The 144,179-nt window shown below is 40.8% G+C and overlaps 1 protein-coding gene across 2 annotated transcripts; it reads left to right on the top strand.

Annotated features, from left to right (window-relative positions):
* The first annotated feature begins 19,676 nt into the window (after positions 1 to 19,676).
* LOC126281720 (galactoside alpha-(1,2)-fucosyltransferase 2-like) lies at positions 19,677 to 108,028 on the top strand. Of its 2 annotated transcripts, XM_049980895.1 has the most exons (6): positions 19,677 to 19,801; positions 29,602 to 30,302; positions 59,488 to 59,660; positions 88,034 to 88,181; positions 93,808 to 93,936; positions 106,603 to 108,028. In XM_049980895.1, the coding sequence occupies exons 2-6, from the start codon at positions 29,931 to 29,933 to the stop codon at positions 106,927 to 106,929; spliced, it is 1,149 nt and encodes a 382-aa protein (XP_049836852.1). In that variant the 5' UTR covers positions 19,677 to 19,801; positions 29,602 to 29,930; the 3' UTR covers positions 106,930 to 108,028. The 2 variants fall into 2 exon arrangements, with proteins under 2 accessions (XP_049836852.1, XP_049836853.1); XM_049980896.1 differs by lacking the exon at positions 93,808 to 93,936 and having other exon boundaries at positions 19,718 to 19,801.
* The last annotated feature ends 36,151 nt before the right edge of the window (positions 108,029 to 144,179 follow it).

The raw sequence follows: 144,179 nt of genomic DNA on the forward strand, positions 1-144,179 counted from the left end.
ATAGTTCGTTATGAACTGCCTTTCAGCTTGTTAGTCCGTCATCATATGTTTTCGTATTTCTTAGGTAGCTGAACTATAGAAATGAAACCCTTTGGCCAGTTTGGATCCATATCGCTCATCAGAATGAAACTTTCACTCTGAAGCGGAGTGTGCGTTGGTATGAAACTTCCTGGCAGATTAAAAATATGTGCTGGCCGAGACTATAACTCGGGAGGTTTGCCTTCCTGGGCGAGTGCTCTGCCGTTTTTTATTCTGTTAATGACCTGAGAGAAGGGTAGGGGACAAAGAGGGCAGGGGTCGTCGTCTTCCGAGATCTGGCCTCAATGTCCCATTCCCGTCCTCCCATAGCCAAGGAAGGAAAGGGATTTGACATGATCAAGAGAGCTTTATTGGATCAAATTCATTTAATTATGGGTATAAATACATATATAATAGTCTTTTTTCATGTATTTATTTATTGTTGTATTTTTGTTTTTTCCAATTGTATCCTACAACCGCCACCAGAAGCTTCAGAGTCGTTCAAAATGGCTCTGAGCACTATGGGACTTAACTTCTGAGGTCATCAGTCCCCTAGAACTTAGAACTACTTAAACCTAACTAACCTAAGGATATCACACACATCCATGCCTGTGGCAGGATTCGAACCTGCGACCGTAGTGGTCGCGCGGTTCCAGACTGTAGCGCCTACCCCGGCCGGCTTCAGAGTCGTCTTCGCGTAATGAATGCAAGGGGGACTCCCTCTAAACCGTTTTCCCAGAGGATCAATCGTGTGCTGTGAATCATTTTCAAGGCAACTTCTAGTACTCGGAACGCCCCAATGGGCAGGAGGATCCTCGAATAATGCGCCTAAATAATTCGACAGTCGTGTGCGGTACAATGCATGGTGGCTGAACGCCTCATGAGTTGTCGTCAGGGGAACCCACAAACCCAGAGGCTTTCGGGCGAGGCTTGCAAAATGTACAACACCATGTCCTTGCCCGTTGACGGCGTTCGTTCTGGTAGTGGGAAAGTAAACGGTATCTGGAAGTAGGAATTCGTCCGGCATGATAGAATCTGGCTGTCGTCGCAACAGGAGCGCCAGCATACGTTGTACAAGATCCCAGCAGCTGCCTGTCGCAGCACATGACAGGCGGTGCGCGTCCGAATCGACGACTGCGGAGTGTAGACACAAAGGGTCGTCACTGAGATGAATGGAATGGAGGCGCTGGCGTGTGGCTAATTTGCGGTTACCACATACCACAAGGAACGAGCGTACGAGGGCAGGCATGGGATGTGGATGGCTTCCGACACCTTGGTTCCGCGAATGGCTGGGTGTTGTTGTTCGATGTTGTTACGGGGTTGTCGTGCGTGATAGATGCGGTAGTAATCTCTCGTGCTCGGCGCCCACGTCACCAGTAGATCCTCGGTCATGTAGCTCAGTTCGACCAGGAAATCTTGGATGTGGGCAAGAGACGGAGCTATGTGGCCCACGGCGACCAGTGGACGAATATCTAGCGGCGCAACGATCTGAAGCAGCGTTGAGTGTGCGCTGGTAAGAAACTTCCTGTCAGATTAAAACTGTGTGCCGGACCGAGACTCGAACTCGGGAGCTTTGCCTTTCGCGGGCAAGTGCTCTACCGACTGAGCTACCCAAGCACGACCCAGGACACGTCCTCACAGCTTCAGTTCTGCCAATACCTTGTCTCCTAGCCTCCAAACTACAGAGAAGCTCTTCTGCGAACCTTGCAGAACTAGCACTCCTGGAAGAAAGGATATTGCAGAGTCATGGCTTAGCCTCAACCTGGAGGATGTTTCCAGAATGAAACCTACACTCTGCAGCGGAGTCTGCGCTGATATGAAACTTCCTGGCACATTAAAACTGTGTGCGAGACCGAGAATAGAACTCGGGACCTTTGCCTTTCGCAGGCACAAGTTTGGAAGGCAGAAGACGAGGTACTGGCAGAACTGAAGCTGTGAGGCCGGGTCGTGAGTAGTACTTGGCTAAATCAGCCAGTAGAACACTCGCCCGCGAAAAGCAAAGGTCCCCGAGTTCGAATCTTGGTCAGGCACAGTTTTATTCATTATTAAAAATACACAGAGTTATATGATTCTGCCAAAATTTCAACCGAAGTAGCGATCATTGACCATTAACGAAATGATGGGCACTAAATCATGATTGTGACGAATTAAGCTATGAGACGTGCAACAATCAAATTTTTATAGTGAATAGTTTCTTTACAATAGAATGGGAAAGTTTGCCCGTTACCCAATCAAACGGGCCTCCTGGCTTCATAGTGTAATCATACATCGTAGGAGAAGTTCAGAATGCGAGATAGTTGTCACCGCTCCCTGCCGGATGACAGACATACGCGACATCTGGCAGACTAATGGCGAAACATACTCCGTGTGAAATGGGCTTAAAGCGTGTCTCACGTTTTGCTTTGAAAAATAGGGCTCACTATGAATTTCTTAAGGGTCATCGTTACCTGGTGAAACGAGAATTGCTTTTGTTACGGGCAATATACATGAACAAACTACAGTTCATTTTTATTCCTTCAGATGCTTTTTTAATAGTACACTGTTTCATGACTCTGTTGCAATTTCAACTGCATTAGAACATTAGTGAGATGAATAATTATAAACTTCGCTGTGTTTTGGCAAAAGAAGCAGATTTTAACAAGGCCAGAAGACAATTTAGGTATTACACCAAACTCGTCACTGATAACGTTTCTCTGAAGAAAGATAGGGGAATAAGACGTCTGGTGAAATAAATCTCTAGTTGAGATAAAAATTCCAACGTAATCCTGTACCAGTTTCTATTTTTAATAAAGAGTGATCTGAACTGAAACTGGACAAAGGATGTTTCTTCTTCATCTCAACTATCTCATAAATATGAAAGCATATAAATTTGTAGAATCCTGCCAACTAACCGCCAATGTGTAAACATATTATCAATATCTTTGATGAACTAAAAAATGTTTGTGGCAGAAAAGTAGAATCCTTCACTCTATACAGAGGTAAGATGACGGGTTGCTGTCTGTGTATTCATTGTTTTCATATTTCTTAGATAACTGAGATTCAGAAATAAAATCCTTTGTCAATTTCCAATCCATATAATTCATTGTTTAAAATACGCTATGGCATGGGATTCCGCCAAAATTTCTACATAAATAGTGATTTTTTTCCCTTGAACTTTTCACTCCCTTCATTTTTCTTTTGAGCACCATTACTAGTAATTAGTTTTGAGTAGAAATTCTCTTATTACCAAGTGAAAATGTGCCTCTTTGTCAAAACACGGCACGGTTTACGAACATTGATCTCACTAACATCTTAATACAGTTGACATTGCAGCAGAATACCACAACAGTATTTTATTAAACCAGCAAATGAGGGAAAGACGAGTCAATAGTTTATGAAAATGCCTATTCTCTGTATGAAAGTAAACTGTAATTTCTTCACATACATTATTCCAAACTCACAGCAATTTTCGTTTCCCCAGCAGTTGATAGCCCTTAAAAATTATATTATTTCATTGGAAAAATCTGCAGTTGCCTGAGTATCGTGCTGCACATGGAAATTTGCATATTAATCAAATGGCAAAATGCTATTCCCTTGGCGTATTATCACTGACAAAATCTTACTATGATACTTCAAACAATATATGAGATATTAGTAAGTTTATGAATATTTCATTCTGGCTATTTCACTGCGCTCATGTTTAGTGTGAAGCACTTTACATACAATCCCATTTTCTCAAGATGGTGATAGATAGCAATATCCTTCAAGTCTAAAGAATAGTTCAATATGTTAGCTACATTTCACATGCAGCAATATATGACCTAACATGCAACAAACGAATACTCGTAGCGATCCCTATTTTTCACTGCAAACTTTTAGAATTTCTTACAGCAGTTTACCTAACTTTGGAATATCATAATATCTATGGCCATTAACGTAATGATTGGCAGTTCATCATGAAGCTGACAAATGAAGTTACAACCTGTTTGAGAATCAATTTTTACAATCGAATAGTTTCTTCACAATAGTCTGAGAAATGTTACAGATCGGGCAGCAGGCGGATGACTTTGTTTGCTTCGAGCGTTAACTGGCGTTGTCTGAGAGTTCTTGCGCTGTAAGTTGTGTTTTGGAGAAAGAAGCAGATTTTAATGTGGCAACAATGTAACTTATATATTACTCAAAACTCGTCACTGATAACGTTTCTCTGAAGAAAACTACAGGGAATAAGAAGTCTGGGGAAAGTAAATAGCTTATTCTGTTGAAATTTCAACGGAACTCTATACCCCAGTGTGTTTTCAATAACGAATGCCAAAGCATTTTATTTCTGCATCGCAATGATCTGAGAAATATGAAAACATTTAAATTTGCAGCAGGATGTCACTTACTCATCAAGGTGTAAACAGACTACCAATGTCTTTGATGAACTAGAACATGTTTGTGGTGAAAAAGTGCAGTCCTTCATTCTGTGTTTGGATAGGGAAAACACGATGATATAGTTTCTGCTGTTGATTATTTCCTTTTTTGGCGGGGGGGGGGGGGGGGTTGAGATATAGAAATAAAATCCGTTGGTCAGTTTCAGTCCACTTCATTCGTTATTAAAAACACAGTGGGATATAGGATTCCACCAAAAATTTCAACAAAAGTAGCGTTTTTTTCCCCAGACTTACTATATCCTACTATCTCTTCTTTTTTTTTACGGAGTAACGATATCAGTAACAAGTTTGGAGTAAAACTTATGTTTCCTGGTTGCCATATTACACTAAAGCTTATTTCCCCAAAATGCAGCAGTGTTTTGTAAATATTCATCTCACTAACATTCTAATGCAGCTGAAATTGCAACAGAAGCATGAAACAGCATATTATTAAACTAACGACTGAGGGAAAGACTCGACTATGATTTATGAAAGTGCTCATTCTTGACATAAAAATAAACTGTAATTTCGTCACGTATTTTGTTCCAAATTCACTGCAATTCTTGTTTCATCAGCTGTCAATGGTGCTTGAATATTAGGCTATATCAACGAAAAATTTGTAGTTTCTTGAATATCAGGCTAGTTATGGAATTTTCGCTAGTTATGGAAGTTTATCACAAGGCGAAAAACTCTCCTCTTTGCGTATTATCATTTGCCAAAATCTTGCATCTAGGTTCGAAACTCTGTATGAGATACGAGGAATCTTGTGAATATTTCATTCTGTTTTTTTCAGCGCCATGCAAGCGCTTTACATACAACCCATTTTCTGGAGATTAGTGATAGATGGCAATATCCCTCCAAGTTTAAAGAATAATTTAATATATTAGATTCATTTCATATGCAACAACATATGGCTTAACATGCAACAAACGAAAATTCGAGCGATCCATATTTTTCACTGCGACCTTCAAGAATTCCTTATAGTAGTTTACCTAATATCGACATATCACAATATGTATGATCGTTAACGAAATGTCAGACAGCTTTTCATGAACTGGATAAATAAAGCTATAAGATGTGCAAGAACCAAATTTCTTCACGAAATACTATCTTTACAATCGTTTGAGCAAGATCACAGATTGGTAAGCGAGCACGTGACATTGTTTGCTTTCGAGGTTTTTTTTCAGTTTATTGGCTTTCAAGACGTGCCCATAGTGCCACCTCAAGAGTGAAATGTCAATTGTGACTATACGAACATAAGGACAACATAACACCTAGTCTCCAAGCAGAGAAAAGTCTCTGACCCAGCCATGAATCGAACCCAGACCCCTTCGGTTAGCAATCTGCACTGACTTCGCAGCTACCAAGGCGGACATCTCGAGGGCTATCTGCTGTCTGAGAGTTCCTACCCTATAAGTGGGAAGTCAGAGGCCAAACAGTGTTCCTGATTGGCCACTGCAGGTAGCATGCAGGGAATTTTTGTTATGCATGGCTCTGCACACAATGCCCGGTTTACGACTGTGTAGATGCTTTCCTTCAGACCATCACCCCAACCAAGGCCTCAGCTGGCGCTACAGCAGGTAGTGCAGCATTGTTCTGCTGGTCTGCTGGAGACCTGTCTCGACGAGGGGCTGCCCTGTCTGCCTTGTATGGCTGTGGACCTGTCCGGCAAGATTTACTAAGGGATGGGCTCGCTGCCAATTGCTTTCAACTTCCAACAAACTGTTTCTATGAGCTAAGAATCATAAAAATATGTCATACTTTTAGCGCCCTACCAGGCTCCATCAACATCTGCTCAGGCTGTTAACTTTATAGAGTCTTGCTCAAGGTGTGTCAGGTTATAATAAAATCTTTAATAATTTTCTGTATGCGAAAAATTAGGTGAGAGAGTGTGAGAGAGTACTTTGTCTCTCTCATTGTTACATTAGCAGTTTTGCTGAGGTTTGGAATTCTGCCTGTTGGCAGTGCCTCTTTGAACATGTTTGTAAGAAAAGGTGTGACTTACGTTACTGTTAGTTTTAACGTTTCTGTCTGGGCCAGTTGCTTTTCGGTTTTTAAGCCTGCTGATTGCCATAGCGACCTCTTCTTGTGAGAATGGTATGGTTACACTGTCTTTGACGTATAGATGCCTCATCCTGTATCTTAGGTGTCTCTCCTCCTGTTTCGGTTCGTCATCTGAGAGGAGTCTGTTCAGGAGATATTCTGCTGTGCTTCTCCACCGATAAGCCATTGTTTCGTCGGCTTGTTTTCGTGTTGACAGAACTGTCGGTGTCTCAACTCCTTCTGTTTCTATCTTGAATGGTTGTCCCCAGATGTCGTTTCGTAATTGGATTTTGACGAAATTTATCAGTAGTCTTGCCTTGTTGTCTTTAGTTGTTTTTGGTATTTCTGATTAGCGTCACGATACAGGTCGAGTCACATCTGTCTTTCAGGAGCCGTCTTTGGTTGTTGGTAGCACTTTCTCTTGTGCCATGAATCCTTCCTTAATCTTGCCAGTTCTGTCAACAACTGTTGTTTCTGTTCTCAGCCAGTTTTTGGCCGTGGTATAGCTGCTTCCTGTGCTCTTTGTAGGACTTCTGTCAGAACATGCGCTTTAAAATCAGTACTGCCTTGAAAAGTGTGTAGCGACGATACCTCAACAATGTCTCGAACTTTTTGCCAGCCGGCCCTTCCTATAAGTGGATGCAGCTGTTCCTGGTACATGCTACCTGCATTGACATATCTGTCTGTAATTATGACGACTGCTTTGTTGTCACTGTAAGTGGCTCTGTCTAATACTCTCCATGTGTTGACCAGTGGGAGAGGTTTTGCGTTCGCTAGAGAAAAATTTTTAAACGTAAACATGGTCTGTAGCAGGATATAATGCGATGTTTATGTAATCGTGCGAATAGCTAATTTCGACTAGGCGTCATTGACAAGCAGCTGTAAAGCCAACATGGAGAAGCACCACATTATCTGTATATATCGCCATGTATAAATAACACTTTACACACCTCACATCAAGATAAACGTTACTACACGAATTTTTACTTACATTTGTAACATCTGTATTTCATGCCATTCTTAAATCACACTTAATTGCAAGTAGAAGTACCCATATTTCGTCATTTCACGAAAAGATCCACACTACAGAGTCACCTTTTGAGATAGTATTCTGAACTATGTACAACGACATGGTAACTGATAGCAGCTGTTGTCAGAGATACATATTCATAAAAAGACTTTAAGACTCTCGATAGCACATATCATAAGCACGTTACATATATTGCTGGCGTGCAAGGCTTAGCTGATATCATGTACAAAAACAGTCAGCGACCAAAGAATACATTAAGGGCATACAAATGGACATAACATATTGTATACAGTACAGGTATAACGACTGCCTTACATCATAAGTCATCAGTGTCTGAAAGCTATTCCTAGACACATAGAAGCCAGACCTGACTATTTGTACAGAAGGATAACACACACAATTGTTTATTCGGAAGTAGCAACCAATATGCAATGCTTGAAAAAGTGGCAGTCAAAAGTCACCTGCGACATAAAATGTATCAACCAGAACTGGGAACATCAAGTACTTCATGACTTACAGTGTATGATAGTAGGATAATATAATATATATAAAATGGGATGGGTTCAATACAAAGAGAAATGACGTGCGAATAACTATAAAAAGAGGAGAAAGGAAGCCGCAAAACAGGAAGGGTTACGAGGCCACATAAAGTAAGCATAACTCCGTAATATAAAATGTGTAAAAATCAATATCATACTCCTAACGGAAGAGCACTTTGTTACACTGTGTATTCAAAATGCACTACATCGTACATTATTGGACATGTATCGATTTCAAAACAACATTCTTCCAATCATATACATGCCTCTAATATTGAGCAAATACATGGTAACACATCACATTCTGTGAGGAAAGATATATGGTGACCAATAACAGAATTAAGAGGGGAACAGGTATAAAATATTGTATGACGCACGTCAAGTAAACAGACGATCAGATACGTATTAAGAATAAAAAAGGTGTCGATAATTATAGAATGTAGGGAGTGGTGGCAAACACATCTACATCCATACTCCGCAAGCCACCTGACGGTGTGTGCCGGAGGGTACCTTGAGTACCTCTATCGGTTCTCCCTTCTATTCCAGTCTCGTATTGTTCGTGGAAAGGATTGTCGGTATGCTTCTGTGTGGGCTCTAATCTCTCTGATTTTATCCCCATCGTCTCTTCGCGAGATATACGTAGGAGGGAGCAATATACTGCTTGACTCCTCGGTGAAGGTATGTTCTCGAAGCTTTAACAAAAGCCCGTACCGAGGTACTGAACGTCTCTCCTGCAGTCTTCCACTGGAGTTTATCTATCATCTCCGTAACGCTTTCGCGATTACTAAATGATCCTGTAACGAAGCCCGCTGCTCTCCGTTGGATCTTCTCTATCTCTTCTATCAACCCTATCTGGTACGGATCCCACACTGCTGAGCAGTATTCAAGCAGTGGGCGAACAAGTGTACTGTAACCTACTTCCCTTGTTTTCGGATTGCATTTCCTTAGGATTCTTGCAATGAATCTCAGTCTGGCATCCGGTTTCCCGACTATCAACTTTATATAATCATTCCATTTTAAATCACTCCTAATGCGTACTCCCAGATGATTTATGGAATTAACTGCTTCCAGTTTCTGACCTGCTATATTGTAGCTAAATGATAAACGATCTTTCTTTCTATGTATTCGCAGTGCATTACACTTGTCTACATTGAGATTCAAATACCATTCCCTGCACCATGCGTCAATTCGTTGCAGATCCTCATGCAATTCAGTACAATTTTCCATTGTTACAACCTCTCGATATACTACAGCATCATCCGCAAAAATACTCAGTGAACTTCCGATGTTATCCACAAGGTCATTTATATATATTGTGAATGGCAACAGTCCTACGACACTCCTTTGCGGCACACCTGAAATTCCTGTTACTTCTGAGGACTTCTATCCATTGAGAATGACATGCTGCGTTTTGTTATCTAGGAACTCTTCAATCAAACCACACAATTGGTCTGACAGCCCATATGCTCTTACTTTGTTCATTAAACGACTGTGGGGAACTGTATCAAACGCCTTGCGGAAGTCAAGAAATACAGCCTCTACCTGTGAACCCGTGACTATGGCCCTCTGAGTCTCGTGGATGAATAGCGCGAGCTGGGTTTCACACGACCTTTTCGAAACCCATGCTGATCCCTACAGAGTAGATTTCTAGTCACCAGAAAAGTCATTATACTCGAACATAATACGCGTTCCAAAATTCTATAACTGATCGACGTTAGAGATATAGGTCTATAGTTCCGCACATCTGTTCACCGTCCCTTCTTGAAAACGGGGATGACCTGTGCCCTTTTCCAATCCTTTGGAACGCTACGCTCTTCTAGAGACCTACGGTACACCGCTGCAAGAAGAGGTGCAAGATCCTTCGCATACTCTGTGTAAAATCGAACTGGTATCCCATCAGGTCCTGCGGCCTTTCCTCTTTTGAGCGATTTTAATTGTTTCTCTATCCCTCTGTCGTCTATTTCGATATCTACCATTTTGTTATCTGTGCGACAATCTAGAGAAGGAACAACAGTGCAGTCTTCCTCTGTGAAACAGCTTTCGAAAAAGGCACTTAGTATTTCGGCCTTTAGTCTGTCATCCTCTGTTTCAGTACCATTTTGGTCACAGAGTGTCTGGACATTTTGTTTTGATCCACCTACCCCTTTGACATAAGACCAAAATTTCTTAGGATTTTCTGCCAAGTCAGTACACAGAACTTTACTTTCGAATTCATTGAACGCCTCTCGCATAGCCCTCCTCACACTACATTTCGCTTCGCGTAATTTTTGTTTGTCTGCAAGACTTTGGCTATGTTTATGTTTGCTGGGAAGTTCACTTTGCTTCCGCAGCAGTTTTTTAACTCGGTTGTTGTACCGCGGTGGCTCTTTTCCATCTCTTACTATCTTGCTTGGCACATACTCATCTAGCGCATATTGTATGATGGTTTTGAACTTTGTCCACTGATCCTCAACACTATCTTTACTCGAGACAAAACTTTTGTGTTGAGCCGTCAGGTACTCTGATATCTGCTTTTTGTCATTTTTGCTAAAGAGAAAAATCTTCCTACCTTTTTTAATATTTCTATTTACGGCTGAAATCATCGATGCAGTTACCGCTTTATGATCGCTGATTTCCTGTTCTGCGTTAACTGTTTCAAATAGTTAGGGTCTGTTTGTCACCAGAAGGTCTAATATGCTATCGCCACGAGTCGGTTCTCTGTTTAACTGCTCAAGGTAGTTTTCAGATAAAGCACTTAAAAAATTTCACTGGATTCTTTGTCCCTGCCACCCGTTATGAATGTTTGAGTCTCCCAGTACATATCCGGCAAATTGAAATCTCCACCCTGAACTATAACATGGTGGGGAAATCTACTCGAAATATTTTCCAAATTATCCTTCAGGGGCTCAGCCACAAAAGCTGCTGAGCCAGGGGGCCTATAGAAACATCCAGTTACCATGTCTATTCCGGAATAGTCCCCCATTCGGATCTCCGGGAGGGGACTGCCAAGGGGGAGGTTACCATGAGAAAAAGATTGAATAATCAACGAAAGGGTAACGTTCTACGAGTCGGGGCGTGGAATGTCAGAAGCTTGAACGTGGTAGGGAAACTAGAAAATCTGAAAAGGGAAATGCAAAGGCTCAATATAGATATAGTAGGGGTCAGTGAAGTAAAGTGGAAGGAAGACAAGGATTTCTGGTCAGATGAGTATCGGGTAATATCAAAAGCAGCAGAAAATGGTATAACAGGTGTAGGATTCGTTATGAATAGGAAGGTAGGGCAGAGGGTGTGTTACTGTGAACAGTTCAGTGACCGGGTTGTTCTAATCAGAATCGACAGCAGACCAACACCGATAACGATAGTTCAGGTATACATGCCGACGTCGCAAGCTGAAGATGAACAGATAGAGAAAGTGTGTGAGGATCTTGAAAGGGTAATGCAGTATGTAAAGGGGGACGAAAATCTAATAGTCATGGGGGACTGGAATGCAGTTGTAGGGGAAGGAGTAGAAGAAAAGGTTACAGGAGAATATGGGCTTGGGACAAGGAATGAAAGAGGAGAAAGACTAATTGAATTCTGTAACAAGTTTCAGCTAGTAATAGTGAATACCCTGTTCAAGAACCACAAGAGGAGGAGATATACTTGGAAAAGGCCGGGAGATACGGGAAGATTTCAATTAGATTACATCATGGTCAGAAAGAGATTCCAAAATCAGATACTGGATTGTAAGGCGTACCCAGGAGCAGATATAGACTCAGATCACAATATAGTAGTGATGAAGAGTAGGCTGAAGTTCAAGACATTAGTCAGGAAGAATCAATACGCAAAGAAGTGGGATACGGAAGTACTAAGGAATGATTGGATACGTTTGAAGTTCTCTAACGCTATAGATACAGCAATAATGAATAGCGCAGTAAGCATTACAGTTGAAGAGGAATGGACGTCTCTAAAAGGGTCATCACAGAAGTTGGAAAGGAAAACATAGGTACAAAGAAGGTAGCTGCGAAGAAACCATGGGTTACAGAAGAAATACTTTCAGTTGATTGATGAAAGGAGGAAGTACAAACATGTTCCGGGAAAATCAGGAATACAGAAATACAAGTCGCTGAGGAATGAAATAAATAGGAAGTGCAGGGAAGCTAAGACGAAATGGCTGCAGGAAAAATGTGAAGACATCGGAAAAGATATGATTGTCGGAAGGCCATGCTCAGGAAAGTCAAAACAACCTTTGGTGACATTAAAAGCAACGGTGGTAACATTAAGAGTGCAACGGGGATTCCACTGTTAAATGCAGAGGAGAGAGCACATAGGTGGAAAGAATACATTGACAGCCTCTATGAGGGTGAAGATTTGTCTCATGTGATAGAAGAAGAAACAGGAGTCGATTTAGAAGAGATAGGGGATCCAGTATTAGAATCGGAATTTAAAAGAGCTTTGGAGGACTTACGGTCAAATAAGGCAGAAGGGATAGATAACATACCATCAGAATTTCTAAAATAATTAGGGGAAGTGGTAACAAAACGACTATTCACGTTGGTGTGTAGAATATATGAGTCTGGCGACATACCGTCTGACTTTCGGAAAAGCATCATCCACACAATTCCGAAGATGGCAAGAGCTGACAAGTGCGAAAATTATCGCACAATCAGCTTAACAGCTCATGCATCGAAGCTGCTTACAAGCATAATATACAGCAGAATGGAAAAGAAAATTGAGAATGCGCTAGGTGACGATCAGTTTGGCTTTAGGAAAAGTAAAGGGACGAGAGAGGCAATTCTGACGTTACGGCTAATAATGGAAGAAAGACTCAAGAAAAATCCAGACACGTTCATAGGGTTTGTCGACCTGGAAAAAGCGTTCGACAATATAAATTGGTGTATGCTGTTCGAGATTCTGAAAAAAGTAGGGGTAAGCTATGGGGAGAGGCGGGTCATATACAATATGTACAACAAACAAGAGGGAATAATAAGAGTGGACGATCAAGAACGAAGTGCTCGTATTAAGAAGGGTATAAGACATGGCTGTAGCCTTTCGCCCCTACTCTTCAATCTGTACATCGAGGAAGCAATGATGGAAATAAAAGAAAGGTTCAGGAGTGGAATTAAAATACAAGGTGAAAGGATATCAATGATGCGATTCGCTGATGACATTGCTATCCTGAGTGAAAGTGAAGAAGAATTAAATGATATGCTGAACGGAATGAACAGTCTAATGAGTACACAGTATGGTTTGAGAGTAAATCGGAGAAAGACGAAGGTAATGAGAAGTAGTAGAAATGAGAACAGCGAGAAACTTAACATCAGGATTGATGGTCACGAAGTCAGTGAAGGAATTCTGCTACCTAGGCAGTAAAATAACCAATGACGGACGGAGAAAGGAAGACATCAAAAGCAGACTCGCTATGGCAAAAAAGGCAATTCTGGCCAAGAGAAGTCTACTAATATCAAATACCGGCCTTAATTTGAGGAAGACATTTCTGAGGATGTACGTCTGGAGTACAGCATTCTATGGTAGTGAGACATGGACTGTGGGAAAACCGGAACAGAAGAGAATAGAAGCATTTGAGATGTGGTGCTATAGACGAATGTTGAAAATTAGGTGGACTGATAAGATAAGGAGGTTCTACGCAGAATCGGAGAGGAAAGGAATATGTGGAAAACACTGATAAGGAGAAGGGACAGGATGATAGGGCATCTGCTAAGACATGAGGGAATGACTTCCATGGTACTAGAGGGAGCTGCAGAGGGCAAAAACTGTAGAGGAAGACAGAGATTGGAGTACGTCAAGCAAATAATTGAGGACGTAGGTTGCAAGTGGTACTCTGAGATGAAGAGGTTAGCACAGGAAAGGAATTGGTGGCGGACCGCATCAAACCAGTCAGTAGACTGACGACTGCTTTAACCGTGACCTTCACCCAAATTATTTCACATTTCGGATCTCCGTCAATTTCCTTCGATACTATTGCACTTCTTATCGCTATAAACACGTCTCCCCCTTCACTGTCCAGCCTGTCTCTGCGGTATACATTCCAATCTGAGTTTAGGATTTCATCACTGTTTACGTCTGGTTTCAGCCAACTTTCTGTCCCTAGTACCATATGGGCGTTGTAACTGTTTATTAAAGAGAGCAGTTATGGGACCATTCTATAGACGCTCCTGCAGTTTACTATTAGCACATTAATATTGTTATTCCCTGTTTCATTTTGCATACTCCTACCTTGCATCGTCTCAGGAGGCGTCTTGTCGGGCCTAGTGAGGGAATTCTCTAACCTAAAAAAAAATCCATGTGCGCTCCACACGTACTCCGCTACCCTTGTAGCCGCTTCCGGCGTGTAGTACACGCCTGACCTATTCAGGGGGACCCTACATTTGTCCACCCGGTAGCGAAGGTCGAGAAATTTGCACCCCAGATCTCCGCAGAATCGTCTGAGCCTTCTGTTTAAGCCTTCCACTCGGCTCCAAACCAGAGGACTGCGATCGGTTCTGGGAACGATACTACAAATAGTTAGCTCCGACTCCACCCCTTGAGCGAGGCTTTCCGCCCTCACCAATTCCTCCAACCGCCTGTACGAACTGAGGATGACCTCTGAACCCAGACGGCAGACGTCATTGGCGCCGACATGAGCAACAATCTGCAGTCGGGTGAACCCAGTGCTCTCCATCGCCGCCGGCAGGGCCTCCTCCACATCTCGGATGAGACCCCCCCGGCAAGCAGACAGAGTGAACATTGGCCTTCTTCCCCGACCTTTCCGCCATTTCCCTAAGGGGCTCCATCACCCACCTAACGTTGGAGCTCCCAATAACTAATAAACCCTTCCCCCCGTGTTCCTGCTCGGACCTTGCTGAAGGAGCGAAGATGTCTCGACAGCAGGGACAGTGGGTGAAGCATGTAACAGCTGGGGTGTACCATGCGACGCACCAGAATCCCCACTGCCGCTACACTCCGAGGCAGCAGCCTGAAGACGGCTGACCGCGGCCATCAACACGTTCAGCTGTTCGCGAACAATGGCCAGCTCCTCCTGCGTCCGTACACAGCAGTCACACATCCTATCCATCCTAAGAAATCAATTTACTGTAGAGAGTCAATCAACTTTTAACTAGACTGCTAATTCACTGAAGGCGGCTGATTGTTGACTAAACTGTGGTTTCTAGCCATTTCTTGTAGAAAACAATGAAAATAGCACTACCTTTCTCTGGACTGTATTGAAAACAAACACTAGCACTACTGGCACTATGGGTGTCTAAAGGGACTCTCTGACTGTATTCAAAACAAACACGAAATCTATGGAACACTATTACTAGCACTCGACAATTAAAGCTTCCTAAAAGCAAAAACACACGGAAGAACAAATGGCAAGTAAGAAAAGTACAGTTAATACTTAAATTAAGGTAACTCGCTGCACAGCAGACGTGAAGCAGACGGCAGTTACGACGACACTGACACTACTGGCACTATGGCTGACTAAAGGGACTCTCTCTGACATAACACTTGCAACAAGAAGTGCAGGACCCACCGCGGGGTACACAGCACAACAATTATACTGTTGTCACGATATAAATTCCGTTATTAAACTGTAAAATACCTACAAAAACATTTTGGTAATTTCAGTAAAAATACATCATATCGAAAAATGACGTGAGAAAATAACGGCAAAAATAAGAAATTGTCAAACTAGTAAGGTTATGAGGCCAAGTAAAAATGAGCCTAACATTGAGATATAAACCGTAGTCCTAAAGCAGAGCAGTTTGTGAAGATGCATATTCAACATTACTATATCAAACATTATTGGATACGTAAAGATGCCAAAATATTGTTCTCGCTGTTATATGCATGCCTCTAATATTGACAAATACATAGAAACGCATCACATACTTCGAGGAGAGATATATGGTAACCAACAGCAGAACTAAGGAAGGAATTAGTATAAATTATTGTATGGACACCGAGTAACAGATGAACTATTTATTAAGAACAAAACACGGTGTCAATAGATACAAATCTAGGGAGGGGCAGGAAACAAATAATACTTGCGATATGAAGTGAAGGAGCCATTGCTGTTGATGCAGTGGAATAGAGACATTACAAGTATACTGTTGTCTCGATGTAACATACATTATAAGCTTAGAACAACTGTAAAAACCCTTTGGGAGCTGTTCAACGTAAATCTAAATTGTCAAACACAAGAGCCGTTAAGTCCCATAGTGCTCAGAGCCATTTGAACAAGAGCCGTTAAAAATGAAAAAGATTACGCAAGGCAAACACAGGTAGCAAAGGGTCGGAGGTTGCATTAAAATGAAAAAGCAACATCGAAATACAATGCACAGAGCCTAACATAATACGTTTTTAAAATTCTGCAGGAAAATCCTGCTTTTAAACTCTGTTTGTTCATTTAGCACACATTCTCATTGCTTAATAAAAACGGTATAAATTTCGATTTCTTCATACATATTCATTAATATACCTTTACTAGTAACATGTAAAACTTCTAGTGCATTAGGGCCGTTCGCAGTATATTTGTTAGCAGTAAGTGATTGCTGCACGAAGATTTGTTACTGGTACTAATATTCATATGTTCCGTCAGTATAGTTCCAATATTTCTCTCTGTTCTTCCCAAGCAATTTTTTCACAGTCATCACAACTGACATTATAGATCCCAGATTACTTCATTACGTCAGCTTTGTGGGTATCATGGCGTAGAGATTTGTCAATTTGATATTGTGTGCGAAAAGTCGTCTGTACCTTCGTATTACGGAAAGCCTTAGCTGCCTCATCAGAAAAGCGTCCATAGTATAGCAACGTAGCATGTGTTACTATGGGGTTTTTATTAATGCTTTCGCATTTGGTGTTTCTGCTATTGTGATGTAATGTAAGGAGAGCCCTGGGACCTTCCAGCCTCGCAGAAAGAGTTCCTGAACGCAGGCGATGTCTGCTTTTGTTTCATATAAGAGCCTACCTAATTCCGTATTTACAAGGGTACGATCCTGGCATTTTAGTTGCATTTTAGTGTAATATTATCTACATTCTTTTCTGCTGAGGTGTTCAGTCTTTTAATGTGCATAGTTGAAACCATTCTACTATCATAACCGTTTCTACAAGTTATTTCCTTAACGTGTCTAATTCTTTACTCACTTCCTTACTATCAGGAGGAATGTTTCACAGCTACTTATCATTGCTTGAAAAAAGGCACGCTTATGTAAAATAGGATGACATGAGTCGTTCTGGATTATGGTAGCGGTTGTCGTTGGCTCACGATGGATGCCAAACCTATGTGTGCCCCTAAAGTTTATTATTTTCAAATCTAGAAAACTAATAGTTTTATCTTAATGTGAGGCGTGCAAAGTTTATTTATACATGGCGATGTATGCAGACAATGTATTGCTTTTCCATGTTGGTTTTACAGGTGCATGACAAAAACGCTTAGTCAAAATTAGTTAATCGTACAATTAAATAAACTTCGCATTACAGCCTACTACGGGCTATATTTACATTTATGAAGCATCTGGAGGTTGTGGATCCCCACAATTTTATGAGAGATCTATGTTATTTACGCCGCCGGCTTCTCTGTGGTAGGAAGGTGGCTGTCCCTCCCTATTCACTATGAAGAGGCTGTATTCATTTACCGTTAAGTAATAGTTTTCCTCTGTCGTCAGGTCTCAGGTCTAAGTTCCACATGGGGGATTTTGCTGTGATATAGGTTAGAATGAGCAGTCTTTTTCTTTCTGAGTGTCGTTCTATGTCCTTTATTTCGCCTAAGAAAGGTTTTGTATCATACGAGTATGAGCGTATTAAACGACATGAGCTATATAAATTTTGTACGTCTGTTATTTCTGCTGTGGCGATGTGTTCAGAGCAAAACTGGGTTATTTGTGTTACTATGGATTTTTTATTAATGCTTTCGCATTTGGTGTTTCTGCTATTGTGATGTAATGTAAGGAGAGCCCTGGAATCCTCCCACTTCGCAGAAAGAGTTCCTGCTTTTGTTTCATCTAAAAGCCTACCTAATTCGGTATTTACAAGGGTACAATCCTGGCATTTTAGTTGCATTACCTTCAGAGTGCCTAGTGAAAGGAAAACACTTTCTGGTTTCCTTAAAATCCAAAAGCACATGTCCGTGTGCCCTCACGAAGTTCTTGTATACTTTCGCTAGGTTTAGGCCCTCTCCCCTTCGCGCATATGTCTCCCCTAAAAGCTTGCATAGTTCTTTGCGATTCGTTAGGAGATTTTTAACCTTCAGGAACATCATGTTAGTTGTTCTGTAATTGGGAAGAAGTTTTTATTTCTGTTTTCATGCTTAGCAGGACCCCTTTTGTTGTCCAAGGGTGCACCCTTACAGCACAGACGTACATCGATGACTTTCTACGTCCCATTTTGTTGCCCTTCATGGCAAACGATCTTGGGCTTGCATATCAGCCAGACAATGCCCTCCCACACACGTCGAGAGTTTCTGCTGGTTGTCTTCATACTTACCAAACCCTGCCTCGGCCAGCTAGTTAGACAGCTCTCTCCGCAACTGAGAACGGTTGGGGCGTTATGGGCAGGGCCATACAACCAACTGGGGATTTTGACGATCGAACGCTCCAGTTAGGCAGAACTTGCCACGATATCCCTTAGGAGGGCATCCAACAACTATATCAATCAATGCCGCGCCGAACTGCCTGCATAAGGGCCAGAGATGGACCACTGTGTTATTGAGCTCAATTTGTTAAGCTCTTTCTCTTGTTCAAGTCACGCAACTTTTGTGAAATTTGTAATCATTTGTTTGTACGTACAGTAACATGACATCTGCCGATGTCCGTTCCATTTGGATAATTTCCTCGTGGTCGCACCGGTTTTTTTTTTTTCTTTTTCTTTTTGCTTAATGAGTATTTTATTTGAAGCCGATTTGAACGCTTGTAATTAACAATGTTAACCTCAGTAACTTCAAACTGAATTAATTCTGGATAATTATATTTCGAAATAAATATAATACGTTATAAGTAACCAAGTTCTTCGACAAATAACGAAACCTTAATCGTTTATTTCACATTCATATTCGAACACACGCTCTGGATACAAGTGTACAAACCATCTCATCAATATCGTTAAAACTATATGAAATGTACAGACTTAAAATTTCGCCTTCATTGAATTATGTTGTCAATTGGACGCCCATATCAAGCAGTCAAGTACACGCTAAAAGGATGGCTATTGACTACTTTCAGTAGAGATCCTATCTTCTGCAGGTAGAGTGTTGTGGTGTAGCCTACTTTTTAAGGTACATTAGCGTTCATTTTTAGATTGCGGAAATCTTGGTGTCCAAAAATCTGCACTATTACTGGACTTTCACCATCTAAAACATTCCTTCGTTCGTTGAAAATGGTCTTCGAAAACAGGTATTTACTCGACAGCTTTTCAAATGAAGAAAAGAGATGCTAACAGAATATGTTAATGACGACAAGTGCAGACTTACGTCATCTGTAATGAGCATTTTCCACTACTTGCATCAAGCGTCATTGTCAAGTGCGGAAACAGCGAAACGACCTCAACTTTTATGCCTTGGTGAAGCTCCAGTTTGGGAAAAAACTGCACACTTGTTTTTTTGTGTGTCAAAATATACACCGTATTTTCTTGGAAGCCAAAATTACCATTTACTTATCTAAAGATATCCACAAGGTTTTCCAGTTCGCGAACGTGCCCATTATCAGTTATCACGGCTCGGTCAGCGGGTGGGCAACCGACGCCACGACAGACCTGGCTTGGCTACAACTCGGCCGCACTGCTGGGTGCGAAGTGCTCTACTGGACGAGTGGCCGCCAGTTCAGGTAAGCTGGGCTCATTGGCGACTTCGCTCAAATACCGTTGTGCGTACATTCGTTTCTACAAGCTACGGCTTTCCCCGCATCGCATCACGCGATAATGATTGTGTTTGGAACTTATGTGATACTTATTCCGGTAATTATTAAGTATATAAAATGAAGCCGGATCTGAGAAAGGTTGCACAAACATCCAATCATATCTTGTTAATATTTCAAAGGGGCGCAAACGCTGGCAATTTGTTTTAAATGTTCAAGAACCTAAAACTGTGCATATAACAAAAAAAACAGAAAAGTACTTTTCTAACAGGAAAACCCTCCGCGCCCCTTCCTCCCCAATTCCTTAAAGAATCGAAATCCATGTACATGACAAATTCAAACGACTAATTACTTAACTTCGCAAATTAATTAATAGGTGGAACATCTGACGTTAATGAGAAGGCATTTCAATTCTTACATCACATCTCCTGAACTGTGTGTCTCACAATGGCACAGTCTTGCTTATGGATTCAGTAGTATATGTGGATACTGTCTGCAGAATATGTTTGTGAATAGAGTTAGTGGCAAGTAAGTATGAAATATAAACTTCATGACTCATGCTGAAGTTTTACTACATGAATATCGCAAATGAAGTAAGCGATAAACTTTTATCTTTTCATTATTTTCTTATTAACTTTTACTTAGGGTACCTTACAGGACAGGGGAAGAGAACTCGTCAGACTACACCTGCTCCCTAACGTCAGCAGCAATTGAAACTGTTGTAATTATTTAAATAAAATATAAAATTATTTTAAGAATTTGAGGCAAACTAGAGAAAATCACGTTTACGATACCCGCTGATGGTGTCTACATGTACCAAATTAGATTGATGACATCCATGTCTTCTGGTTGCCTCACTTTTCTTTGTCAAGCACAGTATTTAAAGAATGTTGCCTGACAAGTTTTCTTCCGTGTCCTGTACACTATACTACGTGAAAATCAACTAGGGGAGGAGGGGAGCTGTCTAGAGTCACTTGCCAAACCTGAAGACGAATATGCAAAGTGAAGCTTCATTACCAAGTACTTTCTTAGACCACTTCTGAAAAAATTTGATGTTTTTATGTTAAGTCTCATTTTTTATACAGCATAAAATACAGAGGAATTTTGTAATGACGACCCTAAGGTCATGAAATAAGATGACTTTTTTTTAAAAAAATGTCTCTATTAAGACAGTTTTGAAGCTAGAATTACGAAATTTGGTACATGGTTTCTCGGTCACAAAAAGATACGTTATTCAGAATTTTTGGAAATTCAACACAAAAAGCGGTGAAAATAAATTATTTAAGAAGTACTAAAACGTTTTAGAGCTGCTTTTCTGAAAAGTTGTATTTGACTTCCTAGTTATAGATAAAAACATATATGTTTCAGTGTTTTTAGAAATTCAACCCCTAAGGTGGTGAAACATAGGATACAAATTTTTATGAAAATATTTCGTTATATCGGTTAGAAATAAAGAACTGTCTTCTTTTTAATCGGGCCCACAGCATGGAATACGTCATAAGATAATATTTTTTAATGAATAATTCCAGGTAAGCTGCTAATGGTTTAATTAGTTAGCTTTCTTTTTTACTACAAAATTATTTGGGCTATAGCACCGTTCTCAAGTAAACCTGTAGATGTTCCATTTGGTGAGTATACATTTATAAAAGTTGTACAGAAAGGTCAGTTTGCATACATACTTATATGTAGTTGGAATAGATGCCCATATTGCATAATTGAGTAAACTGTCGACTGTATTTGTTGATAGGTCGCTATAACCAAAGTTTTGTATGTATGGAATATTTTTGAGAAATACTTTTGACAGCTAGAATGACAGTTTATTCTCTTAGATTGTTTATGTTTACAGAACAATCTTCGCTATCCAGGAATGTTAGTTGCATTTCATTGCTATTATAATTTTGTTATCATCTGTATCTATGGCATCTTTCGTTTTCTGTCTACTCTGAATTTTATCTGTTTTCGTTCTTCAAAACGTTACTAAAATGTTCTGGATAAGTTAGGTGTTTGAGATAGATTTGTTCATTAATGATATAGTTTGGATAATTTTTTGTCCATGTATATATTTATAATTCTCTGAATATGTCCATGGTATGTCCTTTCGTTTTCTATGTAAAACCTGTAACGTATTTTTGATATGTTCTGCTGCTTGGTTTTGGCTTTTGAGCTGCTGGTAAAAGCTTGATTGATTCCTGTCGCACGTTCTTGTGTGTTCTTTGAATATAATGATAAAATTTCTTCCCGTTTGACCGTTATAGAATTTTTCGCGGAGCTATTTCATCTCAAATCATACAGGTCAAGATACCATAGATACAAATGATAACACCATTATAATAGCAATGAAACGCAACTCACATCACTGACTAGCAAAGAGCGCACTGTAAACACAAAGCACCTACGAGAATAAACTGTCATTCAAGATGTCAAAAGTGTTTCGCAAAAATATTCTGTACGAACAAAACTTTGATTATAACGATCTGTCAACAACAGTGAAAGTTTACTCACTGATGCAATATTGGCATCTGTTCCGGCTAGATGTAAGCATGTATGCGAACTGACCTTTCTGTACAACTTTTATAAATGAAAGCGTACTCACCAAATGAAGCATCTACAAGTTTACTTGATAATGGTGCTTTAGCCGAAATAGGCTTGTAGTAAAGAAGGATCACTAACTAAATCATTAGTGGCTTACCTGGAATTATTCATTGCAAAAAGAAATAAGTGTTAGGGGATGAAAGTTTGCATAGAAATATCACCACAAGAACGCAAAATCCAGGATTAAAATCCATCCGATTCCAGCTATCAGAATCGCTTTTTGGCCAGAAGTACATTTGGAAAAGACCATGTATGAATAAAGCCATACAGCTATGCGAATGAAACAGTGGGTGCTAAGCTAGACATCGTGTAGGTTTGATCGTAAGTAAAGCTGACAACAGATTTCGGTTCGTTGGTAGAACGCATGGGAGATTGCTTACAAAAAATATTGTGCGAACCATCCTGGGATATTGCTCAAGTGTGTGGGACCCGAATGAGGTAGGGCCAACAGGGGATAATGAACATATACCAAGAAATGCTCAGGTGTGGCAATATCTGTTTCATGTAAAAATAATTTCTGAAGTACCCCGACAGTGTGTTGTAGGACCGTTCCTGTTCATAGTGTTTATAAATGATCTAGTGGATTATGCAGGAGCTCTGCGACATTTTTCACGGACGATGCTGTTGTGTGCAGGAAGCTTGGAACGCCAGAGATCACTGCGTAATGAAGCAAGACCTGCAGAGGATCGACAGTAATTAGTGTAGGAACAGGGCTTGACTCTAGACACAAACAACGATAGTGTTCGACAATGTTCCTGGCTGGATTATACGTACCACTCGCTATATGAGGGTAAGTGCAGCATTGGTGAATATGATCGTTTAAGTGGTCCTGGCAGTATGGTGTGAGGTGGCATAATGTTGCATGGGCGAACTGACCCCCAAATCTTGGAACACGATAAACTCAATTACAACACTGTTGTCCTCCCAGCTCTGGGAACGGGAGCACATTCGGCGAATAGACTAACCCGCCGATTTCCCTAATCCCATCGAGCACGTGTGGGTTGGGGAGACATACAGCAGCATATTCACATGCATCAGTGACCATCCAGCAATAATGTCAAACGCGTTGGTGGAGGAATGGAACGCCCTACGTCAAGAACTCCTCACCATCCTTGTGGCAACATGGCAGCATGCTGCAGACCATGCACTGTCGTCCATAGTCATCACACACCCCGTTAACACTTTGCCGTGCGGTCAAACTGCAGTGGTGTCGTGCGCGAAATAGCGGTCAACGGCCGGCGGAGACACCACAGTGGTGTCGTGTGCAAAGTATCGCTCAGTGGCCGGCGGCACCACAGTGGTGTCGTGTGCATAGTATCGCTCAGTGGCTGGCGACACAACAGTCGTGTATGGAGCATAGTATCGCGCAGTGGCCGGTGACAGCACTTTAGTATCGTATTCATTCTGACGGTGTTTCGTTTAGGTAACAGTAACTTACACACATCAACAAGTTTTTTTGTTTTTATAAGAACTTGTGCACTTACATCATGGCAGACGGATGAGACGATACGATTATTTACGATGAATGCGCGGACGTCGTCTCGTCAGACGTTCCGGACGACTTCGACGATTGGAAAGAAGACATTGGATATCAAAAAAATGGAAGTGAAGCAGAATCGTCGGAAGATAGTGAAATACGTCCAAGAAGAATTCGGCGAACGCTACGGTTGCCAACTGATTAGGATGAATGAGAAGAAGAAGACAGCGCATAGTGGTCAGACGTTGATTTACTGAGGAACAATAATAAATTTGAAAGATCTCTGGGTCCACACATGTTTCCCAAAGATACACAGAGCGTTGTGGACATTGTAGAATTATATATTGGGACCGATCTATTTGGATGTAATAGCAACGAAACCAACAAGTATCACAGTCAAAATTGCAATAGAAGGAAACTGGATTTAAAAAATTCCAAATTTGTCGACGTTAAGGGACCTGAACTTAGAAAATGGTTTGGGCTTGCTATCCTTACGGGAATTGTAAAAAAATCAAGGATCGATGATTACTGGTCGACGAATCCCTTGATAGACACACCGATATTTCGCAAAACAACGTCCCGCAACCGATTCAGACAAATATTATCATTTTAAATTTACCTGACAACAACAATAAACTGGATAATGCCGACCGGCTTTTCAAAGTGCAATTCGTAACTGACTATTTTTCCAAATGCTTAAAGAATCGTCTAATCTAAGTCAAAACATCTCATCTGATGAAGGAATGATACCATGGCGTGGACAGTTAAATTTTAAGTTTACAATCCGTCGAAAATTACCAAATATGGCATACTTATTCGGATGCTGTGTGATTCGAGTATGGGATACATTTCCTCAATCAAGATATATTCCGGCGCTGTACAGCCTTTAGCAAAAACAGTGATGAAACTATTGACACCTTCTTATCGAAAGTGCCATCACCTCTACATGGATAATTATTATAACAGTGTAGAACTTGCAGAGAAGGTACTTGAAAAGAAAATTCGAGTTTGTGGAACGATACGGCAAAATAGAGGATTTCCGGAAATATTAATGCGGGCAAGTCAATGTGTTTGAAGCTTGTCATCAACGGAAAGGTGACAAGCGGCCAGCGACAAGCCAAGTAATCCGATTTCGCGCTGCCGTGCCAAGCGAATAAATTTGTACGAGACGTGTGGACGGCAAAGTATTAAATACTATTTCTCGCCTTTTGTAAGTCTAGGGGGCCATCACAAGTCGCGGTGACTTCAGTTTAATTACTACCTTTGGATAAAAGTGTCATTTCTGTTCATGGGTATTGCTTTCTTCTGTCTTCTTTACTGTACAGTAGAAGTTCTCCCCGTATATAGTCCAAATGACATAGAGCTGTGGTACCTGGCACTGACAAATCAAGCCAAACCTACTTTCGTCCTTACGTTGTGCACATCAGTGAAACTAGGATTAGCCATTTGGAGTGACCTACAGGGGCAGGCATCGAGTTTTTATAACCACCTGAAAAAATAAAATTTACGCCTTTTTTCAGTTCCTTGATTGCAGTCTTGGGATATGTTAAAACTCCGATTGCACAGTATCTTAGCAAACCGATAGAGGAGGCAAATCAAGAAGGTGCAGCCCACTGACAGAGTGGTGCGGCGATTTCATTGTGTTTCAGGACACCAGGCAGGCATCTAAAAGAAAACACGTAATTGTGTGTGTGTGTGTGTGTGTGTTTTTTTTTTTTTTTTTTTTTTTTTTTTTTTTTTTTTTTTTTTTTTTTTTAGCGCTGGTTATTAAAACTTGATAGGTGCCCTCGTAAAGTTAAATGACCACATAAAACAAACAGCACGAATAGCAGATCCAGGTTGAAATTCATTACGTGTATCCTAAGGTAATATAATACACCCACGAAAAAAGTGGCTTACAAAACAGTCGTTTGACTGGTTCCAGAGTACTCTCATTAGTGCGGTAATCTCAGGTAGTACTCTCACCAGTGCGGTAACTGTAACCTCCTCCGCCCGTCCACTGTCCTTCCTCCTGCTGCTAGTCATCTGACTGGCGCGTGTACATGATGCCGCCGAAAATGGTAGTATCGCGAGAGCAACACCACACTTCCGCACACTACAAGCGCTGGAACCCGTCTCCCGCTTTCTCCGCGCGCTCTGCGCAACAACCCCCTACCCAAAGATATTACAACGCACAAGGACTATTCTCGTTGCTAATCGATCCAAATAACAATTCCTTTGGCTTTTTCCCAAAGCTTATAAGTTTCACAGTAAAACATAGATCAATACAATGAAACGTCAACAGACTTCTACCTAAATGTACACATACAGTGAAGCAATGTCCTTACTTATTAAAAGAAAGTATTTAAATTACAAATATTTACATACAATTAAAAAAATTATTTATCGGTAGCAGGTCCCATGCATTCTGCATTTTCGGTGTTACATAACCTCAGGTAATCTCATGAGCCTGGACTAACAGACGAGGTCGAGAAGATATAGCGAAGCGCAGCACTTTTCGTCGTGCGAATGTTAGTAAGTGCGAGAGCGTTATGGAGACACCTGACAAAATCCAGTATCAAACGCTACAAGAGGGGCGTTGTGCGCCAAGGAGAGGCTTACTGTTGAAGTTCCGAGAGCTCACTTTCAAAGATGTGTCCGTCAAAATATTAATTTCTCGCATATACGTCTCGCGAAACACCTGCTACGAGAAAATCAGATAAATTAGTACTCGTGTGGAGCCTTACCAACAGTCGTTCTTCCCAGGTGCCATTCGGGGAACAGCAGGGGGGAGTGTGCCGGGAAGATAGAGATGCCAGAATTACATTCGTCCACAACACCGTCAGATGGCCTATGGAGTATACGTGATCATCTCTCAGGTTTTCTCTGCTTGACTGGTTAATAGGGGGCTTCCGGGTATGGAGCAGAGTTCTTGTTTCCACTTTCCGTACAATATTTTGACGACCGAACCAGCCGTCTTTTTCGGGTACTTCGAGTTTTGCTATTAAGTCTACTCGCTGTCTGGACTCCGACCAACAGTGAGCTAGCAACACAGAGTGGCAGTGGAGATAGAGTCGCCATGTCACAGACTGCACGGCCTCTCCTGCCGGAGGTTCGAGTCCACCCTCGGGCATGGGTGTGTGTGTTGTTCTTCACATAAGTTAGTGTAAGTTAGTTCAAGTAGTGTGTAAGTCTAGAGATCGATGACTTCAGCAGTTTGGTTCCTTAGCATTCCACACACATTTTGAACAACAGTAAGCTATTGTTGGTCTCAAGCCCGCCAAGTTTGTGGAACATCATAAATAAGGAGACTATCGAAATGAAGATTAAGAAAATCTAATAAGCGAGGATGGACGTTTCAATTTAACTAACGCGGGGTCCGACACTCTCTCTCTTTCCAAAAATTAATCCCGACTTGCGGGGTCTGCTTTGAAAACACTGAATTGGCATGGTTAATTCGTAAGAGGTGGCCAGATGTTCTTCCTGTCGCCGCCCCATACAGCTTGGGATGGAAATAGTGTACCCCAAGTGTCTGTGTCTAGTGGAAATCATGAAAGAGTACGAATGTGTTGCAGATGTCTGCGAGCCGTGTAACTGACGCGGGACGTGGGTACCAGCCCGGTATTCACCTAGTGGCATGTGGAAAACCGTCTAAAAACCACATCCAGGCTGGCCGGCACGCCGGCCCTCGTCGTTAATCCGCTGGACGGATTCCATCCGGGACCGGCGCGCCTACCCGAGTCCAGGAAGCAGCGCGCTAGCGCTCTTGGCTTCCCTGGCGGGTCAAACGCCACCCTCAACTAATAGTTTCACAGAGTATCAGTGGGGGCTCTGTAAAACAAAAGAGTGTCAAAGGGAGCAATGGACATCTTGGCTCTAAATAACAGCGCGAGACCAACAACAGCTCACAGTCTGGTTGGAGTGAAGACAGCGAGTACACATAATAGATTACCTCGTGGCATCTGAAGAAGATGGCTGGGTTGGTCGAAATACCGTGCTGAACATGGAAACAACAACTCGGCTTCACACGCGAAGCTCACTATTAACAGATGATCGCGTAAATTTATACTTTGTATTTACAAGTTCAGTTACGGAGAATCACTCGTTACACATGAAGAAGTATTTTCCCAGTGAATAGCAGAGAAAGTGGCAGAAAATGCTTTAAATGTCAAATCGCTTGGGCAGTCAAACCTAATCATGTCCTCCTGTAGTCGACATTGAGCCACCCCTGCTGGGGCTCCTTCAGGACTTTTGGCTGCTTATCGACTCGTCTTAGCACCGACAGAATGACGATGTGGGCTGGCTGTAGTAGCCAGACATTTCACTCTGGCGTTGCAGGGGGGGGGGGGGGGGGGTCATAAATTTTGAGCACACGTGGCAAGTGTTCTTTCCACTCGCATTGCGACTCTTATAGATGTGTCTGTAGTGACTGGTGATCTGCTAATCATTTGGACGTAATAGAGCGTTACTGCGATCAAAACATCTGCGGCTATTGGCATTACTGATAAATGATCCCAGACCAGACAAAGTCACTGACCTGCTGATCTCCTTTGATTTGACGACGTAGACTGCCAAATTCTTCTCCTACTAGCAAGGTCGTGTAGATTTTGATAGCATTAATAAAAGAGGACAGGTGAAGGTCGCAGTCGGTGAGAGGCCTTTCAAGAAGTTACTAACACAATACGTTATATTAAATTCCTGATATTCCGCAAAATTATATTTATTTGGTCACGAACCGACATCAGGTTCCTCATGCCACCTTCAGGTGACAGGCAACCGAATGTCGTAAACACAGATAAACATGATATGAGAGTTACACAGATATTATTTGTATAGAAGATACAGAAATGGGAGTGATGAGAAAGTATAATATTACACTTTTATCCCACAGAAATAATTACGTTAGCGAAAAAATGATGTGTAAACAAAATTTTTATGTGGAGGTGCATTTAACAACAGATGAGATATAAAATGAATTTAAAGTCTGAATCTAGTATTTGTAACGAAACCTTAATTTAACAAAGGGGAAAATGGACACTGAGTCATCGTTTAATGCTAGGATGGCATTCTGTGTCATCTTTTTGTTGATTTCCAGTAGGGTCATCTTTCTGCTTTTTTCTTTTAGCAGAATGTAAAATTTCACATTCTACATAGTATGAATGATTTTCTGCTAAAAGATACTCAGCAAATTTGAATCTTCTTTCCTTAGTTTCCAGTTTCTCTCATGTTCACGTAGCCAAAATGCCATACCTCTGCCTGGCTGACCAATACACACTTTTTTACCCTACTTAGAAGTGATTATTTCATGTACATAGCTCCATAGCAAGGGTTTCAATTTGTCTTCCTATTGGACAAAAATTTTAAAATGCAAATTTATAGTTCTTTATAAGACCCTGCTCTGGACTGCCACTTGGATATGAGAAACTTATTTTTCAGTCGTTTCATGCGTTGGAACACACACCCCACGCTATACTACACAATGCTACAGTTTCCATTCATGGCATTATTTGACTGGAATGGCTGTCTCCCAGTACTCTAACATTATATTGACAGCTTTCATCATACTGGCAATAAACGAGAAACATAACACCTTCTGGGACATCTAGTTGGCCGTTCACATACGAGGACACGGCCTAAAAGCTCAGAAGGCTTTACATCCAATAATAACCAGGAAATCCTGAAAACTTAGAGAAATTTACATCTTCCTTTATTTCATTTCCAGGAGGACCAGTGGATACAGACGATTCACGTGGCAAGGAGTCGCAGACATACAGCAGTGACTTTGCGGAACAGGCTTCTTTTCACGTGGAAATATGTTACTGGATGTAAAGGGTATGACTCCTGAGCATCGTAGGTAGGAAGTGTACTAGAAGGGAGTAAACTAGTGGAGTGATGTGGGGATACTATCATTGTGATCGGTAAATCGGCACACATTTTTGCTACGATCGCTATCGTTCACTAGTGCGGGTGTGAAGACTTGTGTAACTCGTCTTGATGTTCCTGGCGTTCTAGCACCGTGGCAGTGACATCGACTCTTGGTGGTGGACAGTGATGTGTGACTTGTGCAAGGGCAGGCGACGCCCACGCCCTGTAGGACTGCGATGGGCACTGGTGACGTCGGCAGCGTTGCTGGTCTGCCTCTGCGTGCACCGCACGTGGTACACACGGTCGGTCTTCTGGGAAGACGACGTGGCGGCGGCGAGCGCGCCTTTCACGTATCGCTTCTCCAGCAACAACCATCCTTTCCCAGGAGTCGCGCTGTCCGAGGTGAGCGTGAAGTGCTTACCACGCGGCGCCGTGACCGTGCGCTCTGGCGGCCGCCTGGGGAACCTCATCATGGAGTTCCTCTCCCTCTGGACGGCTGCGCGCCTCCACAACCTCACCGCCTTCGTCCCGTCGCAGCTGCGCGATCGCCTCCACGAGGTAGGACGCTTTGCGTTTGTTTTTCAGACAGATGGAGAGTAAATGGAGTGCGCCCCACGGTCTAGAGGTATCGTCGTTCACTCTTACCCGAAAATTCTGGAGTCCCAGATCTGACTCCAGCCAATGCAAAAAACCAACACTTGATCTCGTATTTTAAGGAGGAAACGTACACTTTAAGATATCAGTCTCAGCAATAGACACTGACCGCCCGCTCACCTGGACTCCTCATCTCCTTACAATCCAACAAAAACCCCACAACAGATTTCGCCTCCTGAAACTAATGTCCGACTGGACATGGGGACTGCATCCTCCCATCATCTTTCACACCTACAAATGCTTGATCTGCCCCATGCTTTATTATGACAGCATTGCTTGGATTTCCGCCCTTCCCAGGTTCTATAACGCCCTCCAAATCCTCGAGCGCCATGCAGTCTGCCTCACGTTACCTAACCCCCTTCTGTGATCCGCCCCGTCCTTTGTTATGCGAGCATTACTAGGATTTCTGCCCCTCCCATGTTCTATAAACGACCTCTAAATCCTCGAGCGCCATGCACACCGCCTCACCTTCCGTATCCGCCTTCCATCCCCCACACGCATCCTCTATGACCTCATCCCCTTCCCCCACCTTCTTCTTTTCCTTGAACACATCTGCACCCTGTATATTGCCCACCAACTCGATCCCCCCCCCCCCACCCCCTGGTGTCCCCATTCCTCTTCACCCCCAGCCCAGTTCCGCACCTTTGTCGTTGTGTCCCGCTATCTCTCCATCTCCTCACCCTCCACCTCCTTTCACAATGTAACTTCAGCACATACCCCTTCCGGATGATGAACTTCACCTTGACGTCTACCCCTCCTACCAACTCTAATCCCACCTTCCTCGTGCAACCTCCTCAGGGCTTCCTCTCCTCCCCCTCCCTTCTCCTGGGTGGCTTTCCCCCTCCTACACCCCTCCCTCTCCTGTACTCCCCTTCAGTGTCTCTTCACTCCCTCCTGCCTTGTCTTCCCTCTTCATGTCCGCCCCACCTGTCTCCTGTCTCTTGGTACACCCCATGACCCCCGACCCCCATTCCTTTCATCCCATCCCCTCCCCAGCTGCACCTTGTTCTCCCCTCTTTTTCCATCCGCTCAGACCTCTCCCTTGGCAGGTCCCTCTGATGTGACCATAGAATTTTTTTTTTCATTCTTGCTTTTATGATCATAATAAGAGTCCCTGCTCCATAGGCAAACAGCCAGCTGACATTAGGAAATAGTCCACCAGGACATAGGGACAAGATAAGCGGTGGAGGCTTCCAAGTATGGCTACTTGATCAAATAACTTAGTGTTTGACTTCCTGCCAGAGGAAGCAGCACGAATCAAACTTGCGCAATAGAAGACGCAAACACTAGGGCGATAATACAACAGTCATGTGCAGAAAAGACTTGTGTGGAACCAAATTAAGGTGTGTGAAGCTAGAAACGAAAGTGTTGGGTGGTACCGAAGGCATTCTTGTGAAAGCCGACCAATTAGAAACAAGAGTGTCTTGTGGAACCATAGGCATTCTTGTGCAATCCAGTCACTTAGATATGAAAGGGTAATGTGAAACAAATTAACTCCTGTACACCCAAGTACATTATAAACGAAATAAAAGGCCAGGCAGTGGAATAACTAGAAGCAGAGATTCAGATGCAGATTCAGAGCCAGTGTTGGCAATTTGGAGATTCCGCAGTGAGATGCCAGTGGAGCCGACTAGGCCCATAGCAGCCAATACAGCTGATAAAGACTTCAACTACGAGAAGATGGTGATAGACTCTGGTGGACACTCAGGAACTGCAAGTCAAGTAGGATTTTTAGTTTCATTGGAATAGTGTTGAACAGAGGCTGTCAGAACAAGTGATCGCTTTGTACTTTTTTCTTATATGTACCAGCAATTAGCTTTGAAGTAGCAAGTTCGAATAAATTGACTAAATCTTACTAAGCGTTTTATGATCCAACACCTCACATAAGTATATGTAAGAATAAACTTGATAGAATGTAACCAATCTTTTCTGCCTATTGCAATTCTGTAACCTATTTTCAGGAAACTTATTTGCTTCAAACTTAGGAGATTCTCTCCCTCCCATCTCCGATATAAAGGTTGACAGCAATTTATAACTAACCCATTGTCGTTAACATCCCAATTGCACTACGCAGTTTGCACTTACTTCATTCTGGTACAGTGAGGCACCTCCTGGTAGGTTTTATTCTTTATCGTGTGTGCTTCATCTCTTCAAGTGGTTTTAAGGTGTCCTTATTCTACAATGTTTTAATACTATGGCCAACTTTTAACTTGTGCATGTGACGTCAGTGTCACTTTTGTGCTCTATGAATCGTCAACTGTGTTTTTTAGACTATTTTAACTGTTCCCCCATGAATGTCTCTGTGTCACTGTATATTTTTCCTCCATTGTCTACCCTTACTCTGTTTTATGTCCCCTTTTTTTATCGCCTTTATATGTATAATTTTCTCCTTTTAGTAGCTGTCATGTCACTCGGCTGAAGAGCGGTGGATTGTGCCACTGCCAGCCCTCCCCTGCTCACATGGGGTAGGGGAATGAAATCACAATAAAGGACAAAAAAAGATAGACCCTTATCGAAAATTTGGGCCACAATTCTAATAGTACACAGTAAGTTAAGATCTTCTGAAAGTACGCACTTTAAACCTCCATGTGCCCATCAGTTTGTCACTTGCTCTGCCTCACTGGAGTCGCCTGTTGCAGCAGCGTGAAGTACTGTACAGTGGAGTGATAGTTAGAGGCCTCCTATTCGTGGTTAGTTGACAAAGAGAAAGAGGAAGAGGAAACGGAAGATAGACAGGAAGGTAAACACTTCTTCCCAATGTGTTTTGAAATCCTCTTCGTGAATACATATTATTATATGCAAAAAATAGTAAGTAATATGAGCACGCAGTATGTCAATCTAAAGGACAAATGGTTCAAATGGCTCTGAGCGCTATGGGACTTAACTTCTGAGGTCATCAGTCTCCTAGAACTTAGAACTAACCTAAAGACATCACACACATCCATGCCTGATGCAGGATTCGAACCTGCTACTGTAGCGGTCGCGCGATTCCAGACTGAAGCGCCTATAACTGCTCGGTCATCCCGACCGGCTCTAAAGGGCATAATTGTACATTCAGTATCAATTTATCGTTACATTCCTATTAATATTCTGCAGCTACTGGGTGGCTTTAGTTAAACTGATCATGTGCCGAGTGCTGCAGTTCTGGCAGAATACACCACAGGAAGCTGAAACATCGTAGGTGTATTCATTAATCAGTCTGCTCACAGAGAATGCTGTAAAAGTAATAATTCCACTTCCTGCCAACAGGTGAAAATGTGGCGCTGGAAGCAATCAGAGTGTGAAGTATTTCCCGTTTTGACTTTAGAATGCTGTTTGTCGCTTGGCAATACGTGTCGATTTCTTTTGTGAAATGACTATTGGTGTAAAGGGTTCAGAAGGTGAAGCTTTCTGTACGAAGCACATTGGCTGTTGACACTGCTGGTAAAGTTGTTTTATCACAACGCTAGCAGTAGCAGCGCTGCATTGCGGGAACACCGCTGACAGGAACAGCTGTGAAGAGGCACCATTCAGTAAATGGGCTAACGACTTTAAACAAGGAAGTTGAAGAAACGGGTGATTTAGAGGATGCAGTAGGATAGGGAGGCGACCATTCTAATGGCAGCTGTTGATGAAGTTGCTGTAAATATAGCCGACCGTGCAGCACACGCCTCAAATTTTGTAGCCAGTGCTCGAGCTGTGTCACAAGAAATGTTTCCCCCTGGCCAACTATTCAAAATAATTTACGACGCATTTTATACTGAGGAACTTAAGAGGCACGGTGGCGAATTGTAAAACGTATTAATCAATCCCTCCTAACTACACTCCTGGAAATTGAAATAAGAACACCGTGAATTCATTGTCCCAGGAAGGGGAAACTTTATTGACACATTCCTGGGGTCAGATACATCACATGATCACACTGACAGAACCACAGGCACATAGACACAGGCAACAAAGCATGCACAATGTCGGCACTAGTACAGTGTATATCCACCTTTAGCAGCAATGCAGGCTGCTATTCTCCCATGGAGACGATCGTAGAGATGCTGGATGTAGTCCTGTGGAATGGCTTGCCATGCCATTTCCACCTGGCGCCTCAGTTGGACCAGCGTTCGTGCTGGACGCGCAGACTGCGTGAGACGACGCTTCATCCAGTCCCAAACATGCTCAATGGGGGACAGATCCGGAGATCTTGCTCGCCAGGGTAGTTGACTTACACCTTCTAGAGCACGTTGGGTGGCACGGGATACATGCGGACGTGCATTGTCCTGTTGGAACAGCAAGTTACCTTGCCGGTCTAGGAATGGTAGAACGATGGGTTCGATGACGGTTTGGATGTACCGTGCACTATTCAGTGTCCCCTCGACGATCACCAGAGGTGTACGGCCAGTGTAGGAGATCGCTCCCCACACCATGATGCCGGGTGTTGGCCCTGTGTGCCTCGGTCGTATGCAGTCCTGATTGTGGCGCTCACCTGCACGGCGCCAAACACGCATACGACCATTATTGGCACCAAGGCAGAAGCGACTCTCATCGCTGAAGACGACACGTCTCCATTCGTCCCTCCATTCACGCCTGTCGCGACACCACTGGAGGCGGGCTGCACGATGTTGGGGCGTGAGCGGAAGACGGCCTAACGGTGTGCGGGACCGTAGCCCAGCTTCATGGAGACGGTTGCAAATGGTCCTCGCCGATACCCCAGGAGCAACAGTGTCCCTAATTTGCTGGGAAGTGGCGGTGCGGTCCCCTACAGCACTGCGTAGGATCCTACGGTCTTGGCGTGCATCCGTGCGTCGCTGCGGTCCGGTCCCAGGTGGACGGGCACGTGCACCTTCCGCCGACCACTGGCGACAACATCGATGTACTGTGGAGACCTCACGCCCCACATGTTGAACAATTCGGCGGTACGTCCACCCGGCCTCCCGCATACCCACTATACGCCCTCGCTCAAAGTCCGTCAACTGGACATACGGTTCACGTCCACGCTGTCGCGGCATGCTACCAGTGTTAAAGACTTCGATGGAGCTCCGTATGCCACGGCAAACTGGCTGACACCGACGGCGGCGGTGCACAAATGCTGCGCACCTAGCGCCATTCGACGGCCAACACCGCGGTTCCTGGTGTGTCCGCTGTGCCGTGCGTGTGATCATTGCTTGTACAGCCCTCTCGCAGTGTCCGGAGCAAGTATGGTGGGTCTGACACACCGGTGTCAATGTGTTCTTTTTTCCATTTCCAGGAGTGTATTTAGTCAACGGGAATAATGCTATTTTATTATCAAACCCTAAATATGTTTGAATCTTATCGGTTGGATGCCAGTGAGCAGTTACTTAACTGCATACGTGCCACTTTTTTCATGAACCACGGTGGGCGGCATACCAAAAGCCATCTTACGTTTGTAAGATACCGCGAGCGCCACAAAAATGTAGTGAACTGTGGTTCCTTATCTTTGCTGTCGAACACGAAATGACGAGTAGATAACTAAAGAGATTGCCCCACATTAGAAACCAACAACTGATTGATACTAATAATGAAATAAAATCAAACACAATTGGTTCGTACCGTAAGCACTTCATATTTTAAAATAGGAGGAACACGGATAAATAATATGTAACGGAAGTTTTATTTGCATTCATTAATTTTGCATTGCCGCGCAGATCTTTCAGTTATATTCTAGAATATAGTCTTCTCGTATGCGCGTAATAAACTACCATGGGAACACACTACTATCAGAAATTTCGCAAGCGGTAAGCCATTCCCTAGAATCACTTACAGTCATATTCAGACGGGATTATGACTTGGGAACGCACTTCTGCCATCGTTCTAATAATCGTCGCAGTTGTAAATTATGCGTGTACACACATTCAGAGTCACTTCCTACTCCTACACTTCACTGTGTGAGATTTTTGTGGAATACGCTCTTTCAGACACTCGGAGCAGTTTCCGAAAAGCGATGGTACTCAGAAAATACTACATTACATGATACAGGGTGTCCAGAAAAGGACTCCCTGGTTTCAAAATTAAATATCTCGAAAACAAAGATCGATAGAGGAATGCAATAAACCGTATGTTTATTGTGAAAGCTGTAAGAAGTTTACACAGCAGTTTGAAATTATAGTTACAAAAGCTGCTAACAGATGGCGCTGTAATCGCCATACGTAATGCCTAGTATAAATAGTGATCAGAAGCCCAGAGCGATCAGTTCCACTACTGAAACGTGAAAGGAGGTTAGCGTACCGAGGGAAGAGATTAAAACCATGTACTCCATTGAACAACACGTTTTTATGGTTTTACAGTACCACAGGTTATAAGAGAGTCCTACGGCAACAAGGCGAAGTTTTCAAACACGATTTAATGTTCCAAAAGAACCCAATGCGAAAACCATTCGCACGCTCTTCGCGAAATTTTAACGAACAGGCAGCGTAACTGATGATCTAGTGGGGCATGTTGGCCGCAAGCAAACTGCAGTTACGCCTGAAAATATCGCCACAGTTTCTGGAATTATTCAGCGAAATCCAATGTCATCCGTCCGTAGAATTGCATCTAAGACTGGTTTGAAGCGTTACATGACGCAGAAAATACTGAGAAAGAGCCTACACATGTTTCCATTCAAAATTCAAACGCACCAGGCCATACCCGTACGAGCTGTGCAACAAAGGGTTGCCTTTGCTAATCAGATGCTCACAATGATTGTTAGTGAAGGATTTGATGTTGGCTGCATCTGGTTTACAGATGAAGCACACTTCCACCTGAATGGACACGTGAATAAGCAGAACTGTCGATTTTGTGGTTCCGAAAAGCCGTATTGGTGTGAAGCGAAACCCCTGTATTCTCCTAAAGTTACTGTGTGGGCTGCAGTATGCAGCAGAGGTATTACTGGCCCTGTTTTTCATTCGAGAAACGGTCACTGGTGCACGTTACGTTGCAATTTTGGAACAATTTGTCGCCACACAGCAAGCGTTACAGGATCGACCAGGTACTGAATGATTTATGCGAGATGGAGCCCGACCACATCGGACCGAACAAGTGTTTCGCTTTCTTGAGGAATACTTCGGGAATCGAGTCATTGCTTTGGAATATCCCAAATTTACTGGTGCAGGCATGGATTGGCCTCCATATTCGACGGATTTGACTCCCTGTGACTCTTTTTCGTGGGGCACAGTGAAAGACATGGTCTACCCGAAGCATCCCGCCACGCTGGACGCTTGAATCGGCGATCTCTGTAGCATGTGAATCCATTTCGGTTGAGACACTACATAATGTGATGGCGAATTTTATTCTTCGTTTGCGCCACCTCTCTAGTGCACCTGGTGAACATTTTGAAAACATTGTGATGTGATTGTTTGCAAAGATTGTTTTCATATGATTATTTCACTTATGTATGCTCATATGAGCTGTACAGCCTACAGCGGCATCTGTTAGCAGCTTTTGTAACTTTTATTTCAAACTTCTGTATAAACTTCTTAGAGCTTTCACAATAAACATACCGTTTACTGCACTCCTGTATCGATCTTTGTTTTCGAGATATTTAATTTTGAAATCAGGGAGACCTTTTCTGGACACCCAGTAAATGAACAACTTCATTTACGTGTACTGTCCTATGACGGCTCACCAGCGACTTTTTTTTTTTTTTTTTTTTTTTTTTTTTTTTTTTTTTTTTTTTTTTTTTGCACAACCACACCTTAGCTGGCACCCCCTCAACTGAAACATATACTTTCGCGCTCGCGAGGCACAGAAGAAGTATTTAGTTTTGAAAATGAATGAAAACATGTGAACTGAAACAGAGGAATCTGGCCCATTAGGTATTTCCCTCTATTACCTTCTTTAGATTACTATTAAAATAAAGAGTTATTAACCTGGAGGGTTAAGAACTCTTGGGACTATTTAATGTCTTTTGCGACATCTCGATATACTGCATAGCAGACCAGGACGGGGATTACCCTTTGACATACTCGTAGCTGTTTGGTGCGCTTTCCAGCTGACGGAAAGGTCTACCCACGGGAAGATGGATCTAGAAACATCAAGACGTTCTCCGCTTTCCCGCGCAAGTGCCACACCCATATTACTTCTGGCTGTGTTGCTCTCGTGCCTTCCTGCTCCTAGCAACTCACTGTGTTCTATACGTAACATCCAGGCGTGTGCCTGCCCAGTGTCATTTCAGGTGCTCCCTGTTATGTTAACTGGAGTACAAAGTAAGCAGTTTATTCACGTCGCTTTATCGGTGGCGTAAAATTCTTCGCTTTCAGTTTAGATGAATCTTTTAGGTTATTGCAATTATTATCAAAAGCAAGTAACAAGAAAAATAAAGTAGTATAGTCCCAGATGTTATTCAATCTGTATATTGAGCAAGCAGTAAAGGAAACAAAAAAACGGAGTAGGTATTAAAGTCCATGGAGAAGAAATAAAAACGTTGAGGTTCGCCGATGACATTGTAATTCTGTCAGAGACAGCAAAGGACTTGGAACAGCAGTTGAACGGAACGGACACTGTCTTGAAAGGAGGACATAAGATGAACATCAAGAAAAGCAAAACAAGTGTAATGGATTGTAGTCGAATTAAGTCGGGTAATGCTGAGGGAATTAGATGAGGAAATGAGACACTTAAAGTAGTAAAGGAGTTTTGCTATTTGGGGAGCAAAATAACTGATGAAATTTCATGGCAGATTTTAACTGTGTGCCCGACCGAGACTCGAACTCGGGACCTTTGCCTTTCGCGGTCAAGTGCTCTACCAACTGAGCTACCGAAGCAGTTTTAATCTGCCATGAAGTTTCATATCAGCGCACACTCCGCTGCAGAGTGAAAATCTCATTCTGAAAATAACTGATGATGGTCGAAGTAGGATATAAAATGTAGACTGGCAATGGCAAGGAAAGCGTTTCTGAAGAAGAGAAATTTGGTGACATCCAGTATAGGTTTAAGTGTCAGGAAGTCATTTCTGAAAGTATTTGTATGGAGTGTAGCCATGTATGGAAGTGAAACATGGACGATAAATAGTTTGGACAAGAAGAGAATAGAAGCTTTCGAAATGTGATGCTACAGAAGAATGATGAAGATTAGGTGTATATATCACATAACTAAAGAGGAGGTATTGAATAGAATTGGGGAGAAGAGGAGTTTGTGGCACAACTTGACAAGAAGAAGGGACCGGTCGGTAGGACATGTTCTGAGGCATCAAGGGATCACAAAGTTAGCATTGGAGGGCAGCGTGGAGAGTAAAAATCGTAGAGGGAGACCAAGAGATGAATACACTAAACAGATTCAGAAGGATGTATGTTGCAGTAAGTACTGGGAGATGAAGAAGCTTGCACGGGATAGAGTAGCATGGAGAGCTGCATCAAACCAGTCTCAGGACTGAAGACAACAACAACAACAGATTTATACATTACTACGTAACATAGTTGGTGTATTACAACAATCGTTTCAAGATTAACAGTGTGCACCAAATGCAGCTTTTGGAGCGTATAAAAGTGAATGATTTTTAGCCAGGGAATATTGTTTGGACGGACGGGGCACATTTTACTCTGCACAATGCTGTGAATGCACAGAACTGTCGCATATAGGGTTCTACTCCCTCACATGTTTTCCAGGAACGTCCACTGCACTGAGCTTATGTGACAGTGTGGTGTGGTTTCAGAAGCTCCTTCATTTTTGAACGTTTTTCTTCGAGGAGATGACACCTCATTGGCCTGTTAGGTGTACAGTGACAGCTACATGCTATAAAGACCTCCTTGTGCAACGCGTGATTTCAGGTTTAAATAACGCAATTGTGTCCAAACCACTATTTTCATGCAAGATGACCTTGCCACACTTCGCGCGGGTTCCCCAGTCGGAGGTTCGAGTCCTCCCTCGGGCATGGCCGTGTGTGCTGCCCTTACCGTAAGTTAGTTAAAGTTAGATTAAGCAGTGCATAAGCCTAGGGACCGATGACTCCAGCAGTCTGGTCCCGTAGGAACTTACCACAGATACCCAATTTACCACCATGCAAGATGGGGCGACACCATTTGTCACTTGCCACATGAAAGACTTGCTTGGAGGATCCTTCGGTAGCGCCCGCAATATCTCTAGGCAATTTAAATATATGTTTACTTCCAGATGTCCCAGCTTAAATCCATGTGAATTGTGATAGTGTGGATATCTGAATGATCATGTCTATCTGGCTTCTATCTGGACTACTCCTGATATGAAAGATAGCATCGCTCTGATTACGCAGCATATGTTGCGAGGAGATGTCGACCATGCCACGTTACGGATAAAGCATTTTGCTGAGTCGGGAGACCATACTGAACACGTGTTTTAACTTGTGGCCAGGAATATAGGTGTAATCTATAGGGAAAGTCGAGTAATATGCAATATGTTCAAAAACCAACGCCGAAATATAAGAATGGAATACCAAAAATTGGGATATATCGAACAAATAATTGAGGTCTTGAAGTGCAAGTGCTGCTGTGATATGAAGGGGTTCCCACATCAGAGGAATTTGTGTCGAGTCACAGCAAGCAAGTCAGACGACCGATGACCAAATACAATGTTACTAATTTCAAAAGGACACAGGAAATCGATTAAACCCGTTTTACAGTGTCAAGGCAAACAAAGATGGTGGAATGCTGTTTTTTCAGTACTAGGGAATGGCGATGGATAACGTGGTAGAGCAGCATGTCCCTGAATAATATGACAGCCATAGTTCCCTCCTAAGAACGTTGCAACACTATGGTGGCTAATGTTACATAGCCAGAACAGCGAATCATTCAAACTGCTGCCTCAGCAACTATTCAAATGAGTGCAAGCTCTCTTCAGGTACCATACGTCAACCCCCCCCCCCCCCCCAATTGGGTATGGCTATCTGTTTTCTTCGTGGGGTATCCAATATTTCGTGGGTACCACTGTCGAAATATTTAAAGTGGAAAACCCTTACCAAAAAGGCGATCAGAAAACCTGACAAATTATAGTTCATCCGCAAATGAGATTGCTTACAAAAAACATGACTGGTGTATTGCCGAGATGTCTTGATAAGTCAGCTATCGAGGTGGATTGGTGGAAGATGAAGAGAACATTGAGACGTTTCCTTGATCAGTACTACAAGGTTGTAGAAAACACGTGACTAAGTTGGGCAGGGAAAGGTCATGTACCGTCGTGTATATACCATATAGAAGCAAAATTTTTTAATAGTTTACACAACGAAACTTTGTCTCGAAATCTGGAATAGAATTGGACAGGAAGAAATTTGTGGTTTGACTAAAAGTAGGTTTATTTGAAGCTTCCACTTAAACAAATGTAATTTACTGGCTTCAGTTAGGTCTCAGGCACCTTCATTAAAAGCCACCTCTAACCATATGCGTCCGCAAGGAGGGTAGGGGTGATGGGGATGTAGGAGACAAGAGGGAGCTCTTGCTTCTTCCCAGAATTTGGAGTACGCTTTATTAATTGCAGAATTCTCACGTATATCTAAAAATGATTCTCTCCGATTCCACTCAACCACAGGTTTAGCATTAACGAATGCAAGGGGGAACACTGTGACTTCAGTAAACACTACATCGTTTGGTTGTCACGTTGTTCACCAGAAACTGTATCGTTTTATTGTCGTGGCGTAGTTTCAGCGTTATCTTGCAATGTTAGTGGTTGTGAACCTTTACCAAAAATTGCCAAAAGAGAGTACCGGATCTTTTCTCTGTCGCCTCCTCGTACAGCCATTAACGAACTACAGAAAGGGACAGTGACAACACCCAGCACAGTTCAAACATGCCTACAGTCTACGTGCCTGACAACCATCACAGCTTAATCTCAACAGTAGATTTGCATTTAACCTGTCAAGACTTGCTGGCAGTGCATTCAGTTTTACACAATAGAGTGATTATAGCAGAGTTGAGGAACACTACTATGGTTTAGGTCAAAATACGGAAGAAATGTCATTTCCTGCCCTAGAAGAGCGAAAAATGGTGAAAAATCAAAGTCAGTAATGTATATGAACCTTCAGGAATAACATGGTTCTTGAACTAGACAGTGTGTCCCTGGAGGAAGGATATGACAGGAACGATCATTTGAAGCAAAAAAATCAAATAAACATGGGCTTTAAAATGCATACCTTAAGAGCTATGAGAGCTTCTTCATCTTTGATACTGCGAAAAAAATTTCTCCCACTGCAAGCCCTTTGCTTTCCATATTTTTAGGGGTGATAATATGAATCAAAAATAGAAAAAACTAGTAAACATGGGCTCTAAAGTGCATACCTTAAGAGTGATTGCTCATCTTCACTACTGTGAAATACATCTCTTCTACTAAACAAGTGCTCATAGCTCCTAGGTATTTTAGGAATGTGTTAGTTGTCAATTTTTTCTTCTTTTGATCTGTACTACCTACCACCAAAATGTGGAAGGCAAAGAGCTTGCAGTAGAAGTTTGTTTCATAGCATCTGAAATGAACAGGGGCTCATATCTCTTAAGGTAAGCATTTCAGAGTTCTGTGTCGAATGATAGTTCCTGTCATACCCTTGCTTACTGACAATTTCTCCTGTGTCATCTGGTATAGGTGCACCCCAGTGCAACATCTAGTCATTGAGTTACGAGTTTTTTAATCCAGTAAGTTGTGGCTGCACAGTGTTGTGCCAAACTAGGGAGACAAGGACCATTTTGGTTCAATCCTAGATTCTTCACAGTTGTTTCAACCGACCCATATTAACAACATAAAAAGATGTATTTTGCTGAACAGAATGGTTATAACTGAACTCCTGTTACATGAGCCAGTGTAGACAAAAAGCTATTTATCGTATGGGTAGCAAACCTTATAGGAATGATTGTTCAGACTGTGCGCAGCAGGATTCACATTATTATGAGTAGTTACCTATAATCGCTCTTATTATTTACTATAGACCAATTTTTAGCACTAACGCATTTATTTCTATTAGGAAACGTCTTTTATAGTATATTACTTAGAAAATTAAGAAAAATTAGTATTTTTTCTTATCATGTTCACTTATAACAAAAAAATATTTTTCTCACAAAAGATGAACATAAGAAAATATTTTTTTTATAAAAGGTACACCTAAGAACAAAATTTAATTCATTCTCACAAAAATAATTCATTTTACAATTTTACTGGCTCACTAGTTCAGTGTATTGCATTATAAAATGTGAATGCATGGAAAAATTAACTTTGTATAAAAACCTGCAAAACAACTGCCACATTGTTGTTATCATAACTTGTGTTTTTTCAGACTCCACTGACCCTATGTACACAGTGCTACATTAAGACTAAATTCTAATTAACAAAACCGCTTTATTTATTGGGGCTTTTACTAGGTTCATAGGCAAGGGTGTTGGTTGCTCTAGCCAAATGGCTAGCTCTCTTCACGTATTTGCATTTTAATGACCTCCAGTAATGTGCACTCCTTTTGTCAACACTTACATGGAGTTTGGCAAGCGTTGGAAAAGCGGATATATAGTTGTTATTCGAGAAACAAAGTTGATTTCAATTTAGTAATTTTTGTCTGTTAATTTTCGATGTAAATAAATTATTTTATTCATATTTCCGTGTTTTATTGGATGGAATGAAATGTAAATAACATGTACTGATAATTACAATACTCAAATTAACATTAGAAAAAAGTTATTCAAATTTAAAAATAATAATGATTCCCTATTAATTTAAATGGAACAAACATCAAAGCCATCTATTGACATATTTTCTAACTAATGTACAGTTCTGAAACATGTAAAACTTTACAGTTTGACACATACGATATGTAACAGCTGCATAGTTAACAAATGTAAAATGTATCTACTGTACGGTTTTTGAAATAACTTTTTTTTATTTTTAGAGATAGATGAATTCTTATTCCATTTCTGGAGAGGTCAGTTTAGCTGAAACATCACTACCCAACACACATGGATGTAAGTTTGTTGCATAGCTCACAGGGCAAGGGACAAAACCTTTTTTGTTAATTTCTCAGCCAAATATTAAACAGTTTTGAAAATTCAAAGTACTAAGATGCTACGTAATAAGTGCTATCTGGAAATAATATATTGAAAAAACTTAGATATCATCTTCTAATTGACACACTAAAAGTTTCAGTTTTTATTCATTTTATTTTCTCTAAAATGTTTCAAAAATGAATATAAGCATGAAGTTAACACTTCTATAACTTTTCCAAATTTTTTTTGATTAATACAATTAAAAATATTCAGTAAGTATTCTTTGTTGTACATCTTACATTAAATTTTTCTTACCATACATTTTTACATATGCTTATGTATCTGAAGGACCTTGTTTATTAAATGTTGCACAAAGTTTCATAGTCGTCTTTTGACATTTAGCAATATTTTTTCTCCAAGTCACGTTAATGACATAGAATGGATAATCTGAACTGAAATTACGTGCACTAATAACTACATCTCCTTTCAGTACTTCAATTCGTTTAAATTCGAGAAATGCATTTTATGCTTTGAGGAAACTGTTTGGAGGATTAATATTCCAACCTACTGTTGGGAAAATTTCGGTTTTGTTCAATTATTCAAACATTATCATGTGGGTTAATATGATCGGATAATGAAGAGTCAAGTAATTGATTATATTTACAATTTGTCTGAAATGTGACTATCAAATTCTACAGTTATAGTAAAGTGTGATAAAAAGTTCAAAATTGGTCTTACCACTCAATCCTGCAACTTCTGCAGTTTGTAGTTCATAAAAAGATATTACAATTTTTGTATTTTCAGAATATTGTCTCGTTGTTCTAATACATAATTTGGTTCATATTTCACAATTGGCTCACGAATTTCCATCAATTCTACTACAATTTTTCCTTCCTTAGAAAGTGTATCTTTAATTTCAAGTTCATTTTCATTATAGTCAAGCCATCTAAGAATTGCATCTCCAGGACTACAAGACATTGTAAAAATTACAGTTAAATCACCTTCCCACATAATTTCTGTGTAATCTTTTACAAAAATCCACCAAGCACTGCTAGTGGATGAAGCACTTCTTTTTTCTCACTCTTTATTTTTCCATTATTAAGAATATGACCATCATCAGGAAATGATGAAGTAACATATAGCTGTTGACAAAATAAAAGTATTTTCTATTCTAGATAAAATATTAATTCCTCTCTTTATGGTGCCAAAATCAGTTTTGCAACATAATTATCAATTAATTTTTTACTGGATTTTCCATCATATGTTGGATAATCTGATTCCAATCCATCAGTATTAGCTATAAAAATTCTAAATTTCATGTATAACTGTGCATGATTTGAACAACGCCATCCACCACCAATACAGTACAGTACAGGACAGTACAGTATGTTGGGTACATTTCAATTATTTTTACTTTTCTTATTTACAGAAAATGAGTAGAAATGATAACTCTCGATTAATGACTAACCACCCCCTATTTACAAATAAAAAACTTGAAGGATTTGTTTTTTAATTAAAAGTAGATTTTTTGTGAAGGCAACGAAGATACCCCTATTTTTATTTATCTATCTTCACTCTTTAAAAAATGTTTTATGTATTCTGTTGATGACAATGATAAAAAAGCAAGAGAAACAAATTAAAAATGTAAATCTTGTCAAGAGATTAAAAAATAATTGTTTCCATGTTAATCATTCACATAAAGATAGCCACAATAATAAATGAATAATACATAGTTTGGAGTATATGAAAAATAAGAAAAGAGAATCATCTTGCACTTAAGTTGTAAATATCTGTTACATAAGGATTTGTATTGCTAGAATTTAGAAGGTTATTTTTTACAGATCCAGTAAATTTTATTTTATATAGGTATATTGGGAGGCCAAATGGAGAAATTCAGTTATTCAGCTTCATGATTATTTTTAAAGAAATAATTTACAAGGTTATAGTAAAGTAAATAAAACTTATCTAATAAGATTTACTAATGGACATTTTCTAATGGAAGTTGGAAGAGTATGGAAAAAATTAACTTATTACAAAACTGAATGTGATGGTGAACTTATAGTGAATAATGACACTAATCTACTATACAGAATTGTTTCCATTTTCTACCGATTTGTTTGTAAAGTAGAACTACTGATAAAAATTATTTTCTTTTGATTCTATTTTATTTGAGAAACCAAGAGACAGAAGAACAGTTCATGATTATCTAGTTGATATTGCATATGCAAACAGATTACAAACTATAAATTTTGAAAATAAACTCAGCTGAACCTAAGCATTTGTTGACTGCAGAAAACCGAAAATTATGAAATTTGTAAGAGACAGTTAATAATACATCACAGATTGAGAGTAACTTTTAAATGTTATTGTGGGTACCAAATAGAGACAAACAGAAAGATGGTGGAATTCCATTTTTGAACAGGTGACATATGAAAGAGAATTAACTAAAAAATTTGATAATGGTAAACAGGTTATTTTATCAAAAAATTTTTATTTTCAGTCACACAGATCAAGATGGCCGTGAAATACAGTTATTTGACTACAACTAGGAATTAACAGAAATGATCCATTGAGAGGATCGTCTTACATTGAACTACCAGATTAAATAGAAAGTAAAAAGCATGTATTACTGCGAAAACTAAAGATCAAAAATGTTTTCTGTGGGCTATAAAATCTGCATTATATCCTGTATATAAAAAAGCAGAAAGATTTACAAAGTATAAAAATGTTGGTCTGATTTGATTTCAAAATTGAAAATTTTGTACTTCCTGCAGTAGTTGAAAATATTCCAAAATTCAATACTTAAATTAATGTACCTATTAATGTTCATTCATGTGATGAAGAATATCTAGTGTATCTAATAAAAATCACGAAATTTATGAGAGAAACTTGTAAATCTCCTCTACTTCAAGAATGGAATTAATTCACATTATTGTTATGTAAAACATTTATTTAGGCTCGTATTGAGCAAAATAAATAATCATGAAGAAGTAAAATTTGTGATGTATGTTCACCCAATTTCACTAGTAATGATAAATTAAGTAATCAAACAGTTTAATTAACATTAAAAGCAGAAATATCAAAGGTAGTTGTATATTGATCTTAAAAACTGACAATATACATGAAACGTTCCATTTGTTATTTATGTTGAATTTGAATGTTTGTAATGAAAGATGTACAACTGTCAATCAAATCTAGAAAATTCATTTACAACGAAATATCAAAAACATGAAAAAACCCTTTTGTTTATAGAGGGACAAATTTCTTAAGAAACTTATTGAATGTATAAAACAAGAAAACGAAGACATTGGAAGTATTTATTCTGAAATTGAAGAAATGAGACCATTAACCCCTGAAAAATAATCAATCTAAGCAAGGTCAATAAAAATGTACATTGTATAAATGTCAACATTCAATTAAAAGAAAGGTTGGTTACCTTTATCATTTATAAATCCATTATGTAATAATTGTAATTTATAGTTAAAACATCCTAATTTCAAATCAATTAATTTGCATGATTTATCTACATATGAGTTGCATCTGTTTGTAAAAGAACTATGTTATGATAAAAAAATAGAATTAAGGGTATACAGAATTAGTTTTTCGATGAAAAAATCGATTTTTGGGTAAATGCATTTTCGAAAAATTTTGTCTCTCCCGTTTAATACCATGTATAGAATATTTGGATAATGTGAATAGAACTATTTTAAATAATTTTTTAAAATAATTTCGACACACAATGTATATGAGACGCGAAATATACCTGATATAGACAGCCTTGCCAGAGATATAATTGAGCACAAGAGAGTCAGCTTTTCTGTTGCTAGACAGTTGACAATAGATTCTGCACCATTTGTATTGTTTCCTTTGTGAGTACATCCATGTCATTGTTGTGAAAGTCATATGTGGAGAAGTCATTGAGTTTTCTTTCCTTCAACATGCCAAGACCTAGTCTGAAGGCATGTAGAAAGCATGTACATTGACGCAAGAAAGTAAAGTGTACTAAAAATTCGTCTGATTCATCTTCATCAGTATCTGATGTCCCAATAGCGACTAACCTCAACACTGGTAGTGATACACTGAGTGATGCTGCTGCCACTACACTGGGAAGTGCTTCAAGAAGAAAACTAGCTGGAATTGAAGAAGAATACAAGAAACTAAATGCTGGGACTAGAAAACATGAGGTAATTAACGTCTCTTTATTATCAGACGTTTTGGAGAAGAATGTGTGCTTCAAACAATGTGAAAAATGTGGTGTTCCATTGAAAACAAACTTACATGTTGGACTTGCTTGTGAATTACAGTTGATGTGCAGTTATTGCAAACACAGTGTTACTTTCTTCAATTCCTTACTTGTTACTGCAGATACAGATAAACTATATGATATAAACATTAAACTGGTTTATAGATTGCAGGGTTGCAGGTGCCATGTTGTGTGGTGTGATGAACCTCCCTCCTCCATCTTCAAAATTTAACAAACACATAATTGCAATAGGTTCTGCTGTAGAAGATGTGGCACAGAAAATCCTGAAAGATGCTGTTGAGGAAGCAGTTGTTGAAAATAATAATAGCAGAGACTTGTCCATAGGTTTGGATGAAAGCTGGCAGAAGAGAGGCCACACATCTCTGAATGGTGTAGTAACAGTTACAAGTGTGGACACTGATAAGGTAGTTGATGTGGCAATACTTTCCAATCATTGCAGATGCAAGGAGAAAATGAAAAATAAACATGAAGTGCATGGCAAATGACTATGGGTCAAGTGGTGGTATGGAAGTTGCTGGTGTAAGAAGTATTTATCAACACTCAGTAAAATGGTACAATGTTAGACGCATAAATTATCTTGGAGATGGTGACTCAAAGGCTTTCAAAGAAATTGAGGAACTGAGACCCTATGGTAACAATGTGAAAATTTCCAAACTGGAGTGTGTTGGCCATGTTCAGAAAAGGATGGGATCAAGACTTCGACGGCTCAAGGCTAGCATGAAAGGCAAGAAATTGTGCGATGGAAAAACTTCAGATGGGAAAAATAGACTCACAAATGCTACAATAGATCATATTCAGAAGTGCTATGGTCTAGCAATAAGACAGAATACAGCAGATGCAGAATTAATGAGAAGAGCAGTCTGGGCTCTGTTTTTTCATACAGCTTCAAACAATGAGAATCCCCAACATGGGCTATGTCCAAAAGGAGTCAGTAGTTGGTGCAAGTACAACAGAGGCAAGGTAACTAAGAAACAATACAATCACCCTCATCACCTGCCACCTGCCATGATGGATGAAATAAAACCAATATTCCGTGACCTTGCAGATATTAGTCTACTAAAGAAATGTCTTCATGGCCGGACTCAAAATCCAAATGAGTGTGTGAACCATGTGATATGGAATAGGCTACCTAAAACTGTGTTTGTGGCTATATACACACTTCACTTTGGCGTTTAAGGTGCTGTTTCATCATTCAATAACGGCAATATAACAAAGTGCAAAGTTCTGCAGAAGTTGGGGCTCTGTGTAGGACTAGAAACTGCCTCATCTATGCTTTGTTTGGACAAGGAATGGCTCAGGTCTTCAGATAATGCCATAAAAGTATAGTGAAAGATGGCTAGACAGCATAGCAGAGCCATCGAGAGGAAGCTGTTGGACGATTCTGATGATACCAGCTATGGAGCAGGCTTGTACTGAAGTAAAAACTTTGAAGTTAATTTCCCGTGACTTTAGTTTTTTTTGTATAAGGTACATTTTCCCAGGGCCTATTTATAGTAGAAAGATGAAATTTTCTGTAGTTGTTCCTTAAGACCTTCTAATATACCTGAATTAAAAGATATGCAGAATTATTTTGTATTAATGGATGTAAATTTTAAAATACTTGTTAAAATGTATAACATTTTAACATTTACGAAAAATAAAATATCTGAAAAACTATACATTATTTTTTTCAAAATTAATAATTCAGCATAAAAGCAGACAATATCTCTGCATTCTGTGAAAAAATCAAGAGTATCATCCAAATAACAAATGAGAAAATGTTCCTAACTTTTAGCTGAATTTAACATTGTAAGCATAGGGCATTCTGTATACCCTTAAAACCAAATAATTATGATAGATACAATAGTTTTGGTAAGAAGGCAGGAAATTTGAAGATGGGGTTTATTAATATATTTAAATTTATAGTCTAATCACCTAACACACATTTTCTTCAAATTTGAAAAAGGATCAAATGAAAAATTTTTAAACAAATTTCTCAGAAAGAGTTATTAAATCAAGTGATCAAAAAAGGTGTATATCCATATTTTTACATGGATTCTTGGAAAAAGATTGATGAGACAGAATTTCCATCGAAACAAGAATTTTATACTGAACCCCCTGACTGTCAAATAAGTGATGAAGAGTATAAACATGCAAAATTAGTTTGCGAAAAATTGAATATTAAAAATCTTGGTGAATATCAAGATCTGTATCTTGAAAATGATGTACTGTTATTGTCTGATGTCTTCGAAAAGATTATATGGACTTGTATAAAAGCATGTCATCTTTAACCATCTTCGTATTTACAGAAACAGGTGTTTTCGGGATTCAGTGTTGAGAACGGCTAAGCAACCACTTGATTTATTACATGATTATGATATGATTTTAATGGTTGAAAAGGGAATGAGAGGAGAAATATCAGAGTGTTGTAAGAGATATGTTAAAGCGAAAAGTAAATATATAAGTGATTATGATGCCAAAAAGATAGAATTTTTTCGCATATTCAGATGTGAATAATTTATATGGTTATGCTATTAGTAATGTTTACCATAAGGTGGCTTTTAATGGGATGAACCAAATAGTTTTGATTGTACAAAAATCACTGAAATATCAGATACTGTTAAAATTGGATATATTTTGAAGTAGATTTAGAATATCCAAAAGAATTACATGATTTACAAGAAGAATTACCATTAGCTCCTGAAAATGACACTGAGCCAGGAACTAAAGAAAGGAAATTGTTAAGTATGATAGAAAATAAAAGTAATTATGTAGTTCACTATAGAAATCTTAAACAGTTCCTACCATTAGGAAATAAATTAACAAAAGTAATAGAGTTTTAAAATTTAAACAATCAGATTGGTTGAAGAAACATATATTGAAATATTAAGATGAATCCTAAAGCCAAAAATTATTTTGAAAAAGATTTCTAAAAATTGATGAATAAGTGCGTATTTGGTAAGACAATGGAAAATATTAGAAATAGAGTGGATATAAAGTTAGTATCAGATGAAGAAAAGTATGTTAAACTTATGGCAATACCAAACTTTAAAGGAGGAATAATGTTTAATCAAAATCTTGTTGCTTTTCCTATGAACAAAATAAAAATTACATTTAGTAAACCTATCTATGATGGTATGAGTATACTTGATTTATCTAAAGAACTGAGGTATGATTTTCACTATAAAATAAAGGAACAAAAATTTGGACAAAATATTCATTACCATTATCAAAACACAGTCAGTTACATTTACAATATTAAAATTAAAGATTTTTATAAAGGTATGAAATCGATGATTGATTACTTTGATAAAAGTGATTATCCAACAGATAATATTCAAGAAATTCCACATGTAAATAAGAAAGTTTTAAGAAAGAAAAAAGATGAATACAATGGAAAAATAATGGAAGGATATGGCAGTCTAATAGCAAAAACGTATGCACATAATGTTGATGGTGAAATAGAAAAAAAATCTGTAGGAGTTAAGGTATATATTTTAAAAGAAAGAATAAGTTTAGAAGATTATAAAGGTTGATTTTAAACAATAGAGAACAGTGCAGAATAATTAATATGATTCTAAGTGAATAACATATAGTCTATAGTTGAAATATACAAGAAGACATTGAGTCCTCAAAATGATAAAAGACTTCTTTTGGAAAATAATATAGATATATTATCACATAGACATTACACACTGTAAAAATCTAATAAAATGTTTCTATATAAATAGAGACTAATCAAGTAGCTACACAACACAAGTGTATCGAAAGAGAATTTAAAAAATGAGTTAGAGATAAATGTTTTGTATATTATTACTTGTGAATATTTAAAAAACTAGATATAGAGAAAAATTTGAATGGCGCTTAATAATAAGTTAAGACTATTTTACCAGATATTCTAAATTACTTACTGATTGGAATTTTCGATTGGTTGAATGAGGACACCTAACTGAAATACAGAGGAATGAAGCAACTTAAAAATAGAAACAATGAAATTCATGACTTGGAATTCACTCTGCAATTTTTTTTAAAAATGATTGTTTTCTATTAAATTTTATAATCTTTAAATATAAACTACGGAACACCTAAAGCAGTGTGGTGACTGACTGAATGGAAATGTCATTAATCAATTTGATAAAGATAAGTATCAAATCCATAGATATTGTTGGGTTTGTAAAGAAAGTCTATCTTACTACCAGCAAATTAAGGTTACATGTAAATGTGGTGGAACTGTAAGCAAGCCGTGTCTTAAAAAACATTTACAAACAAAAGTTCATAAAAATCTTACAGCTGCTCGAGAGGAAATAATTAAAATAATTTTACGTGAGGAACTGATTTCTTATATTCACCATTATTCAGTTCATATTTCTTTCTTACATGCACCATTTATAAAAAAATGTTATATTTATTTTCTTACATTCGCCTTTCTTGAGAAAAAATTTTCTAATAAGTGTATATCATAATCAAAAATATTCATTTTTCTTAATTTTTTCTAAGTAAGTGTAAAACGTGTTTTTTAAATGAAAATAAATGAGTTAGCCCTGAAAATTCGACCGCAGTAAATGATAAGTGTAGGTTCTAGGTAACTTTTTTACAAGATAGCGAACTTTTAGGCTCATAAAGCAGAGTTTTACTCACAAAGTTGTTTTGTGAAAACAACAGCAATATGGCTGCTGCTCTTCTCGCGTATCGAGACATTAGAGGAATACAGAGTGGTCAATGTTCTGCAGCAGGATTGAAGATGATGATTTGGAGTTCAAGTTAACAGTGATTTTAAAACTGCTTTAGGGGACGCCGATGGCCAATTGCGCCACAGATTGCTGAAGAAGTTGTCATTGTCATGGCTGAGAATCCTAGACACAACGTATGATCTTCAAGCAGTATGTTACTGTCTCATGTCCGCTGAACATTCCATGGTGAACCGTTCGGAAAGTTGCAACGGTAACTAAAGAGCATGTCATACGAGCAAACCACATGCTTCTTTACGTGCGATTACTCGTACTTTAGGTACTGGGACTATGCAAAGCTCTGTTTAAAACGAATAGCCCCATGTAGTCACAGGATAAAGCCGCAAAGTCTGCTTTCATGCTTTGGAGTTAATTTGCTGCACATAATAACCTGTATCTGTGATCCTGCTGTCAAATAGTCTATGCATTGGCTAGAATTGCGAGTTAATAAGATACACAGAAATGCAAAGTAAAAATTAAACGAATAATTTAATAATATAGGTTCTTTTGATACAGGCGGCAGAGAATTGTTGAATAATACACTCCTGTAAATTGAAATAAGAACACCGTGAATTCATTGTCCCAAGAAGGGGGAACTTTATTGACACATTCCTGGGGTCAGACACATCACATGATCACACTGACAGAACCACAGGCACATAGACACAGGCAACAGAGCATGCACAATGTCGGCATTAGTACAGTGTATACCCACCTTTCGCAGCAATGCAGGCTGCTATTCTCCCATGGAGACGATCGTAGAGATGCTGGATGTAGTCCTGTGGAACGGCTTGCCATGCCATTTCCACCTGGCGCCTCAGTTGGACCAGCGTTCGTGCTGGACATGCAGACCGCGTGAGACGACGCTTCATCTAGTCCCAAACATGCTCAATGGGGGACAGATCCGGAGATCTTGCTGGCCAGGGTAGTTGACTTACACCTTCTAGAGCACGTTGGGTGGCACGGGATACATGCGGACGTGCATTGTCCTGTTGGAACTGCAAGTTCCCTTGCTGGTCTAGGAATGGTAGAACGATGGGTTCGATGACGGTTTGGATGTACCTTGCATTATTCAGTGTCCCCTCGACGATCACCAGAGGTGTACGGCCAGTGTAGGAGATCGCTCCCCACACCATGATGCCAGGTGTTGGCCCTGTGTGCCTCGGTCGTATGCAGTCCTGATTGTGGCGCTCACCTGCACGGCGCCAAACACGCATACGACCATCATTGGCACCAAGGCAGAAGCGACTCTCATCGCTGAAGACGACACGTCTCCATTCGTCCCTCCATTCACGCCTGTCGCGACACCACTGGAGGCGGGCTGCACGATGTTGGGGCGTGAGGGGAAGACGGCCTAACGGTGTGCGGGACCGTAGCCCAGCTTCATGGAGACGGTTGCGAATGGTCCTCGCCGATACCCCAGGAGCAAAAGTGTCCCTAATTTGCTGGGAAGTGGCGGTGCGGTCCCCTACAGCACTGCATAGGATCCTACGGTCTTGGCGCGCATCCGTGCGTCGCTGCGGTCCGGTCCCAGGTCGACGGGCACGTGCACCTTCCGCCGACCACTGGCGACAACATCGATGTACTGTGGAGACCTCACGCCCCACGTGTTGAGCAATTCGGCGGTACGTACGGTTTACGTCCACGCTGTCGCGGCGTGCTACCAGTGTTAAAGACTGCGATGGAGCTCCGTATGCCACGGCAAACTGGCTGACACCGGCGGCGGCGGTGCACAAATGCTGCGCAGCTAGCGCCATTCGACGGCCAACACCGCGGTTCCTGGTGTGTCCGCTGTGCCGTGCGTGTGATCATTGCTTGTACAGCCCTCTCGCAGTGTCCGGAGCAAGTATGGTGGGTCTGACACACCGGTGTCAATGTGTTCTTTTTTCCATTTCCAGGAGTGTATTTACTCAAGAAAGAGTATCTCAAATAAACGGGAAGTGGTCCTACGATATTCAATTAAAATAGAAGCACAAAATGCCCTTATCCTAAGCAGAAAAATTACGTCGTGAGCGTTACGAGAATGGTAGCAAAATCCCCAAACTAAACAGTCATCAAAGATGCGCAAAAAGTAAATTCTTTTCGTGATCACAGTATAAGAAATATTTATCAGCTCAAAACAGTTCATAGTTCAACACGATGATTCACAAATTAACATAAGCAATACAAAGAGTGTATTGTATTGTATTGTATGGAACTGAGGACGTAGAAACGAAGGAGAAGCTCCGTCCCCGCCATAGCCCTCAGTGGTACGCAACCCCACAACAGGCTACAGCAGTCCACTCACCCCACCGCCGCCCCACACTGAACCCAGGGTTTACTGTGCAGTTCGGCCTCCAGTGCCGCTTCCCCCCACTCCTACCCCCCCCCCCCCCCCCAAGCACGTGTAGCCCCAATGTTTGCGTGGTAGAGTAACTATCGTGTACGTGTACGTGGTTAAATTGTTTGCGCAGCAAATCGCTGAGATAGGAGAACCAGCCGGCATTCGCCGAGGAAGATCGAAAACCACCTTAAAAACCATCCACAGACTGGCAGACACACCGGACCTCGATACTAATCCGCCGGACGGATTCCTGCTGGGGACCGGCAAGCCTTCCTGCCTGGAAAGCAGTGCGTTAGAGTGCATAGCTAACTGGGCAGGCGATACAAAGAGTAGTAAGCCAAACTCTTCTGTCCTCAGTTCCGCAATATAAGCGGAGCACATTCAGATCTCTCGTGAGTTATAGTCCCTCCAAAAGTTAAATTAAATTCTGCAGTTTCAAAGATATTGTTGTGTCTTTGGATTTGCCTCATTTTCCGGAGATCGCAAATGTATTCAGATTTGCGTAAATGTCTGACTGAGTTATTGTCGAATCTGAAGGAGCTGTAGCTTGGCCACTACAAAGAACATGCGAGTAAAAGCCGTCCAAATTCCCAGCTTTGGGATTTTCCCCATATCCGGTCATTCGCTAACGCACGTGGTTCGCCGGGAGCGGCAGTGGTGGCCTCCCGGCCGCGTCGTTGTTTCGGCTCTGGTACCGCACAGCTTCGCAAACAGATTCAGCTCACCTTGCACCAATTCTAGGCGGAACGTTGCAAAGCGCTGCGAACAATTGTGAAACGGTACCTCTAGTGCGGTTCCAGCTTGTCGTGGATGCAGATGGTCGCCGCACTGAGGAACGTTTGTAACCTGGAGCGTAAGCATGGTATGCATTTAGCAAATGTTACCTTCTCATACGGGAATTAAAACGTGTTTCTTTCAATGGTTTATTCGTTATTTATCTTCTACATGTTCTGACAAATACTTCCATAAAGTTCCATTGTCCTACAATTCTCGTTTTTCTTGGAAGCCCCCTAAAGTAGTGGAAGTTTAATTATAGCCACACTGTACTAATGAAATACTCGTATGCCTATGCTTCCCTTTAAGGTATATCAATAATTTACCTCAAAGAAATACTGACTGTATAACTATCAAACGTTTAGAATACAGTACTTCCTGTCATTTTTATTTCCTGGGGCACGACACCTTCTCAAACTCAAGCAATCTCCTATATCAAAAATAGCACTTTCCGAATGTTTGCCCCTCTCTGATAAATTTCTACGGACACCCATAACACTAGTTAGCTTAACAGTCAATTGTTCTGATCCTTCACGTGCAATTAAAAAAAATGTCTCTAAGCACCATGGAACTTAACATCTGAGGTCATAAGTCCCCTATACTTAGAACTACTTAAAACTACCAGAATGAGATTTTCACTCTGCAGCGGAGTGTGCGCTGATATGAAACTTCCTGGCAGATTAAAACTGTGTGCCCGACCGAGACTCGAACTCGGGACCTTTGCCTTTCGCGGGCAAGTGCTCTACCATCTGAGCTACCCAAGCACGACTCACGCCCGGTACTCACAGCAGAGTAGAGCACTTGCCCGCGAAAGGCAAAGGTCCCGAGTTCGAGTCTCGGTCGGGCACACAGTTTTAATCTGCCAGGAAGTTACTAACTAACCTAATAACACCACACACACCCATGCCCGAGGCAGGATTCGAACCTGCAACCGTAGCAGCAGCACGGTTCCGGGCTGAAGCGCCTAGAACCGCTCGGCCACAACGGCCGGCACTGCACTTGCACTATGCCGTATTACAGACCTAAAAAACTGGAAATGACTGAGTTCTGCAGTCATGCAAGGGAGATTATTTACCAACGCTTTTAACTTTTAGACACTGAGGTCACAACCTTCTGGATCGCGGATGATTACTCTCCCGACTACATAGAGTCAACACTTTACAGGGTTCACAATGTGCCGCCTCCATCTGGGAGGGCGCTGGCCCACACCCAAAGCTTGCAATCCCCAACAAGATCCACAAAATTGTTTTGTCGTTGATGCATTTCAGACATTAGCCCCAGAGCTGCAGATCATGTTTTTCCGTCAATCACTTTCTATTTCTGCCAATAGCACTCGTATGAAAGTTCTATTTCCTGTTACAACTTTGTTTTCTAACGAGTGTTATACAGGACCAGGTATCCTGGGAAAGTGGCAGCAGCTCTTACCACAAGCCACTTTAGATAGAATACGAAATGACCATGTCAGAAGCTACAGGCTGATCAAAACCTCCCTCCACCGGATGTCAGCTTTGACATGCCCAATACCAAAGAGGACACCATGGTACTGCTTCAAGATATTATTTACACAGTGCGAAACTGCCATGACGTCTTCAATTACTACCTATGGTGACATGGCAGCTCAGATGTATGATATAAATGTAAATTTCGTGTGACAAGGGCCTCCCGTCAGGTAGACCATTCGCCGGGTAGAAGCCTATCAATTTGACGCCACTTCAGCGACTTGCGCGTCAATGGGGATGAAATGATGATGATTAGGACAACACAACACCCAGTCCTTGAGTGGGTAAAATCTCCGACCCAGCCGGGAATTGAACCGGGGCCCGTAGGACTGACAATCTTTTTTTTTCTTTTTTTTATTTTAAATCTCATTTTGTTCGCTTTTGTTCGTTGTATCTGCTCGGGGCGGACGTCGTGAGACATCCGATGAAGTTCGTTGGTGATCTATTAACTCAGTTTCTTTACTACAGAGGGTACGTAACCCTCTGACCAAACACGCTGAGCTACCGTGCCGGCGAATATTTTTTTTTTTTTTTAGGCAGTGGCGGGAATCGAACCCGGTGGCCACTAAGCAACCGGGGGCAGACAGATGTATATTCACCATAGCATAATACTGCATGCACCACCCTGCACCAGCCAGCAAAGAAACGTGATTCCGATCAAGCCAAATGTCTCCATTAATCCATAGTCCAATCTCAATGAACTTGTGTCCACTCTAATAATGCTATCGCAATTGATGGTGTCATCGAGCCAAGGTTGGAATACGCAGTTGTTTTCAACTCTGGAACCACATACTCAAAGAAGAACGCCGAATGGAGCGCTCTGAAACACTTGTATCTGCACCTGCATTGTACTCTGTCGTCAGCTCTCCCACAGATTGCCGCCTATTCTGCTTTACAGAGCGGCCAAACATGCTGTGTCTGCGTACTCTGATGAGATGTGGACGTCTGACACCTTGTCCCCTACGCGTCGTTTCACCGTCCTAGAAACCAATTACCTTACACGCTCACGATAGAAACCCTCTAGCAGACGACAAGTTTTGCTGTTTCAGAGATACTCTTCCCCAGTCAATGGTCCACAGCAAGTTGCTCTTTGCCGAAGTCACATCAGTGAATTCCTCCATTTGTGGCCCATGACATGACGTATTCCGTATTCGTTTTTACCTAGATTTCACCCTTTCCTTGCCGACCGGAGTGGCCGTGCGGTTCTAGGCGCTACAGACTAGAGCCGAGCGACCGCTCCTGTCGCAGGTTCGAATCCTGCCTGCATTGATGCGTGTGATGTCCTTAGCTTAGTTAGGTTTAATTAGTTCTAAGTTCTAGGCGACTGATGACCTCAGAAGTCGCATAGTGCTCAGAGCCATTTGAACCATCACCCTTTCCTTGCCATGCCAAGTGCTCCCAGTCTCACTAGGCAGCACTCAGTCCCTCCGTGGGCGGTGGTTATCATGTTTCGGCTCATCAGTGGATCCTCTCATTTCTTCTTATAGTCCCTATTGGCGATTACCCTGGTCAGTATTCGAGCCCCTTTTCCACATTTTCTCACTGTCTACGTTGAATGAGTGGTCTACAGCCAGCAGTACATGCTTTGGTGCGGGAATACCCTATACAGCCTTAACGATGACGAGTCGACTTATCGACAGGTGTTCGAGCCGCTGGGCGTGCCGGACACGGTCGAGTTCCTCTCGCAATCGGGGTGCCCCGAGGACGCCATGGAGGAGGCTCACCGGCGCCTCTTCAAGGTCGACCTAGAGACGGTGTCGCTGGCGGAGGTTGTCGCACGGGCCAAGGAGCTGCACGTGCCCATCGTCTTCGAGTAAGTATGCGTTGTTTTATCCAGTGACGTGTTTGGCTACGTGGTGTGTGGTATCAACGAAGACGCACGGGCGGCTTCTACATCTACATCTACATCTACATCCATACTCCGCAAGCCACCTGACGGTGTGTGGCGGAGGGTACCCTGAGTACCTCTATCGGTTCTCCCTTCTATTCCAGTCTCGTATTGTACGTGGAAAGAAGGATTGTCGGTATGCTTCTGTGTGGGCTCTAATCTCTCTGATTTTATCCTCATGGTCTCTTCGCGAGATATACGTAGGAGGGAGCAATATACTGCTTGACTCTTCGGTGAAGGTATGTTCTCGAAACCTTAACAAAAGCCCGTACCGAGCTACTGAGCGTCTCTCCTGCAGAGTCTTCCACTGGAGTTTATCCATCATCTCCGTAACGCTTTCGCAATTACTAAATGATCCTGTAACGAAGCGCGCTGCTCTCCGTTGGATCTTCTCTATCTCTTCTATCAACCCTACCTGGTGCGGATCCCACACTGCTGAGCAGTATTCAAGCATTGGGCGAACAAGCGTACTGTAACCTACTTCCTTTGTTGTCGGATTGCATTTCCTTAGGATTCTTCCAATGAATCTCAGTCTGGCATCTGCTTTACCGACGATCAACTTTATATGATCATTCCATTTTAAATCACTCTTAATGAGTACTCCCAGATAATTTATGGAATTAACTTCTTCCAGTTGCTGACCTGCTATTTTGTAGCTAAATGATAAGGGACCTATCTTTCTATGTATTCGCATCACATTACACTTGTCTACATTGAGATTCAATTGCCATTCCGTGCACCATGCGTCAATTCGCTGCAGATCCTCCTGCTTACGACGATAGAGGAGAGAGCCATGTGGTTAGATGTTGAACACCATAGGCGACACCATTTTAGAGTTTTTTATATTTTGACGACTATGTGGAGATGCACCTTGGAAGACACGGCTGCAACAAGGGAAGTAGCCACGATGTTTTAATGTTATTATCAATTTTATTGTGCTGGTGCATGTTCCATTTTAGCGAGTTTTAACAGGTTCTTTTACTTTTTATTATTCTGATGATGGAAGCCTGACTTCCGAAACGCGTCAATCTTAGTGTTTTACACTACGAACAAGAGGTTGAGCCGATACGTTTTTTAACATTGAAGTATGTGTGGTTTTGCAATTAAAATAGTTCTGCTGACCTTCTACATTGAAAATAACTTAATAAAATCAAGGACGAATGCGTCGCTGAGGTAGAAAAAGACCTGCTAGATATGGGTATAACACAAAAGGATATCCTTAAAAATACTCCACAGAAAGAAGAATTTCCAAGATCATTTTGCTTTCCAAGAAAAGCTACAACCAAAACTAGCAAAATGTGGACTGACAAGGGCGCTATCGACAGGAGATCTCAAAGTGATACCGTATTTCTAGATTTCCAGAAGGCTTAGACATCGTTGTCAGTCTATAGCTAAGTAGTCAGTATAGTTTCACAAGCTGCGACATCGTCGCGAAAAAAACAGTGAGCAGTATATGTAGTAAGTTTCCTTTAATTTACAACTATGGTCAAAAACTTTTTGTTAACAGATTACGGGTTTCGGTCTTTAATGACCATCATCAGATCTGTTTCATAAAAACAAAGTCCTAATGTACTGCAGCCATAGTGGCATCGTCAAATGCTAAATGCGGATTCTGTGACCATAGACGTAAATTAAAGGAAACTTGTTAGTCACTATAGATTACTGCCAGGCAGACGACCCACGCTCGATTCCCGGTAGAGCGAAGGATTTTGCATTGGTAGGAGGACTCGTAGGAGGTGTATTGAGCCTTGCGACGCCAGCTGACGAGCTACATGGCTGAGAAGCAGCGGCCATCCGGTCTGGAAAGTCGGGAAAATGACCGGGAAAGCGGTGTGCTGACCATATGCTTCTGCATACTGCATCCGTAAGGCAGACAAGATACGGCATACCTTAGGATCTTGGTCCCTCATGGCCTGTACAAGGATCTCGTTTTTTTTCCGTTCCTCACAAGTGGCTTCTAACCCAACTCCGTGTTTGTGGAGTATCGTTTTGGTTATGCGACTGGATTTGTGAGTTCCTGTAAGAAACGTAATGTTGACCTCGGTAGCACAGAAGAAGACACGAAGTTATTTCTTCTTTTATTTGCTTTGCTCCCACACAAAAGTCAAAATGCATATTAAAGACCTTTTCTGGATTGAAAAATGCGATGTCAGGGTGGTCACAGAAAACTGCAGTGCTAGACTTTGAAATCACTATTATGAAAACTATGAAAACAGTGTTATCTTATGCATTTCTTTCCGGTAGCAATTTTCACTTCAATCAATGCCTCTGGAAGAAAAATACGTTCGTTACAGGATCATTTAGTAATCGCGAAAGCGTTACGGAAATAAACTCCAGTGGAAGACTCTGCAGGAGAGACGCTCAGTAGCTCGGTACGGGCTTTTGTTAAAGTTTCGAGAACATACCTTCACCGAAGAGTCAAGCAGTATATTGTTCCCTCCTACGTATATCTCGCGAAGAGACCGTGAGGATAAAATCAGAGAGATTACAGCCCACACAGAAGCATACCGACAATCCTTCTTTCCACGAACAATACGAGACTGGAATAGAAGGGAGGACCGATAGAGGTACTCAAGGTACCCTCAGCCACACACCGTCAGGTGGCTTGCGGAGTATGTATGTAGATGTATATGTAGATCTGAGATCAACGGAGGAATATGGGGATAGAGAAGAAGTTCGATTGTTTTGACACTTCCTCCAAACAGTGTGATGAATGACAGGATGTCATCTAGTGAAACTGAAGTGATATCTGCGGAGACCAAGTTGTGTTATAGGCCTTGTGCTGTACGTAATCCACATAAGCAACGTACTAGATAATCTGAAGAGCCATCTTGGGTTGTTATCAGATGATAACATCGTTTACTATATAGTATACTATATAAAAAAGCAAAGAGAAATGCAAAATGATCTACACAAGATGTTTACATCACACGAGAAATGGAAATGTAATAAATGTGAAATCATCCACATGAGTACTAAATAAATTCTATTAAATTTCGGTTACACGATAAATCACACACATTTAATATTCAACTAGAAACCTAGGAATTCCAATCACGAACAATACTGTAGATCATCCTCAATCTGTATTTTTCTTTTATATACTCTAAGGCAAAAAAAGTCGCAACACAGCATAACTATGCAAAGAGGACCCAAACTGATATTCAAACAGATATCTTCGGAAAATACAAAACTGTAAACTATGGTGGGCGATGGAAGAATGTGTGAAGATGCAGCGTAGTTTCACCGCTCAGTTGGCAAGGGTGGTAAACATGGGACATGACGATACCAGGCGTCATTCCATGTACCCTGTTGGACAGAGACTACACTTCGTCACCAGGAGCTTGAACAATATACGCAGAGGTAAGGACGCTGGACGTCATGATACCAGTTCGATTTTACACAGAGTACGCGAAGGAACTTGCCACCCTTCTTGCAGCGGTGTACCGTAGGTGTCTAGAAGAGTGTAGCGTTCCAAAAGATTGGAAGACGGCACAGGTCATCCTCGTTTTCAAGAAGGGACGTCTAACAGATGTGCACAACTATAGACCTATATCTCTAACGTCGATCAGTTGTAGAATTTTGGAACACGTATTATGTTCGAGTATAATGACTTTTCGGGAGACTAGAAATCTACTCTGTAGGAATCAACATGGGTTTCGAAAAAGACGATCGTCTGAAACCCAACTCGCGCTATTCGTCCACGAGACTCAGAGGGCCATAGACACGGGTTCCACAGTCGTTTAATGAACAAAGTAAGAGCATATGGGCTGTCAGACCAATTGTGTGGTTTGATTGAAGAGTTCCTAGATAACAAAACGCAGCATGTCATTCTCAATGGATAGAAGTCATCAGAAGTAACAGGAATTTCTGGTGTGCCGCAAAGGAGTGTCGTAGGACTGTTGCCATTCACAATATATATAAATGACCTTGTGGATAACATCGGAAGTTCACTGAGGATTTTTGCGGATGATGCTGTAGTATATCGAGAGGTTGTAACAATGGAAAATTGTACTGAAATGCATGAGGATCTGCAACGAATTGAGGCATGGTGCAGGGAATGGCATTTGAATCTTAATGTAGACAAGTGTAATGTACTGCGAATACATAGAAAGAAAGATCGTTTATCATTTAGCTACAATATAGCAGGTCAGAAACTGGAAGCAGTTAATTCCATAAATTACCTGGGAGTAGCCATTAGGAGTGATTTAAAATTGAACGACCATATAAAATTAATCATCGGTAAAGCAGGTGCCATACTTCCTAAGGAAGTGCAACCCGAAAACAAAGGAAGTAGGTTACAGTACACTTGTTCGCCGACTGCTTGAATACTGCTTAGCAGTGTAGGATCCGTACCAGGTAGGGTTGATAGAAGAGATAGAGAAGATCCAACGGAGAGCAGCGCGCTTCGTTACAGAATCATTTAGTAATCGCGAAAGCGTTACGAAGATGATAGATAAACTCCAGTGGAAGCCTCTGCAAGACAGACGCTCAGTAGCTCGGTTCGGGCTTTTATTGAAGTTTTGAGAACATGCCTTCACCGAGAAGTCAAGCAGTATATTGCTTCCTCCTATGTATATCTAAAATCAGAGAGATTAGAGTCTACACAGAGGCATACCGACAATCCTTCTTTCCACGAATAATACGAGACTGGAATAGAAGGGAGAACCGATAGAGGTACTCAAAGTACCCTCCGCTACACACCGTCAGGTGGCTTGCGGAGTATGGATGTAGATGTCAGCATGTGAGAGAGGACGTGTAGTTGGGTCCAAAGAAACCGGTTGGAGTAATCGACCACAGTCGAACACAGCTTCAACTAGGAAGCGGCGGACCAGACAGACGACAAAACTTGAGAACCGAGGAATCGTCCAAGAAACACTCAGAGCCCCGAATTCATCATTATCAGCGATCCGACTTGCAACTGGTGCTTCAGTGACCACAATGGCTCACAGAAAGAGGCTGAACTCCCAGCGCCGCTTGCGACGACTACCATTGACCTCTGTACACCAACAAGCTCGTTTGCTGTGGTGTCTGGCACATTTGACTTGGAATCTAACTGACTGGAGTATAAATGTCTCCAGTGAAGAATCCTACTTGGAACTGAGCCCCAGTGACCAGCGAAGATGTGTTTGGAGACGCCCCAGACACCAGTGGGATACCAACTCGACTGTCAACCGCCATACGTCCCGACGACTAAGAGGCATGGTATGGGGTGCTATTTCTTTTCTTAGCAGGACCCGTTTGGCTGTCATTTGCGGTACTCTTACAAGACAGCGGTATATCGACGACATTTTACACCCTGTTTTGTTGACCTTCATGGTAAGCCATCCTTGGCTTACAGTTCACCAAGATAATGCACGCCCGCATATGGCGAGAGATTCTGCTACTTGCCTTCGTGGTTGTAGAACCCTATTGGCCAGCAAATTCGCCGTATCTCTCCTCCATTGAGAACGTCTGGAGTGTTATAGGCAGGACTCTCCAATCAGCTCGGTATTTTGACGAGCTAAAGTGCCAGCTGGACAAACTTTGTCATAATATTCCCCAAGAGGATATCCAACAACTATACCAAGCCGAATAACTGCTTCCGTATGGGCCAGAGGTGGTCAAGATGTTGCTGACTCCTCAATTTGTGTAGCTCCTCCTGTTGAAAAAATCATCCCATTTTCTAAAATAGTGACCATTTGTTTGTGTGTGCCCGTACATCACGTCTACCCTTTCCGCCTCATTTGTTTATTCTCTTTATTTTTATTTCATTTTCTTTTTGTCTTACGCTGTATTTAGGAGCAACATCCATAGAACCGTCACCCATTAAAAGAAATGTCACGTTGCGATGAGATCTTTTCACGAATTTTCAATCATCAACTTGCTTTTCCGAATGCCAAAAATTTTTGTTGCCTCCCACATACGTATGGAGAAATGGCCATCGTAATAAAATAAGAGAAATCAATGCTCTCACGAAAAGATTTATGTCTTCTTATTTCTCATGTCCTATTCCAGAATGAAACTATTGATACATACATGGTGAGAATGAGGTCCTTCCCTAATTACAGAAATTAATCCGTAAGGCTCTATGATACATACAGCAATGCGGCTTGTTGCAAATATCAGAAGGCCTTTTGTGGATACGTTTCCCCGTGTGTTCTGCTTGTTGTCCTTAGAATGTCTAAGCAAAGCTTAATTTCTCTCCATGTCTTTGACAATATCTCTTCCGTCATTGACTCACAGCATCGTGCTGTAAGAGTTTGCACATCAGGAACTGGAGAACTGAATACTTTATCCTTAACGCAACACCGCAAAGAAAGTCAGGAGAAGTTACGTCTGCTGAACGTAGTGGCTTTGATGTTGGATGGTCCGCAAAAGTTTCATCAACTGAGGAACAAATAATCCCCAGTGTGGCGGTGTACCATCTTGCTGATACACCACCCACGGTTGAAATTCTTCACCTACAGGCATCCTTGAAGGTCATACACGTTTTCTGACACCATATGCCCATCTCTGTCCACATCCAAAGTCTCAAACCGCTGTGAAGCACATAGAAGAGGGTGCTTTCCACTGTCTCAAACCGCTGTGAAGCGCATAGAAGAGGGTGCTTTCTACTTTACCACGTATTAGGTTTTCTTCCTGTTCCATTCGGGTATTTAAGGAGGTGAGAATAACATGCCTCAAATCTTATCTTCGCGGTCATTACTGGACCGTTACGTATGAGGCAGTGGTGCATTCCTAGCTTTCTCACTCAGTACTGGTAGTTGAAACTCTGTGAACAGGTACTCGTAGGACTGTTGGCGTCTATGATCGACTTTCTGCCAGTTAACTTTCTTCAGAATTTCCGTGATTCTCTCCCGTGTGGCAAACAACCGATCGCCATTAGTTAACTCCGTGCTCGACCTACTTCTCTCACACTAGAACAATATTCTAGGATGTGCCACCCAAGTGCTTTGTAACCAATCTCTTTTGAAGACTAAGTGCATTTTCGCAGTATTCTACCAATTATTCCAATTTCTCACCTGCTTTATTTACGATTAAGCTTATGTGATTGCTCACTTTCACGTACCCACAAATTGTTACACTGAGGCATTTGTATATTTTATTCCAGTTACGACTCACTGACACTGTTGTCAGGATACTGTGTTTTTGCGTTTTGTGAAGCACTCGCTTCTTCACCTGAGAACATTTAGATCAAGCTGCTGATCAATACACCACTTTGATATCTTATCAAAACCTGCCAGAATACTTGCGTATCTTTTTTATATAGTCCTTTCTTACAAACAACTGCATCATCTGCTGAAGTCTGGAGATAACTTCAATACATATTCTGTCAGATCATTAGCGTGCAAGATGAACAACAATGGTCCCTACACATTTTCCTGGAGCAGGTCTAAAGTTATTTCTTTACCCATGGGGTATGCTCCATCCAAGATAAAATGCTGCGTGCCCCAAGCGAAGAAATCCTCCAATCTCGTTAGACACCCCAGAAAGTGAACGTCAAATATACCAGTGGATCGCCGTCTCATTCTTCCATCTCGTGGAAATCACCTCCATTACACTTTCGTTACACTCATGATTACATCTTTCACTACAGTTCATTGAATTTCTTTGTCTTCCTGTCTCCGCTGCTAATTTAAAACATACGTCTTCCTGCTGCACGCTGAGCAACCTTCCCGATCTGAATGCTTTTCACATTAAAAGATTCACGTATCATTATCATAAATCATACTGATGATCGAAACGATAGTGACCACCTGCTTAATATTGTGCTGGTCCACTTTTGGAACGCAGTACAACAGCGATCCTGCGTGGATTCGAACAAGTCTTTGGAAGGTTTCGCTAGGTATGTGGCACTAGGTGTCTACCCTTTGGTCAGACAATTGCCATAAATTACAGTCCAGCAGATTGTGGCACGGATCTGGCGCCCGATTACATGTTTCTTATCGGACCAGATGAAATTGGTGCCAAGGCACCAAGGTCGGTTCACAATCATGCTCATCAAACTACTGTAGCACGGCTATGGATGGGCGACATGGACAGTTATCGTGCTGGAAGATGTCGTCATTGTCAGAGAAGAAATCACGCACGAACAGAAGCAAGTAGTTCGCAATAATGTTCATGTACTCCACAGCTGTCATTATGCCTTCGATTACTTCCAGTGGTCACATGGATGCAAAGGTGAGTATCGCCCATGGCATAGATAGAGTCATTACTTATTTCTGGTTTGGAGTAATTTGGAAGAAGCTGCCAAGTGAAGTATAGGAGTAGCAACCACTGGTCAGTAGGTGCACAGTGGTGACATGTGGCACCATGCAGCAGTAATTGCCAGAGTAAAGAAGGCAGTATCACCACACCAGGGAAAGACTCGTGTAATGAGCTACGTGACGAGGTGTGGGGTTTTAGTGTAACATGTGAATCCCAGAGCCGTTACTGTAGATTTCGAGTCAGTTTCGTTTCAGTCCATGACTCCAGGTCCATCCCAGACAATAAAAGGACTGGCCACCACCAGCTGCAGCCATGGATTCGAGACCGGCCAGCCACTGCTAGGACTGAACTTCCTTGCGAGACTTACTGACGCAGCACTGCTGTCGTGCCATCTGCGCCTGCCATCATCGGACTCCTGCCAGAGGGCAGTGGGTCATGTCTCATGCACAGCAGTCTTCCTTCGCCTAAGCAGTGGGCGTCGTGGGGCCAGAGTGGCCTAAGTGTGGGCGTCCACCACTGCAGAACCAAATCGCAGCACAACACGGGGCGTCGCTGACGTCAAGGCCGTGGCCCACTGGTAGGACATTGACCGTCACTCTGCCCGACGTCTTCATCAAGGGATGCTAACACTGCCCATTCTCGGCATGGTGTAAGCCGACGCTTACGAATCTTCTCCGGTCTGGGTCGCAAGAGTGGAGCGAGTCTGCCACACATTGCTAATGACGTAATGTCTATCTGAAGCTAATAAAGTATAGTTTCTCGGTTATCAGTGCATCTACTGGGCCGCACCAGACAACAACCACACCACTCAACCTACCGAATACTGCAGGCACTTATAATCCTGCACCCATTTCCCTGCGTCCGTGGCGCGGCGCATGTCTCGAGCAGCCATTCTCCTGGATGACCGCGTATCCAGGCACGACCATCGATCTGGTGTAACAACAAATGTAATTTATTCGACCAGGCGACACATTGTTCCAAGTCTTCTTCCCCATTGCAGTTGTAACTGACTGTGTGATTAGGTCAACAAGGAAACACACGTTCAACAATCTGTGGTGAACAGTGAGCTGCGAAACGCTAGTGTCTCCACGAGCATTGTGCTAGCCGGCCGTTGTGGCCGAGCGGTTCTAGGAGCTTCAGTCCGCAACCGCGCAACTGGCACGGTCGCAGGTTCGAATCCTGCCTCGGTAATGTGTATGATGTCCTTAGGTTAGTTAGGTTTAAGTAGTTCTAAGTTCTAGGGGACTGATGACGTCAGATGCTTAGTCCCATAATGCTCAGAACCATTTGAGCATTGCGTTCTGTCGCCACAAATCGTTCAAATGGCTCTGAGCACTATACGACTTAACTTCTGAGGTCATCAGTCGCTTAAAACTTAGAACTAATTAAACCTAACTAACCTAAGGACATCACACACATCCATGCCCGAGACAGGATTCGAACTTGGGACCGTAGCGGTCGATCGGCTCCAGACTGTAGCGCCTAGAACCGCTCAACCACTCCGGCCGGCTCTGTCGCCACAGATCGCCTTTACAGACCTGGCGAGCCTCCGACCTCCACGTACTGTGATGAGGTGTGGATGCTCACCTTGTCACCTAATCGTAGCTTCACCGTCCTTCAATCACTTTCCATGGATGCTCAAGGCAGTAGCATACTGACAGCCAACCATCTTCACCGCTTTCCAGATACTTTTTCCCGGTCACCAAGCCGTAACAATCCACTCTTTGCCAAATTCGATTTTGTCATTAGATTTCCCCCTTGAAGCCTGTATTGTCTTTAGAATGGTTCCCCATTCGTCTCTGTGTCTCTTGTATTCTTTTTTTTCCCGAGTCAGATGCCCGCAACGCCATAAGGCGGCATTTATTCTCACGGTGAGCAATGGCCATAGTGACTTAGATCAATGCAAACTTTCAGTACATACGCACTCAGCAGGCCACCGTAGGGCGCATGCCACAATACCTTGCACCATTACTAGTAATTTACTTTCCTGTTCCACTCGCAAATAGAGCGAGGGAAAAACGACTCTGTGCCTCCGTATGAGCCCTAATTTCTCGTATCTTATCTTCGTGGTCCTTACGCGACATGAATGTTGGCGGCTGTAGAATCGTCCTACAGTCAGCTTCAAATGCCGGTTCTCTAAATTTTCTTAATAGCGTTCCGCGAAAAGAACTTCACAATCCCTGCAGGGACTCGCATTTGAGTTCCTGATGAAGGTCCGTAACACTTGCGAGTCTTTCGAACCCGCCGGTATCAAACCTAGCAGCCTACCTCTGAATTGCTTTGATATCTTCCTCTGATCCAACATGGTACGGATCCCACACACTAACGGTACTCAAGACTAGGTCGCACTAGTGCCCTACTGCGGTATCCTTTACAGATGAACCACACTTTCGTAAAATTCTCCCAATAAACCGGAGTCTACCATTCGCCTTCCCTACCACGTTCCGCACATCGTCGTCCCACTTCATATTGCTATGCAGCGTTACACCCAGATATTTAAACGGTGTGTCTGTGTCAAGTAGGACACTACTAATGCTGTCCCAACATTACAGATTTGTTTTCTCTTACTCACCTTCATTAATTGCCATTTTTCTACATTTAAAGCTAGCTGCCATTCATCACATCAACTAGAAATTTTGTCTGAGTCATCTTGTGTATCCTCCCTCAGTGACTCAAGTTCGACACCTTGCGGTACACCACAGCGTCATCAGCAAACAACTGCAGATTTCTGCGCACCCTGTCCGCCAGATCATTTATACACATACAGAATAATAGCGATCCTATCACACTACCCTGGGGCACTCCTGACGATATCCTTGTCTCTGATGAACACTCGCAGTCTAGGACAACATACCGGGTCCTGTAAATTAAAAAGCAGTCACCAAAATGGATGGGACACGATCGATGTACACATATTATTGCTTTCTTCCCTTAGTTTAATGATCTAAAGACGAAACCTGAAGCTACTAACACTTGTTTTGCTGATATGGAACCGCGTTGCCTCACTCCTTCACTCGTCTTTCAGCTTTAAATTCCCAGTTATCCTGACGACATCTAATGGAAAGCTATAAAACTGACGTATATTTAGTACATGTGTAACAATTTATGAATAAAAGATTATACTGTTAAGATGATGAGCATTCTTCCTGAAACGCCTTTTAAAACTCTTCAGTACAATTGCTAATGTTCTCTCTTGACACAGCTGAAACTTTTTCATCAAAGAAATTACAAATGCAACCATGAAACAGTAAGACAGGCACATAGATCTCCCTGGGATACATTTATAAGCACAGTTGAACATGATTATGTATATACATATATAGGACTAGAATTTTTTTCGTGTTCCGCGCCAGATCTTTAGCCGAGATATGACGGTGGTAGCAGTTGTATGCTTCGCGCATAGATCTTTTCTACTAATGTTTGCCTGTCGTCATTAGCGCGTCCTCTTTTGAACCGAGAGTGCAACAGCCTTTGCTTCCTCAGAATTTTCCGAATTTTGTTATTGACGGTGGGTCTCTTCCGTCCTCAATCCACTTACTAGGCACACACTTGTCTAGTTAGTTACAATCTGTTTAAACTTTGACCATAATTCCTCTATGGGCATCATTCTGGCAGTAAATGATTCTAATAATTTCAGCTACACTTCAATACAAGGCCACGATCAAGCATAACCAAGTGTACGTTCGTTTAATAAGCCAGTCAGTGAGCTTCCAACTCTCGCCTGATACAGATCTACAGAGCGGCAAGTTACGATTTTATCTTTTCCTATATTTTATATTCATTAAATTTCGTGCGTATTTTTCTGTTTAAGAGGTTTAATCTCGAGATTTTACAAGGATAAATTCATTCAGTCTGTGGCGCAGCAGTTGCTCATTTGTTTTGTTTTAGAGATAAGTGCCCATGCGTTTAATAAGCCAGTCAGTCAGGCCTCATCTCTCTGCTGATACACATCTACAGGGCAGCAAATTAAGTGTTTATCTTTTCTGTCTTTTACCTTGTAATACATTCATTATATCTTGTGCGTGTTGTTCTGTTTAAAAGGTTTAATCTCACGTTTTTGTAAGTGTAAATTCAATGAGTCTGGGGCGCACTAGTTGCTCACTTAACAACCAGCTTCACAGTTCAATATTCCACCATGAAAAAATGTTTAATAAAGGTTTGCTGTGCAAACTTCTTACCTGCCGTGTATCGCCTAAGGATAGTCTATAGATGCAGCAAGGTTTAGGAGAAGAAAGAAGTATGAAGAGTAGTGTTTAATTTTCGCTCAATGACTAGATCGTTAAAGGCAGAAACGTTGGAGAGATGGTAAAGCAAATGTTGATAGCCGCGGTCTGACGTAAATCTTCATAGTATGTTCGGAATAGCTACGAACACCAAATTAAGCCCGATAAGTGTGTCACAACTGTAGGTGAGTGTCTGATAGGTCCGTACGTCCATCCAACATACCTCATACATGAGACACACATTTTAAAAAGTTTTGCCTCACCTCAGTTCCGAGAGTTCCGGAATCTGTACATAAAACTGGAATAGAGATCAACATAAACATCATTTCCGCCCTTTTCATTGCTCATGAAAACCACACATTGCATGTTGCACCACCATACAGCAAGACCTTCAGAGGTAGTGGTCCAGATTGCTGTACACACCCGTACCTCTAATACCCAGTATAACGTCCTCTTGCATTGGTGCATGCCTGTATTCGGCGTGGCATACTATCCATAAGTTCATCAAGGCACTGTTGGTCCAGATCGTCCCACTCCTCAACTGTGATTCGGCGTGGATCCCTCAGAATGGTTGGTGGGTCACGTCGTCCATAAACAGCGCTTTTCAATCTATCCCAGGCATGTTCTATAGGGTTCATATCTGGAGAACATGCTGGCCACTCTAGTCGAGCGATGTCGTTATCCTGAAGGAAGCGAATTGTCGTCCATGAAGACGAATGCCTCGCCAATTTGCTGCCGATATGGTTGCACCATCAGTCAAAGGATGGCATTCACGTATCGTACAGCCGTTATGGCGCCTTCCCTGACCAGCAGCGGTGTACGTCGACCCTACATAATGCCACCCCAAAATAGGAGGGAACCACAACCTTGCTGCACTCGCTGGACAGTCTGTCTAAGGCATATGCGACACTCATCGGTGCAGGGAACGTGATGCCAATCCTGAGCGGTCCATTCGGCATGTTGTTGGGCCCATCTGTGCCGCGCTGCATGGTGTCATGGTTGCAAAGATGGACCTCACCATGGACTTCGGTAATGAAGTTGCGCATCATACAGCCTACTGTGCACAGTTTGAGTCGTAACACGACGTCCTGTGGCTGCACGAAAAGCACATGGTGGCGTTGCTGTCAGGGTTCCTCCGAGCCATAATCCATAGGTAGCGGTCATCCACTGCAGTAGTAGACCTTAGGTGGCCGGAGCGAGGCATGTCATCGACAGTTTCTGTCTCTCTGTATCTCCTCCACCTCCAAACAACATTGCTTTGGTTCACTCCGAGACTCCTGGACACTTCCCTTGCTGAGTGCCCTCCCTGGCACAAAATAACAATGCGGATGCGATAGAACCGCGGCACTGACCGTCTAGACATGGTTGAGCTACAGACATCGCAAGCCGTGTACCTCCTTCCTGGTGGAATGACTGGAACTGATCAGCTGTCGGACCCCCTCCTTCTAATAGGCGCTGCTCATGCAAGGTTGTTTACATCTTTGGGCGGGTTTAGTGACAACCCTGAACAGTCAAAGGGATTGTGTCTGTGATACAATATCCACAGTCAACGTCTATCGTCAGGGGTTCTGGGAACCGGGGTGACGCAAAACTTTTTTGATACGTGTACTTATGGAGTACTCTTCCAGACGTTCCGTAGAAAGTGCCCTCTTTAGGAGAAGAAGCGTGTGACTTATTGGTAAAGCGGCTACTAGATGCAAGCTCTAGTCATACTAACAGAGATGGGGTGAAGTATAATGTGGCGGACAGCCACAGAGAAAGGTTTGCTACTATAGCTCGTACTTTCGCCCTTTTGGATTTTTATCCCTGGAGACACCGGGGAATCAGTTTATGTGCCAGAATTTCAAATGTTCGAGCAGAGACACTTTCCATACTGTCGTGGTGACATACCTTTGGACAAAATTTAGAAGAATTTTAAATGTTACGACTGTACATCATAAGGCGAGTTCATGCATGTATAAAAGCAACAGGAGATTTTGACTGTTTCGTATATAAGGGCTGCTCAAAAAGTTTCGTTTGAGGGCGTTGCTGGAGCGTATATGCAACGTTGCGCGACTCCGGTGCGGGTGTATAAACACCGACATGTACACAGGGGATTAGTGTACCATTCGTGTCTTTCCGCGGTGTGTGTGGTAAATTCGGAAACGTAAACTATGGCGATGTTATCACCAAATGCTTGCAAACAGTACTGTTATTCTTTTCTTGGCTACCGGAGGACAAACACCGGCAGACATCCAGCGGAGAATGAAGAATGTGTATGGAGATGGATGTCTGTCAATAACCACCACTGTGGAATGGTGCACCAAGTTCATGATAACGTACACAGGAAAAACTTAGATCCGGGAAAAATCGACATAACAATTGTAAACGTTAGTAGCTCTGTTGGGAAAGTACCAGAGCTCCAAGCGCTAATAGAAAGCACTGATTCTCAAATCGTTATAGGCACTGGAAGCTGGCTAAAACCGGAGGTAAGTTCAGCCGATAAGGTCACTCTTGGCAACCGGAATAAAATAATAATCGGATCCTCCACCCAGCTCAAATGATACAATTTCTGGAAAGTTAAAAGAAAACTTGAGTCTAATTTCAAACACGTACTCGACTCACAATTATAGTTGGTGGTGACTTCAATTTATCCTCGATTTGTTGTCGAGAATACATGTTTCAATCCAGAGGTACGCACAAAATATCATCCAAAAATCATCTCTGCAAATTATTTCTAGCTGTTATTTCCTGAGCCCACTCGAATAGTAAACGGTTGTGGAAACACACTCGACCTCTTAGCAACAAATAGTCCTGAACTAATAACGAGCACCTAAACGAATACACGAGTTAGTGAACACAGGGTTATCATAGCGAGACTGAATATTGTAAACCCCAAATCCTTCAAAAATAAGCGAAAAATATACATATTAAAAAAATATAAAAAATATATAAAAAATTCACTTGACTCCTTCCTGAGAGACAATCTCCACACCTTCCAAATTAACAGGGTAAGTATAACCAAATGTGGCTTGAATTCAAAGAAATAGTATCGGCGGCAAATTGAGAGGTTTATACCAAATAAATTAATAAACGACGGAGCTGATCCAGCATGGTATACAAATTGGGTCGAAACACTGCTACACAAACAATGAAAAAAGCACACCAAATATAACGAACATAAAAATTCCAAGACTGGCGACCTTCTACAAAACTCGAAGTTTAGCGCGGTCTTCAATGAGAGATACTTATAGTAGTTTCCACAACGAAAACTTTATGTCGAAATCTGGCAGAGAATCCAAAGAGGTTCCGGTCCCGTGTAAAGTATGCTATCGGGAAGACACAATTAATGGCTTCTCTGCGCTATAGCAATGGAAATACTATCGACGACAGTGCTACTAAGCTAGAGTTATTGAACTCAGCCTTCCGAAATTCACTCACCAAAGAAAACGAAGTAAATATTCCGTAATTCGAGTCAATGACAGTATGAGTAGCCTAATAGTAGCTATCCTTGGACCAGTGAAGGAACGTAAAAACAATAAAAGCAAGTCTTATGGTTCAGACTATACCAACTAAGATCCTTTGAGAGTGTGCTGAAGCAATAGCTCCCTACTAATAATTATACACAACCGCTCACTCAACGAAAACTCTATACCTAAAGATTGGAAATTTGCACAGGTCCAACCAATATTCAAGAAAGGCAATAAGAGTAATGCACTAAATTACAAGCCCGTATCATTAACGTCGATAGGCAACAGGATTTTGGAACATACACTATGTGATCAAAAGTATCCGGACATCTGGCTGAAAATGACTTACAAGTTCGTGGCGCCATCCATCGGTAATGCTGGAATTCAGTATGGCGTTGGCCCACCCTTAGCCTGGATGACAGCTTCGACTCTCGCTGGCATACGTTCAATCAGGTGCTGGAAGGTTTCTTTGGGATTGGCAGTCCATTCTTCACGGAGTGCTGCACTGACGTCACGTATCGATGTCGGTCGGTGAAGCCTGGTACGAAGTCTGCGTTACACAACATCCCAGAGGTGTTCTTTAGGATTTAGGTCAGGACTCTGTGCAGGCCAGTCCATTACAGAGATGTTATTGTCGTGTAACCATTCCGCCACAGGCCGTGCATTGTGAACAGGTGCTCGATCGTGTTGAAAGATGCAATCGCCATTCCTGAATTGCTCTTCAAGAGTGGGATGCAAGAAGATGCTTAAACCATCAACGTAGCCCTGTGCTGTGACAGCGCCACGCAAAACAATAAAGGGTGCAAGCCCCCTCCATGAAAGACACGCACACAGCATAACACCACAGCCTCCGAATTGTACTGTTGGCGCTACACACGCTGGTAGATGGCTTTCGCCGGGCATTCGCCGTATCCACACCTTACCATCGGATCGGTACATTGTGTACCGGGATTCGTCACTTCACACAATGTTTTTCCACTGTTCAAACGTCCAATGTTTACGCTCCTTACACGACGCGAGGCGTCGTTTGGCATTTACCGGCGTGATGTGTGGCTTATGAGCAGCCGCTCCACCATGAAATCCATCTTTCTCACCACCCGCCTAACTGTTATAGTATTTGCAGTGGATCCTGATGCAGTTAGGAATTCCTGTGTGATAGTCTGGATAGATGTCTGCCTCTTACACATTACGACCCTCTTCAACGATCGGCGGTGTCTGTCAGTCAACAGACCAGGTCTACCTGTACGCTTTTGTGCTGTACGTGTCCCTTTACGTTTCCACCCCACTTTCACATCGGAAACAGTTGACCTAGGAATGTTTAGGAGTGTGTAAATCTAGCGTACAAACGTATGACACAAGTCACAAGCAATGAGCTGACCACGTTCGAAGTCCGTGAGTTCCGCGGAGCGCCCCATTCTGCTCTCTCACGATATCTAATGAGTACTAAAGTCGCTGATATGGAGTACCTGGCAGTAGGTGGCAGCACAATGCACCTAATATGAAAAACTTACGTTTTGTGGGTGTCCGGATACTTTTGATCACATATTGTATATTGTGTTCGAACATTATGTATTACCTCGAGGACAACGGTCTATTGACACACATCAACACGGATATAGAAAACGTCGTTCTTGTGAAACATAACTAGTTGAGTACTATTGACAAGCGAGTTTAAATTGATTTCGCATATCTGGGTATCCAGAAGCTTTTCACACCGTACCTCGCAAGCGGCTTTTAGTCAAATTGCGTGCTTATGAAACATCGGCTCAGTTATGTGACTGGATTCAAGATTTCCTATCAGAGAGGTCACAGTTCGTAGTAACTGACGGAAAGCCATCGAGTAAAACAAAAGTGAGTTTGGCGTTCCCCAAGGTAGTGTTATAGATCCTCTACTGTTCCTTGTCTATATAAACGGTTTAGGAGATAATCTGAGCAGCCGTGTTAGGTTGTTGCACATGATGCTGTCTTTTATCGTCTAGTAGAGTCATCAGAAGATAAAACAAATTGCAAAACTATTTAGGAAAGATATCTGCACGGAGCGAAAATTGGCGATTGACCCGAAATAATGAAAAGTGTGAGGTCATCCACACGAATGCTAAAAGGAATTCGTTAAACTACGGTTACACGATAAATCAGTCAAATCCAAATGCCATAAATTCAACTAAAACCTTCGAATTACAATTACGAACAACTTAAATTGAAAAGAACACATAGATAATGTTGTGGGGAAAGCGAGCCAAAGTCTACGTTTCGGCTTTACACTTAGAAGACGCAACAGATCTACTAAAGAGACTGCGTACATTACACTTGTCCGCCCTATCCTGGAGTATTGCTGTGCGGTGTGGGATCCGCATCTGGGACTGACGGATGACATCGAAAAAGTTCAAAGAACAGCAACACGTTTTGTATAATCGCGAAATAGGGGAGAGAGTGTCACTGACATGATACAGGATTTGGAGTGGACATCATTAAAACAAAGGCGTTTCTCGTTGCGGTGGAATCTTCTCAAGAAATTTCAATCGCCAACTGTCTCCTCTGAATGCGAAACTGTTTTGTTGACGCCGACCTACACAGGGAGAAACGATCATAATAAAATAAGGGAAATCAGAGCTCGCACTAAAAGGTGTAGATGTTCGTTTTTTCCACAAGCTGTTCGAGATTGGAATAATACATTATTATTGTGAAGGTCACAGCTGCAAATTACTAACGCGAATTCTTTACAGACGAATGGAAAAACTAGTAGATGCGGTCCTCGGGGAGGACCAGTTTGGATTCCGTAGAAATGTTGGAACACGTGAGGCAATACTGACCTTACGACTTATCTTAGAAAAAAGATTAAGAAAAGGCAAACCTACGTTTCTAGCATTTGTAGACTTAGAGAAAACTTTTGACAATGTTGACTGGAATACTCTCTTTCAAATTCTGAAGGTGGTAGGGGTAAAATACAGGGAGCGAAAGGCTATTTACAATTTGTACAGAAACCAGATGGCAGTTATTAGAGTCGAGGGGCATGAAAGGGAAACAGTGGTTGGGAAGGGAGTGAGACAGGGTTGTAGCCTCTCCCCGATGTTATTCAATCTGTATATTGAGCATGCAGTAAAGGAAACAAAAGAAAAATTTGGAGTAGGTATTAAAATTCATGGAGAAGAAGTAAAAACTTTGAGGTTCGCCGATGACATTGTAATTCTGTCAGAGACGGCAAAGGACTTGGAAGAGCAGTTGAACGGAATGGACAGTGTCTTGAAAAGAGGATATAAGATGAACATCAACAAAAGCAAAACGAGGATAATGGAATGTAGTCAAATGAAATCGGGTGATGCTGAGGGAATTAGATTAGGAAATGAGACACTTAAAGTAGTAAAGGAGTTTTGCTATTTGGGGAGCAAAATAACTGATGATGGTCGAAGTAGAGAAGATATAAAATGTAGACTGGCAATGGCAAGGAAAGCGTTTCTGAAGAAGAGAAATTTGTTAACATCGAATATAGTTTTCTGTATCAGGAAGTCGTTTCTGAAAGTATTTGTTTGGAGTGTAGCCATGTATGGAAGTGAAACATGGACGATAACTAGTTTGGACAAGAAGAGAATAGAAGCTTTCGAAATGTGGTGCTACAGAAGAATGCTGAAGATTAGATGGGTAGATCACGTAACTAATGAGGAGGTATTGAATCGGATTGGGGAGAAGAGAAGTTTGTGGCACAACTTGACTAGAAGAAGAGATCGGTTGGTAGGACATGTTTTGAGGCATCAAGGGATCACATATTTAGCATTGGAGGGCAGCGTGGAGGGTAAAAATCGTAGAGGGAGACCAAGAGATGAATACACTAAGCAGGTTCAGAAGGATGTAGGTTGCAGCAGGTACTGGGAGATGAAGCGGCTTGCACAGGATAGAGTAGCATGGAGAGCTGCATCAAACCAGTCTCAGAACTGAAGACAACAACAACAACAACAATTGTGAAGGTGGCTCGACGAATCCTCTTACAGGCATTTAAGTGTGAGTTGCAGACCCATGTAAATTTAGATGTAGAACGCATGTCACCACATCGTAAATGTAACGCAGAAGTTAGGCCAACTGAAGTGGGAAACACCCGAGCATGCCTTATAGTCCTGATCTCTCACTATGCGATAATCATGCATTCGAACCATGAAAAAAGACCGTGAAGGGTTGTCGATTCCTGTTGGACGAGGACGTGTAGCAGGGAGTTACGGACTTCTCCACGCAGCAGGACACGCTGTTTTACCAAACGGGTGTTTTCAACCCGCGCGTCGGTGGGATGATTGTCCCAATGGTCACGGCTATTTTGCTTGATTGGCATACCGATTCTGGACTGTAAGGCCGTCGAACGGAAACGTTTTGGACGCCCCTTATGAATTTAAATCACTTTTTAACTTTGTGAACAATCACAGAAATTAGTCACCATTTTTTCCTAGAATTTTTCTGTTTCTACTAAGCAATTCCTACCGGTAACTTCTGTACTCTTCCATATCACATGCTAAGTAAACGCAACATCACTGTTCTCATTTCTTCATTTCATTCTGAATTTTAATAGTAGTGCGTTCATACACAGTATGGAAACCTTGAGAACGCAAGCTTACTTCTGTTCACCAAACGAGTGTTGTGCCGCAGTGGTAAACACTGCATTCGAATTTTGGAGGACCAAGCCCAAACATTATTATTTTTTCCCGTGGTTTACCTACATTATTCAACGCGAATGCTGCAGTAGTTTCTTTGGTAAGTACTTGGTCCGTTTCTTTTCCCCTTAGTCCACCAATATGTGCACATGCTCCTCAAGTGAGCTCGTTGTTGACAAGAAGTTAACTCTAATCTCCCTTCTATTCAAAATCGATTTTTGTATGTTATTGTATGGAGTGTGTCCACACATTTATAACAAACGGCTTCTTTAATATTTTTGAAAGTCACGGGTATGTACACTTCTTTAAATGGTAACTTTTTCGATCTTTGAGTGTTCGTTTATTTCCCTGTGGGTATTATGACACTTTCACTTCTATAAGTCATTCGTTTTTATCCCGTGGATATTAATTACATAGCATGATGTGGCACATATCGAGATCATCATATCGATGGTAGGCAATGAAAACCATGGAACTCCATTTGTCTGTGAAAACCTTTTGATTCCAGTAAGCAGTAAATCCATTATCAAAGGGATATCTGAAAGATCATGGATTTCTCTAATCTGTCAATAGCTAGGGTTTTACTATATAGGCTAGTTACACATATAGCAACATTGTATCACTTTATATATTTTTAAGAATCCGTTTTTGTTTCTCTTGTAAAATTTACCAAAATCGAATTACGTGGTTTTCAGTGCCTACCGCTGATATGTAACAATTGACCATACAATGAACAACATGTGAATGGCACTTACATGGAAACCAGCATTAGCTTCCAGTTAGACATTTTCCGTCCTCCAAGGAGTTTGTTTTCTTTTCCAATTTTTAGTGTTCCGTACCTCAATAGGTAAAAACGGAACCTTTATAGGATCGCTTTATCGTCCACATGTCTGTTTGTCCGTCTGTCCAACTGCTAAGACCCCTTTTTCTCAGGAACTGATAGATGTATCAAGTTGACATTTTGTCGCCTACTAAGGTCTACGGTCCCCTGGCAGTGTCAAACATTTAAGCTCCTAATTCAATGTCATTTATGTCACATATTTCGATATATATACTAAGATGTTATCTGTTCTTTCGGACATGTCCGAAAGAACAGATACAATCTTAGTATATATATATATATATATATATATATATATATATATATATATATATATATATATATATATATATATGTATATATATGTATATATATATATCGAAATATGTGACCAAGCAGCACGTTAATTCCAATTAAATGAAAACCCTTAGCTGCTTACAAGCGTTGACATACGGCAACGGGGACAGATGAAAATGTGTAGCCCGATCGCGACTCGAACCCGGGATCTCCTGCTTATATGGCAGACCCTCTATCCATCTGAACTACCGAGGGCACAGAAGACAATGCTACTGCAGGGACAAACAATGCACAAACTCTTACGGGAATCGGCAACGCGCCGCGAGTAATGAGTATAATGGGCGGGGGCACTACGAATGTAGTGGGGGACAATACGTTGAGAATGTGGGTTTCGCGGGAGGCGTGTCAGAGATAAGTCCCAGTAGTCGCACTATCCTCTGTGTCGTCGGTGGCTCAGATGGACAGAGCGTCTGCCATATAAGCAGGAGATCCAGGGTTCGAGTCCCGGTCGGGGCACACATTTTCATCTATCCCCGTTGACGTATGTCAACTCCTGTAAGCAGCTACGGGTTTTCATTTCATTGTAATTACATATTTCGATACTTGCAAACTCATTCACCAAAACCTATATGGTTTTTCCCATTGACTTCGAATCATGAAATTTGCAAAGTAGGAAGGTTTCACAATACATGTAAGGGAAAAAGCCGAAAATTATTAATTTGTAATTATATCACACGAAATTTTACTTTGTTATTTATCATCCGACTGTAGGTTTTCCATCTGTTAAGATTCCTGTTTCTCAGGAATTACAATGGTAAATAAGAAATTACACAAAAAGTTCAAACTTAAACCTTAAATTTACAACATCCTCTAAAGCTTTGAAATTCCCGGGACTGACATCTTGTGAGTATCTATATCGATATCAAGCAGAAATTGTCGGTATTCTCAATTCCTTCAGAGTGCGTGTCTTACTCGTACTTGGCCAACTTTTTATCTTTTATATTTTTATTTGTAGACCGTTTGTGGATCATGTAGCGTTCCATTACCTAATAATCGTAGCTCACATCGTCCCACAGAACCAGAGAAAAATAAGTGCGATCATAGAAATCAGCAACGGAAGTTCCAAGAAAAGGTTGAGAAACACTCTGCAGAGCACTTGTGTGAGTTGAATCATACAGTATAATGTGCACCTTTCTGGCAACAATACTTATAATTTAGATTTTGGTTTACTCCAGGGTGTGCATTAACGTTCATTTAATCTTTCTTTGTACATGCAGATTTGTCACATCAGTTTTTTTGGTTATATTTAGTACTTCCATTCAGCCTTGGCTAATTCTTTAGCACCGTAGGTAATCCTTATCGTATTTAAAGAACAACAAGAACATCATCATGGAACCACCCAAGTGCTGCTACAGTATGTATTTATTTATGGACAACCAGTTCCGGTCAAATGACCGTCTTCAGCTCTGCGATACAATTACATCAATTTAAAAGATGTTTCCTTAGCGTCAAGTACATAATATTATGAAACTCTTGTCATCTGTAAGTGATAGTTACTCAATCTGATAATAAGCTGAAGCGCCAAGGAAACTGGTACAGGCATGAGAGATACGTAAACAGTCAGAGTATGGCGCTGCGGTCAACAACGGCTACATAAGACAACAAGTGTCTGGCGCAGTTGTCAGATCGGGTACTGCTGCTACAATGGCAGGTTATCAAGATTTAAGTGAGTGTGAACATGGTGCGATAGTCGGCGCACAAGCGATGAGATACAGCATCTCCGAGGTACCGATGAAGTGGGGATTTTTCCGTACGGCACCCTGAATATCAGGAATCCGGTAAAACATCAAATCTCCGTTGCTGTCGAAAAAAGAGCCTACAAGAACGGGACCAACGACGACTGAAGAGAGTCGTTCAAATTGCTGAAGATTTCAATGTTGGGCCATCAACAAGTATCGGCGTGCGAACCATTCAACGAAATATCATGGGTATGGGCTTTCGGAGCCGAAGGCCCACTCGTGTACCCTTGATGACTGCACGACACATCGCTTTACGCCCTGCCTGGGCCCGTCGACATCGACATTGGACTGTTGATGGCTGGAAACAAGTTGCCTGGTTGGACGAGTCTCGTTTCAAATTGCATCGAGCGGATGCACCTCACGACCCTCCAGGTCAGAAGGGGCTGTTCAAGCTGATGGAGGCTCTGTAATGATGTGGGGCGCGTGCAGTTGGAGTGATATGGGACCCCTGATACATCTAGATACGACTCTGACAGGTGACATACGTAAGCATTCTGTCCGATCACCTGCATCCACTCATGTCAATTGTGCATTCCGACTGACTTTGGCAATTCCAGTAGGACAATGCGACAGCCCACACGTCCATAATTGCTACACAGTGGTTCTGAGTTTAAACACTTCCGCTGGCGACCAAACTCCCTAGACATAAACGTTATATAACATGTCTGGGACGCCTTGCAACGTGCTGTTCAGAAGAGATCTCCATCCCCTCGTACTCTTACTGATTTATGGACAGCCCTGCAGGATTCATTGTGTCAATTCCCTCCAGCACTACTTCAGACATCAGTCGAGTCCGTGCCATGTCGTGTTGCAGCACTTTTGCTTGCTCGCTGTGGCACTACACGATATTAGGCAGGTGCACCATTTCTTTGGCTCTTCAGCGTAATATGTATGACATCAATGAACCCTCCTTTAACGTGGTGTAATGATACCAACGATCTGAAAATGGTTGCTTGGCTGAAAACGGGTTGACATGCATTGTAGCAGCTGTCAGGTGGTTTCGTGATGTGATCCTGTTCTTGAAATATACTGTTCTGAAAAACTTACGGACAAGCCAGGTAAAGTAACGTAACATATTAATTAATCTGTGGAAATGAAGGAAAGCACAAGAGCATGTTGGCAGACGTTCTCCAGCCCTGCACAGAGAGTTGGACGTTACTATGACATGAAGTCAGCGCGATTCTTGCGTCAAATAACACGAGATAGTTGAAAGAAAGGGAAGAGAGAATGTGTGTCAATCAGTGAGAAGTTACGTTGCTATATGACGCTGTTCTTCCTTGCAAGATGGCTCGCAGACAACATCTGGATGACTTGACGTCGGAAAGAATCATCGAGAAACTGGAACACGGACGACCAGTGAACCGCAGGAGTTTAGTACGGCTCACAGAATTACGAAACGGATTCGTATATTGCGATTACGTATTGACGTCAACTGTACGTTTTATTAGTGACAGATGAAAAGTTGTGCCGGACCAGAACTCGAACCAGGATTTTCTGCTTATCGCAAATGGTCGCCTTAGCCACTTTGGCTATTCTTGCACGCCTCCCGGACGGACGAAAACTTCCATATGTCATGTTGTCCGCATCCCCTATGCTCGCACTTGATGTGTGTGTGGTTTGAGGTTTTCGGGCGCTAAACAGCATGGTCATCAGGGCCCAAACGCATAGAAACAGGAACACATGCGGTGAAGGGACAGCGAACAAGGAGCACTTGGTGATTCCTACACGAGGAGAGAGAAAATTATTATTATCGTAATTTTAGCGCTTCGAGGCATATTTACCACTGGTTTATACGCGCATACGTGTTTAAAGAACATTGTAATGTAACATGGAGACACTATATAAACGTAGACTTTATGTAAATCGTTGGCTCACAGCTTTGTTATACGTGCTTGGAGAGTATTCCGAACCAGAGATACAGTTGCCCGAAGGAGAGGTGGTCGAGCAGGCCAATTACCGCAGCAGATGATAGCTGCATTGTGCAATAGGTAAGAAGGGACCTACGTCAAACAGCGGATGCAGTTGCAAGAGGACTGCAAGACACGCAATCTCACAGTCCACAGCGTCGCGACGACTACGTGGGGTGATCTTTTTCCACGATGACCAGTACGCTGTGTTCCGTTGACACTCACACATCAGTGGCACCATTTGTAATGATACTGACGTAATATAGCCAGAAAATTTGTCGAACATGATCGTTTGGTGGTCCAGGTGTTGGGGAGGCATAATGTTGCGTTGACATACTGACCTCCAGATATTTGAGCACGGAACACTCACCGGTCAACATTATTGTGAAACTGTACTTCTTCCCAATATGAGTGTTTTCCTTGCTAATGCTGTGGTCAGAATGGGAGCTCTTTCATCACAAATCCTATTAAGACCCACGACCCGCCGTTTGTAATGTCCAGGGGCCGCCATGAATGGCGATGACATCAGTGTCCTTATTGTTTTTGAATAAAAGAGGCCACTACTTCCACCACATGAAGTGGATATAGTTCTGCATTATTCTACTGTGACACTAGGGGTGACTTTACGTAATGAAAGGGAGAATGTACAGACTAAAGGACTCATTTATTTAACAGTTGAAAATTGAACAATTATACAATCAAGTGGGGGTGGTTGGGTGAGGGGGTGGGGGGTGGGAGAGAGAGTTAGAGAACTGAGTCCAGCAGCCTGCCCCAACGTACGTTCATAATGAGCCACGATAGCAGAAAAAAGGAAATTTAGGAACGATCGCCTAGAGTTCAATTTACTAAAGGAAGAGGTTGCAACCATGCAACGACCACCACCAGGAATCAGCCAAAGACCAAGAAAGACGCTACTGGGGTGAATCGCTAGGTAGCCTCCTGTACTAAAGGAATAAAACCAACAAGACGCGAAACTATTCATACAGGCGATACTAGATAACTTTGGCTCGCGGTCCGACTACGTTAACGAAACATGAAGAAGGCGCCAGACACTCACCACGTGGCGTAGGACAAAGGGCACCAGTTTTCAAGGTAGGAAGACCTAATTTCTAAGTCCAATTTAGCACGGGAGAACTGAAAGAGCTACTGCCAGACGAAGCGGAAAAGTGAGCACGAAAGTATACACTTTAGTGCCGAACTGCAAGCTACTGTGACCAACCAACACACCGCGCACATTATGCCCAACTGTACAAGGAAAACCTACAGTCTTATAACCCGGAAAATCTCGTAAACCGTAATTTAAGGAACGCACATCAGTAAAATGACCTATAAGGTTCCCTCTGGGCCTCAGGGCACGAAGCTACAGTGAACGTCGGAGCTCATGCTTACCCAAACGCCATCTTCTGGAAGCAGCTCTAGTCGTAGGCACGATCACACTAAAACTGCCCTTGCTGCCCCTCTATCCACAATCCACCCGCGGAGACCGGTTGGCGCCCACCCACGAAAAACGGGCGCGCACCTGAACTGGCCAATCAGAGGGTCAGAATCTCACAGGGAGGCGACCTCGCGTCGTTAAAATCGAGCAGGAATAGCAGTTACCAGATTGGTAAGGCAGGTTGGGGAACTGAGAACAGGAGAAACTTTGGCCACTAATGAACGTTCAAGCGACACCACGTGCTATCCTGACGATCGGAAGAAGGATGGGAAACGGGAAGCCATCATGGCTGCTAGGAAGACTGCTGCCCTCGTCCATAAATAAAGAAAATTCCAAGCGCCAAACTCCTCTCACAGATCATTGTGAGGCAAACTGTAAACATCGTCAAATAATTTAGGCAACCCATAGAAATTATTAACAAAAAAATGGCTCTGAGCACTATGCGACTCAACTTCTGAGCTCATCAGTCGCCTAGAACTTAGAACTAATTAAACCTAACTAACCTAAGGACATCATACACATCCATGCCTTAGGCAGGATTCGAACCTGCGACCGTAGCGTTCGCTCGGCTCCAGACTGTAGCGCCTAGAACCGCACGGCCACTCTGGCCGGCGATATTGTTAACAGAGCCTGAATTATTATATTACCGAATACCAGAATGCTGGGATTAGTAATATGAAATACGAGCACTGAAAGGTGAATGAAGTGCACGTCTTCTACCTTCTGTACTAAACTGCAACAGTACTTCCTATGTATGGTCCAATTTTCACATAACTGTGTTACTTGTCACTGTCACGTTACGCGAAAACTATTTTATCCTTAAGTTTTCCACACCGTTGTCTTTGAGTCTGGGCATTAGTTCTTACAGAAAACTTTTATCTTACCTGTAATAGTAGCAAGTAATTTATTATAGAATTTCTTAGCAAGCTCTCGTCTTTAATAGTGATTGTCATTTGTCATTGAGGATACCTTTTATTGTGTCGTCTCGTTGTCACTGTGGGCTTGTACAATGGGAAGCAAGCTGGGAATGTTATTTGGTGGCCAGTCTCCTCTTTCTGTAATACCAACTGCACACATGTATTAATAGGGTTCTTTATTAACTTAAACAGGAAGCTTCTTAACTTAAGATAGTCCAGGTGTTGTGGTACGAGCTCTTCCGTAATAGTGCACGCTAACCTCACTGCTGGTGAAGTACAGGTCCGCTACGTACACTACTCTGGTCGCTATGTGCTGCCTGAGACTGAGACTGTCTGTGACTGGAAGTGACTGGGCTGCGACTGAAGACTCGACTCGATGACTCACTTGATGACTGACTGGGCCGTCTGGTCCGCAACGGCGATCGAAGTGCTAGCAGTCGAGAGGGCGTTGGCAGTGCGTTGCTTGCGAGTCTCTATTTGGCCTCTCTCCTGATAGGTGTGTTGCTTGCGCCTACCGCAACTTTTATACCCGAAACTGTATCAGCAACAAAATATCAATATTTATCTTTATGTTGTAACGCACCCCTCGGTTTCTGTTGTGATTCTAAATTAAGGACTGACATTCTGCAGGATGTGGATCATCCTGCCGGAGACGATAATTCCACTGGCTGCCGACGTGAGGCGCCGCTTCCGCTACCGGCCGAAGCTACGCGAGTACGCAGAGAACAAGCTGCGGTCACTCAGGAGGACCGTTCTCGAGGCCAATCCTAACGTCAAGGTAGGTGGCGGCTCACTTTCCCAAAGGAAAATAATTTTCATATCCTCGTTAAGTTGCAAGGCTACTCATACATATTTCATTAGATCCTTACTGCCTGTCAGAAGCGAGCGAGGTGGCGCAGTAGCTAGCACACTGGACTCTCATTCGGGAGGGCGACGGTTCAATCCCGCGTCCGGTCTTCCTGATTTAGGTTTTCCGTGATACCCTAAATCGCTCCAGGCAAATGCCCGGGATGGTTCCTTTGAAAGGACGCGGCCGACTTCCTTCCCCGTCCTTCCCTAATCCGATGAGACTGATGACCTCGCTGTGGTCTCCTCCCCCAAAGAGCCGGCTGTTGTGGCCGAGCCGTTCTAGGGGCTTCAGTGTGGAATCTCGCGACCGCTAAGGTTGCAGGTTCGAATCCTGCCTCGGGAATGGATGTGTGTGATGTCCTTAGATTAGTTAGGTTTAAGTAGTTCTAAGTTCTAGGGGACTGATGACCTGAGATGTTAAGTACCATAGGCCTGAGAGCCATTTCCTCCCCCAAACAACCCCAACCTTACTGCCTGTCAACTCTTTTTCTTGTTCTCTCTCGATTTGTATTGATGTGAGTGGTGTCCCCCCCCACCTCTTCCCAGATATAACCTCCCGTCATGTCACTATTTAATGAGCCATACATGGCTAATATTTTATAATAATAATGTACATTAGTGTGCAAAACCTAAGGACGAAAGTAGCCTTTCCATAATGTGACACCGCCTAGCGCGATTTAACTTGGACCACACATTGAAAGAAGAGTTACAGTGCAGTACAAAAGGTAATTGAAACACTTACACGATGAAACGAACAGAAATGACACATTTTTCAAATACAATAATTGCACCGAACTCAATGCAATTCATGAAGCTCACCTGGTCAGTACAAAAGGGAGAACACGGTTCTTAATAGGGTATGTGACAACCATGGATGGCAATGTAATAGGTTCTCTCACGTTAGCCGCAAGGTTACTGAGGAGTTCTGTGGTGTGGTATTTCATTCCTCCATCAGCGTGGTTGACAACTGCTGGACGGTCGTTTACGCATGTACGCATGCTGCGATACGCCTCTCCAACACATCCGACACATGTTCAATGGGATTTAAGTCGGAGGAACTAGCATGCCACTCCATTCGTCGAATATCCTCTCTTCCGGGAGCTCCTCCACCTGGGCGGTTCGATTCAGTCGCGCATTGTCATCATAAAAATGAAGTCAGAGCAGAATGCACCCTGAAAAGACGCACATAGGAAAGTAAAACAGTGTCATAATAATGTTAATCAGTGGGCGTACCGTGTTCAAAAACTTTGAGGTCAGTACAACCATGCAGTATGACACCACTGCACAACACAACTACTCGACCACCAAAACGATCATTTACGACTATGTTCCTTGGTGCATTAGCTATTCCCATCTCTCGACATATGAAGGTAGTCCAGCATTGTCGAACATCGTCGTTTCAGAGGGCCAGGTATTGGTTGGTTTAAAGGCGGGAGAAGGGACCAAACTACGAGGTCATCGGTCCCTTGTTCCTAATACAAGAGTGCCACAAGCTGGAGAATAAAACGAACGAAACATATAGCACAAAACGGAAATAAAGGAAAAGTCACAAGAACGATGGGAAGGCAACGAACACTGAAAGCAACACAAGAGGACCAGAAAACATTGAGACGCTAGAAACAGAAGAGAGTAAAACACGAAATCAGATTACAGTGGCTGGCCAACCACGAGAATAAAAAGAGAAAGCCAGCCACTCTGCAACACATTGAAACCTCCACCCCAAAAGCACTAAGGTGGAAGACACAAAGGGAGAAAGTACATGCGCTAAAACTTACATAGAAGCATAAAACCCATTCTCACGGATGAAACGTAAAACTAAAGCTGTTGTGGAGGCACTGTCGCCCAGAGCCGAAGGCAGGGTGCTGGGAAAGTTAAAAGTCTGCCACAGAGCGGCCAAAAGTGGGCAGTCCAGCAAGAGGTGGACGACCGTCATTTGTGAGTCAGGAGCCACAGCGACACAGGTGGGTCTTCGTGACGGAGGAGGTAACCGTGCGTTAGCTACGTATGGCCAATGCGCAGCTGATTCCCTGCGAGAGGCCTGCATCGAACACTTCCACACATTCATAGTGAATCGTGATATCAGGTCGACGCAGAAATCGACAATGCATAATGCACGCGCGAAAATGCACCCAGGAAGGTGTCCTCGCCCAAGAGATGGAGAATGGGCAGGACTGCAATGCGACGATGAGAAAGTGGGCTAAAGATCTCAATGCACGATGGACACAATGCACCTTGTAAGGCGCCCTTCCCCAATTGGCTCGCTCTTCGGGAAAATTTTGAAGAATGGTGATCAAACCCTACAGGGGACCATCACACAAAGGCCGAAACGTGTGATACTACTTTTAGTCGGCTCGTACGACAGGCAGGAATTCCTCGGGACCACTCTAACCCCTAGACCCACGGGGAGCGGGGGGGGGGGGGGGAGGGGGGGGAGCCCAGGCATTATGGTGAGGGGATGCATAATGTTGCAAGGGCCTATTGATCTCCAAATCTCTGAGCACAATACACTCACCAATCAAAATTATTGTGCCACTGCGTCTTTTCTGGGATGCATTTGTCTCTGGCTTCATTTTTACAAGTGACATTGGGCGACCGAATCGAACTCCACAAATGGAGCAGCTCGTGGAGTAACAGGATATCTGGCGAATGGACTGGTCTGCCCGTCCCCCGATTTAAGTTCGATAGAGCACATATGGGATTCGTTGGGAAGACAAATTGCTCCACGTCCACATGCACCAACGACCATTGAGCAGTTGTCAACCACGCTGGTGGAAAAATGGTACACCCTACCATATGAAATCCTTATCGACCTTGTTGCTGGCGTGTGATCACGTTGCAGAGTATACTTTTCTGTCCGTGATCATAACATTCCATATTGAGAAACATGTTCCGCCTTTTGTAATGTTCAGGGGACCATCACTAATCACTGGGAATTCAGTGTAATTATTATCTTTGAATGGAAGTGTCACTTGGCCGGCCGCGGAGACCGAGCGGTTCTAGGCGCTTCAGTCAGGAACAATGCAGCTGCTGCGGTCGCAGGTTCGAATCCTGCCTCGGGCATGGATGTGTGTGGTGTCCTTAAGTTACACTACTGGCCATTAAAATTGCTACACCAAGAAGAAATGCAGATGATAAACTGGTATTCATTAGACACATATAGTATACTAGAAATGACATGTGATAGCATTTTCACGCACTTTGGATGCATAGATCCTGAGAAATCAGTACCCAGAAGAACCACCTCTGGCCGTAATAACGGCGTGGATACGCCTGGGCATTGAGTCAAACAGAGTTTGGGTGGGGTGTACAGGTACAGCGACCCATGCAGCTTCAACATGACACCACGATTCATCAAGAGTAGTGACTGGCGTATTGTGAAAGCCAGTTGCTCGGCCACCATTGACCAGACTTTTTCAATTGGTGAGAGATCTGGAGAAAGTGCTGGCCAGGGCAGCAGTCGAACTTTCTCTATATCCAGAATGGCCCGTACACGACCTGCAACATGCGGTCCTGCATTATCCTGCTGAAATGTAGGATTTCGCAGGGATCGAATGGAGGGTAGAGCCACGGATCATAACACATCTGAAATTTAACGTCCACTGTTCAAAGTGCCATCAATGCGAACAAGAGGCGACCGAGACGTGTAACCAATGGCCCCCCATACCATCACGCCGGGTGATACGCTAGTATGGCGATGACGAATACACGCTTGCAATGTGCGTTCACCGCGATGTCGCCAAACACGAATGCGACTATCATGATGCTGTAAACAGAACCTGGATTCATCCGAAAAAATGACGTTTCGCCATTCGTGTACCCAGGTTTGTCGTCGAGTACACTATCGCAGGCGCTCCTGACTGTGATGCAGCGTCAAGGGTAATCGCAGCCGTGGTCTCCGAGCTGATAGTCCATGCTGCTGCAAACGTCGTCGAACTGTTCGTGCAGATGGTTGTTGTTTTGTAAACGTCCCCATGGTGACTCTGGGATCGAGACATAGCTGCACGATCCGTTACAGCAATGCGGATAAGATGCCTATCATCTCGACTGCTAGTAATACGAGACTGTTGGGATCCAGCGCGGCTTTCCATATTACCCTCCTGGACCGACCGATTCCGTATTCTGCTAACAGTCATTGGATCTCGACCAACGCGAGCATCAATGTCGCGATACGATAAACCGCAATAGCGATAGGCTACAATCCGACCTTCATCAAAGTCGGAAAATTGAATGTACCCATTTCTCCTCCTTACACAAGGAATCACAACAACGTTTCACCAGGCAACGCGGGTCAACTGCTGTTTGTGTATGAGAAATCGGTTGGAAACTTTCCTCATGTCTGCACGTTGTAGGTGTCGCCACCGGCGCCAACCTTGTATGAATGCTCTGAAAAGCTAATAATTTGCATATCACAACATCTTCTTCGTGTCGGTTAAATTTCGCGCCTGTAGCACGTCATCTCCGTGGTGTAGCAATTTTTATGGCTAGTAGTGTAGTTAGGTTTAAGTAGTTCTAAGTTTAGGGGACTGATGACCTCAGATGTTAAGTGCCATAGTGCTTAGTGCCATTTGAAGTGGCACTTCCGTTCGTCTCACTGTGTTTCTTGCAGTTATTTTTTGTGCTATATTGTAGCAGTTCTTTAGCTGAAGTTTTATCGAGCTATGTTACTGGGCAGTGACACGTGATCGTCCTTAAGCTTTTGTCAGCACTGTAACTGCCCGATCGAGATGCTGCAGTGGTTGGCACATTAGACTCGCTTTCGGGAGGATGACGGTTCAAACCTTTAGGTTTTCCTTGATTTTCCTAAATCGGTTCAGGCAACTTTCGGGATGGTTCCTTCGAAAGGGCACAGTTGATTCCCTTCCCCATCCTTCCCCAACTAACAGGACCTCGCTGTTTGGTCCCCTCCTCCAAATTGACTGACCAGTGTAATTTCCCCTTATTCGCCAGCTTCTGTGTTGTTGGAGCGTTACGCTGCGAATTTGGACTATGTCTGGTGGTTGGCTGAACTTTTCATAACAGTAGGAGAGACATGGGCTTCATCTCGGACTTGCAGTATTCCACCGTGTTCATTCTTAATGTAACCACAGCCAACCAGAAGCTTGTGTTGTGCGTCGAACTCTCAAATGGTTCAAATGGCTCTGAGCACTATGTGACTTAACATCTAAGGTCATCAGTCCCCTAGGACTTAGAACTACTTAAACCTAACTAACCTAAGAACATCACACACATCCATGCCCGAGACGGGATTCGAACCTGCGACCGTAGCGGTCGCGCGGTTCCAGACTGAAGTGCCTACAACCTCTCGGCCACACCGGCCGGCGTCGAACTCTCAAACTGTGCCGAACTTGTAACTAGCGTTTTTGTTCGAACAGAAGGAAAGAAGGAAATGAAGGCACCGTTTCAACATCACTGAAAGGGAAGGTTCCAGGTACCTGCTTGCAAACAGATTCAATCTGCTAGGACGTTTCAAATTAGTGGTCGTTATTGACTAGTTTGTGGTGCACTGTGGCTGCTGCCAGACGGAGCCTCACCTCAGGGTGTCTCCTTTTGCGCAGGAGGTGGTGTTCGCGGGCGTGCACGTGCGGCGCACCGACTACGGGGACCACCTGCGGCTGCTGTACGACTCGGACCGGCCGGCGGACGAACGCTACTACGGCCGCGCCGCCCTCTGGCTCAGCTCCACGGTGAGTGTCCGCCGGCTTGAGCCTAGGTAGTCTACGCGATCAAAAGTATCCGGACACCCACAAAAATATACGTTTTTCATATTAGGCGCATTGTGTTGCCACCCACTGCCAGGTACTCCATATCAGCGACCTCAATACTCATTAGACATGGTGAACAGCAGAATGTGGTGCTCCGCGGAACTCACGGACTTCGAACGTGGTTACGTATTGGGTGTCACTTGTGTCATACGTCTGTACACCAGATTTCCACACTCATTAACATCCCTAGGTCCACTGTTTTCGATGTGATTGTTGAAGTGGAAACGTGAAGGGAGACGTACAGCACAGAAGCGTACAGGTCGACCTCGTCTGTTGACTGTCAGAGACCGCCGACAGTTGAAGAGGGTCGTAATATGTGATAGGCAGACATCTATCCAGACCATCACACAGAAATTCCTAACTGCATCAGGATGTACAGCAGGTACTATGACAGTTAGGCGGGAGGTGAGAAAACTTTGGTTTCATGGTCGAGCGGCTGCTCATAAGCCACACACCACGCCGGTAAATGCCAAACAACGCCTCGTTTCGTGTAAGGAGCGTAGATGGTTCAAATGGCTCTGAGCACATAACATCTGGGGTCATCAGTCCCCTAGAACTTACAACTACTTAAACCTAACTAAGGACGTCACACACACCCATGCCCGAGGGAGGACTCAAACCTCCGCCGGGACCAGCCGCACAGTTCATGACTGCAGCGTCATAGACCACTCGCCTAATCCCGCGCAGTTCCGGACTTACGCGCCTTCAACCGCTCGGCCACCACGGCCGCCAAAGGAGCGTTAACACTGGACGATTGAACAGTGGAAAAACGTTGTGTGAAGTGACGAATCACGGTACACAATGTGGCGATCCGATAGCAGGGTGTGGGTATGGCGAGTGCCCAGTGAACTTCATCTGTCAGCGTGTGTAGTGCCAACAGTAAAATTCGGAGGTGGTGGTGTTATGCTGTGTGCGTGTCTTTCATGGAGGGGGCTTGCACCGTTTATTGTTTTGCGTGGCGCTGTCACAGCACAGGGCTACGTTGATGGTTTAAGCATCTTCTTGCATCCGACTCTTGAAGAGTAATTCAGGAATGGCGATTGCATCTTTCAACACGATCGAGCACCTGTTCACAATGCACGGCCTGTGGCGGAGTGGTTACACGACAATAACATCTCTGTAATGGACTGGCCTGCACAGAGTCCTGACCTAAATCCTATAGAACACCTCTGGGATGTTGTGGAACGCCGACTTCGTGCCAGGCCTCACCGACCGACATTGATACCTGACCTCAGTGCAGCACTCGGTGGAGGATGAGCTGCCATTCCCAAAGAAACCTTCCAGCACCTGACTGAACGTGTGCCTGTGAGAGTGGAAGCTGTTATCAGGGCTAACAGTGGGCCAATACCATATTGAATTCCAGCATTACCGATGGATGGCGCCACGAACTTGTAAGTCATTTTTAGCCAGGTGTCTGGATACTTTAGATGAAATAGTGTACTTCACGCACGCCCTATCATTAAAAGTCGTCCCACATACGTTGCCTGGTCAAAAACGCAGTGCAGCTAGAAGAAATGATCAGATGTCAATATAAATTTGTACACATACACGCCATCGGCTTGTACGTAGATGATTAAGAGTTCCAATCCTCTATGACAGTTACCGTTTAACGGCCGCCAGAGTGCATTAGCGTTGTTCATACCTAATGTTTTTACCATGCCAAGTAGGGTATATAAGGTGTGAGGACAGCGTCAGATGCTGAGTGATCACTGTGAAGGTCAGGGAGATGCCATGTGCTCGTATGCGACAGCGTTATAAGCATTTGACGGAATCTGAAAGAGGCCTCATCTTGGGTCCCGATGTAGAGGGCTGGTCAATCGAGCATTATCCAGTCAGGTAGGTATCCCACGGCTGTCTGTGGCGTCACCATACACAGTTTCGGCATGTTATCTCACTGGCTGTAGTAGAACTGTCTTCAGTGATGAGTGCCGCTTCGAACGGAGCTCCAGTGACCAGCGAAGACGTGTCTGGAGATGACACGTACAGCGCTGGCGTGCCAAACTGACCGTCGCCCACCTTACGGCCTGGCAATCAGGAAAGATGGTTTCGATGCCATATCTTTTCACAGTAGGACCCATTTGGTTGTCATCAGCGGCACCCTTGCAGCACAGCGGTGCGTCGCTTTTATTCTACGCCCCGTTTTGTTGCCCGTCAGGGCAATCAATCCTGGGCTTACATTTCAGCAAGATAATGGATGACCGCACACAGCGCGAGTTTCTGCTAGTTGTCTTCGTGCTTGTCGAACCCTGCCTTTCCCAACTGAGAATGTTTGGAGCATTATGGGAAAGGCCTTCCAACCAGTTCTGGATTTTGACGATCTAACGCGTCTGCTGAACAGAATTTGGCACGGTATCCCTCAGGAGGGCAGCCAACGTCTCTGTCAATCAAAGCCGAGCTGAATAACTGCGCCGGCCACTTGACCGAGTGTTTCTAGGTGCTACAGTCTGGAGCCGCGCGACCGCTACAGTCGCAGGTTCGAATCGTGCCTCAGACATGCGTGTGTGTGATGTCCTTAGGTTAGTTCGGTGTAAGTAGTTCTAAGTTTTAGTTGACTGATGACGTCAGACGTTAAGTGCCATAGTTCTCAGAGCCATTTGAATAACTGTTTGCATAAGGATCAGAGGTGGACCAACGCGCTATTGCCTTGCTCAATTTGTGAAGCTCTTTCTCTTGAATAAATCATCCAACCTCTCTCAAATTGTAATCATTTGCTTGTATATGTGTATAACGTTTTCCAATTTTCGTCCCATTCGAATAATTCCTTCGTGAGGCGCCGTTCTTTTTTTTTTTCTTCGAGTGTATTATCGCACTTCTGAAGCTCTTATTTCCATCACTGCTTCTTCGATGTACATACTTAACAGGAGTGGTGCAAGAGTGTATTCCTGTCTTACTTTTTAATCCGACCACTTCGTTCTTGGTCCTCCATTCTAGTTGATCGCACTAAAGTGCTATAAACGCGATAGATTACCCTTCTTTCCCCATAGCTTGCTCCTATTTTCCCGAGAATTTCGAGCCTTGTGCACCATTTTATACTGTTGAACGGTTTTTCTAGGTAGACAAATTTTCTTAATTCTTCCTGCCGTTATCAAATTTTAAGCCAATGAGAATGTCACCTGACAGATCACAAACTTCGTTTCCCATGCTTCTGTATTTCTGCAGACCTGATATGATGTAAAACACTGGTGTAATTATTTCCGAACATATAGGAAATATATAACTTTTAACTAAGAATGACTGTCGTTACAGTTTTTGGCTCGTTTTCCTACCCAAATGTTCATTTGGTGCAGGTCTCGCTACTGCCGCTTTCCAGCTGTTCCCAATATTTCAGCCTAACTGGAACAGCACCTGCCTTATCTACTGCCACAGTTTGCAGGACTTTTCCTTTCCTTACCCTATCAACGCTCTTCAATAGTCTACTGTTACACCAAATTTCAAAAGGCTAATCGTTTCATTTACACTGATGAGCCAAAACATTACGACCGCGAGACTGAACGGCACCTATTGCCGTGGCGGGCACGTGACGCGGTAAGCGGAGCAGAGACGCACAGGAAATCATTCTAGCGACGATACGAACCACTAATGGTGAAATCAGATGGCGTAAATGACTTTGACACAGGGCAGATTGTTATAGCCGCACGCCTGGGAACGAGCACCTCGGAAGCGGCGTAGTTGGTCCGGTGTTCGCATGCTACTGACGCGAGAATTAATGTTAAGTGGATGGAGGGCGGTGAAAGCACGATCCGGCGACAAAATGTTGCATGTCTACACCTCATCAGAGAACGTCGATGTGGTGAAGGCGGACAATGCTGGTGGAGGCACGAGTGGTTTCTTCGCTCACCGTTCAGTTCACACTGCTGAACTTGAGGCTCACACAGCAGACACCTAATTCTTCACATGTTGATCCAGCGACATCGTCAACTATTGGTTTGGCGCGTAATTTCGCAGCGTGTTTTCCATAAGTTTAATAAACACAACAGACACACATAACAGAAACTTTTGCCATCAATAATATACAAGGTGAGCACAAAGTCTTGCCCTGATTATAGAAATTTATAACAGGATAACCGTTTGACATAATAAGTTACATTTGATGCTGTTACATAGGTTAGTGTTACTAGTTTTTTTAAGACCACTTACGTTAGTAAACCTCAACGTGTGCCCCCTTGGTAGCTTGGATAATGTCGAGGCTGTATTCCAGTTCCCGCCAGCGCCAGGTGTTTCGTATTATGTGTTCTGTCACAGTACCCACAGCAGCTTGTATCCAAGCCTTCACTTCGTCGACGTCAGCAACTGGTGTGACGAAGACTGTCCTTGTTATAGCCCCAGAAAGAAAAAGTCAAGGTGCGTAATGTCTGGAGAGCGGGGTGGCCAGGGTGTTGGACCGTTCCTTCGAATCCACCGATCCGAATCCACCGATCCGAACGTTACTCCCCTCTCCAGATATTGCGCCCCTCGACTTTTTTTTCTGGGGCTGTATCAAGGACAGAGTCTTCGTCACACCAGTTGCTGACGTCGACGAACTGCTGTGGGTACTGCGACAGAACACATGTTACGGAACACATGACGCAACTGGAATACCGCCTCGACATTCTCCGAGCTACCAAGGGAGCGCACGTTGAGGTTTACTAACGTAAGTGGTCTTAAAAAAAAAAAAAACACTAGTAACGCTAACCTCTGTAACGGCATCAAATGTAAATTATTATGTCAAACCGTTACTCTGTAATAAATTGTTATAATCAGGGCAAGACTTTGCTCATCCTTTATTCTCCTTCAATATTTGCAACATTCTGGCAACGCTAGTATAACTTTTCCATTTTCTAACTGTAGAAATAACTTAATTTTGAGGAGAAGTGCTCATAGAGCCATGTTCGTAACGCATTTTCAACATGAAGTTCCTTGAAGTTCGTTCGACAGAGAGAAAGAATGGTAAAAATCTAGGGCGCAAAATCAAGGGAGTAAGGTGGGTGCGGAATGACTTCCCCCTAGCCCCTGCATTGTGTTTTCTGTCTGCCTAGCGCAATATGGGCGGGCGTTATAGTGGAGTAGCATCACATTACGCAGTCGTCCTCGTAACTATTCTCGGACTGCGTCCATAAGACGCCTCAATTGTTTACAATAAATGTCAGCAATGACGGTTATGCCTCGGGGAAGCAACTCGTAATACACCACGCCGTCGCTGTTCCATCAGATGCATAACATTATCTTTTGTGGATGGGAGCAAGTTTTTGTACAGGGAGTTGCTGCTTTGTTTGGACTCAACCATTCCGGGTTTTTTTTTCTTATGTTAGCATAAAGGAGCAGTTCTCGTCACCAGTGCCGAAGCAGAATAGGAATCGTCGATGTTGTTCACGAGCCATCTAATGAGCAAGCAGAGATGCACATGTGGCCAGCCTCCGTTTTTTGTGATTTTGGCTTAGAGCATGCAACACCCATACACCCGATTTTTGAACTCTCCCCATTGCATGCAAATGTCACAAGCTGGTGGAATGATCACGGTTCGTCAGGTCTTCCTAAACGTGAAAGTCACTAATGTCAAAACGTACCTTCCTAGAACGAGAAAACCATTTTCTTGCAGTGCTCTGTCCAGTGGCATTATCCCCCATACACGGCGCTAACGTTTATGACGCCTCTGCTGCTCTCACCCCTCTACTGAATTCAAACAGAAGAATATGTCGGAAATTTCCTATTCCTCGACTTGGCACTCCACATTCTAGCGTCCACAAGTGCATTCAGTATCTCCAAACGACAAAAGGACAATATCTAAACTTACATACCCTCAGTGAACTACTAGTAATAAATGACAATCGATCAATAAACGCATAGCAACCGTAATACCAACGTGCGAACTTATGCACCAACCTAATACAGTAAAACTGCATTGCGCATGGTATTGTCGAGAGTGGACCGTGGACTAATGAACCTGTGGAAGTAATCTGAGGCATCGTGACAATGTCTACTACGATAACATTATTGCTGACCACCTGCGTCCCTTCATTCTTCATGTCTTCTCCATGGCCGATGGAATCTCCAAGAGGATAACGGTCTGTGTCAGATGGTCAGAAGCTTTTTACTGTATTTTCAAGAGCATGATAGCGAAAACACGTTGTTTTCTTGGCCACCAAATTCTCCTCATCTGTAAAAGATGGCGCACATAGCGGAAACTAATGGGCGCTAGCGCCATGCCGACAAACAGCCGGGCCGTAATTTATGAGAATTGTGCGTATACATCTGGTGCCACATGCCTCCGGAAATTACCAATGACACTTTTTGCCTAATTCAAACACCTTCATATTGTGTGAATATTAGAGTGTGTTAGGTACATGGGATACTGAGCAAACAGAATGTCCCACCAAGTAACTGCCCTCGTCAAATGTCGCGTTGACGCAAGCGACGTAGTTCAATGAATACAAATCAGAATCGGGCTTACACAGAGACCTGTCATGCAAACATGTCAGAGGAGCAGTTGCTCATGTCCGGGCTATGAACATAGTACTATGTACGAAACAGGATCAGGACCACATAGAACTGTCACCATGCAAATATGTCAGAGGTGTAATTGCTCATCTCCAGACTGTGCACATAATACTATGTGCATAGCCTGGACATGAGATTAGATTAGATTAGTACATGTTCCATAGATCTTGAATACGACACTTCATAATGATGTGGAATGTGTCCGGTTAATAAAAGGTGTCTATACAAGATATTACATTACACAAAATATTAGATGACACTTAATATTTTTAATTTTTTTATGGGGCTTGGGGAAATTACCCACTTACTACATCCAAAAATTCATCTAATGAGTAGAAGGAGTTGCCATTAAGAAATTCTTTTAATTTCCTTTTAAATTTTATATGGCTATCTGTCAGACTTTTGATGCTATTAGGTAAGTGACCAAAGACTTTTGTGGCAGCATAATTTACCCCCTTCTGTGCCAAAGTTAGATTTAACCTTGAGTAGTGAAGATCATCCTTTCTCTTAGTGTTGTAGCCATATGCACTGCTATTACTTTTGAATTCGTTTGGATTGTTAATAACAAATTTCATAAGTGAATATATATATTGTGAGGCTACAGTGAAGATCTCTAGCTCTTTAAATAAGTGTCTGCAGGATGATCTTGGATGGTCTCCAGCAATTATTCTGATTTCACGCTGATTACCCCAGAATATGATGCCATACAAAAGCAGAGAATAAAAATAGGAGTGGTAAGCTAATTTTCTCAGATATATATCGACAAAATTTGCAATGACGCTAATAGCATAAGTAGCTGAACTCAAACGTTTCAGCAGATCCTCAGTGTGTGTTTTTTTTTCCAGTTCAACCCTTCATCAATGCATACACCTAGAAATTTTGAATATTCTACCTCAGCTACCAATTTCTGATCGAAGTCTATATTTATTAAGAGTGTCATTCTATTTATTGTGTGGAACTATATATACTGTGTTTTGTCAAAGTTTAATGAGAACCCTTTTGCAGAGAACCACTTAATGATTTTCTGAAAAACATCATTCACAAATTCTCCAGGTAATCCTTGTCTGTTGGGTGTGATAGCTGTACTTGTATCATCAGCAAAAAGTACCAGCTTTGCAGCTTCGTGGATATAGAATGGCAGGTCATTAATATATATTAAGAACAGCAGAGGGTCCAAGACCGAACCTTGTGGCACCCCATTATTGATTGTTAGCCAGTTTGAGAAATCATCCGTTTTTTTCATATTATGTGAACTGCTTACTTCAACTTCCTGCAGTCTTCCAGTGAGGTATGATATAAACCATTTGAGCACTGTCCCATTCATACCACATTACTTGAGCTTATCTAGAAGTATTCCATGGTTTACACAATTAAAAGCCTTTGATAGCTCACCAAAAAATCCCAATGGGTGACTTCCGGCTACTCGGAGAATTTAATATTTCATTAGTGAAAGTATATATAGCACTTTCCATTGAAGAACCCTTCTGGAAATCAAACTGACATTTTGTTAAAACCCTATTTTTACAAATGTGTGGAGCTACTCTACAATACATTACTTTTTCAAGAATTTTTGATAAGGCAGTAAGAAGAGAGATTGGGCCGTAGTTGTTGACATCAGACATATCTCCTTTTTTATGCACTGGTTTCACAATGGCTTACTTCAGTCTATCTGGGAAAATGCCCTGCTTCAGAGAGCTATTACATATGTGGCTAGGAATCCCACTTATTTCTTGGGAACAAGCTGTTATTATCCTGCTGGAAATGCCATCAATTCCATGTGAGCTTTTATTCTTAAGAGAGTTTATTATCTTCCTAATTTCAGAAGGAGAGGTGGGTGGAATTTCAATTGTATCAAATAGTGTGGGTAAGGCCTCTTCCATCAACTGCCATGCTTCTTCTAATGAACATTTGGATCCCATTTTCTCTACAACATGTTTTCAACTTCCGGCTTGTTGTTTATCAAGTTTCCATTCGCTTTGATGGTGATACAGTCATCCTGTACTCTTGGTTGCCCTGTCTACCTTGTAATAATATTCCAAATTGTTTTGATTTTCTTATCACAGGTATTGATCTCAGACATGATGCACATGCTTCTGGACATTTTAATAACCTTTCTTAATGTAGCACAGTAGTTTTTATAATATTTGACTGTTTCTGGGTCATTACTATTTCTTGTTGTTAGATACAGTTCCCTTTTGTGGTTACAAGATATTTTTATTCCTTTATTAAGCCAAGGTTTTTTGCATGGTTTCTTATAAATAATTTTAACTACTTTCTTGGGGAAACAGTTTTCAAATTCTCTTACAAGTGTATCATGAAATAAGTTATATTTTAAATTAGCATCGGGTTCCTTGCACACCTCACCCCAGTCTAACTGGTGAAGATTTTCTCTGAAAATTTTAATTGTTGAGTCATTAATTGAACACACAACTTTGGAGGGTAGTTTGGAATAACTAAATGGAGCTATGTCATATACTGTAACTAGCTGAGCATCATGATCAGAGAGCCAATTCGCAACAGAGCAAGAATTTATGTTTTTAAACCTATCTTGATCTATAAAAGTGTTATCTATCAATGTGTTGCTGTCTTTTACTACTCAAGTAGGAAAATTAATGACAGATGTCAAATTGAAAGAACTGAGCAAGACTTCCAGGTCATTCTTCCTATTACACTCTATCAGTGAATCAACATTGATGTCCCCACAAATAATAATTTCCTTTCCCTTATCTGACAGATAGCACAATGAGGCATCCAAGTTTACCAGGAATAAGTGAAAGTTCCCTGAAGGGGACCTATATACTGTTACAATTATAAACGAGCACTTCTTCAGTTTACGTTGACAGGCACATGCTTCTATATGTTGCTCTGGACAAAACTTTTTTGTATCTAAGCTTTCTACACAGTGATAACTTTTGACATATATGGCAACTCCTCCACACACCTTATTCTCTCTACTCACATGTGCAGCTAGTTTATAACCACTGATACGTTTTCCATATCAGACACAATGTGATGCTAAGACAGGCATAATATATCTATTACATTATCAGAGTCAATGTCATCGAAACAAACCAGGAGCTCATCTACTTTATTCTTCAATCCCAGAATATTTTGGTCAAAAATGGTAACATTATTTTTACTTTACTATTGTGAGAATATACTTTTTTCTTTAATCCACCAATATTTTGGTTACATATGGTAACATTATTATTTACTTTCCTGAAGTGAGAATTATGTGAGTTTTGGACCTCTTTGGCACCAGCCTGCCTGAACTTCTCATTGGACACTGATATTAGTCTAAAAAAAGAGGTACATCCATGAGTACTAGTGTCCCCCCTTATGGATTTCGTAACAACCCTGTCAGTTTACCCTTCCCTTTCCTATTGAGGTGTAGGCCATGCCTTGTGAAATCCCCCCTATCAATAGCCTCGACAGGAATCAATCCAATGTCTGACAGAGTGGCCGCCCTGTGCAACTGATCCAACTCCATATTTACCCTCCTTACAGAGCGGTTCAACTGAGGCTGATCATGCCGCACGAAAGCAGGCACCAGCCCAACATGGGTAGGGGTCGTTGCTGAGGCTATTTCCACCAGGTCACACTCAGTACTGTAGCCCTGATCCCTATCAATACTGTTTCCCACTCCACCTACTTTCATCACGTGATTCTGCTTTGTGAAACCCTTGCGCAAGGAACCTATATCCTCTACCACCTGGCTAAGACCTGCACGTGGCTTGAAAAAGTTTGAGCAACGACACCTCTGACATGTTTCCATGGTGACAGATCTGCTTAGGTCTGACCCCGGGTTTGACTATGTCAGTTATTTTCTTGGACATTCTGTATGCTCAGTAGCCCATGTACTTAACACCATATAATGTTCAGCCAAACTGAAGATGCCTGAATAAGGCGACATGCGCCACTAGTATATAAAAAATAAATACATCCCTGCAGTCAAGGCTGACTGTTTCTTCATTATACAGGATCCCACTGAATGTCCAGTGGAGATAAAATATTCAGCATTAGCAGACTTGCTCTATGTTTGGCGTATGTAAACAGTACCATGCTGGCAACATATTTTGTGAATTCCAGTCTTACGCAATAACAAACTTTCACTGATCACAGACATAGAGCAGTCTTCGACGGTGGGCAAAAAATAACTTTCACCTTAAATTTATGGAGGATTCTCACTAGCTTAAACGAAATATTGCCAACAAAGGGAAGAAAAATTGGCGATTTTGTCGGCGTGTACTTCTCTTATCCAATTTCTGGTGCTTCATTTTAACTAATAGTGTCCTGTTAATCTGTTGGGTAGAATATATAGTTTCCTTCAACTCTATATTTAAGTGGGCGAGTTATTTTGGGATTCATCCTGAATCTGAGACTATGTCAGCTTTGTGCACAAGTGTTTTAAGCACACTGATATTTTACTATAGGTGATTGTAAATTCAAATCGGTATGAGTGGGCTTAGAACAAGCTGAATGCCCCAAGGAGCCATCATTCTTCCATATAACTAAAACAACCGCTAAAGGCAGGTAAACACCTTTCTCTTATTCCATGCTGAACCGTATTTTCTTGTGAATGGAGTTGTAAAATGTAAAAACTCAAGTTAGTTTATCTTCTCCATAAGGCTACTCAATGAAAGTATTGGCAACATACGCCAAAAATACAGTTGGTTTATGGGCTGCTGATCCAGCGCTCTCTCCTCAAAGCACTCTGTAACAAGGGCGTGAGGAAAAGTAATGCCTCCGAATTTTTTATGAGAAAACACTTAAAGATTTTTAAATAGAACAAACTTTATTAACATTGTACATCTTTATTCTTCATGGCTATGTATTTATTTCTGAAAACAGTTACTCTGTCGATGAACACATTTCTCCCACCGAGAGATCAGTTTATTGATACCGTTATTGCAGAATGTTTGATTCTGTTGACTGAGTCACACAACTTTGGCTCTCCTTGTACCGCTTCATCACTATTAAATTGAAGTTCTCAAAGGTGTTGTAAGTTTTGGAAACAGACGAAAGTTATATGGTGTCAAGTCGTGGCTATATATAGGATGATTGATGACAGTGGACCCAATATAGCTAGGGCCCCCCATCGGGCAGACTGTTTGCTAGGTGCCAGTCTTTCAATTTGACCCCACTTCGGCGACCTGCAGTCGATGAAGATGATGATGAGGACAACACAACACCCAGTCCCTGGGCGGAGAAAATTCCCCAACCCAGCCAGGAATCGAATCTGGGCACAGCAGATTGACAATCCGTCACGCTGACCATTCAGCTACTGGGGGCGGACAGTACCCATGATGACTGCTGCTCATCAGTGACAAAGGCTGGAATTTACATGCCAGTACCGCATCTCAGCATCTACTGATTGGAGACAGGTGACCTGTTCAGGTAAATCACGTTTTGCGTGAAACTCCTGAAAGTAAATATCCTTCAACAATCGATATAAGGGTCGTGGCAGGAGGGCATTCCTTGGGTCATCTCGTCATTCTGAAAGCCACAATGGATGAACAAAAATATGCTTTTTCCCTTAGGAACCATGACCACCACTAAATGCAGTTTGTTTTTCCTCGTCATGATGGTGTCTACCAGCAGGACAATGCAACATGTCACTCAGCTCACAGTGTACGTGCGTGGTTGTAGGAGCATCAGGTTGGGTTTACCGAACTCGCCTGGCCACCAAACTCCCCAGATTTAAACCCAAATGCTCGGCTCTTCATACCACGGATCCTCAGCTGAAAAACCTAGCGCAGGTGCCATGACACTGGAGTTAGCATGGCTTTACATTCCTTCCTCTAACTTCCAGAACCTTATTGACTCTCTTCCTGCACATCTCACAGAAGTCTGCACTACAAAAATGTGGTTATTCAAGCTTTTGTGAGGTGGTCGCATTAATATGACTGGGCAGTGTATATTTTTTAGCTGAACTTTCCTTTACCTTCCTTGTTCTGTCTGCCAAACGTAAATTGTACAGGAGTTCTGTATGAATCCTTGAGGAGTTCTAGGTTATAATTTCGACCCTGAAGGGCACAGTTTGTATTCCGTGTGTTTTCTGTTTCCCTCTCGCCTATCTTCCACACTTCCTGAAAACTTGCAACTGTTATGCAGGTGGTGCCCTCAGGCGGTGAACTTGTGCTGGTGGTGACGTCTGATGACCCGTACTGGGTGCAGGATGTTCTGTTGCCACACCTGCGATCCCTGGGTCTGCGACATACCTTCCTGATGGGGGATGGCCTGCTGGACGAGCCGGAGTGGGATCTGGCACTATTGTCCGCCTGCAACCACTCTGTGCTTGCCTATGGTACCTTTGGCCTCTTGTCAGCCCTAATGACTGGCGGGCGCGCCGCCGTCTACCACCTGCAACGAGGAGACGCCGTGTCGCCTGCCATGCAGTTTGCACAGCACATTACTGGTTGGGTCGCCATCTCGCAGTGAGGATCTTAAGATGGAGGACGGGCAGTAGCCGTCTCTCTACTAGCACCACAACGATGTCATTTCATATACAAAGTATCAGTGCTTTGTACACCAGAATATTGAATGTAGTACTATCATAACAATCTTCTGAAACTGTAAAAGGACTGTAAATCCAGTGTATCATCGTAACTATGGTAGAGATTCTTGTACACAAATTAAAGCAAGAACCCATTACATCTTCAGTTGGTACACTCATTCCAATGTTGGAAACTATTACTGCCTTTTCTTTCTCCACAAATGAGAATTTGCAAACTTCATATTCATTGTTAACATACGCATTACGAAAAGTACACAACATTAAGCTCTCCAATGGTAAAACTCTGCTGATTGTGTGAAGTATGTTCTAATTTTTGTGAAAAATTTCAATTCACTGTGAGAAAAATGGACTTCTTCCTTCGCACTTGAAATTAACTCAAACAATTGGGAAACACATTCATTTACTGATACCACAATACATTTTGTCTTCATGTGTAGTTTAATTGCAGATGATCTTGTTTGGAAAAGAATTCTCCTAAATAGCTAAAATTTCTTTTATACTTTATAGCCAGCAAAAAATAAGCTACCTTTTGCTTCATTTTCAAATGTGTCTATGTTTTCCATGCTTTATATTCAGAATGATAATTTGTTTGCCCAGATGATCAATTTGTTTTGAATAGTTACTGGTATTTGTGTGTTTCATGCTTAATTTGTAAGTTATTAAAAATTACTACTCACTCCTGGGAAACAGTAGTAATAGTAGGTAATAGTAGTAATAGTAGTAGTAGTAGTAGTAGTAGTAGTACCTTTATTCACCTGTAGATCTCGTTTTACAACGATATAGGACATGTCAAAGTATTAACAAGTTTAGACCAATTTAAAATAACCTAATTCGTATACACATATATTTACAAGCTTCTAGTTAGAGACAATCATTAGATTTACTCCTGGTATACAATACTTTTTTAAAAAATAACTTATTTAATAATGTAACGCCACACTGTTCACTCACATCTCACTATCAGTCACTGTACAGTCTCTATGCACATTTTTTTTCATAACACTTCACTCACTACACACTCAAACACACACACACACACACACACACACACACACATATATATATATATATATATATATATATATATATATATATATATATATATATATACACTGGTGATCTCTGGGCCATCTCTGTACCACAAATTCCTATTTGCTACCCTGAAAACTTGCATCCCTCCATAATGAGTGAGATGTTGAGCTCAGAAAGAGGAAGAGGTGTTAGTATTGTGTTGTGCATAGCTTGGGGGTAAGTATTTCTAGAAAGGAAAAAATGAAGGAAAAAACTTAAAGTGAAGGTGTTATGTGGAACGTTGGATGTTTTATAATCATTATTATTATTATTTATTTGTATAAAATTTTTTTATGATACCCCTACTCTGTTTTATCTAAGTAATCCTTCAAGGTATTAAATGTATTGCATAACAGGTACTTTTTTGCTGCCTTTTAAATAAGTGTATTTTTGCAATTTCTTTAATCTCCTTTGGGAATTTATTGTACAGTTTTATTCCTTGGTAGAAAATGCTGTTTTAAGTTTTCAATTTATTTTTTCTTGGTAAATGTAAGTTGAGTCTGTCTCTTGTTGTATGGTCATGGATAGAGCTGTTTGTGCAGTAATTACCAATGTTATTTTTTATGTGTACAACTGACAGGTAAATCTATTCACATGGATCAGTTAAAATCCCCAGTGTTCTGAACAGATCTTTACAATGAGCTCGACTAGTATTTTTGGTCATTATTCTTGTGGCTCTTTTCTGGAGTTTGAAAATGGTGTCCATATTTTGTACGTTTGCTTCCCAAAAAAGAATGCCTTAGGTAAGAACTGAGTGTACATATGAATAACTAAATATGAACTAATAACTAATAACTAATAATGAATATGTAACTAAAAGACACTCCATGTTGCACACTGATAATAGGATTCTATGGGCATAACATACTGAAGTTTGCAAGTACCTTTGTGTGTTCACACTACTTCAACTGAGAATCAATATTCATTCCATTTTGCATTTGTTACACAGTCTATAGAGGTGCCATCTACATTTAACATTGTCGTTTTTCCTCTTCAAACTCAAATTAATGGCATTACTTTTCTCTATGTTCAATGACACTTTATTGCTTGTTGACCAATTGGTCCTAATATGCTACCTTGCAGAACCACTATATTAATGTATTTTGGTTCCAATGAGTGTTTTACTAAATGTTTTACTTGAAGTATGTGTTATCTCTACTCTTTGTACCCTATCTGCTAGGTATAATCAAAACCATTCATTAGCTACCGATCTTATTCCTAATGCTTCTAATTTATTTAATAGACTCTTGTGGACGACTGTATCAAACGCCTTAGAAAGATCCAAAAATATGCCTATGAGACTCATCTTTATCAAGAGCATCAAGTACAACTTTTGTGAATTCTACTATGGCTGACTCAATATTTTTCCCACTTCAGAAACGAAACTGTGATTCGCTTAAAAGATTATATTTATTTAGGTAACTCATTAACCTGTCTTTCATAATTGCTTCTATTATTTTTGAGAATGCTGACAGCAGAGAAATGGGCCGGTAATTTTCCATGTCTCCTGCACTACCTTTCTTAAGCAAAGGTACAACTCTTACCTGTTTTAACTGCTCTGGAAATGTCCCTGATGTGAAAGATTCATTTACTTTTTAAGGGACCTTGTACAATCCCTATGCATTGTTTCTGTGCACACATTGGTACTTCATGTAAGCCTACTAACTTTTTATTTTTTAGTTTTTGAACAGTTTTATTGACTTCATTCTCTGTAGTTGGAATAACATCATGTATTTAGAGCAACATTATTTACAGGTTGTAACATTACAGGACATATTGGAACATATTGAAGTATTCGATACTGTAGACTTTTAGGGGATGTCGATACAGATATGCAAAATGTAAAGGGAAACTTTGGTGATGTTTAAATATTGTACTGTGTCGATATTAGGACATTTTGCACAGAAAGAACAAAAATAGAATTAATGTAAATATATATTAGTGTTAGTAACCTATTTTCATTCAATTTTGTTAATTATATTTCATTTTGTAAAAGAAAGACTCACTGTTTGCTGTAGCTCTGATTAATTGTATAAATTATCAGTTTTGAGCTAAATTATTTCGTATAATATGGACAAGATACTTTTAAAAACTCACCAGCTAAAGAGAAAGTCTGTAAATGAACGTTTAATGCACACTTCTGGAACTTTCTATGGAGAAATTTTATATTATGATCGCAAAAATACGAAAACTTGTGAAAACTGTTTCATAACCTAATTTCGAAAGACGATTTGTATCAAGAAATATTGCTAAAAAGATTTATTTACGTTTTGAAACACGATTTAAATCATTTTACACATAAATAGTTGTTCTAAATCACTCAAGAAATATCCAGAATCAAATGTCAAGATATTTCTGGAAACATCGGTACAATTCTGGTGAAGGTTATCCAGAAGCTGGTAGAAAGATGTTATAAAATCTATTTGGAAATTATGCTTGTAAGAATTTATATGTACTGATACTTTTACTTACTTTAATCTGTACTAAAATTCTGTAATGTCTAATTTAGTTTTAAGTCGTGAATTGCTATCGTATTATAAACAAAACATTGTCAAAGACTCTCATTGTTTGGAAAGATATTAATACACCTGGGAGTTGTCAGTTGCCAGTTCGGATATGCAGTGCGGTTAGCTCTGAGAGTCAGTTGTGGAGTCTGTGAAGTCTGTCAGTTCTGTTTGTAAATAAACGTCTGTAATGAAGAATTACTTGTTGTCGTCAATATGAATTCAAGACCTTTTGCACGAAGCAGACACCTCCTAATGCAACGTTTTAATTTGGTGTTGAGGAGCTGAAATGTTATAAGGTGTTATATTTGTTTTTGGGAATTTTTGCTGTAACTTCTTTGCAATACTTGAAAATTGCTCATTTACATACTTTGCTAAGTGTTGTGGATAATTTATTTCCTTATCCCCCTCCCTTAGCACTATGTTATTCTGCATTCATTTGCCTCTCCTTGTTTCGTTTTTTATAACATACCAGACTGCTTTGCTTTTATTCTCTGCATTATATATTCTTTTGTCATTAAATTACTTTTTTGCAGCAATCAGCACATTCCTATAGACCTTTTTGTATCTGTGATAGAAATTTAAGAACTCTGGTTCATTGTGAATCTTTTTCATGGAACTGAGGTATTTAAGTGTTTGGGAGGACTTCTTAATACCTGCTGTTATCTATCTGTTTTTGTGAGATGTTAATACAGACACACATACTTTTGAAAATGCCTTTTCAAATTTCAATTTAAACAATGTGGAGAATTTACAGAACTTCATATTCACATTGGTTTCCTTATATACTTCATCCTTTCTAGTTCTTTTGAAAAATGTTTTATTTTGGTTTCTGATAGATGTCGTTTTTAGGCTTGTAGTTTAGGGAATGATTCGGTGCCTGATTTTATTGTTGAGATGATCTGATAGTCCAAGATTTTTTTCAGCTACATCACATTTTTCCCTGTCCATATTTGTGGCCACATGGTCAATTACTGATGCAGTCATTGTAGTAACTCTTGTTGCACTATTGGCCGATAGGGACATGCCAAAATTTTGAAGGATATTTATGAAGGTGCTGCTGGATTCATTTATGATATTAGTGTTGATGTTAATGTCCCCACACAGAATTATGTTGACCTTTTTACTTGAGACTTTATCTAGAACTTCTGTTAAGCTATTGAAAAAAGTGTCCACGCTACCACTGGGAGATCTATACACACACAAGTTTATTAATTTCTTGGTGATATCAAGCCCTGTTAATTCAATAGCTGATATTTCAAAGTGCTTGTCTTCACTTACTGTACTGAGGTCACGTCTTGATTTGAACTGTGTTCCTTTTCTGATATAAATGCATGACCCCTTGAAGTAGTTTTGCAGCAAGAATTTGCCCTTTCATACCATGATAATACTGCATGTTGGATTTCTGTGTCTCTACACCAGTGCTCAGTAACACTAACTACTGTGCAGTTCAAAGATTGGAGCTCAACTGATAATAGTTGTATTTTATTTTTTTATTGATTGCATGTTTGATGGAGGATTGTTAAGTCTCTGAAATGGCCCATGTTACTCTTTCCAATGGTTTGTTTTTCTTTGTGATATCTAGTATGTGTGATATCTGAAGTGTTAAAATCTGTTTTGTGAGTGATTATTTCAGTATTTTTTTAAACTGATGTTGATACTCTTTAGCAGGGGAACCTGTTGTCTGGATTTATCCTAAAAAGACCTACTTTTCCTACCTATGACAACATGTAGTTGACCATGTGTGGCCCAAGATCCACCCCCTAAACTTCTATGAATCAACTATAACAATCTTCCTTCCCAGTCCTGTTTAGGTGAAGGCCATGCCTAGTGAAACCTCGTCTGTTGATAGTCCCAACTGGCACCAGAAAAACATGAGCAAAGTTGGCTGCTCTCAGAGCCATCCCTAACCGAAGTTGATTCGCCTCAGAGCTCCATCAAGGTGTGGTAGATCATGATGCCGGAACAGCCCAACAAAGTGTACATTGGTGCCATAAGTCAGGGAAGGTCACCACCATATGCTCCATCCATGTCAAAACTGTCTCCTGCCCCACCCACTATCACTACATGGTCCTCTTTTATAAAGTCCTTACATAAGGACCCTAGGTCATCTATCACATGACTTAGCCCTCCATTTGGCTTGAAGATACTGGTGGCCTGGTATGCTGCCCCTGACCTTTCCTCTAACTGAGGGCCTACACCTCACCCATGGCTACTACCTAGCAACAGCACTTTCTTCTTCCTAATACTTTGAACATTCCTAGGCTTCTTGGCCTCGGTTTAAGTTTGCTGCACATTTCCTGCTCCTCGTTCTACCTGAGGCTCTTCTCCATTTAACTCTGGCAGTGGAGATCGTGTTCTCTTTCTTCCTATCTTCCTACCAGCTGCCAGTTCGCAACTACCTCCTCCCCCTATCTCCGTTGATCCTTATGAGTCCCTTCCTTGCTTCCTCCAACTGTGCCTGAAGGGCACAGATTTTCCTTTCCCATTCCCCAATCAAAATGTTCCTACTACATACTCTGCAGTTCCTGCAGAGAGCCTCTTCTGTTCTCCTGACATTCTCCACACTGCATCCCCCCCCCCCCCCCCCCTCCCAGTGAAAATATTTCCTGGAAGACTGGTAAAAAATCTCTCTACTCACTCCCCTATAACAGCTCCCACATTTGTCACTCATGGTCAGTTTCGAAAGAATAATTAAGTTTAAGGAATGTTTCAAATTTCTCAAGGACGCTAGATTGGCTATGTGCAAACAAAAAACGACACAAAGGTCGTATGTGCGATGGCTGTTGTCTTTGTACTGATTTAGAGGTACAATGACAGAAGAATGAATTTGTAGTTACTTTGTTTTTAGAGAATTTACGTTGTCAGTCGTGTTTGGTCAGGTTTTTAGACGTTTATAACTCGAAAAATTTAAGCTTAGATCGCGTCTATCTAAGTAGTAAACAATATGAAATGTGTTAGTTAAATACGATTTAGTAACGTTTAATTACACTTTTATTGCGGCAATAGACACTGATGAAACTAGTAGCTGTCTTTTTTTAAACGGATTTTGCACTATCAAGAAAACTTGAAGAATTTTCTGTGTTTATCTCACACATAATATGGAATATTTCACGATTATCGGGACTTCAGCTTAAGAACAAGTTTTTTCACGAACAAGCTCTGCTGGGACGCTAATATTCCGTTATGTGACAAGAATGGACACTACAGCAAGTATACAAAATAAAGAAAATTTAAATTTGACACTATTTCTTCTTAAATAAGTTCTTTTAGCGGACGAAGAAAATACCTGTGATCCCACTCAGCGTCCATTTTCGTGAGATGCACTTTATATGTACATAACATTGGATACTACAGAAAATACTTTTATTAAATTAAAAAGGAAGTGACACAGTATTTTAGAAAAGTCAAGAATGAAAAGAAATAGGAGTAGCTGGATGCGAGCCAGCAAAATTTAACTTTGTAGCTCCATAATCCAAAGCTGATACTCCACCTTGAACACATGTAACTTTTGGCCATGCTCTTTAATTTATATTTCCTGAAAGCTTTAAGCCCGATCTAACATTATTTTACATTTAATTATAACAAATCGTACCAATCTGACACGTTTTCTAGAGATCCTCAATGTGCTGGTGTTTTAAAACAGTGTATATTCACAGGACATAAATTAGAATACAAAACCCATAAAATACCAGCTTTATTTAAAACGATAAAATCTAACTCGTCAAGACCACAGAAGTTGACAGATATCCCAAAATTCTAAGCTGAGTACCAGCACATCAGTGTGACATCATGGAGAAGTACAACCATGGCGTTCCTAACATATCCAGACCACGCAGCACATCCCTTGCTAGTCTGCCATCTTGAAGGGACGATCCAAAGATGGCGGCCTCCATAGTGACACACAGAAGCACCACCTTGCCATGATGTAGTACATGCAGCACATTCCTGGCTGGATTGCCATCTAGCGGTGAGGATCAAAATTTGGTTTCGAAGCGGACCAGTCCAGTGTTGTACAGTACTGTATCGGGCAAGATGGTGACGATGATGAGACTCTAATGATGGTGCAACCTCATGCTCAAGAGTATATGGCAGTGACAAGTAAATGCAAGTGCAGATATTGCAGACTAAAGTGTAAAGGTGAAATTCCATCAGCATTCTACGAGTCTAGTTTCGACCATGACTGTTATTTTTCACAGTCACTAACACAGTCCAGGCTTTTGTGCTGAAATCAAATAAATTTCTTCAAGAAATTCATTCGAGTGGAGCACAATACCTCAGAATATTGTACTATAGGTGACTTTTATGGCTATGAAATTTTAAATCTTACCATGATTATTATTTCATAACTACGATTTTGTTTTATTGGCACCATAAGCAGAATGAATTATTTATTCTCAAGACTTAGTTATTCTCAAACAGATTCAAAAGTAATTATAACGCTGTAAAGAAAAACGGACACTTTCTCAAAGGTGGAGCACTACAGCACTTTGTTATTAATTTAGATTCTGGAGCTTTTATAACATTGGTTTCTTCTAAGATAGGAACATATTCATTGAACTGGGTATAAGGAGAACTTCATTTTGACGTTTACGTTTTTATATACACATGACATTCTCAGAGGTGAAGTTACTTGTAAAAAAATCACAAGTCTAATCCGAGTTCACTGTTTCAGTCCTGTATTTACACAGAAATCCATCAAGCTTCATCGTTCTGATGAAACATGTGCAATTATCATGTACTGCTCACCTAGCAAAGGATGGGCCTAGAGGATAGCACTGTTCTGTTTTTGATTCAAAAGAGCTCCTTGTGTGGTGGCTGGCATTTATCTCAGAGGTAGTACATTCGAAACCTGATGCTGACAAAATTTTCGTCGATATTCTTTGGCTAGCAAGGAGAAGCCATGTGACAACACCTATGCTCAGACTCCATTGCATTCTCATAGGTTAAATTCTATACCATGGTGTCTCATGGATAGTGTAGCCATCCTGCTGCTATTCAAAAGGAGTAGGCTGTCAACAGGCAACGCATTTCCTCTCCCTTCCTTCGTCATCATACAACAAAAACATGCCACTCTACCCTACACACACTCGCTGCAGCCAGTCCCAAGGGACAAATAAAGTTAAGAGCTAGATATGACATCCGTCCAGGTGGCATCAGTCAGTAATGAGTTGCCAGAGAGCATGCCCACAAGAATTCGTTATCACCTTTATTTCAAGAAAAATGACTGCAACTATTGTTGTTGTTGTCTTCAGCCCAGAGACTGGTTTGATGCAGCTCGCCATGCTACTCTATCCTGTGCAAGCTTCTTCATCTCCCAGTACTTACTGCAACCTACATCCTCCTGAATCTGTTTAGTGTATTCATCTCTTGGTCTCCTTCTACGATTTTACCCTCTACACTGCCCTCCAATACTAAATTGGTGATCCCTTGATGCCTTATAATATGTCCTACCAACCGATCCCTTCTTCCAGTCAAGTTGTGCCACAAATGGCTCTTCTCCCCTATTCTGTTGAAGACCTCCTCATTAGTTATGTGATCTACCCATCTAACCTTCAGCATTCTTCTGTAGCACCACATTTCGAAAGCTTCTATCTCTTCTTGTGTAAACTATTTATCGTCCACGTTCCACTTCAATACATGGCTACATTCCATACAAATACTTTCAGAAAAGACTTCCTGTCACTTCAATCTATACTCGATGTTAACAAATTTCTCTTCTCCAGAAACGCTTCCCTTGCCACTGCCAGTCTGCTTTTCATATCCTCTCTACTTCGACCATCATCAGTTATTTTGCTCCCCAAATAGCAAAACTCCTTTACTACTTTAAGTGTTTCATTTTCTAGTCTAATTCCCTCAGCATCACCTGATTTAATTCGACTACATTCCAATATCCTCGTTTTGCTTTTATTGATGTTCATCTTATATCCTCCTTTGAAGACGCTGTACATTCCGTTCAGCTGCATTTATGGTCCTTTGCTGTCTCTGACAGAATTACAATGTCATTGGCGAACCTCAAAGTTTATATTTCTTCTCTATGGATTTTAATTCCTACTCCGAATTATTCTTTTGTTTCCGTCACTGCTTGCTCAATATACAGTTTAAATAACATCGGGGATACGCTACAAACCTGTCTCACTCCCTTCCCAACCACTGCTTCCCTTTCATGCCCCTGAATTCTTATAACTGCCATCCGGTTTCTGTAAAAATTGTAAATAGCCTTCCGCTCCCTGTATTTTACCCCTGCCACCTTCAGAATTTGAAACAGAGTATTCCAACTAATCATATAAGAAGAAAGTAGGGATAAAAAGTGCATATTTTTTCAATCTTTATTATTCTCTCTCTGAAGAAGAAATGTTCCAGCCTTGAGCTTGGATTGCTCAGGAAACAGAATCGGAACAACTTGTTGCACGTAATGCCTCATCTCTTCCATTGGAAAAACGCTCCAGGATAAGCAAGCCCTGTCAGTCTGTAGTCTCTTAGGAAGCACTGTCAAATTTCTCAAACGGCTCCCAGGGAAATATCACTCTGGAAACAACCCTGCAGGCTGTGGCTAAGCGATTTCTCCAAAATTACCATTTCTTCCAGGAGGCCTGTCTTGCAAAGCATTCAGAACTGTAAAGTCTGGAAGGCAGGAAACAAGTTCCTGGTGGAAGTAAAGCTAAGAGTACAGGTCATGAGTGATACTTGGGTAGCTCAGCCAGTAGAGCACTTGCCAGCAGTAGGTGAAAGTCAGAGTTTCGAGACCCACCTAGTATAGTTTTAATCTATCAATCAGTTTCTTAGACAGCTGCATGTGTAGGGATAGTAGCCAACCAGAAAGAAACTAAGCAAAGAAAACTACATACATTCCTGATATATTGCTTGCTCTTTCAGCAAACACTTATGTACCACCTGATGGGGGTCAACACAACCATATGTTATTTTCTAGGTGTGGAATTTATTTACGCAATTATGAGTGCTTCCTTTCATGGAACTGTGAGGGGTATCAAATGATAGGATCACATAACCCTCATCACCTGTGTAAAACAGGCACATAGCTCCTAAAAGATTTTGGATGTTAAGCAACAGAAATGTAAAATTCGTAGTGGTTTCAAAGTCATTAACTGTCTAATTTGTACTGCATTGGTTTTTGTGTCTTTTTCTCTCTCATGTCTTCATAGTTTCTCATGAAAGAGGAAACATCACAGTGCTACAATAATTTTTGAACAATGACGTTTTCACTGTAGGTCAGTATATTTGACTTTAATATTTGAAAAAACTTTGGTTTTGAACAGACTTAAATACAGGACTTCTACCTTTAGCGTAATCCTCAGTGTTAATTTCGGTGTGGCAGAATTAAGAAACAAGAAACACAGCAGAAGATGAAAAACCAAAGTGGAAACCCATTGCCACTTATGTCCTCAAAAATGTTTGTAGGATGCTATGCACCAATGGACAAAAGTCTTAACATGTTTCTCAAATCCTATTTCTGGCTTCATTTCGGCGCAAAGATTTTCTGATACTGTGCACAGAGAAAAACAGTAACTTCCAAGAGATTTTAAACCAATGTTGGCATGTTGACCTGTTTAACCAGAAAATGTAGATAGTAGATATATTGATAATTGTGTATGGATTTTTTGTGGAGTAGAAATTATTCTGGCAAAGAGGCTGTTAGCTTATGAATTTTATTAATGTTTATTCAGCTCAAGTAGTGTGAACTGGGACAGGGTAGCCACACAGTTCTCTTTGTTTTTGTTGCTGATTTTACTTCTGTGTCATAGTGTATCACTCTAAGCGAGATTTACAGTATAATTTCGAATGAGGCGGCCTTGTACACCAAGCAATATAGAAATAGTTGGATAAATTATCAGATATTTGAGCGATGATAGAATTCCGAATTAGTAATGAAATATCTTCCTGTCAGTGACAGAGTGTCAGATGAATGAAACAAGAGATGGAGACGACAAATAACAGAGGCACAGAAAGAGTATGAAACATGCCAAAGGCTAGCACATAAAAAAAGGAAGAGTTATAACCTACTGCCAGTTGGTGGAAACGTTTAACAGCTTAACTATTTACTTATTTATTTTCTTAGAAGCTTTGGAAGTACATATATGGATCAGATATAAGTATATATTTTCATTGTCATCATAACACAATAATGATCACATACACTATTTAATATCAAACTACATCATTTTTAAATACAATAGCATCAGACATAATTACACATTTTTTATCTAATGTGCAGTTTACCAACACATATTTTATTTCTGTTCCACCATACTTAAGAACACGACTTGAATTTATTTTGTATCTATGAAGCACATCTTCACTGCATTACACTGTATGCCCATTTACAATTATTTGAATTTCGTATTTATTCATTTACTGAATAGAAAGTACTTTCTATGAGCAATAGTTTTATTGCTTGCTTAAATTTCTCTTCCAGATTAATGTTTAAAATACGAAATGGTAAACATTTGTACAGTTGTATTGCCATATAATCAGCATGTCTTTCTAGTTTAGCTGTGTTGTATTGTGGAACTCTTGATTTTATACTTATCCTTGTGGCAGGTTATGTATATCTTCATTTTTATTGAATTTTTTGTATGTTCTCATGCAAATGGTAGTATTTGAGAATTTGATACAACTACACATCCACACACAGGTTTATATATATATATATATATATATATATATATATATATATATATATATATATATATATGTGTGTGTGTGTGTGTGTGTGTGTGTGTGTGTGTGTGTGTGTGTGTGTGTGTGTGTGTGTGTGTATATGTATATATGAATTTTTTTCTTTTTGCATCACTCAGCTCACCCCATTTGTATCCAATAGGTCATGATATCTTTAAAATACGAGAAATACATAAATTGTTCCTTACATCTACCTATTCTTTCAAAAGCTATAGAGACTGTGATTGCTTTTACTTACTGTTCCTACTGTTACTGTTTGAAATAAAGATGTACTTGTCCCTTACCTTTAACTCTTTCAGATATTTCAGCTGAAAACATTTAGGCCATTGTCAGAGTGAGTTGCTTGCAGGTTTTTTAAGGCACTTTACACTGTGGAGTAAACGCATATCAAAGATAACAGTGTTATAAGTTCTTGACATCGAACTATATGGAATAACCTGCGAGGCTCAAATGTGACTCGATTCTGCAGAGGCTGGCATGTAATTTCTAGATGTCTTATGAGATAATTTCACTGACCAATTCCATATGTGGCTGTTCTCTCCAGAACTTCACACATAGTACCATATGAGTCTGTGGGTGAAAACTGAGATGCTGCCTAAAGCTGTGCAACTAATAAAAATGAAATTGTGTTACTTCAGTGTTGGTGAAGAATAATGATTATGAAGAAACGGGTTTACATTCTACAAGTGTTTCCCTGCTATTTGTTATTTTTGCGTTCTTAACCTAGTGTTAGGATTGTTAGTCTATCTTCCAGCCACACTGGTACGGATATCATTGTGAAAACTGCTGCAAACACAAAGCAACATCTGATGATAGCCTTGTAAGCCGAAAACTGATCAACACAATAAATTAATAATGTAGAACAATAACAAACTAGCGCTTTACATTTATTATAAGGTAAAGAATTAACAAATATCAAAGAAATTGACTGCTATTACGAAAAACAAATAATAATGCATTTGAAATCTGAAATAAACTATTGGAAAATGAATTTGTAGTGTGGCACATCTTAACAGAGACAGACTGGGCAGTCAGTAAGCTTTTTCTCTACCAGTAGCCATTTTGGTAGTATCAAGAACTGGAGAGCAATTGAAGTTAATTTTTTCATTCGGTAGATGTGATGGTTTTTTTCAAAAACCATGGTTCAATTGGCTCTGAGCACTATGGGACTTAACATCTAAGGTCATCAGTCCCCTGCAACGTATAACTACTTAAACCTAACTAACCTAAGTATATCACACACATCCATGCCCGACGCAGGATTCGAACCTGCAACCATAGCAGTCGCGCAGTTCAAGACTGAAACACTGTGCAGTGTGAGTCTGTATTATCTGATGGTTTCTGAATTTACAGTACTCAGTGACATTCTAAGATGTAGCAACTTCTTTTATTTTATATCATACATGGTGAAGAACAGTTTTCATCTTATATGTTAATTTTGATAAAAATTAATCATTTGTGAAATATAATGTCTTTTAAGCACTGGCCAACTTCTTTGGCACACTCATTGAGCCTCTGCATGAAGTTTGTTGTCATTCTGTCCAGCATATTACAGGGTATAACATGAATCTCTTAATCAATGACATCCTATAAGTGAAACGGAATGTAACTCACTAATGTATATTTTATTCTTGAGGAAGCCCCACAAGAAATAGTCTCAATTTAGGTTGGGAGGACAGGGTGGCCAGCCAACATCTCCTCTGTTGGATACCACTTTCCTCAGAAACAATGTCCTTACTTCAGCCATGCACACAGTCAAAGTATGATCTGTCACAGCATCTGTCATATTTCCATGATCTATGCCAAGATGACGAAGTACCAGGATGAGAAATTCATAACATGCTCAAATAACCCTCAGAGTGCACAGTGACAGTTTTCCCACCTTCTACAAATAAATAAGAACATATGAAACCCAATTTCCCTACCCCAGCTCACACTGTATGTCGCAATGCAATGAGTGGTTCAAATGGATCTGAGCACTATGGGAATTAACATCTGTGGTCATCAGTCCCCTAGAACTTAGAAGTACTTAAACCTAACTAACCTAAGGACATCACACACATCCATGCCCAAGGCAGGATTCGAACCTGCGAGCGTAGGAGTCACGTGGTTCCAAACTGCACGCTTAGAACCGCTAGACCACCGTGGCTGGCAATGCAATTAGTGCTGGTGCAGTTAGTGAGGTTTGTTTGGAGACAAGTAACGACAGTTTTGTTTACTAACATTACAGTTTAGGCAAAAATGAGCCTAATCTGACATACAGATCATAATGTGAAGTTCCTCCTTGAACATGTCTCTCATAACTTCAGCAAAACGTCTCCTTTTTACAAAATCTGACGATTCAACTACTGAACAATCACAGTTTTGTGGGGATTAACGTTCACACTGTGTAAAATGCGTTGAACAAACGAATTTGATAGTCCAATAGAATAAAGGTGTCACCTTGCAGATTCGGTGAGGCTCTGTTGAACTGCATGATGCATAGCTACAATGTTTTCAAACGATGTGGTCGTCTTCGTGGTACCTCACGGCTACCTTTTTTTTTAGATTGAGAACGAGTCTCACAATAGTTCTTAACCCATAGCATAATGGTATTGCACGATGGAATTGTGCATAAAACGTTGAATTGTAGATGGAACTTCCTCTGAGTGGTAGTCACAAATTCTGAAATTTTAAAGAATGTCTCTACTATGAACACTTGATGTTGCACAGTCCATCTTTTGATGACGACTAAACTGCTGCTATAATGGAAAACAATGAGGCCACGTGCGCCACTCCACTACGCTGACTCACACGCCGCCACTCGAGTCAAAAACGTCAGGTAATGCTGATTTACCCTGCACAAATACTGTTCAAATACTGTTCAGCAGTGGTTAGCACACTGGACTCGCATTCGGAAGGACAACTGTTCAATCTCGCGTCCAGCCATCCTGATTTATGTTTTCCATGATTTACCTAAATCGCTCCAGGCAAATGCCAGAATGGTTCCTTTGAAAGGGCACAGCCGACTTCCTTCCCTAATCTTACGAGACTGATGACTTCGCTGTTTGGTCTCTTTGCCCAGAAAAGCCAACCCAACCCACTGTTCAGCAAATTACTACAAGGCATATAGAATGTAAATACTCAAGATTAGAAAATTGTAAACATAGTGTACATGAAGTACAAGTACAATAATTTATCAAAAGATAAATTTTTACAACTACAATAAATATATGACTATTGTCTCACTCAATCCACCATATGGATTTTGATGTATTCCACTGTTTCTGCATTATAGTTCGCAGTATGCCACTTTAACACAATTGCACATTGAACATTTACCACAAACAGGTCGCCCTTGGTACAATTTCTAATAATTAAATGTTAGTTAATGATGCACTGAACGTAAAAGCTTTCAAGAGATCTACATCTGTATTATTATTCTGCAATTCACTCTTAAGTGCCTGGCAGAGGGTTCATCGAACCATTTTCATACTGCTTCTCTACCATTCCACTTTCGAATGGCATGTGGGAAGAAGGAACACCTATCTTTCCGTTCGAGTTCTGATTTCTCTTATTTTAGTATGATGATCATTTCTCCCTACATAGGTGTGTGTCAACAAAATATTTTTGCTTTTGGAAGAGAAAGTTGGTGATTGAAATGTCGTAAATAGATCTCGCCACAAAGAGAACCGCCTTTGTTTCAGTGACTGCCACCCCAGCTCGTGTATCATATTAGTGACACTCTCACCCCTATTATGCGATAACACGAAACGAGCTACCCTTATTTGCACTTTTTCGATGTCCTCCATCAATCCTACCTGGTATGGATTCCACACTGCGCAGCAATATTCCAGCAGAGGACAGACAAGTGTAATGTAGGTTGTCTCTTTAGTGGGTTTGACGCATCTTATAAGTGTTCTGCCAACAAAGCGCGGTCTTTCTTACGCCTTCCCCACAATATTATTTATGTGGGCTTTCCAACTTAAGTTGCTCGTAACTGTAATTTCTAGGTATTTAGTATAATTGACAGCCCTTAGATTTTTGCGATTTATCGTACACCCAAAATTTATCAGAATACTATGAATTAAGAGTTTGGTGTAACGATTAAGGATGTGGATTATGGAGTCAAAGGAAATAAGTTCATGTTCTGCTGTAAACTAAAATTTTGTATCATCTTGGGGTTTTTTAACACAGTACGATGTTCTCTTATTAATGCAATACAAGTGTTTTCTGCTATATTCCATTATTTACTTCGGTTTTGTGGCCTCTATCTGATTAGAAAACAAAGAATGAAATGGCTGCAAGTGAAACGACCAGCAACGACATTTGTATTTTTGTATATAACAAATATCTGGCCGATTTCTCCTCGATTTCTGAGGCTATGGTTAGACACAAGCCTAAAAATGCAGCTTAAATTGCTGCAAGTAAAATACTTAGCTGTTATTTCTGTGATTTCGGAGGGTCCACTCACACATGGAGAATCTATTGTCAGCGTCACATGCTTGCAGTTAACAAGTGTGCTGTGAATTTGTGACACATGCACACATCACTTACTTATGCATGTCATTTTGACCTCACTCCCAAGTAAGACGTGTGTGTATACAACGTGTCTCTCCCCGACACAGAGGCTCTGCAAAACCATTATGGCGTCGGCCCATTGGCACTCACCTAATGAGCCTGCCCACTGCTCCTGCTTCAAATACCACACTTTCGATGAAAAGAAAAGCGTTTCTGAAGAAGAGAACTTTGTAACATCCACCACAATAGTATATTTATGAGAGCTCTGGCAAAAAGAGCATCTCTTTCAAAAAAATTTCAGATTTAACACCAAGATTTTAGTTTTGCTGTTTCCCTCATTTAAAAATTAATCTGTATCCATGATATAAATTTACATTTAATTAAAATATTAATTTAAACAATTAAACTTTAATACCCAAAAACTAAATTAAAAATATATGTAAATTAAATAACATGAACAGAAAGATTTTCATTTCGTTTACCTTGATAAATAAAATCTAATCCAACAGTATTCACTGATTTATCATCATCTTCTGAAAAGATCCTAGTACGGGGATCTGGAAGAATAATTTTACATTTATCATCTAAAAGTAATAAGACTTTCTGCCCCTATTTAGTTATAAAAAATTTCGGCCTTTGAAAACATTGTAAGATTTTTTAAGCTCTGATAATTTAGTGAACATTTGTGCATAAACGTTACTATAAGTGTTAAGTTAATTTAATCCATTTTTAATGAAGTCATTCATCACTGATTTATTTTGTTTTTATTTATATAGAAAAAATATAGATTGGAAAATTTTTTAAATCGAAAATTTCAAAAATGAAAATTTCAAAAATTTTAAAAATCTTGATAGTAAAAAAGTTAAAGCGTTCCCCTTAATTTTTGTAAGTTTTTTCTGTTTCAATCTTCTCTCTTTCAAAAGGAAGAGTACATATGAAGATAACAATTTAAAAACATTTTTTAATTTTTTATTGATTTATGTAATTAAAAATGTTGTTTAAGATTCTATACTGTGAATTGTAAGTTAAATTCTTTTTACCATATATAATTATACATACAACTGAATCATTTGGAATATTTTCGTTAAAAATGCACGTAATTCCATTGTTGTTTTTTAAGTAGTTAAAACATTCATTCTTCTAGACATATTTCTTAAATAGATATGATAATCTTGAATAATATTGAATTTTCTTTTAACTGGTACATAATTGTGTTATTCTTTTATAATCTCTAAGAGCATAGTAATCTGTTAAAAATTTATTGAAGGATGAAGATTCCACAATTCTTGAGGAATAATTTCAGTTCCTTCATTTTTTACACAGATATTTTGCAATTTAACATGCTCAGATAAAGAAGAATCTCTTAACTGATTGTTTTTCCATTAATTTGGAAAACAACGAAACTAAGGTAAGATATATTATATTCAACTAAATATTATAAATAGTAACATCTAGTTCAAAATCTGGCAAATTCAACTTTTGGTAGTTCAAAGAAAGAAATTGGAATGTTTGGATTTTTCGGTCCTTCTTGTTCATATTTAACAAGTGGAACACAAATTCCCATGACTTTTTTTAACAATTTCATCTTCGTTTGGAAATGAACTATTATCATTATTAGTTCCATCAAAGAATAGCATCTTCATCTTCTTTTCTTGAACTCCAAGTGAAAATTGCTGTTGGATCTCCTTCTCAGATTATTTCTTTGAAATCCTTAAAAAATACACCAAATAATTCTAATGGATCAAATACTTCAATGAGTTCGTTTATAATTTCATCTATGTTAAGAATGTATTTTTCAATACTTAATTAATTAGATAGAGACAAAATTAATTAAATAAGAGTTGATGAAGAAATACATAGAAGTCTATTTTAGACCAAATATTTTCCTTTTATTAATTCTAATAACATCAAACTGAATTACTTAAATTTCGATTTAACATCATATGTTAAAAATCCATTCCATCAGTGTGAATAACATCAAATCTCATATAAAGTTGCGATCAATTAGAATAAAACAATTTGTCACTATTATCAACATTAATTTGTTAGGAATATTGAAATTATTTTTTGTTTCCTCATTAACAGGAAATGAGTAATACTGATACCCCTCGATTTTGTTAATGATTTATGATGGAAGATATTTATTAGCTAATTTTTAAATAACCTCGATTTTGTTCATGATTTATTAAGGCAAAAATTCATTCAGTCATTTTTAAAATTACTGTTACACATGCCCCATTGAAGTGATTCAACTTGCCATTTTCTTCAATGATAGTAATTATTAATCTTGTGTGGTATCAAAAATTGGAATATTTAAAGAATAATTCAGTTCATAAATTATTGGTCCTTCAGATTTAGCATTTGGTTTATTTCACGAAATTAAATCAGTTTCTGTATGGTAATGATCATTATAATTAAAAATCATTCCAACATTTAGAACAAAATCAATGTTTATTAATTCAGGTGGAACAATTTTAGGAATATTACTAGCAAATTTTATATCATTTGCTTCAATAATTAGTTTATTAAATCCTAAAATTTGGCCAATACAATTCTCTTCAACCACAAGTAATTTAATACCACTTTCATTAACAACACTGTTTAAAATTTTGTCTTCTCAAATGTGTTTATAAGGTTTGAACAAATTTTTTGACTATATTGATGAATAGAAATTTCTATTATTTTTTCGTTATCATGTAATTTCTTTTTTATGTAAAATTGAACTTATTAAGGTTGAATAAAAAAGAACTCTTGATTTATTGGAAACGTTTATCAATTTTAAGTACAGAATAATAATCACTCAGTGTAAATAAGACGCTCATTTATATTTTAAAAAATTAAGTAAGTAAACGAGAGAGTGGGAAACAAATCTAATAATACCTGAAAATATTTAAAATATACACAGTAAAGTATTACCAAATTCTATTTGTTGTTCAATAATAGGACCATCTGGTTGTGGAAATACAACATTAATGGCTGATAATTATATTCTAGCTACAGGATGGTGAAAATTGGGTAAAATTTGTATGTTCATTCAAAAAGTTTAGATCAACTAAAATGTCAGTAATTTATAACAAGATCTGAAAAATTTAAAGATAAAATTAATGAAAAAATTACTACTTTTATTCAAAAATGATGAAATTACCCTGTTAGATGAATGTAAAAATAATGCAACTGTTAGTTTTGACATTTTCACTATTGAAAATCATGATATAGTTGGAGAATATTTTACCAGAGGTAAACATAAAGGATGTGTAGACATAACAGAATACATGGTTATTACTTAGCTCATAGTTGTTTAAAAATATCAAAACAATTACTTAGAGATAATCCAAATCTTTTAAAAATTTTCATACAAGAATACACAAATTTAAAACATGTTTACAATGAATTTATTTGTGGTAGTTAAAAATTTGACGATTTTACATAAATGTGACGTAGACATTGAAGTAAACATAAGATTTGTTTTAGTACAACAGGTATCAAATCAAATTGTTTATGGTAAATAGAGATAAAACATTTTTAAACATTGAAAATGAACATTAAACATAAATGTTGAACATAGAAACTGAACACAAAATAAGAGTGATTGCTGTATTACTGTCCTTAGCTAATTTTTCAAAATACGATCCAGAGATTGTTAAAAAAAGGTAAAGGAAAAAGTAAAGTAAAAGAACAATTAAAAGAAGAGTTAAAAAGTTGTAAATACACCCAAGAGCAGGATATGAAATTTTAAAAAAGATCAACCACTTATTGAAGCAACTGAATAAGTTACACAAGGAAACAAGGTTTATGTTATAATGTATTGCACGCCATTGAAGAAAATAGAGAAGCTGAAAAACAAATAGTTGCTTATAATCAACATTATTCAGAAAGATTTAAGGATATTTCAATAATTATAAAATATGAGAGTGATAACAGAGATTATACTTTAATCAAATCAGAAATAAATTATTAGTTTCTTGGAATTATGAAAAATAAAGCAGAAAACTAAAGGATGAAGATGTCAAAATACCAGAGAGGGAAAATAGGTAAATTTATCAATCATAGTGAAAAATACTGATTTAAGATTAAGACGTGTTGGTGCTTTTAAATATATTGCTAATTATGCAGTAGAATTGAGTGGTGATAAATTACAAACTGATGAAAAAGAATATGATGGTTCTAATGGCTTAATGAACCTTTTAACAAAAAATCACACTAGTATGGAGTCATTAGATAATGAAATTTTTTCTCTTGATTTACGAAATTATGCAACAATTTTATACAACTTAAATGCTGTATACCGTAATTATGATCCAAAAGACAAGGAAATAAATATTACAAATAAATATTACAATAAATATACAATATTACAATAAATATTACAATTAGATAAAAACCATTTTTTAATGTTATTATCTTATTTTTTCAGAAAGAGATATTAATAATTCATTTCAAATTGTTGGTGAAGATTCAGTAAAAACCATATGAAGGAAAACCAGCTGAATTTACTTTGGTGAATGATGTTCATCAGATAACTGATAGATTAACAGTAATATGTAGAGAAGAATTGCCATGAAATAAAAATTATCATAATGAAAAACTTGAAATAAAAAACATTTACTTATAAAATTAATGATTTTATAATTAACTATCCAAAAGGAAAAACATCTTTTATTAGAGATGTAAACAATATACCAGATACATTTTGGGGAATGGCTTCAATAATTGTTGTTGTTGTGGTCTTCAGTCCTGAGACTGGTTTGATGTAACTCTCCATGATACTCTATCCTGTGCAAGCTTCTTCATCTCCCAGTACCTACTACAACCTACATCCTCCTGAATCTGCTTAGTGTATTCATCTCTTGGTCTCCCTCTACGATTTTTACCCTCCACACTGCCCTCCAATACTAAATTGGTGATCCCTCGATGTCTCAGAACAGGTCCTACCAACCGATCCCTTCTTCTGGTCAAGTTGTGCCACAAGCTCCTCTTCTCCCCAATTCTATTCAATACCTCATAATTAGTTATGTGATCTACCCATCTAATCTACAGCATTCTTCTGCAGCACCACATTTCAAAAGCTTCTGTTCTCTTCTTGTCTAAACTATTCCACGTTTCACTTCCATACATGGCTACACTCCATGCAAATACTTTCAGAAACGACTTCCTGACATTTAAATCTATACTCGATGTTAACAAATTTTTCTTCTTCAGAAATGCCTTCCTTGCCATTGCCAGTCTTCATTAATTATGCAATTAATAATTTCAAATCTGAAACGGATATAATTGGTTACACTTGATGTGGCCCTGGGACTAAGGTAAATGAAAGATTGACACATGGCGATCAAGTAATAAATAAACTAGATGATCATGTAAACTTGATATTTTTATGGAGGTAATAAAGGACTAAAAATAGATACGAAACTGAAAACAAACTTCAGTTAGCTGGAACTGAAAAAATGTATGCTTCATATGTTTCAATTGGTGAAAAATTAACTGAAACATGAATTAGAGGAATAATGTAAGGAAAAAGAAAATCAATCCCTGGATTCAATGTTGATGATAATGGATGGGTTTTATAATAAATTATGTAATGATTTGTCATCTATATAAAAGAATTACTTTAGTACTGATTGTACTGAACTTCCTAATTTAAAATAAGACAAAAATCTGTTAATTTTAACTAAATAATGAAGAGTTAAAGAGTACTGAGCCATTTTTAACTAATGCACAAATAATAAAAAATTACGAAATTTGCTTATTACATTTGGGATTGCTGCTAATTACTGAATATTCAGTGGACAATACTGAAAAAACATATGAAGGTGGATGTTTACAAATACTATTTCAGCCATTCCACTTTTATTTGGTGCTCCTTAAGCAGCTACATCTATTGCAAATGCATTTACAAACAAGGAAAGAAACTGATAAAGAAATAGAAGAACAAAACTTATAATCAATCAATTCAAAATAAAGGAAAGGAATTTAACAAGGTAAACAAATTCAAAGAAATAATCAAAAACCGTAATGAAATTTATCTTACTTTGACATAAAATAATTAGTAAAATAATTACAAAATAAATAATGTCGTACTATTTAAATGATTGATGAATGACAAAACAAAAAATTTAGAATATGGAATAGTATGAATTTATTATTGTTAGAATAAAAATATAAGTTTTATTTTTAAGTCATTTGCAGGAGACAGTAGAGGTAAATTATTTAGGAAAAATGATTTATAATATTCCTTATTATTGTATATTATTATTAATTATATTATTCATATTATTAATTCAAAAGGAATCAAAATCTTAACCAACTCGTTTGTGGTTATTTGTGTGTCTTTTTTTGAAAACTAGTGTGCATGAATAATTAGTTTAGTGATTCTCAAAATTAATAGATGGATATTTTGGAAACAAGATAAATAAACAAATTAGTGAAGAATTCAAAATGATATAGCGTCAGTGAATACAGTTAATGTGGCAGCATCAATTAATTGAAAATTGAAATTACAATTACATAATTTAATAAAGAATAATGGAAAATTTTCACAGGCTCTATGAGATATGTTGATGTTAAAGGTAGGTGAATAGTATACAAAAATGATCCAATAAATGTTTATGAAACTCTTACTAAACAGTAGAAAAGGAATACATTAGAAAATCTGAATGTGATAGTATTTTAACACTGTTGAAGAATTATGTCAGCAAAACGGATTTTAATCTACTTAATAAAATTAATCTAACTAATAACGTTACAATAAAGAAATAGAGAAAGGTTTTACAGATTAATTTTTCAAAAATGTAAATAAGTTCATACTTAAATGATTTAAGTAATCTTAATGGTAAAGTATATGATAAACAAATTGTTTCATTTAATTTTATAACAGGAGTTGAACAAACAATGTACAGTTGCAATGAAAATGATTTTATTCTTAAAGAAGTTGCTCTTATTGATAAAAATTTAACAGAGATTGCTCTATTTATGATTATACACTTTCGATAATTGTTTTTGACAAACTTTGCAAAATAACAAATTTTATCCAACCAATTACAAAGATTCCATATATCAAAGATCCTGTTAAAAGTGTTCCACTAGATGTAAAGTTAATTATATTTGTTGAAATAATTTAAATGACATCTACTGTTTGAAGAGTAAAAAGGTTACTGAAATACATAATCCTTGTAGAATAACAACTTAGATGGAAAACAAAGAAGTGATGGAATTTGTCCAATTTGTAATAAAAAATAAAAAATTGTTAAAAACTGTAGGCTGTGGATTAATTAGTTTTGATTAAATTATTAGTAAATTACATAAATCAATGAGAAAAATTTTAATAGAAAAAATGTAATTTATTTTGGAGAAGTTTATTTATGGCAAGCTGATTTAGTCAAAAAGGATACTGGTAAATTAAAGGGAATTCATAAACCAATTCATAAATTAACTGTCATAGATGCTTTTTCAAAATATAAGTTGGGCTATTCCACTTTAAGAAAAACAGGTAAAAATTTGTTGATTCTTTTGAAAAAATATTTGAGTCAAGAAATCGAAAAATTTTACAAACAGATAGTGGTAAAAAAATTTATAGTAAAGAATTTCAAGAATTAATAAAAACTTATATTAACTATTATTCAACTTTTAGTAAATGAAAAGCTTATGTTTTGGAAAGATTTAAATATATATTAAAATAAACAATTTGGAAAAAATTTGAGTTGATGCAGTTAAAAAACTTGCTGTTGTGTAAAACAAAACATTCAACAATAAAAATGAAAAATGTTATTGAAATCTGTTCATGTAACAAATTATTTAGACAATAGTACTCAATATAAAATTGGTGATAAAGTAAGAATACATTGAAAGGAATTATTGGCATCAGAAATTTAAGATGTCATTCATTGTAATTCAATCATATTTAAATTGAAAGATGTAAATGATGAAGAACTAGAAAGAAATTTTTATGAACAAGATCTATAATAATTGAATTTTCCAGATCTTTAACTTGACACAAAAGTTTAAATGAGAAAGGTAATAAAGTATACATTAAATGGTAAGGTTTTATAATTCACACAATAGTAGGGGAAAAAAGTAATGTAACTTTTAAAAATAATAGAAAAAAGTTGTATATGTGATTGTAGTTAGTTATTGAAAAATTAAACATGTTTGGTACTGAATATAATATTTATTATGCTTAATGTTTTATTAGAGAATATATTATATATTTGGGTATTCAAATAAAGGTTAACGAGAGGACTTAATATAGGAATTATTTGAAATTTTTTAATTTGGATTAACATTTAGTGGTGGTTACAAATTTTATTTATTTATTTTTATTATTTAATTATATATTATTATGGCGATTACAATGTTTGAACTCAAAAGCAAGTCTAACTCAAAATCATCTTCAGCTAATTGAGTCTTCAATTAAATCATGAAAAAATATGTACTTGAAAAAGCATATAAAAATATTTTTTAAATATTGAAATTGGAGTTTAATTACCACAATCATGATTCATATTTTTTATCTAGGCTCTTCTACCAGGGCTATCTGTTGATGAATACAATTTTGGGACGTGCTTTACACCTAAAAGCTATCATACTTTGTTTTGTGAAAAGTGTAATTTTAGATGGAGGCTTGATTCTGAAAGCAAACCAAACGTATTACACTGATTGGGGCTATTAATGAGTGGTTATTCACTAACAGATACCCCACACAAAGTAAGCCACATTTAATTATCAAATTCACGAAAAAAGCTGAGGAAAAAAGGTTTGATTTGTCGTAATAGCAAACAAAATTAAATAGGTATTATTATGCAAAATCAGCACAAATAACAAAATCTCTACGGAACATAGACCAAGCAATATAGTTTATGACCTTTCCAGACAATGACTGACCAGGAAGAGAAGAAAAACTAAAATGTTTCATGTCCTTGTTCGCTTAAATTACAAGATACTATCAGTGTCCTTTGTCAGTGATAAAATCGTCTCAGCGCCACTGAATGAAAACACATAGTCTCGAAATCCACTAACGCTTGGGGAAACATTATACAGCCCCATAAAGTTGCAAAACTTGTCAAGTCTTTGTAAAACGTTTTAAAAACAGCGTGCGGGAAAAAGGACCACTTAAATCTTTTCTTGAGAACCCTGAATTACATTATTACTATGGTCATTTCTTCCTGTGTAAGTTCCCGAGGAAATAATGTTTTGGCTTTTAGAGCAGGTGTTGGTGACTGAAATTTCGTGAAAAGATCTCGCGGCAACGATAAACGCTTTTGTTTCATGAATGTCACCCAAACTCGCTTATCAAATCTGGGACTCTCTCTCCCCTATTTCGTGACATTACAAATCGTGCTACTGTTCCCTGGACTTTTTGGCGTGTACCGTCAATGACGTCTGTCAAGGATCCCATACCGCGCAGGAATACAATAGCAATGAAAGGGCAAATGGAGTATAGGCAACGTTTTCAGTAGACCTGTTACGTATTCTTAGTGTGCGACCAATAAAGCGCAGTCTCTCGTTTGCCTTCCCCACAAAAGTATGTTTGCGTTCGTTCCAGAGTACGTTTTACTAGGTACTGAGATGAATTGACAGTATTTCGACTTGTGTTTTGTCATGTAACCGAAAGTTAATTATTGTTGCAGGACTCAGCTTTCGTGTTTAATGTATTCCTCATTCAACTAAGTACACTCCTCGTACACCACACGTAACTGTTTCAAAGTATTAAATTGTTACTGGTGTTAACAAATTGCAGTGATCATCTATACTTGCCATTTTGAAACAAAGGAAAATATTATAGCGAAATATTGTAACTAAGAAGCGGACTATCCAAATAATCAAACATTTCCGGTTCAAGTCGTTGCTGTAGGTCTACTACACAATAACGTAAATCAGGAGCAAACTCCGTTAGTAGATCGTTATCAGGAAAACCAGCCCTCATAATGTGAACTGCTACTACAAGAACGAGAGTTTCCAGACACGTCAATGAGTAGTCGAGGAAAGTGGACACATTCTGTCTACTGAAACACAATGCACGTGACTTACAAGGGGACCCGCCAAGTGTCATACCCCAATCTTGCTGAAAATTCGCTCAGTGAAAGACGGGACAAAATCAGCGGCACGTGTCTCGACTTATTTGCATACACTCGACCGCTTCTGAGAAAACGACGGTCAAAGTCTTCAAAGTGCTGTTGTTATAGTGTAGATACCTTTTAGCGTGGAAGGATTCAATTGAAGCGCTGGCTCAGCGACTTCAGAACTTTGCGCTTCTACTTCGAAACCCGGTTGTTCCTTTCCCTCCCCCCACCCTCACACTCTGAATAATCTACCAATGTTTATTATAATTTATGTTGAAACAAGGATGTCTTTATACGTCAATTAATTTGCTGTGTAATGAAATAAGTTAAAAAAATAAACAAAATGTGAAATATTTTTGAATGTACTTGCAACCTCACAGGCTGTAAGGAGGTTCAAAAACATTTCACATTATTTCTCATTCGCTTGTTTCTTTTTAATTCATGAATTACACAGTAAGTTAACTGACAAATAATGACATTATTTCAACATAAATTGGAAAAACATTAATAGATTATTCTGATAGAGAGGGAGGAAAAAATTATTAAAAAAACAATATGGCCTCTAAGTCGGGAATCAAAGTTAAAAAGAACGAAAGTAGTCACTGAGCCACTGCTTCAATTGCATTCTCGGGCACAAAAGGTATCTACATTATAGCAACAGCGCGTTCATAACTTTGACCGTCTTTCTTTCGGGAACGTTCGAGTGTCTGCAGATAAGCCGAAACACATGCTCGCTTATTTTGTACTCTCCTTCACTGTGCAAAGTTTCCCGACAATCAGCGTATGGCACCTGGTGAATTATCCTCGTTAGTCGAGTCGCTTCTTACGTCCGACGAGAGCTATGTATGCCTCAGAGTAAACTGCGCCACTTGGACACATGGGGACGTGTGGTTCTAGGCACTGCAGTCTGGAACCATGAGACCGCTACGGTCGCAGGTTCGAATCCTGCCTCGGGCATGGATGTGTGAGCTGTCCTTAGGTTAGTTAGGTTTAACTACACTCATGGAAATGGAAAAAAGAACACATTGACACCGGAGTGTCAGACCCACCATACTTGCTGCGGACACTGCGACAGGGCTGTACAAGCAATGATCACACGCACCGCACAGCGGACACACCAGGAACCGTGGTGTTGGCCGTCGAATGGCGCTAGGTGCGCAGCATTTGTGCACCGCCGCCGTCAGTGTCAGCCAGTTTGCCATGACATACGGAGCTCCATCGCAGTCTTTAACACTGGTAGCATGCCGCGACAGCGTGGACGTAAACCGTATGTGCAGTTGACGGACTTTGAGCGGGGGCATATAGTGGGCATGCGGGAGGCCGGGTGGAAGTACCGCCGAATTGGTCAACACGTGGGGCGTGAGGTCTCCACAGTACATCGATGTTGTCGCCAGTGGTCGGCGGAAGGTGCACGTGCCCGTCGACCTGGGACCGGACCGCAGCGATGCACGGATGCACGCCAAGACCGTAGGATCCTACGCAGTGCCGTAGGGGACCGCACCACCACTTCCCAGCAAATTAGGGACACTGTTGCTCCTGGGGTATCGGCGAGGACCATTCGCAACCATCTCCATGAAGCTGGGCTACGGTCCCACACACCATTACGCCGTCTTCCGCTCACGCCCCAACATCGTGCAGCCCGCCTCCAGTGGTGTCGCGACAGGCGTGAATGGAGGGACGAATGGAGACGTGTCGTCTTCAGCGATGAGAGTCGCTTCTGCCTTGGTGCCAATGATGGTCGTATGCGTGTTTGGCGCCGTGCAGGTGAGCGCCACAATCAGGACTGCATACGACCGAGGCACACAGGGCCAACACCTGGCATCATGGTGTGGGGAGCGATCTCCTACACTGGCCGTACACCTCTGGTGATCGTCGAGGGGACACTGAATAGTGCACGGTACATCCAAACCGTCATCGAAACCATCGTTCTACCATTCCTAGACCGGCAAGGGAACTTGCTGTTCCAACAGGACAATGCACGTCCGCATGTATCCCGTGCCACCCAACGTGCTCTAGAAGGTGTAAGTCAACTACCCTGGCCAGCAAGATCTCCGGATCTGTCCCCCATTGAGCATGTTTGGGACTGGATGAAGCGTCGTCTCACGCGTTCTGCACGTCCAGCACGAACGCTGGTCCAACTGAGGCGCCAGGTGGAAATGGCATGGCAAGCCGTTCCACAGGACTACATCCAGCATCTCTACGATCGTCTCCATGGGAGAATAGCAGCCTGCATTGTTGCGATAGGTGGATATACACTGTACTAGTGCCGACATTGTGCTAAGGTCGCAGGTTCGAATCCTGCCTCGGGCATGGATGTGTGTGATGTCCTTAGGTTATTTAGGTTTAAGTTGTTCTAAGTTCTAGGGGACTAATGACCTCAGAAGTTGAGTCCCATAGTGCTTAGAGGAACCATTTGAACCATTTTGGAAACACGGCGAGCGAGGATAATCATGTTTTCCTTCTTATAAGGCAACCTTTTACAGCTAAAACTTACGGAGTGTTCTTCAGGTTGCCTCAGATTTTTCAGAAATGTTTCTTGCGTTAGGCCTGCCATATATGCAAAACATAAACATTTCATTTCATGTAATATTTATCAGGATAAGACATGGCAAGAGCGGACAAGTCTCTTCCGAGAAAAATTACAGATTCAAAGTTGCTCCACTGTGTAATGACACGGGTACGGGCTTGGCGATCTTTCATCTATGCGATCGATTTCCATGTTACACATACTCGGCCATTGCGTTGTGGCTGCAGTCGGGGGAGGGGGGGGGGGGGGCAGTCTGTTTCCTACTAGCACTGCTTTCGCAGCAGATATTAACCGCGTCGAATCATTCACTCAATGCTATATGGCCCATCTGGCTGAGGCAGACTAGAGCGCTATAACAGCACTCCATGCAGAGGGATTTTCAGATGCAAGACCCCAATGAACCATGGACCTTGCCGTTGGTGGAGAGGCTTGCGTGCCTCAGCGATACAGATAGCCGTACCGTACGTGCAACCACAACAGAGGGGTATCTGTTGAGAGGCCAGACAAACTTTTGGTTCCTGAAGAGGGGCAGCAGCCTTTTCAGTAGCTGCAGGGGCAACAGTCTGGATGATTGAGTGATCTGGCCTTGTAACAATAACCAAAACGGCCTTACTGTGCTGGTACTGTGAACGGCTGAAAGCAAGGGGAAACTACAGCTGTAATTTTTCCCGAGGACATGCAGCTTTATTGTATGATTAAATGATGATGGCGTCCTCTTGGGTAAAATATTCCGGAGGTAAAATAGTCCCCCATTCAGATCTCCAGGCGGGGACTAATCAGGAGGACGTTGTTATCAGGAGAAAGAAAACTGGCGTTCACGGATCGGAGCGTGGAATGTCAGATCCTTTAGTCGGTCAGGTAGGTTAGAAAATTTAAAAAGGGAAATGGATAGGTTAAAGTTAGATATAGTGGGAATTAGTGAAGTTCGGTGGCACGAGGAACAAGACTTCTAGTCAGGTGACTACAGGATTATAAACAAAAAATCAAATAGGGGTAATGCAGGAGTCGGTTTATTAATGAATAGCAAAATAGGAATGCGGGTAAGTTACTACAAACAGCATAGTGAACGCATTATTGTGGCCAAGATAGATACGAAGCCCACACCTACTACAGTAGTACAAGTTTATATGCCAACTAGCTCTGCAGATGACGAAGAAATTGAAGAAATGTATGATGAAATAAAAGGAATTATTCAGATAGTGAAGGGAGACGAAAATTTAATAGTCATGGGTGACTGGAATTCGAGTGTAGGAAAAGGGAGAGAAGGAAACATAGTTGGTGAAAATGGATTGGAGCTAATAAATGAAAGAGGATGCCACCTGGTAGAATTTTGCACAGAGCACAACTTAATCATAGCTAACACTTGGTTTAAGAATCATGAAAGAAGGTTGTATACATGGAAGAACCCTATTACATAATGGTAAGACAGAGATTTAGGAACCAAGTTTTAAGTTGTAAGACATTTCCAGGGGCAGATGTGGACTCTGACCACAATCTATTGGTTATGACCTGTAGATTAAAACTGAAGAAACTGCAAAAATGTTGGAAATTAAGGACATGGGACCTGGATAAACTGAAAGAACCAGAGGTTGTACAGAGTTTCAGGGAGAGCATAAGGGAACAATTGACAGGAATGGGGGAAAGAAATACAGTAGAAGAAGAATGGGTAGCTATGAGGGATGAAGTAGTGAAGGCAGTAGAGGATCAAGTAGGTAAAAAGACGAGGGCTAGTAGAAATCCTTGGGTAACAGAAGAAATATTGAATTTAATTGATGAAAGGAGAAAATATAAAAATGCAGTAAATGATGCAGGCAAAAAGGAATACAAACGTCTCAAAACTGAGATCGACAGGAAGTACAAAATCGCTAAGCAGGGATGGCTAGATGACAAATGTAAGGATGTAGAGGCTTATCTCACTAGGGGTAAGATAAATACTGCCTACAGGAAAATTAAAGAGACCTTTAGAGATAAGAGAACCACTTGTATGAAGATCAAGAGCTTAGATGGAAACCCAGTTCTAAGCAAAGAAGGGAAAGCAAAAAGGTGGATGGAGTATATAGAGGGTCTATACAAGGGCGATGCACTTGAGGACAATATTATGGAAATGGAAGAGGATGTAGATGAAGATGAAATGGGAGATATGATAATGCGTGAAGAGTTTGACAGAACACTGAAAGACCTGAGTCGAAACAAGGCCCCCGGAGTAGACAACATTCCGTTGGAACTACTGACGGCCTTGGGAGAGCCAGTCCTGACAAAACTCTACCATCTGGTGAGCAAGATGTTTGAAACAGGCGAAATACCCTCAGACTTCAACAAGAATATAATAATTCCAATCCCAAAGAAAGCGGGTTTTGACAGATGTGAAAATTACCGAATAATCTGTTTAATAAGGCACAGCTGCAAAATACTAATACGAATTCTTTACAGACGAATGGAAAAACTAGTAGAAGCCGACCTCGGGGAAGATCAGTTTGGATTCTGTAGAAACACTGGAACACGAGAGGCAATACTGACCCTACAACTTATCTTAGAAGAAAGATTAAGGAAAGGCAAACCTACGTTTCTAGCATTTGTAGACTTAGAGAAAGCTTTTGACAATGTTGACTGGAATACACTCTTTCAAATTCTAAAGGTGGCAGGGGTAAAATACAGGGAGCGAAAGGCTATTTACAATTTGTACAGAAACCAGATGGCTTTTATAAGAGTCGAGTGGTCGGGAAGGGAGTAAGATAGGGTTGTAGCCTCTCCCCGAAGTTATTCAATCTGTATATTGAGCAAGCAGTAAAGGAAACAAAAGAAACATTCAGAGTAGGTATTAAAATCCATGGAGAAGAAATAAAAAATTTGAGGTTCGCCGATGACATTGTAATTCTGTCAGAGACAGCAAAGGACTTGGAAGAGCAGCTGAATGGAATGGGCAGTGTCTTGAAAGGATGGTATAAGATGAACATCAACAAAAGCAATACGAGGATAATGGGATGTAGACAAATTAAGTCGGGTGATGCTGAGGCAATTAGATTAGGAAATGAGACACTTAAAGTAGTATAGGAGTTTTGCTATTTGGGGAGCAAAATAACTGATGATGGTCGAAGTAGAGAGGATATAAAATGTAGACTGACAATGGCAAGGAAATTGTTTCTGAAGAAGAGAAATTTGTTAACATCGAGTATAGATTTAAGTGTCAGGAAGTCATTTCTGAAAGTATTTGTATGGAGTGTAGCCATGTATGGAAGTGAAACATGGACGATAAATAGTTTGGACAAGAAGTGAATAGAAGCTTTCGAAATGTGGTGCTACAGAAGAATGCTGAAGATTAGATGGGTAGATCACATAACTAATGAGGAAGTATTGAATAGGATTGGGGAGAAGAGAAGTTTGTGGCACAAACTGACCAGAAGAAGGGATCGGTTGGCAGGACATGTTCTGAGGCATAAAGGGTTCACCAATTTGGTATTGGAGGGCAGTGTGGAGGGTAAAAATTGTAGAGGGAGACCAAGAGATGAGTACACTAAGCAGATTCAGAAGGATGTAGGTTGCAGTAGGTAAGGGAGATGAAGAAGCTTGCACAAGATAGAGTACCATGGAGAGCTGCATCAAACCATTCTCAGGACTGAAGACCGCAACAACAACAACAACATATAGCAAGAACCATGGGTCTTCACAAATCGACGGTAGCAAGGTGGATTACAAGAAAGGAAGAAGTGGTAACCTGAATGTAAGCTGCTAGTATCATCTAGTGTTGCTAAAAACTTATTCACTTCTGGTGAATGATTTTCTGTGCAACTCATTTGAGATAGAATAACTAAAATATATTTGATGTTACTGAAGAGGAAGGACGCCTAATTCATTGATACTGAAATAAAATGTCATGCATGGACCAATAACAATAAATTCTTAACTACTTGTTACGGTACTGCAGTATCTGCCAGCATCTTCAGAAGTGAATATCTCAGATGACGTTCCTAGGGTGTTTATCAGTAGATATTGCAGACAACTTCGACCAAAATATGAATGTAGCTTCGTAAAAGTTCCATGATATAACGACAATGTATACTAGACAGTATACATTGTCATTATACATAATACATACTTAATCATGATACATACATAATCATAGCTAACACTTGGTTCAAGACTCATAAAATAAGGTTGTATACAACGACGAATCCTGGATATACTGACAGCTTTCAGATAGATTATATAATGGTAAGACAAAGATTTAGGAAACAGGTTTTATATTGTAAGACATTTCCAGGGGCAGATGTGGACTCTGACAACAGTCTGTTAGTTATGAACTGTAGATTAAAACTTAAGAAACTGTAAAAAAGTGGCAATTTAAGGAGATGGGACCTGGACAAACGGATTAAACCAGAGGCTGTACAGCGATTCAGGGAGAGCATTAGGGAAAAATTGACACGAATGGTGGAAAGAAATACAGTAGAAGAATGGGAAGCTTTGAGGGATGAAGTAGTGAAGGTAGCTGAGGATCAAGTAGGTAAAAAGACGAGGACTAGTAGAAATCCTTGGGTAACAGAAGAAATACGGAATTTATTTGCTGAAAGGAGAAAATATAAAAATGCAGTAAGTGAAGCAGGCAAAAAGGAATACAAACCTCTCAAAAATTAGATCGACTGGAAGGGCAAAATGGCTAAGCGGGGATGGCTAGAGGACATATGTCAGGATGTAGAGGCTTGTCTCACTAGGGGTAAGATAGATACTGCCTACAGGAAAATTAAAAAGACCTTTGGAGAAAAGAGAATCACTTGTATTAATATAAAGAGCTCAGATGGGAACCCAGTTCTAAGCGAAGAAGGGAAACCAGAAAGGTGGAAGGAGTATATAGAGGATCTATACAAGGGCGATATACTTGAGGAGAATATTATGGAGATGGAAGAGGATGTAGATGAAGATGAAATGGGAGATATGATATTGCGTGAAGAGTTTGACAGAGTACTGAAAGCACTGAAAGGCCCCAGGAGTAGACAACATTTCATTAGAACTACTGACAGCCGTCGGAGAGCCAGTCCTGACAAAACTGTGCCATCTGGTGAGCAAAATGTATGAGACAGGCGAAATACCCTCATACTTCAAGAAGAATATAATAATTCCATCCCAAACAAAGCAGAAAACACGAAATATTTACAGACGAATGGAAAAACTTGTGTGTTAGGTAGGTTAGGTAGGTTTAAGTAGTTCTAGGTCTAGGGGACTGGTGACATATGCAGTTTGGCCGAATCGTTCTTAGAGCCATTTTTTGAATTTTCGTGTAAATTTTCATTACATTAACGGCCGTACCCTTAGATTGCATTGACATAGAAGCTCACTTTTTTACACCACCAAGGGCTGTATACCGCAGGAAGTGCGATACATTTCCGCTTATTATGTCTACCTGTCACCCCATGAATCATGGACCTTGCCATTGGTGGGGAGGCTTGCGTGCCTCAGCGATACAGATGGCCGTACCGTAGGTGCAACCACAACAGAGGGGTATCGGTTGAGAGGCCAGACAAACATTTGGTTCCTGAAGAGGGGCAGCAGCCTTTTCAGTAGCTGCAGGGGCAACAGTCTGGATGATTGACTGATCTGGCCTTGCAACATTAACCAAAACGGCCTTGTTGTGCTGGTACTGCGAACGGCTGAAAGCAAGGGGAAACTACAGCCGTAATTTTTCCCGAGGTCATGCAGCTTTATTGTATGATTAAATGATGATGGCGTCCTCTTGGGTAAAATATTCCGGAGGTAAAATAGTCCCCCATTCGGATCTCCGGGTGGGGACTACTCAGGAGGACGTCGTTATCAGGAGAAAGAAAACTGGCATTCTACGGATCGGAGCGTGGAATGTCAGATCCCTTAATCGGGCAGGTAGGTTAGAAAATTTAAAAAGGGAAATGGATAGGTTAAAGTTAGATATAGTGGGAATTAGTGAAGTTCGGTGGTAGGAGGAACAAGACTTTTGGTCAGGTGAATACAGGGTTATAAATACAAAATCAAATAGGGGTAATGCAGGAGTAGGTTTAATAATGAATAAAAAATAGGAGTGCGGGTAAGCTACTACAAACAGCATAGTGAACGCATTATTGTGGCCAAGATAGACACAAAGCCCATGCCTACTACAGTAGTACAAGTTTATATGTCAACTAGCTCTGCAGATGATGAAGAAATTTATGAAATGTATGATGAGATAAAAGAAATTATTCAGGTAGTGAAGGGAGATGAAAATTTAATAGTCATGGGTGACTGGAATTCGTCAGTAGGAAAAGGGAGAGAAAGCAACATAGTAGGTGATTATGGATTGGGGCTAAGAAATGAAAGAGGAAGCCGTCTGATAGAATTTTGCACAGAGCATAACTTAATCATAGCTAACACTTGGTTCAAGAATCATAGAAGAAGGTTGTATACATGGAAGAATCCTGGAGATACTAAAAGGTATCAGATAGATTATATAATGGTAAGACAGAGATTTAGGAATCAGGTTTTAAATTGTATGACATTTCCAGGGGCTGATGTGGAATCTGACCACAATCTATTGGTTATGACCTGTAGGTTAAAACTGAAGAAACTGAAAAAAGGTGAGAATTTAAGGACATGGGACCTGGATAAGCTGAAAGAACCAGAGGTTGTACAGAGTTTCAAGGAGAGAATAAGTAAACAATTGACAGTAATGGGGGAAAGAAATACAGTAGAAGAAGAATGGGTAGCTTTGAGGGATGAAGTAGTGAAGGCAGCAGAGGATCAAGTAGGTAAGAAGACGAGGGCTGCTAGAAATCCTTGGGTGACAGAAGAAATATTGAATTTAATTGATGAAAGGAGAAAATATAAAAATGCAGTAAATGAAGCAGGCAAAAAGGAATACAGACGTCTCAAAAATGAGATCAACAGGAAGTGCAAAATGGCTAAGCAGAGATGGCTAGAGGACAAATGTAAGGTTGTAGAAGCTTATCTCACTAGGGGTAAGATAGCTACTGCCAACAGGAAAATGAAAGAGACCTTTGGAGAGAAGAGAACCACGTGTTTGAATATCAAGAGCTCAGATGGCAACCCAGTTCTAAGCAAAGAAGGGAAGGCAGAAAGGTGGAAGGAGTATATAGAAAGTTTATACAAGGGCGATCTACTTGAGGACAATTTTATGGAAATGGAAGAGGATGTAGATGAAGACGAAATGGGAGATAAGATACTGCGTGAAGAGTTTGACAGAGCACTGAAAGACCTGAGTCTAAACAAGGCGCCCGGAGTAGACAACATTCCATTAGAACTAGTGATGGCCTTGGGAGAGCCAGTCATGACAAAACTCTACCAGTTGGTAAGCAAGATATATGAGACAGGCGAAATACCCTCAGACTTCAAGAAGAATATAATAATTCCAATCCCAAAGAAAGCAGGTGTTGACAGATGTGAAAATTACCGAACTATCAGTTTAATAACTCACAGCTGCAAAATACAGATGAATGGAAAAACTAGTAGAAGCCGACCTCGGGGAAGATCAGTTGGAACACGTGAGGCAATACTGACCTTACGACTTATCTTAGAAGAAAGATTAAGAAAAGGCAAGCCTACGTTGCTAGCATTTGTAGACTTAGAGAAAGATTTTGACAATGTTGACTGGAATACTCTCTTTCAAATTCTGAAAGTGGCAGGGGTAAAATACAGGGAGCGAAAGGCTATTTACAATTTGTACAGAAACCAGATGGCAGTTATTAGAGTCGAGGGGCATGAAAGGGAAGCAGTGATTGGGAAAGAAGTGAGACAGGTTCGTAGCCTCTCCCCGATGTTATTCAATCTGTATATTGAGCAAGCAGTAAAGGAAACAAAAGAAAAAT

This window comes from Schistocerca gregaria, chromosome 7 (assembly GCF_023897955.1).
Source record: "Schistocerca gregaria isolate iqSchGreg1 chromosome 7, iqSchGreg1.2, whole genome shotgun sequence".
Classification (NCBI taxonomy): Eukaryota; Metazoa; Arthropoda; class Insecta; order Orthoptera; family Acrididae; genus Schistocerca; species Schistocerca gregaria.

Coding starts and splice junctions, on each gene's coding strand:
- LOC126281720 (XM_049980895.1), top strand. CDS start 29,931: ATGTGTGACTTGTGCAAGGGCAGGCGACGCCCACGCCCTGTAGGACTG. Junction 59,661..88,033: donor CACGTGCCCATCGTCTTCGA/GTAAGTATGCGT, acceptor GACATTCTGCAG/GATGTGGATCATCCTGCCGG. Junction 88,182..93,807: donor AGGCCAATCCTAACGTCAAG/GTAGGTGGCGGC, acceptor CCTTTTGCGCAG/GAGGTGGTGTTCGCGGGCGT.